A 127,768-nucleotide genomic window follows, 5' to 3' on the forward strand; every position below is an offset into this window, starting at 1 on the left:
AAATATTATTTCTAAATCTCTCCCCTGATCCCTAATATAGGATTCATCCTAAGGATGTTTCTCCCATGCTCTCTCTCTCAAATAGAATAAATAAAATCTTTAAAAAAAAAGTTTTTCTATCCTGGCTTCTGGAAAAGGCACTATTTCCATCCATATGGAATATTGTGGGATATCCTGACTCTTTCCCCTCTGTAGATATTGAGCTCTGTATACATGGATCTTCTTCCTTTCTGGTTCTCTGTCTTGCTAATAATAGCTGTCTTGGTTTTCCTTAGTTCTGACATTAACTCCTCAACTCAGGAATATTGCTGATCTCTGGGGTCCCCACTCCCTGTCCTATGGTCGAGAAACTGTCTCAAAGCAGTAGGCTGGAGCAATTATATGGCTCAACTTACTCACTTCTGTTGTTTTAGTGATCACTGTCTTTTTTTCTTATTTTAAGATTTTTATTCATTTGAGAGAGAGAGAGAGAGCATTAGCAAAGGGGGTGGGGAGAGGTAGAAGGAGAAGCAGACTCCCTGCTGAGTGCAGAGCCAGAAGCACGGCTCCATCTCAGGACCCTGAGATCATACCTAAGCCAAAGTCAGACACTAAACTGACTAAGCCACCCAGGCACCTGTCTTTTTTCTCTCCCCAAGATTTTATTTACTTATTTGAGAGAGAGAACATGCACATGCATAAACAAGTGGGGAGAGGGGCAGAGGGAGAGGGAGAGAGAGAATCTCAAGCAGACTTATGCTGAACATGGACCCCAACAGTCCCACAACCCTGAAATCATGACCTGAGCCAAAATTGAGAGCTGGATGCTTAACTGACTAAGCCACCCAGGAACCACAGTGATTATTATCTTATACTATCTATTGCCCAATGTCTGAAAACCATTGTTTCATACATTTTGCCAGGTTTTCTAATTTATGAGGGAGGACAAATGCAGTCAGTCTCCATTACTTAGTCATAGTTAGAACAGAAATTTTACCTGGAGAGTTTTTAAAAATAGAAAGCCAAACTTATCTCTCTCTCAGAAACTCAGATTTAGTAGGTTTGGTGTGGAATCTTGGAATCTTTGCTTATTAAAAAGATTTTGATATACATACAGTGTTGGAAATTATATCTTGATACCTTAGGCAAAGGCTTGTTCAGACATTCTTCTAATTAGAAGGAAGGCCAGAACTTTTCATTTTTAAAACTTTTCCTGGTTCTGAGTATGATGGGGTAGTTACAGCCAACCAATGATCTAATTTAAAACAATTAAGTGAGCAGATACAATATTAGACATCCATATGGAGACATCAGCAAACAGCTGAGGCAACCAGGACTTAAGATGACACAATATTAAAGAATGGGAAACTAGCCCTGGAGGTGACATGATATTCTCCATCTCCTTTGTCCCTCAGGAAAACTCTGAGCATAAGACCAGTCTGAGTTTTGGAACAGAACCAAGAAAGTGGCCCTAAGAGGCAAAGATACCAGCAGGGATTTTGGCAGCTAACCAAGGCTGGAGAGACAAAACATAAAGACCAGAGGGGACATATTCTCAGTGAGAAGAAGTGAATGAGCCCAATACACTGATAGTTTCCCACAGGTCACTTGCCAAATTCTGAAGATGAATGGGAAAGAAAGCTAAACTACCAAGCAGAAAACCTCTGAAAAGCAGAGTGGAGGTGTTTTTCTTTGTTGTTGTTGTTGTTTTGTTTTGTTTTATTTTTTGTAGTCTCATAGTTCTGATGAAATGAAGATTAGACTTCAGTATACATGGGGATCAAGGGCGCCCTGGTACACACAAGATTCTCAGTTGGAACACATGGAGGGCTGTGCTATAGGAACAGTAGAAAAAAATGTAGATTAAGCCTTGGCAAAACCCATCATCAAGTTAGTTCAGTTTCTGACTGATTAAGGTGTTAGCTCTCATCCTGACTACTTTGTAGAGGACAGAGTAAAACCTCTCTTAATGAAAATAATCTTATCCAGAGCCACTGTAACTTTCCACACTTGATGTGTGGCATTCTATTAAAAATTACTAGGCAGGCCGAGAGGCAGTAAAAACAAAAGGACCAAAAACGAATGGAAAGAATATACAATAGAAATAGACCCACAGAAGATGTAGCTATTATAATGATCTGAAAGAGATTTAAAATTGCTGGGATTGATATATCAAGAAAGTATAGGCAAAGGTGGAGAAAATAAATAAAAAGAGAATTTCTCCAAATGCATTGGATTTTATTTTCTTTAAAAACCATATGAAAATTCGGGGCACCTGGGTGGCTCAGTGGGTTAAAACCTCTGCCTTCAGCTCAGGTCATGATCCCAGGGTCCTGGGATCGAGCCCCACGTCGGGCTCTCTGCTTAGCAGGGAGCCTGCTTCCCTTCCTCTCTCTCTGCCTGCCTCTCTGCCTACTTGTGATTTCTGTCTGTCAAATAAATAAATAAATAATTTTAAAAAACCCCATATGAAAATTCTAAAACTTAAAAACAGAATGACCAATATTAAGAGCTCAACAAACAGACCGAAGAGAAGATTTAGATAGGTAGGTACAAAATATACATACTCATGCACAAACAGGCAAAAAAGATGAAAGGAAATACAGATGGTAAAGAGTGAAAAATTCTGACATATATATAACTGAAGTCCTAAAAGGAAAAGAGAGATAAGGAGTGACAGTGACAAAGAATTTTCTAAAACAGATAAAAAATATCAAGCTACAGATTCAAAGAACTCCTTGAGAGGCATTCATCCCACCCCAGAACCCAAGTGGGATAAGTACAAAAAAACCACATCTAGACATACCACAGGAAAACTGTTGAGAACTAAAGAAAAAAAAATACTAAGAGGAGCTAGGGGAAAAAACATCACTTTTCAAAAGTGACAAAGCAGTGATCGAAATTGGGGGGGCAACTTCATTTTTTAAAAAAAAGATTTTATTTATTTATTTGAGAGATAGAGAGCAAGCAAGAGCAGGGAGAGGGACAAAGGGAGAGGGAGAAGCAGACTCTCTGCTGAGCAGGGAGCCCCATGCAGGGTTTGATCTGAGGACCCTGAGATCATGACCTGAGCCCAAGGCAGATACTTAACCAACTGAGCCACCCAAGCATCCTCAGGGGACATTTTTAAAATGCTGAGGGGAAAAGAAGTTACTAAATTGAACTGCTATACCCAGCAAAAATATTAAGGATAGAAGGATGTTTTTAGGCAAACAGAAATGGAGAGAACATGTCACTACTTGACCCGCTCTTAATAGAGGAATTATTCAAACAGAAGGAAAAAATTCCAGGCAGGAGTACATAAATCCATATTGGAACAAGGTGTACCTTAAAGGGTAAAGATGTAGGTGAATATAATGGGTATTGATTGTATAGAAAAATAATTATAAAAACTTGTGTGGCTTAAAATATATGCACAATTAAAATCCATGAAAAAAATAAACACAAAAAAGAGGAAGGGGTAAGTGGAAGCATAGCGTTTTAAGGTTTTGGTATTCTTGGGGAAGTGGTAAAAGTAATCATTTATTTTAGAGTGTAATAAGTCAAACAGTCATGTTGTAATCTCTGACTTCTAAATGAATGTATAATTAATAAGCTAATAGAGGAAGTTAATGGCATAATGAAAATTTTTAATTCAAAAAAGGCAACAAAGAACAGAATAAGGAATATGAATAAGTGGGCAAAAAGAAATAAATAGTAAGATGGCATGTATATATCCAAATACAGCAGTAATTATACTAAATATAAATGGAATAAAACTTTTCCTGTTGAAACAAGGATAAAAGAGACTTCTTATTTTCGGGTTAGCTGAACTCTGTGTAAAATGTAATTAACAAATATAACTGAAAAGGCAGGGTTTCTTAGAGCAAAATGTGGAAGGGGTAAGTAGCTTTCAGCTGCCAATCCTCCAGAGCTGAATTCTGACTAAAATTTGAAGGAAGAAAAGCTGTCCTTTCAGTGCTAGGGATTGTTTCTTTTTCTTTTCTTTTTTTTTTTTAACATGCAAGATATGAGGGCTTTGATCTTTGTTGCAAACCATTTATTCTGAGAAGACCTCTTGAATGTGCCATTAAATTATGCAAATGTAAAGCAAAGACTCTCTATGGAAGTTGTTTGAAAAGCTAAACTGCTTTGTTGTTGCAAATTGTTTTATATTCGTGCTACTAGGAGCTTAAACTCCAGCTTGTTTTTTCACAGGAATGCCTATGGTTAGTTTTCTTCCAAACTATCAAAAAGCAAACACAACACATCTCTGTATTATTTTTCTTGTGAAGACTACATACTAGTCTCACACGAAGAACTCATTTACTATTAATACAACTTCATCTGTCCTCTCCGGGAAATAAAAACCTTATTTTATTTCTCTTATGAGAATCCCCACTCTCCCACTGCGTTTTTTTTTTTTTTTTTCTTCTGAATGTATTTCCATTACAAGTAGCTCCCATTTTACCTAAGACTGCATCTGTCTGATTCATCTAGTTTGGAAAATATCCTTTCTAACAGATTATTTTATATTCCCAAATTTCTCTCATCTAGGGCTGTGTCTTGGAAGTAAGTGATGAAGAGTGATGCAGTAAATCTCACCACACCACACTTCTGTTATCAGTGTTAAAACTAGAATAGAGTTGGCTGGACCACCATCTGAAGATACAAATTCCTATGTTATTACTGAATGATCTAGATGGTCTGTGGTGTAGAACAATAAGGCTAAGGATTAGAATGGAGAAAAGCTAAAGAGATAAACAAGGCAGGGCTGGTGTTGGGGGTAAAAATTCTGTCTTTTTCTTAGTGGCTGAAGAAATGTTCACTCACTAGGAACTTTTTTTTTTTTTTTTTTTTGAGTCTGTGCTGCTTGTACAAGACTAGATCATTAGAGATGCAGAGGCATTCCCAAAGAGCATATGTCTGGTAATATATTAAAAAATGTATAGAAGAGCAACATATCAAGTGCCAAAGGAACAGGGCAAGTGGTCAATACTACAAAAATTCAGAAAGAAAATACAAATCAAAGTTAAGGCAGTGAGTGAAGGGGTGGTCTTTAAAAGGTAAAACTGAGATAAAATGAGGTGGTGTTGGGGAGAACTGTCTACATAGGGGCAGGACACAAAACAGTTAAAGGTCCAGTAGCAGGAAAACACTTCCACTAAAAATTATTAAGCATTTAATATGTCTTTTCATTTGTCACTTATTACAGGGAAAAAAATATGAAGTATGACTCAATCTCTGCCTCAAGGAGTTTAAACTAGATGAGAGACAAGACAAAGAAACATATATGTCACCAGTAGAAGACAGGCCACAAGAAGGGCCAGTTCGTGGTTCAGCTATCAATTCGGAAAAAAGCAATTCTGCACAGGGCATGGGTAAAAAACAGGCGGCGGAACAAATGAGACTAAGGTTTCAAACTCAGATGTGTGCCACAAAAGAGCTCTGTGACCTTGTACAAGTCACAGGACACAAGTGACTTGGGTCTTTCTATAAAAATGGCTTGCTAAGGTCCAACAAGACTCTCTGTTGTGGGGAGGATGAAGTCATTGCGGTGAAAGGGCTTGATATGCGTGTCTGAGTTTCCACCCTTTCTGCCCTCCTCTTTTTCCTACAGTAGGGTAAGATGTGTGGGATGCTAGTGAGAGCAACAAGGGAATCCTAAAGGAAGGCAACTTCCTCCCGCCCTTTGTCCACTCCTCACTCCCCCAGCTCTCGACTTCGGTTCTGGGAGAGTCACTGTGGAAGTGGGGTGAGGGCACAGAAGTGGGGAGGGAGGATCTACTAACTGTAAACAGACATCATCAGGAGTTCAGATCGTTCAGATCGTCTGGCCACCTTATTTCCTTGCCGTACGGAAAGCCACCCCACCCACACCCTGTCCTCAGTTTCCCTAGCTGTGTAATGGGGATACACTCTCTCCCCTTCCCGCTATCTGCCTGACCTAACAGCGTGAGAAAGACGAGAAGGAACCCCCAGTTGCTGGCCTCCAGACCCATCAGGTCCTCCTCCCACTTTGGCTTTGGCCTTTTGTACCGGCCCCACGTGACCTGCCCGGCCGGCTCTTCCCTCCTGTCCCGCCCCGCCCTCCGGCCTTTCCCGGCTCTCGGCGCAGCTCTTCCCGCTCCTCGCCCGCCACCCTTCGCGCTTCCCCTTCTCCCTCCCCCTCGCCTCCCTCCCAGGCTGTTCCCGCTCCCTCCCCAGGCAGCCGTTCCCTCGCGACGCTTCCCCTCCCCCCGCGGCTGTTCCGCCGCCTCGCCTCCCCTCCCCCCGGCCGGAGCTCACTGTCTCCAAGATGGCGGCCGTGTCAGTTTGGGGCATCTCCGCGGTCCGGCCCGGGGCCCCGGGATCCCGGTTCTCTTCCCCCCCGGTAAGTAGCCGAGGAGCCACCGGCGAGCGTCCCTGGCCGTCGAGCCCGAGGCTGAGCCGCTCCGGGGCCCGCTTCGCCGCTTCGCGGGGTCGGCGGGCCGCTGCAGGCCCCGCCGCGGCCTGCGCCGCCTCCCGCTGCTCTGCGCCAGGCCTCGGGCTGGGGCGCCGAGGCCGCCCCCTCGCGCCCGGCCGGCGCCCGGCTCCCCCCACCCCGCGCCAGCGCGCCGCCCGCCGGCCCGGCTCTCGCGGGCCCTACGCCCCCGCCGCCCGTCCGCCCTCCCGCTCGCCTGGCCCAGCCCCGGGGAGTCGGCGGGTGGGCGGGCGGCGAGCGGCCCAGGCCGCGGAGCCTCGGGCTGGGCTGTGCCGGCGAAGCCCGCTCTCCCTCGGGGGCGCGCCCACCGCCCCGGCCCCACCTGCGCCCGGCTGCTCGCCGCCCCAAGCCGGCCGCGGCTCCCTCTGCCCGCGCTCCCGGGCGCTCGCTCTCCGGCTCCGGCCGGGTTCGCGGAGATCCGAGCGGGGCCGAGGCGGCAAGTGGGGGTGACAGGCTGGCGGGTGTTGTGGTGCGGAGGAGGCAGCACGTGTGGTGTTGTGTCTGTCGGGCTGTCAGCCCCTGTGCTGGGAGGGGAGGCGGCGGGCTGCCTGTCAACCTTCGGCCGGTTTGGCCGGGAGCTGGGGGACCTGTCAGGCTCCTGGGGCAGCCTGCGTGCCACAGACGCCTCCTTTGAACCGGCCTCTGTGGAGCTTAGGATTTGGAGGAGCTGGGAAGGGGAGATCCATTGCTCTTAACTCTTTCACGTGATTTCATTGTTAACTTAGTCCTCGGGTTCTGTTTCCATCTAATGGGAACGGCGGAGCTCCTCGCTGGCAAGCTGCGGGGCTGTGCGGTTTCAAGTTTTTAAAGTTTCTCGCTCTTTAAAAAGAGAGCGCGAAGATGTGTTTGGGGGTGGGGAATGGAGACCGGGGAAGGACTGTCGGAAGCAAGTTGCACTTTCTCTCCAGCCGCTGGTGTACTTTCAGAGAGTTACAGCTCACGTCTGCAGGCGCTTTACTTTCGGGAGACCTGGAGACGCGTGAAGACCCTGGCCGGAGAGACAAGGAGTAGCTGTCATTCGTTTACCTGCGAGCAGAATCAATTAGGACGTTCGCAGCCTCTTAAACTCAGATTGGAGCCTCTCGTTTAGTTTAGCCTTGATGTCTGCATAATGAACGTTCTTGGAGTAATAATACTATGATTTCTGTCCTCTCGAGACTCTCACCAAAATGAAGCATAGCTCTCTCAGGGGGGCTTCTTTTTAGTCAGCTAATTTAAAAATAAATCTTGGCTCAGGTTTGAGTGTTTACTTCAGTCTTTTTTTTCCCTATTAGAGTTAATAGGATTGTAGCTTTCCTGATATCTCTTAGTTTTCCTTTTGATCTTAATGTCAGTCTTAATAATTGCTGCGGGAGCCATTTTTCTGTCATTGTTTATGTTGTAATGTAAATGCCCTTCAGAATAAGAGCAGACGTTCTAAAAAAAACATACATTATATTTATTTTTTGGAAGCAAAGAAGTTAATTTGATTCAGAATTCATTATTTTGGTGATTTTCAAAAAGACCTGTTTCTGCCAAATTCTTTTGTTTGAAAGAATATTGACTTTGATCCTGGAGAGGAAATGTATTTATGTGCTTGTGTTTCACTCATTAATGTACATTTCAGGTCAGCAATCTTGAATCTGTGAACTCTCTTTAAATCTGCCAACAGGCAATATAGTACATTTGGTATGTAGTGTGTGCATTTTTGAACCCAGTGATTCTGGGCATTTCTCACTTCTAGTTTCTCTCTCTGTAGCTTGGTTATGAACGTTTTGACAGTTTCTCCCTTCAGTTTATTGAATATTAGTATTTTAGTTCAGTTTAGGACAAGCTGTCAGCATGTAATTCTTAAAATTTGAATGAATTTGGATTTTAAAATTCTGAAGGACTTTTCTTACTTGACTTTCAATATTATTTTTGTTTCCATTTGGAATGTTTACAGTAATATTGTACATACAGTATGAACTTGATCTGTGTAAATTGCATATTTTGTTTCTTATATAAACTAGTTAAAATTTTCTCAATGGTTTTTTTGCCTAATTGACTGTTTTTATGCAGTTTGAATGTCTGGAATTTTGAAAGATGAAAGATTCACTCTTACTTTCATTGCAGGATTTTTTCTACTAATCCAGATACTTGTTGAAGTGCTGAATAGGTTCTTGGGGAAAGATGTCGAGGAAGAGTTTCAGTTCATAGACTGGTGAGCAGAGATTGTGGAGTACAGTATAGTGAGCACCCTCCTGCTAAGTTGTAGCCTAAGGTCATTCATCATGTATCTCATCTTGTTTCCTCATTGTATCCTAATTATTCATCTTTTTTTTTTTTCCTTTTTTACCCCAATGGTTCACATACATAATTGTTTTTGGAATGTTGATAGAAACTTGTTAAAACAAGTAAACACTTGGTATTTGATTATTTTTAAAGACTAGGATGTCTCAGTTACAGCTTATTTATGAAATGGGACTTGATAGAAAACTGACCTTGTTTGTTTTTCAGGCATAAGATGCACATTTTTCTGCTGGGAAGGAGATGTTCTTGAGTTCTAACAACTTTATGAAGAGACCCATGTGTGGTGCTATTGAGAAGTTTATTGGGAAATTTAAAGACATTTCAAATAACAGGTTGTTTTGGTTTCTAAAGTGAAAGTGGGGAGGCTCTCTGTTTTGTGAAAGGAGAAAGGACTCAGGCCAGAAAACTTGTATGCTATGGTTAACTGGTTCCCAGCCTCCGAGAATGTTGTTTTCCATGGTGTAAAACTTACTCAGCATCAGGATAAGGGATAACGACTCTATGGATATACAGAATCCTTCACCATGGTAAAACTCGCTAACCCCCTGTATACGGAGTGGATTTTGGAGGCCATCAAAAAAGTGAAGAAGCAAAAACAGCGTCCTTCAGAAGAAAGGATATGCAATGCAGTGTCTTCATCCCATGGCTTGGATCGTAAAACTGTTTTAGAACAATTGGAGTTGAGTGTTAAAGATGGAACAATTTTAAAAGTCTCCAATAAAGGACTCAATTCCTATAAAGATCCTGATAATCCTGGGCGAATAGCAGTTCCTAAACCCCGAAACCATGGAAAATTGGATAATAAACAAAATGTAGATTGGAATAAACTGATCAAGCGGGCAGTTGAGGGCTTGGCAGAGTCCAGTGGCTCAACTTTGAAAAGCATTGAACGTTTTTTGAAAGGTCAGAAGGATGTGTCTGCATTATTCGGAGGCAGTGCTGCCTCTGGCTTTCACCAGCAGTTACGATTGGCTATTAAACGAGCCGTTGGCCACGGCAGACTCCTTAAAGATGGACCTCTTTATCGGCTCAACACTAAAGCAACCAGTGTGGATGGGAAAGAGAGTTGTGAGTCTCTTTCCTCTTTACCTCCAGTGTCACTCCTTCCACATGAAAAGGATAAGGTAAGGGTGGCAAATGTATCAGTGTTCATAGAGCTGATGATAATAGCATGCTACAAACTTACATTTCTAAGAAGTTATATAGGAGTTACTTTCAGGTTTTGGGTTTGGGGACTCATGGAATGATCACTTCTGATTTTTTATTGGTGAGTTGTTAGAATTCATAGCTACCAGTTGTCCTTATACTTAGAAATATTTGACGCCTGAGTGTATTGATGTACCTAAAAGAACAGATTTAGATAAGAATTTAACAGTTAGAACATATTTAGATAAGCATGCAACTTTGAGGCTGTTGTAAGTTCTTATAATGTCTTATACCTGGAAGTTGATGAGCAATTCTGAATGTTGGAGGCTTGGTTGAAATAAGCAGGTGACTCTAAGAAACTCTTTTCCTTTTTTTCTTTTTGTTGCACATTATCATTAGGCAGGAGTGAGACTGATTCTCCTGACCCATAGTAGTAGCTAAGGATTTTCCTCAGTTCCTTATTTCTGTTGTATTCTAACTTTCCGTCATGTAATCTTTGCATAGGATGAAGTCTTAAGTGTTATTGTTTATGGTAGGTGTAACTGCATGGGTCAGGAATAAAGTATCCTTTATTCCCAGAGTTCTGTGGAGTTGTGAGTTTTGATACACAGTGACATACCTTACTGTGTTCTGTATGTCATGCTGTTGTTTTGTGCAGTTGAAAGTACACTAAGAAACAGCAAAATTTGGCCCTTAAATAGATATTGGGGAATGAGAATTTTGTTAGTGGTTTTTTTACATTGACGTAGTGTCTTAGCTGTAAATTTATTTCAGGTGTTCTGAATGTAGTTCTGGGGAGAGTGGTAGTACTGATGCACACTAGTACACAGTATAGTCAAATAATCTGTGTCTTGCCTAAGACCAGGGAAGCTACTTGTAGGATGAGGAGATTGTGAAGTTAACATTGAATGTATTTAAAAATATTTGAGATTCAATCTAAATTTATTGCAGTTAATAGCCCACCTATAGATTTTTGTTTAAATAGCTATTGAAAATAAACAGTATTTTTCTTTGATGGAGTTTTTAGAGATCTGTTTTAGGGTGGTTTTCCCTGTGAACTTTGAAATAGAAACATTATCTTACTGTTATTACCCTTGAAATGATTCTGATAGAATGGTTCTTTTCATTTGAGCATTTATTAAAAGTGTGGTATTAAAAATTCAAGCTGGCCAAGTAACCAAAATGCTTTATTCTGTAGTTCAGTCCTATAGAACTCCTACTGTAAGAACTGTTTCTTGATCCCATTTGGCTGAAGTTAAAAGAAGTACAATGATTGATTCCTGAAATTGTTACCAAATGATCTATAGGTTAAACTACATGGAAACAGGAAATAATTTATAGTTTATAATGAATTTAGTGTTCTATCTGTGAGTATTATATATATTACAAAGTCTTGTTAGAACACCTGGGTGCTTGCTTTTATTATAGTTTCCCTTGCTTGAATTAGATATTTCAATTTATAAGAATATTAGTCCTACATAAAATGACAGTTTTGCCTATTTTTAAAAAGTAGCTAATACAGTACACTATAGAATGGATCTGAGTCCTATCACCCTAGGATTTTACTTTTGAAAGGGACCTTGAGAGCCATCTAACCAACAATTCTTGGCAGCTGATAGGAGACCTACATTTAAAAAAAGTTTAATCCAGTAGAGATTTGCTGGTTTACTTTGGTTAGAAATATCTTTTTGGTTACGTAACTGTAATATATAATGTTATTAACCAAAGTATCTAAATGTGGAGTATACATTTAGGAAAATTGAGTTTCATTGAATGGAGACTTCTATATATGTGTGCTGTCTGAATTGAAAACTAATTTTATAATTTCTGTGAAATTAGAGTTGGTGAGATCTCCTATATATTTTTTAAATAGTCTTATTTTCAGTAGTGATTTTCCTCAGTGCTTCCCCCAAGGATAGGAAAAACTCACATTCCAAATGATAATACAGTGAGGAATTATTCCTTCTCTGAACAGATTATATATTTACTCTTTACATTGTTTTTTTTAATCTACTTTCTTTCCTCTTTTTAAAATCGATTGGTTTGCTATTGTGAACCTAGGTATTCTGAAAAAAAAAAAAAAATAGAGTGTGTTCGACAGTGATGGAGAAAGAAGAGTGTAGGCGGGGAGTAGTTTAACTTTTAGGCTTTAATTAATTTAGCAAATAGGTATTGAGCACCTACTGGGGGCCAGACACTCTCCTTAGAACCCACATGGCATTATTTCAAGTTCCTCTTTATTTTCATCTATATCAATTTTAACTTTTATTTCTTTGGGATAGCAAACTTTGGAAGGAATTGTAGAACTGTATGTTAGATTATCAACAACTGAGTGGTTTTTGCTACTTCTGTTGGGATCAGCTATGTAGAAACAACTGTATTTTTAAAAGTTTGTGAACACACTTAAAGTTACTTGTGTTTTCACGTTGATAAATAGGAAAATCCATGGGATACTGTGATGTAAATGTTTTATCCATGTTGTAAGGGAAATTTCTGAGCTAGCTTTAGTGTTGTGGTACTTTATGATGAATTTGGATAACTTGATGTGTTTACTATGTGCCTGGCATTACTTTGAAGCTGTACATATATTAACTTTTTAAATTCGCATACAACTCAATGAAGTAGGTACCATTATCTTAACAGGTGAAGAAACTGAGGCATAAAAGAGATTTAGTAATTTCTCCAGGTCACAGGGATATTAGTGGCAAAGCTAGGATTTGAACTTGGGTAGTCTGGCTCCAGTCTTTATAACAGCTATACCTGCTGCCTCTTGGGAGTTGTTACATATAATTCCTGTCACTGCCGTCAAGTACACAATTGTGAATGTTCTTGTTGTTAACTTCATAGCACATTCTTTAATTACATTATTATGTTTTATGCAATTTTATATTTTTAATATTTTTATATTATATTATTATTGTATATTATAGCTATATTACATTCTCTAATTATATTATCTATCCTTATTTCCCCTTACCTCCACCCCTTCATGGTTTGTGTCTCTTTTTCTCTATCATAGACTGGATTTTAAAACTGGCTTTGAACCAGTGAAAAAGAATGTATCAGAAACCAGAGATTATGAAAACCCTAGTTTTGTATACCTGAAGTCCATAAAAAAATTGTTTTGTCTACATGGTACTTTGTTTTATTTTTTTTTTCTTGAGGATAATGTCTGTGCTTATTTTCATCTTATCTGTTACTGAAGTTTCTTGATTTTCAGCCTGGGGTTTGTTGCATGGCTATATTAGAGTGCTTTTCATTTGGGGGTTCAGAGTGTTGCTTTCCCTTGAATTATGGCATATAGGTGAGGGTGATAGTGTGAAACTGGCTTAAATAACATTTGGCCCCTTGCAAATTTCTTCCCTTTTGAAATACAGATTTTACTCTAGGATAATTTGTTCATTTGTTTGATTTATTCATACTCATTTGGGAAACATTTAAGATGCCTACCATAACAATGAATTTAAGATTTAGGTCTTGTTGAGGATTAAAGCCGAGAGAGGTGAAATTTTTTTGGGATTCTTTTTTAGTTTATAAACTGTAACTTTTAGTTTTTCACAGTCATTGTTGTTCAGAACAATTAAGTGTTGTCAATCCCGGAGAAATAATGAGCTGTTTCTTGTTTGAGGCTGTATTATTTGAGATTGTGATGATCTGTATCTTTCGACACGGTGTCTTGGAAGGAACCTTTTCAGGAATAATTTTCACCTTGATTTCAAACTTCTTTGGGTTCATTTTAACGCAGAAAAATGTTCTTGAATATATATAGCTTATGTTCCATATTACTAATCCAGAAACCTATACTCTTGTGATAATCAGCCACATCATTAAAGTGTTACTCTGTTGAGTAGTGTTGTGGAACAGAATTATAATTTGTCAAAGCATTACAGTTGGAAAGGGTAGAGAAAGTATTGTCAACTAATGTTATTGTTTAGTTTATTACCCAGCTAGGTACCCTGGAGGAGAAAGATCAAGTGATAAATTTATAGCCTTTTAAAATAAGTTCTATCTCAATACAGTAAACTTTTAGTAAAGTCCAAATTATTTTGTTACTGGAATTTGACATTTTAAATTCACAGAATAAGTGGAGCTTTGATGTAGAGATGAGAATTTGAATGGAAATATGTTTTCAGGTTACCGAGTTAAGAATAATAAAGTTTTGATTTTGCTATTTGGAAATGGCCTTTGTAGTAAAATTGATGCTACATCATTTTTTTTGGTGACTCTAAATGTTGTGGGCCTGAAGGAGAAGCTGGCTAGAAATAAAAATTTGTTACTAACAAGTTATTGAGGTGGATTAAATATAATTAGGAATTGACTTTGTCTCAGTAGACTTATTCTTATTTAAAAACTCCAGAATTTTAAAAATAACTCAGGCAGAGATATATTTGTAATGCAATACAGTCAACTATGCAGGCAATTTTTGGTCTTCTGTTTAGCTTATGAACTGTGTGTGTTTTGGTTCATTTTCAGCCCATGACACACGCTGAAAGAAAATTTGAGCTACTGAAGCAAACCTTTGGTTTGTCATTGCTAATCAAAGCTTCTATACCCAGCCAATGCACGCAACCTAGACACTTTTCTTGTACTTTTGACAGTAGCACTTACTTGGACTGACTACTAATAAATTGATGAAATAAAGGGAAGAAATTAATTAAGATGCCAGATACTATAAATTGCTTTGGGAATAGGGATCTAGAGGATGTAACCATCTTGACCTTTCTTTGCCCTTTATCAGTAGGCCAAGGGAACGTAAGCAGTTGCTTATAGAAACCTATTAATAGCTAACATTTGTTAAGGGCTAACAATTTGTGGAGTACTGTTCAGAGTGCTTTAACATGTTTTCTTATTGAAGTCTCAGAAAATTTTACATGGTTAAATTTTATAGGTGTAGTATATTTATGTAATAGCTATTTAATAACATTTAATAATACAGGTTTTCATTATGGTTTCTCATAAAACACCAAATAGAAAATGAATGTATGCAAAATGCATTATCTTATCCATGCTTTTATTTAGTTCATCCTGACACACAGGCCAGTACTTTTTTACATTACACTTATCTTTAATACTGTGAAAGCACATAGATAATAGGACTTTTTCTCTTCCTATGTGGAATATTGGAGAAAGTATATTTTCTACACTGACTTGGATTTTAGCTATATAAGAGAACTGAATCTGGTTGCCAGGTTGGTTAAAATAGAATTGTTTTTTTTAAATTTTTCGTGAACTGGCAAGTGTTAAAATTATAATAGCAAATATTTTTGGTGTTCTGATTTAAACATTTTCAAAGAAACAAATGAATTTTTTCGTGTAGTGATTAAGAGTCTCCTTTGGTAAAGTTGTTTACCAGTTGGCTACTCATGGGTGGAGTCAGTTCACAAAGGATCTGCTGCAGATGAATTAGACCTGTAGTGAGTTCACCCTTCTGCTTTTCCCAGCTGGAGCAGGATTAGGACTCATTGAGCTGCAGCTGGTTCCCAGGAAAATCTAGGCTGTTTTTTCTGGTGTTTTCCTTTGACAGGAAAGTCATAGTTCCCAACAGATGGCTTTCATCAGCACTGTACATAACTCTGTAAATTCAAGTCCAAAGAATTACTTTCAACTTCATTAGGGAACAGGTGAAGAAACAGTTTGTAGAATGGCACTCTTTGGTTAAGGGTTGAAATTAAGCATGGAGATTATAGTAGTGTAGCATTTAGATTTGCAGAATGCTATTGTAGGTCAAAATAGTTTTTAAGGCCAGCAATTAAAAAAAGAAAAAGACCTGCTAAGGAAAAGTAAATTTGGCTGTGGTGTTGAGTAAGGTATATTTTATAATTGGATTATATTATGTTTACAAAGTATAGATAAATTCTTTGAAAAAAGATTTGAATCTTACACATTTTATAGAATTTTGAATAAGTAGCAGTCTTGGTAACAGTGTTTCTAATCATATTTCACAAATAGAGAAATTGAGGTCCCAAGAGACTTGAGTATCACATAGTCAGCTAATCTGGGAGAAAGTGGTCAGACCCTTCTCATTTCTTTGCTTTTCATCATTAAGTGTAGTACTGCTTAAAAGTATTAGAGAGCAATGAATATAAAATAATGTATTGCTTGATGGGAACCTTAGAATAAACCCTGGTCTAGAGAATTTGGGTGGTTTTTATAACCACAAATATGTAAATCAGCTTGTTTCAGTGTTGAAACGTTCTTGAAAGTAGAAACAGTTTTTAAAATTTTTTTTGGAAAAGATTGCTTTCTTATGGCTGTAATTAGAAGAGTTAGAAAGTTGTATTTTTTTTTAGCTAAATACTAGAACATGTTGATACCTTAGTGCTGGAAGGGAAAGTTAATACTCCTTGAATTTGGGGGGAAACAAAAAAAGGTCTGCTTATAATTAAGTCTGATTTTCAGAAAGTCTATATAGCATAGACCTTTGAAGGACTTGGATAATTGCTTAGAACTTAAAAAATTTAGGAATGAGGGGCACCTGGGTGGCTCAGTCGGTTAAGTGTCTGCTTTCAGCTCAGGTCATGATACCATCTGGGATGGAGCCCTGTGATGGGCTCCCTACTCAGCGGGAGTCTGAGTCTCTCCTGCCCCTGCTCCTGTGCTCTTTCTCTCTCACTGACTCTCTCAAATAATAAACAAAATCTTAAAAAAAAAAAAATTAGGACTGAGAGAGAAAGGTACCAGCCTTTCTATTAAGTAATGAACTAATTCTTATCAAAGACATCAGGTATGGGGAGATAAAAATGTAGGGTCTATGATTCATTGTTATGTATATACAGAGTCTTGTTTCTGGGTGATTTATAATATTAAACCTTAAGAAAAGGTAGCAGATAATAGATTATATTTGTCTTTTTTTGGTCATTGTGACAATTCATCTCTGCATTACTTTTACTTTGTGGTAAAATTTAGCAACTACATTAGAATAATGGCAAAAAAAAAGGTTAAGATTGGGAACAGTTATTTATAAAATGATTGGGTGTTTTAAGATTATTGGTAAATGATGTAGAAAGAAAATCTGGAAGCTAAAAAGCTTAAAATCTTTGTGTGAAAGAAGACAGCTGATTCTTTGCCATTTACCTTTTGTGCAGAAGAGGTAGATTCTGGGGGTGGGAGGTGTTATCATGCTTATATTATAGGCCGCTTTTTCCTCCAGGGAGTGGTGAACTGTAGTTGACCTGGAAAGCTGCTGTTAAGTGTTGGTTTTCAGTTCTTTCTGCTTAGTAGAGTACAGGTTTTTCTTTCTTCTTCATTGCCTACAGTGAAGCATTTAACTCCCGAGTTTTCTAGAACGTGTAACAGAACCCTTAGAAACATTATTACATTTTTGTGTGTGTGTTAAGTGTGGTGCTGTGCTTTAAGATGGTTTTTCAACTTTTTCTATTGAGGGCATCTTCAGATACCTGATTTAGGATTTAGATCCTCTTTTTATCTTTTTCTTGCTTTAGTTATTTCATTTCTTCTCATGCCAGTCAATTTTTCTTTAAATTCATAACATAAATCTAAAGTCCTGTTCTTTCTAAGCAGTAGTTATTGACACTATATCCACTTTCGAACAACCCAAGGAGCCTCAAAAAATAAGCACCAAACCACTTAAATTAGAATCTGGCAGATTTAGGGGGCCCAGATTTCAAGTTATTTTGTTTTGTTTGATTTGAAGTCTCCATGTGCATGGAATGTATAGCCAAGGTTGAGAACTAGGCTCTAACAGAACTGGTAGCCAAGGTTGAGAACTAGGCTCTAACAGAACTGGCTGAGGGACTCAGGGGACAGAAGCAGCTACTTTTATCTAATTATTGCAATTCAGACAAATAAATGAAACTACATACTTCACATCCACTCCCTTGAACATACTTTGACTGAAACCAGGACAGTGTACTCATGGAAACCTCTAAGTTTGTTTGTTTGTTTTAATTATTTATGTTTTTGACAGAGAGAAGCAGAGAGGGAACATGATCGGGGGAGTGGGCAAGGGAGAAGCAGGCTTCCCGCTGAGCAGGGAGCCCGCTGTAAGGCTCCATCCCAGGACCCTGGCATCTTGACCTGAGGTGAAGGCAGAGGCTTAATGATTGAGCCACCCAGGTGCCCCTCCTACATTTTGTTTTATCATACTTCCTGAGCATAACTGTCCTAATCTTCCACCTTTCTCCCCTGCCCTTTTATCTCACCAGCGTCTCATATGGCATTATTTTGGAGAAGGTTCCATTTGTGAGTTTGATAGGTGCCCCTCTCCCACCACTCTAATGGTTTTCTTCTAATTGCTTGGCCTTACCGTTTATCACCTCATTCATGCTTTACTCCTAATTGGCAAATCCTAGCCTTGACATGAAGGCAACAATTTTTCTCTTCCTACTCCTAAATGGGACTGTTTATCATTTTGAAGAAGATTGCACAACCATGTGGTGGGATGCCACTTACGAATTTGTGGCTTTTAATCAGTTCTGCTTTGGGATGTATGTCTGTGTCTTTCATCTGTTCTCCCTGCAGCAGTTCAGTTCATGTTGTCTTCAGACACTCCCATATTCTACTTCACAGCATAGAATCTCTGGCCGTATGAGCTCATTCAGCTTATACCGCCCTACACTAACCTACATATGTCTGTACTGACTTTTGCCCCCCTTTGCTACCTTTTCAGAGGATATAAAAGAAAGTGTCTTGTCTAGAGCTCATCTCTCAGTGTTTTCTCCTGTCTCAGGAGCCTTGGCCCATCAGTAATGTTCCCAGTCTTTCCATTCTTTGCTCCTTGACATGGGGAAGTCTCTCCCATCAGGTTAGAATAAAAACAAACAGAAACACTGCTGGAGATGTGTACATACACCCTATCTCCTTTCCTTCATTTTGAAACTTCTTGGGGAAAAAAAAAAGTCTGTATTCATTCCATATCTGTTGAAACCTGCCTTTTGCTCCTAGAGCACCGTTTGAAACAGTTCCTGTGTACAGTTTTCAGTCTTTGTTACTTGACTTTTCAGCAGCATTTATGCTTGTTGACCATTCTCTCCTCTTCTGACCTTTGGGATAATTCTTTGCTAGGTGTCCTCCCTGTTCTCTTTCTGGTAATTCATTTTCAGTTTACTGGCTTTTTTTTTTAATCTTTTGCCTGAATATTATATGTTGGATTCCCTAGGGTTCTGCATTTTTGTTTTGTTTGTTTGTTTTGAGAGGGGGTGTGAGGGAGGGGCAAAGGGAGACTCTTAAAAAATTATTTGAAGGTGAGAGCATGGGGACTTGCAGGGGGAGGGGGAGGGGCAGAGGGGGAGGGAGAGGGAGAATCTCTCAAGTGGACTAGGAGCTGAGTGTGGAGCCCCTTGTGGGGCTTGATCCCACCATCAGCCAGTTCATAAACTGAGCTGAAACTGAGAGTTGGATGCTCAACGGACTGAGCCATCCAGGTGCCCCCTAAGATCCTTTCTTTGCTTGCTGCTTTTTGTTTCAACTGTACTAATGACTAAATTCATAATCCAGATTTCTCTTTTGAGTTCTGGGCTTGTATAACCCACAGTGTAGTGGCTTTTTTTTTTTTTTATTTGTAAAGATTTAATTTATTTATTTGACAGAGAGAGATCACAGTAGACAGAGAGGCAGGAAGAGAGAGAGAGAGGGAAGCAGTCTCCCTGCTGAGCAGAGAGCCCGATGCAGGACTCGATCCCAGGACCCTGAGATCATGACCTGAGCCGAAGGCAGCGGCTTAATCCACTGAGCCACCCAGGCGCCCCGTAGTGGCTTTTTTTTTAATCACTTCAAATTCATAATGACACAGACAGACTTTATCACCTCCTAACTTGCTCTTTTGGTTTCTTACTATGGTATGGGACATTGCCATGGACTCAGATTCCTATAAGAAACTTTGGTGTCATCTTCTACACTTCACTTGTACTTCTTTTGGATTCAGTTCTGGTCCATTCCCAATCTTTTCTACTTCTTAACATCTCTTTTAATTAACTTCTCCATTCCAGCTGCTACTCTTAGTACAGGTCCTTGACATTTCTCTCCTGTTTTACCTTAGTAGTTTACTCACTGGTGTTCCTTCCTCCGGTGTCATCTCCCTCCAGTTCATATTTTTGCCAATAATGATCCTGTTAAGAAGTGATTAAGAACATAGGCTCAAGAACCAGACCATCTGGGTTTACATCCCATGTAGGCACCACTTGCTTTATGACCTTGGGTAATTTGCTTAATCTTTCTTAGCCACATTTCTTTCTATAAAATGGAGATGATATGGTGTGTATCTCATAACGAAGTTCCAAAGTTTTAGTGAGTTAATGTACATCAGTGTTGTCTAATAGTGCTTTGTGTGATGATGGAATGAATGTTCTGTATCTTTGCTCAGTACCCTAGTCAGTGGCCATTTGTGGCTGTTGAGCTCTTGAAATGTGGCTGGTTGATGAAGAACTGAATTTAATTTAATTGTAATTTAATTGAAGTAGTCATATGTGGCTAATAATTACTGGACGATACAGAATACATAAAACCCAGTGCTCTATAAATATTAGCTATTACTGTCTTTCTAAAGTTCAACCTACTCCTCTGCTTAAAATCCTTCAGTACCAAATTCTTTGGCATAATGTATGTAACTTTAACTCCATTTGCACTGTCGTGTTGCTCCAAACTTGTCTACTGCTACTTCTTTATATGCCCGCTGTTTTCTGCTGTGCTAGTGGTTTTCAAAGTGTTGCCCTAGGGACCAGAAATAGCAGTAATGTCACCTGAAAATGTTTGAAATGCAAATTCTTGGGCCATATTCCAGGCCTACTGAATCACAAATTGGGGGTGGGGCCCAGCAACTTGTATGTTAGTAAGCCCCAGCTGATTCTGATGCATGCTGAGGTTTGAGACCCACTGCACATTCCAAACTACTTGTATTTCCTCAGAACCACCTTGTTTCTCTTGCTCCTGTTTTTCTCATATCTGGAATGATTATCCTTTATCTTTTCTTCACCAGTTAGCTCTTATTTAACCTTGCAGGCTTAGTTTAGGCATATCCTCTTTCTGTTTCTTTCTTCATTATCACTCATCCTGCTTCCAGGTTGACTTAGCTCTCTTCATGCCCTTGATATCCCATACATGCCTCCTTCATAGTCCATTTTACATTGTATTGTTGGTTTAGCCTGTCTCCTACTAGTGAATTTAGGATCTTGTTTTTCAGCTTTGTATCCCTGTCCGTCTGGCACAATGTTTGGTATGCTTCACAAGTATTTATGCAACATATTCAGGTGCCAGCACAGTGATTAAGTTCTGAGTAAAGGAGCTACAATCTCTAATTAACATACACAGTGGTAAGTGCTCTGTTGGGGTAAAACCTAGTTTTGTCTAAATGCAGAGGAGGGGGTGGGGAAAGTTAGGGAAGTCTTCTCAGAGGAAGTCACATGTGAGAGGTTTGTGAGGTGGGGAAGCAAATGGGTGGGGTGGGAAAGAGAGTGGTTCCTGCGGAGGGAACAGCACGTACAGGGGCCTAGAAGCAAAACATTGTAGGCCCATAATAAGTGTTTGATGGGGTGTGAATAAAAAGCCAAATCACATGTCTAACTTTTAGATCTTGGATTTGGAGTCACTACCCTCCACAGCAAACATTAGTTAGCATTTTATATGTTTCTGCATTTTGCTAGCAGCTTTTTTTTTAATTAAGATTTTTATTTACTTGGGAGAGAGAGTACCCAAGCAAGCGGAGGGGCAGAGGGAGAGGGAGAAGTAGACTCCTCACTGAGCAAGGAGCCCGGCTGGGGCTCCATGACCTGGGTGTCCATCCCAGGACTCTGGGATCTTGACTTGAGCAGAAGGTAGACGCTTAACCAACTGAGCCACCTTGGCATCCCTATGTATGTAACTTTCAATAAAAACTTACCTTTCTTTGAATGCTTTACAAGTGGGTTGGCTTTGTTATCTATTAACTTTGAAAATAATAATAAAAATAACACAATTTTGTTTCTGCTAACTTCAGTTAAACAGAGAACCCGTAACATCAGCAAAGAAAACTAGAGAAAGAAAAAGGGAAATAAAATATTTTTCTCAAACTTCATTTGGGTCGTATAATTGTGTTTCCGAAGTGTTTCACAGATTATAAAGAATTTTGCTTTCACATATATCTTCTTTTGCTGTAATACTTTTGTAGTAAAGTAGGCAGTCCAGGTGTTATGATTGCCAGGTTTTATGTATATGGAAGTATATGATTGGTTATGGGAATAAATGGAATTACAGTCCTGGTTTCTTTCAAGCCCAGTACTCCTTTTGGTACATCAGGCTGCCCCTTGTTCATGAAAATGACAGGCATTAAAAAAGTGCTGTCCTTTACCATTTATTAGGTACATCTGTTCAACCATTTATCAGGTCATGCATGTTACTAATCTTTGTATCCACATCCTAACCCTTTGTAAGATACTCAGAAAATGTTTGTTGAATTGAAACTGTCAGGTTTAAACTGAAGGGAAAATGATAGAAATCAAGTGGTTTTTTTGTTTGTTTGTTTGTTTGTTTGTTTTTTTAACTTTTAACTCTCTTTAAACTTCGTGGCTAACCCATTTATTCTCTCAAAATTTATAGCCTCTGTAGATTAAAAAGAGAGACAGTGGTTCAGATGTTTTCAGTAAATGTTTGATACCTTAGCTAAAAAGTACCATTTGTTACTTCCTTCAAGGTAATATTTGTTCTTTGTTACCTATAAAATATTTTTAAAACTTGAAGAAATTGTGTTTGCCCAGTAGATAATATATTCATTAGTATGTACTATTCAAAAGGTGCAAAAGAGTTCTTCTAACTCCTCTTCCCCAGCTAAGTAGTTCTCCTCCTAGATGGCAGCCAGTGTGTTTGGTTTCTGCCTTCCAGAGAGATTCTCTGTATATATAAGTAATCACTTTTATATATGCATTTTTTCCTACAGTTGATAACATACCTTCATATACTCTTCTGCACCTTGCCTTGTTTTTCTCCCGACTGTTTTTCTCCACCTCAGTAACCTCCTTTGTGCATTATTTTAGATTTGTAAGTTCCTAAAAGTGGCATAATTGGGTCAAAGAATGTGTATGCCTTTGTAATTTTGGTATTTCTAAATTTCTCTCCATAGAGATTTACCAGCAGTGCATTTTTTGCCCACGCCCTTTGCAACAGTGTTACCAAACTTTTTGATCTTTGGCAGTCTGATAAATGAAAAATCATTATCCATTTTCGACTTTTTTGTTTCTTATCGGAGTTTGTTGTTCTGTCTTACCTAGTGCCCAGAGACAACCTCTGATCTGTATTCTACTAGTTTCTCGTAAGCCTGATTACCTAAAAGCATACAATTCTTAGAGGTAATCAGAAATATGTTGAGTTTCTTTTTAACTGTTACATGTGGCTTGAGAAATATCTAGGTCTTTTTTGCTGGGTCTCCCTTGTAAGCCTGTAATGACCTCTCTCTTCCAGTGGCCTATACTGTTAGATTTCTGACCTATGTAGAATGACCCTTCACCCACACCCCCAAATCTTAAGTTTGTTGCTTTTGTACTGATGGCGGGGAAAACCTATTCATTAGATGATTTAGTATGTTCTTGCTTGTCAGTCTTTTTAAGTGCATGTATTACTTGTATTTGAAAACTTACATAATTTTGAATAAATACTATGTAGGTATTTAGGTCACAATTACCTTTAAGGAAAGTTGTCTGTTTTATAGATGAACTAACAGCTCATGGAGGTCAAGTATTGGAGCTAAAAGGTATTGGAGCTAAAATATATGTGCTGGAATGTAGAGGCTAGTGGTAGTCATAAGAAAAAAAAAAAACACTATGAATTCAGAATTGAGAAAAACAAATTCTGGTAACTTGGTGCATTAGTTTAAAGTTCTTTGTGAATTATTACAAAATTAATTCTGATTAGTTCGGGGCTTATATAAGAATAGTTACAGATCTCAGCCTCATTGCTTATTGTTTGATCTTTAAGTTACTTTATCTTCCATGAGTGTCAGTTTCCTTTTCTGTAAGAGGGATAGTAATAGTACCAAAATTACCAAATTCATCAAGCCTCAACCTTTTTGAAGATTATTTTTAGGCCAAGCAGGTCATAGCTAAAATGGTTTTTTAGCCTTTGCTTTCAAAAATAAACAGCAGGAAGTAGTGCTGACTTCCCCCTCTTTTCTCCAGTGAAACAATAAAACAAATCAATTTACTAACCCACAAAATATTGCCATCGTAATTTGCAAATTATTTGAAGTTTTCATGAACACGTATCAATTTTAACGGGACATAAAAACAGATACCTAGATATTTAAAAAGTGTTTTTCATATGCTTTATAATCCATTTAAATTAGGATGGGCATTCTCTGGTCATATTCCTTTGGAATAGGCAAAATACTTGAGTAGTCTCTGCATTTGGTCCTATTTTTTAGTAAGTGTTCCTCCCCCCATCCAAAAAGAAAACAAAAAAAGAAAGTACCCCCTTTGATAAAGTTGTCAAATAGGTCTTTATTTTGTATCTTGAAGCTCAGAATTAAGGTAAGGATGAAGCCTTGAACTGTTGTTTTAACCCATGCAAAGTGCCCTAGTTCATGTTGGGAATCAGACTAACAACTTTAATATAATTAAGTACCCTCTTGTATAGTACTGTTCTCAAATTGTCATCGGGGAATCTTGTTAAAATAAAGTTTTAGGTCTTTGGTGAGGCCTGAGATTTTGCATTTCTCACAAGCTCCTGAATATTCCACTGCTGAACAGAATACACTTTGAGTAACAAGTTTCTGTAGGATTGCATCTCTTTCACTCTTGACTCTCTTAAATCATATGCTTATTTTCAGACATGCACTCAGCAGATTTCCACAGAATATCTGTTTCCCAGGTGCTATGCTAGGTACTGAGATTATATATAAGAAGGATGCTAGATACATACTCTGCTCTCAGTTAAGTAAGGGAGCCAAAGAGATAGCAATAAATTATATGAAGTGGTGATGCATAAGTCCAGGGAGCTCTGAACATCTAAGTATAAAAACTGTTTTTGTTTTTGTTTTTTTTAAGATAAAGAAACTGATTTGTCTAGTGTATTGACATGTAAATTCCCAGTGTAGTGGAGCTTTGATTGAATTGATTGTCAGCCTAAGGTAGATGTTGGCAAACATTTACTGTAAAGTGTCAGAGGGTAAATATTTTAGGTTCTATGGGCCATATAGTCTCTGATTTCGCTTCTCAACTCTGTGAGGATCAACTATAGGCAATATGTAAACAAACAAGTGCGTGTTCCAGTAGACTTTACTTACCTAACAGGTGGTGAGCTGGATTTGGTCTGTAGGCCATGGTTTGCCCACCCCTGCTCTAGAATAGCAGTGTTTTTATATTCAGTTGTGAGACATGTTGAAAATAATTTAAAGTAGGAAATGACTTAATTGAAAAATTAAGGTGCTTACCTCTAAACTAACTTCAGTGCTTTATTTGCATTCATATATGCTATCTGAGAACATGAGTTGTTTACACAGGCATATCTTGGAGATATTGAGGGTTCAGTTGCAGACCATTACAATTAGCAAATATTACAATAAAATGGGTCAGATGAATTTTTTGGTTTCCCAGTGCATATAAAAGCTATGTTTAGGGACGCCTGGGTGGCTCAGTTGGTTAAGTGGCTGCCTTCGGCTCGGGTCCTGATCCCAGCGTCCTGAGATCGAGTCCCACATCGGACTCCTTGCTTGGCAGGGACCCTGCTGCTCCCTCTGCCTCTAGCCTGCCACTCTGTCTGCCTGTGCTTGCGCTCTGTATCTCTCTCTCTCTCTCTCTAACAAATAAGTAAAAATCTTAAAAAAAAAAAAAGCTATGTTTACACTATATTGTCTGTTAAGTATGTGATTGTATTCTTTAAAAAAAGGACTTATTTTAATTAAAAAATGGTTTATTGGTAAAAAGTCTGTCATCTGAGCTTGAGTCATGATCACTGATCGCAGATCATTATAATAAAAAAAGTAATAATGAAAAAAATTGAAATATTGTGCGATTTACCAAAATGTGACACACACAAATGAAGTGAGCAGATACTGTTGGAAAAATGGCACTAACAGACTTGCTTAATGCAGAGTGGCCACAGATTTTCAATTTGTAAAAAGCACATTATCTGCAAAGCACACAAAGCAAAAGCCCAATAAAAGAAGGTATGCCTGTATACAGGGGGTACCATATTGTACATGTGGTTGTCATTTGTCATGTGTGTCACTGAGAAAAAAGGTAGAGCTTTTGCTTGAGAATTTTATTTATTTATTTTTAAGAACTTTATTTATTTGTCGGAGAGAGAGAGCACAAGCAGGGGGAGCAGCAGGCAGAGGGAGTAGCAGGTTCCCCGCTGAGCAAGGAGCCTGATGTGGGACTCTGTCCCCGGACCCTGGGATCATGACCTGAGCTGAAGGCAGATGCTTAACTGATTGAGCCACCCAGGAGTCCCCTTGCTTGACAATTTTAGTTCATATTCCTAAAGAGCAGCACAAATGCCTATTTTCTCTTTTTACTGTATGGGAAAAGGAGCCGTGACAGGTAGAGGGGATTAGGGGATCTCAACATAACAGTGCAGTGAAGCATTTCTGTAAATTGCTTTTTTCTGGTCAGTATTGAAAAATGCATAATATAGAAGAAGACATCCTTGGACACTCAAATCAGTTATCATCATTTAGGGTAGTGAACAGAATTTGGGATCTGGAGTTTGCTTTCTCTTTCTGGTTTCACTACGTAATTAGTTGTGTGGTCCTAGGCAACGTATTTAATTTCTTTGCCCTTCCATTTCTTCATGGGATCATCATACTGCTCACACTTTAGGATGTGGTAAGAAATCCTGTATCTGATAGCATCTAGTACATAGTAAGTACTAGCCCCTAGTACATACAGCACCGGTACATAGTAAGCTATTGGTAAATGTAGACTGAAGTAATTTTCTGACCTCAGCGGAGATGGAGAGTAACTATAGTCCTGACTGTAAATTAAATAATTTTGATTTCTTTAGGATTGCTACCAGGAGCAGTTTTCTCTAACATTATTATTGCTCTTTAGTAGACTAACTTGGATTTTTTTTTACAGAGCTTAGAATTTAAAAAATTGTTAGTCTCTTTGAGCTGCATTAGTAGAAGGAAAAGGTGACATTCATTACTGACAAGCGATATATATATATATATATAATATATATATATATATATAAAATAGGGGCACCTGGCTGGCTCAGTTGGTAGAGCATGCAGCTCTTGATGTCAGGCTTGTGGGTTCGAACACCACCTTGGGTGTAGAGATTACTTAGAAAGTAAAATTTATATATATATATATAAAAGATAATTGCTTTTTAGCAGCTTTATTCATGCCACCTATGTCTGTCTCCCATTGCCTTACTTAGTTCACTTCTTTTTTTGGCTACTGCAGTTGTCTTTAGACTGGTTTCCCTTCATTCATCCAGTAAATATTTATTGATACCTGACGTGTGGTATAGGTACTATTATGGGGATTTAGTGTGGGGATTTAGCAGTGAACCAAATGGATAAAAATGTCTCTTCTTATGGAGCTTAGATTATCTAGCAGACTCCACTCTTGACATCTGGAACTTACCTCTATACTTTTATCTGATTACTTTCTCTGAAATATCATGTCCTCCCTTTGTTTAGAATGCTCAGGTCTCATGGATTTCTGTTGCCTTCTGGATAAAGTTCAGGCTCCGTGCTGTAATGCATTGTCATCTGTTGCCACACTTCATAACTCTCTGCCTTCCAACATATTGCAGTTCCTTATAGGCACCACACTCTTGCCTTTAAGTTTTTATATGTATGTATTTCTGCTTGGAATGTCATTCTTTTATATATATATATAAAATAGGGGCACCTGGCTGGCTCAGTTGGTAGAGCATGCAGCTCTTGATGTCAGGCTTGTGGGTTCGAACACCACCTTGGGTGTAGAGATTACTTAGAAAGTAAAATTTATATATATATATATAAAAGATAATTGCTTTTTAGCAGCTTTATTCATGCCACCTATGTCTGTCTCCCATTGCCTTACTTAGTTCACTTCTTTTTTTGGCTACTGCAGTTGTCTTTAGACTGGTTTCCCTTCATTCATCCAGTAAATATTTATTGATACCTGACGTGTGGTATAGGTACTATTATGGGGATTTAGTGTGGGGATTTAGCAGTGAACCAAATGGATAAAAATGTCTCTTCTTATGGAGCTTAGATTATCTAGCAGACTCCACTCTTGACATCTGGAACTTACCTCTATACTTTTATCTGATTACTTTCTCTGAAATATCATGTCCTCCCTTTGTTTAGAATGCTCAGGTCTCATGGATTTCTGTTGCCTTCTGGATAAAGTTCAGGCTCCGTGCTGTAATGCATTGTCATCTGTTGCCACACTTCATAACTCTCTGCCTTCCAACATATTGCAGTTCCTTATAGGCACCACACTCTTGCCTTTAAGTTTTTATATGTATGTATTTCTGCTTGGAATGTCATTCTTTTAGATGGTCCTCCAAACAAAAACTAGCTGGTGCTCATCCTTTAAGCCTCCACTACCAGCACTGGCTTGGTGAGATGACTTTCTTTATGAATGTAACAAACATATTCTCATGGGATGATAGGCATGCTGATGCTATGACATTTTTTCTTCTGTACTGTGATAGTCTATTTATCTGCCTCTCCTACTGACATTAAAGGCAAGGGCTGCTTTTTATTTCTTTCTCAGTGTCTGTCAAGGGGCCTGGCTCTTAGTTTGAAATATTCATTGAACAAATGAATGAAATGCCTGAACTTCTACTGTCTCAGCACTATCAAGCTGACTGAAGAATGTTGGGGGTTCATTCAGTAAACCTTTGAATTTGTGGACTGTTTACTCTGTGCCAGATAATGGAGATAAGTAGATAAACTCTTCTCAGATGAGTTAACAGTAAGGCTGACAACTTACTTTCACGACAGACCCTCCTTTTTATTACACATGCATATACACGAGTGTGTGCATACATATTGCTAATAAGTAGTCTCTATCAAGTATCCAAACAGTGCTGTTGTTATCTTTTTATCTTTTATTTTTTAAAATTTATTTACTTGAAAGAGAGTGAGAGAGAGAGAGAGCATGAGAGGGGAGAGGGTCAGAGGGAGAAGCAGACTCCCCGCTGAGTGTTGAGCCCAGTGTAGGACTCGATCCCGGACCTCCAGGATCATGACCTCAGCGGGAGATAGTTGCTTAACCAACTGAGTCACCCAGGTGCCCTGGTTGTTATGTTTTTAATGAAGCAGTGTTCTAAACTGTTGAAGACAGACGTAAAAATGTGGGGATCTGCAAACCATTTTACAATCGTAAGAGCAAGGAATGAGAGCCCTGGCTTGTCAGAAAACCTTCTGTGGTCACCTTCTGGTATATCAGAAGTTGTTAGCATCCAGACTTGCAGAATAGGGCCAGTAACTTAGAAGAAAAGTCTGGAGACCAGAGGCAAATAGTCTTTAAGAATTAAGTATCAGGGCTGCCTGGGTGGCTCAGTGGGTTAAGCCTCTGCCTTCAGCTCAGGTCATGATCTCAGGGTCCTGGGATCGAGTCCTGCATCGGGCTCTCTGCTGGGCAGGGAGCCTGCTTTCTCCTCCTCTCTCTCTTGCTCTCTACTTGTGATCTCTCTCTGTCAAATAAATAAAAACCTAAAAAAAAAAAAAAAGAATTACTGTATCACTGGTACCCTAGGCGGTTCAAAGAATGACACTGTAAAAACATGTAAAAAAACAACAAAAAATGAGCAGTGACAACTTTGAATAGAAAGTGGTTCAGGGGCACCTGGATGGCTCAGTGGGTTAAAGCCTCTGCCTTCAACTCGGGTCATGATCCCAAGGGTCCTGGGATCGAGCCCCTCATCAGGCTCTTTGGTTAGCAGGGAACCTGTTTCCTTCTTTATCTCTGCCTGCCTCTCTGCCTACTTGTGATCTCTGTCAAATAAATAAATAAAATCTAAAAAAAAAAAAAAAAAGTGACTCAGAAAAGATGAACTCTGAATTAAGAGAAGGTATAAGGATAATTAATTAATTTTGCTTACATTTTTATTCTTTGTATGCACAAGATTGATATATGGTAAAAATGTCTAAGAGCACTTTCAATAAGTTTACCTAAAAAATTTAAGTAGTAAAAGCATTTGGGGGAAAAAATGGGGGGAAAATGAATGTATAGGAGTGCCTGGGTGACTCAGTTAGGTTAAGTATCTGTCTGCCTTTGACTCAGGTCGTGATCCTGGGGTTCTCGGATGGATCCCCACGTTGGGCTCCTTGCTTTTAGTGGGAGCCTGCTTCTCCCTCTCCCTCTGCTCCTTCCTCCTGCTCACGTGGTCTCTCTCTAATAAATAAATAAAATCTTAAAAAGAAAAAAAGAAAAAATATAAGCAGTGCTAATATTTTTTTGCGCATCCAAGATCCAAAGTCATTTGGATGGTTTAGTTACATACAAAATACATTTTAAACAACTGTGTTTGCTCATTAAATCATTGTATTTACTGTCTTTAAAAATGTGAAGGCTTGTGTATGGAGGTATTAAATCACTGTATCGTACACCTGAAACTAATACTATACTGTATATTTATATTAACTAACTGGAATTTAAGTAAAAACTTAAAAAAAATAAAATGTTCACACTAGCAGAAAAATTTTTTGAAGGCTTATAAATGTTTTCTTTTCCCCTTAAGAGTAAAGTTTTGTCCTTTCAATGATACTCTTAGAGAAAATTTTTTTGTCTCCCTACCCCCACCTTTTTAGTAGAGCTATCTACTTGTGTATCTCCTTATTTCACCAACACCTCTTTTTTAAAATAGTACATTATCATATTGCAGTTCTCTTTGACTCTTATTTTATGGATGTTGTACTTTAAAATTGTATTTGTAACTGTTACTCTTAATCTGTTGTGTTATGTTTCTGGTTTTTCAATTCAAGGGTATGCATATGTAAAAAAGATTGTTAAAATATACCATATATGTATGTTTGTTAAAAGGAAAAGATTTAATCTTTGACTTATGATCCTTGATATTTTTATTGCTCACTTTTAAACTTTTTTTTTTAAAGATTTTATTTATTTATTTGACAGACAGAGATCACAAATAGGCAGAGAGGCAGGCAGAGAGAAAGGAGGAACCAGGCTCTCCACGGAGCAGAGAGCCCGACGTCGGGCTTAATCCCAGGACCCTGGGATCATGACCTGAGCCAAAGGGGGAGGCTTTAACCCACTGAGCCACCCAGGTGCCCCTATTGCTCACTTTTAATACTAATTTTAAAACAGTAGGTTGGAGAGAGTTGTTTCCTAAATTGCTTCCTTGGTACACCAGTTCTTGAATTTGCATTCAAAGACTAGAGGAATCCCTGGCACAGTAAATTAAGGATACAGTGTGTATTCATAGAAGACCTGTGGAATCCCCAGCTCTGTACCTTTTTAATTTTGCTAACTTAATTTGTATAAAGGAAGACCCTCACCCCCTTCTTCCACCTCTCACATCTTAAGAGCTGTTTCAGAAGCACTGGTATTATGCTTTTTCTGGGGCTCTAATATTCTTTCACAACTTAGCCTTTTGGTTGTCAGTGCAGTTAGAGTCTGTGCTTTTCAGCATTTGCAGTAAAATATCTGTGGGAGTTAACTTCAAGAGGAAAAAGATCCAGTCTATTTCAACTGGAAAAGCCTGTCCTTAGGGTTTATGTATATCCATGAGCAAACTTCTTTGCTATTTTTTTAAAATTAAAGATTTTATTTATTTATTTTAGAGAGAGAAAGAGAGTGAGCAAGTGGGGGAAGGAGCAGAGGAAGAGGGGCAAGCAGACCGAGCTTGGAGCCTGATGCAGGGCTTGATCTCATGACTCTGAGATCATGACCTAAGCTAATTTTTAATTTTAAAATCAAGTCAGATGCTCAACTGACTGAGCCACCGAGGCACCCCTTTGCTATTTTTTAATTCCTGTTTGAACATCAGACTTGTTGACTATCTGGATTATTGGAGTAGGAACAGATACTTCAGTTGTGAATTGGCATTGAAAGTTTTCTAGATCTACTAATTTATAAGCACCTTGAAGATAAAGCTTTTGTCATTATATTGCTCACAGGCAAATATTGGTTTATGAGTGACAGTAATCTGTGTTTCAGTTTAAGGCAAGGAGTGGTTTATGTTTTGTGTTCACTTACAGAGTGCCTCCTATGTATCTGACACTGTTAGTCATCTGTAATTGGCCATTAAATGCTATTGTGATTTTGGAAAGTTGTTTGTGTAGTTGACTCCTGATTAATCTGTCCTCCTTGCTTCCTAGCTCTGCTTTCCCCCAGCACACAGGGGCTGTGGATTACAGTCCTGCTTGGAAGTATAGAGGCTGCCACCTTGAGAGTCAGGATTCTCATAAATACAGCAGAGCCACAAGGCCATGGCCCTGACCTCATTGGACAGAATATTTGTAGGTTTTCATATGTGATACCTCAAAATTTTTGGTATATCTTTATGGGTGACATTGGTGGAGCATCTCTAACTTCAACTTTACACTTTCTAGCCAATTCTGTTATGTATATGTATTAATGTGTTCCCTCATGTGGTAAACCATTTGAAATAGAATCTTGAGGCTTAAGGACAAGGAGTAGTGGAAGAATTATGAACAGTGATTCCTCAGCTAATTAAAGAGACCTAAACCCATAGCCTAATCTAATCCTGAACTAAAAGCGAATCCTGACTAAAAGTGAATCACTGCATTTACCAAAATGTGTTATTGGATCACACACTGTTCCGGCTTCTGCTTCTGTTACCATCTCCTTGTGTTTGAAGTTGCTTATCCTAATTGAATAACATCTGTAGATTTGTCTTTTTTTTAATGTATATAGATAGATTGATAGATTGACTTGCTAATCTTTTATCCTCCCTGTCCCACTTTATCTTTTCTTCTTTCTTTCTTTGCTGCGCTTGTCCTCCCATCTGTCCTTGTCTTACTGCTTTGGTTTCTGTCCCAAACAAAAACTTTATGCTATGGATTTGAGGTGTATTTGTTGATCTAACTTTATGTTTCTTAGAAAACTAGTAGCTTGAGACTTTTTCTGTTTGTAATTTAAGAAAGAACATAGCCCCTAAATCTCAAGCCAAAAATGTGTTTCTTTTTAATGGTATATCGCCTTCAGTTGATTTTTCTCTGGGGTTTTGCCCTGGATACTATAGCCTGGGTATAGGCGATTGTGAATAGTCTGTATTAGCTGATTACCCAGTAATGGTCCAATATTATATATGGAACAGTTTGGTAAGGAAAATCAACTCTAGCAAAGAGACTTTATTAGCATATCTGACATCTCTCTCTCTCTGTCGTCTCTCTTTTTTTCATGTTACATGCAGTCCAGTAGCAAATTCTTATTGCTCTTCCCTTGGTAATTTATGGCCCCCAGCCAAATCTGGTCTCCACCTTTTTTGGTACTGCCTGTGAGCTAAGTATGTTTTTTTACATTTTTTAAATGATAGAAAAAATCAAAAGAAGAGTATTTCATATATGTGAAAATAATGTGTAATTCAAATTTCAATATCCACGTAAAGTTTTATATTGGAGCATGGCCACACTTGCTCATGGCTTCTTTCACGCTTTACAGCAAAGTTGACTAGTTGCAACAGAGGCTTTATGGCCTGTAAAGCCTAAAATACTGACTGCCTGACCCTTTGCAGAAAAAGTTGGCCAAACCCTCCTGTAGAGGAAATGCAGAATCCATCTCCTTCTCATTTCCTCTATTGCTACTATCTGGTTTAAACTTCTTGACTAAACTCTTGCTCTTGTCTTCTAATTATCTCCTTGCTTTTGTCTGTGTTTCCTTACATCTATACAGCAGAGGAGTGGTGTTTATAACAGGTAAGCCAAATTTCGTCACTGCTTTGCTCAAAACCATTTAGCAGTTTGCTGTCTTGTTCAGAGTAAGTGTGAAAAGTAAAAGACTGTTTATAATGGCCTACAAAGCTCTAAAACAGGGATTGGAAAATGTTTTCTGTACAGTTGCTCTGTCGCAACAATGCAACTCTGCTGTTGTGTGAAAGCAGATAAGCAGTATGAAAACAAATTGACATGGCCGTATTCCAGTAGAACTTTATTTACAAAAACAGGTGGTAGGGTGCCTGGGTGGCTCAGTCAGTTAAGCATCGCCTTCGGCTCAGGTCATGGTCTCAGGGTCCTGGGATCAAGTCCCGAATCGGACTCCCTTCTCAGTGGGGAGTCTGCTTCTCCCTCTATCCCTCCCCTGCTTGTGATCTCTCTCTCTCTCTCTCTCTCTCACATTTTGTCCACTCAAATAAATAACATCTTTTACATCTCTTTTTTTGTTGTTGTTGTTAAAGATGTTATTTATTTGAGAGAGAGAGAGAGAGAGCACAAGATGGGGCAGGGTCAGAGGGAGAAGCAGACACCCTGCTGAGCAGGGACTCAATCCTGGTACTCCAGGATCTTGACCTGGGCTGAAGGCAGTTGCTTAACCAACTGAGCCACACAGGCATCCCCCAATAAATAACACCTTTAAAACAAACAAACAAATAAACAAAAAAGAGACAGGTGGGTAGGTTAGACTTGTCCTATAGATTATGGTTTTCCGACTTCCACTCTAGATAGGACCAGATCCTCCTCAAACCCTTTCCTTCCCATGTATATGTACTTTGTGATTTTACTTCCTGCTATTCTGTCTTCTACTGTCTATCAGCTAGATTAATTTGTAGGAACATCCCTCCCTCAGGGCCTTTTGCATTTGCTGTTCCTTCTACTTGGAACACTTTTCCCCCAGATAGTCGTTGCCTATTGAGTTCCTCTTATGTGGCAGGTGCTCTGTGGACAAAACCTAAAATCCCACATTATATGTAGTTTACATTTGTGTGTGTGTGTATATATATAGACAGTAAAAAAGAAAAAAGCAAACATAAATAAAAGATACGGTATTTTATGAGATTTGTGCAGTGGAAGAAATAGTGTGTGCTGAGAGAGGTCTATCTCTTGGATAAAATGATACGTATGCAAAGAGCTGGGGAGGGATGGGTGTCTCTAAAGTAAATATTTGCATGGCTTGTTACCTTATTGACTGGCACATAGTGAGTATGCAGTAAGTATTTATGAAATGAATCAATCTAGAACTGATAATCCCTAGACTTACTCTTTACTAGTGTATTTATAGCATGCTTATCACCACTTCTGTTTATTGTTTTTAACAAGAAATAGGTTATTGGGCAATAAATTTGGAAGCAAAGGAGGAAGTTTAGCATCACTAAGTACTCTTCAAGATGTTTTTGTTTCTACTCAAAGTGGATACTTAACCTATATTTAAGAAGATAGGAAGAAAAGTAATGTTGGGAAGTGATTCAGTAGGAGAGAAGAAAAACATAGGCTGTACTCAAATATACATCTGGTCAATGACATGGATGCCCAACTTCTGTTACCCAAAATGGAGTCTACCCACATGTTCCTCCCCTCATCCGTCACTCCTCTCTGTTTCTCAGTTAAAAATATCTCAAAACAATTGATTTAGGACAGGGGTCAGCAAACTTGATCCAGCCTGTGGGCCAGATCTGCCTGAGACCTATTTTTATATGGACCTTCAGTCAGTTTTATATTTTTAAAGGATTATTAAAAAAAAAAAAACCCAAATAGGTAATATGCGCTAACTTATATGGACCTGATGTGGTCTGCAAAACCTAAAACATTTCCTTTTGATCTTCTACAGAGAGAGTTTGCCAGTCTTTCACTTATAGGTACCATCTTGGCTGTTTCTAGGCGAAAATGATAACTTCTCTGTGGTGGTCTTCATAAATAATATAACTTTGCAATTGGAACATGTAATCCATCTCACTTATTTTATAGTTTTTATTGAGACTAGAAAACTACATCAACTTTTGGGGGTCATACAGCTTTCCAGGTATGGATCCTGAATCTTTAGCCCACTATTCTTTATTTACTTTTTTTTCCACATCAGTGATGAGTGATACTCCCTCTTCTGTAATATCTTAGTAGACAGACTGTCTTCTCTAAGCCTTAATTTTTTTATCTGTAAAACAGAAATTGATAGTATAGGGTTTTTGTAATGATTAAATGAACTAATGCATATAAGGTACTAGTGTATAGTTAAAAATGCTTCACAGATCATAGTTCTTTTTTGTCATGCTGTAGTGAACAGATTTCTGCTACCTGGGAATCACTGCCGCCCCCCCCCCCCCGCACATTTTTTAGGGGGTAGGGTCAGAGAAGGAAAGTGTTTTTGTCATCTAAAATTTTCATTCAGATGTCTTCTGTGTCTTGAAAAGTAGTTAGAGATGTTTCAGTAACATTGTACTTCATTGATTTTTTGGGGGGGCTTAACCAGTTTTTAGAACATCATTAAAATGGGACACTTTGTTCCAAGTTGTAAACAACCGATTTACAAACGGACTTTTCAACAAAATTGAATCGCAGATTGAAGATTACTTTCCTAAAGAGGTTAGGCAGAAGAGATTTTTGGTCATTTTGTTCTGTGCATTTTTAGTGACTGAAATTGTGGGGGAGTGGAAAGGGAAAGACAGAGGGAAGAAAATGGAGCCCCTCTGGGAATTCAGTCTGGTGTTCCAGGGCAGTCTTGTTGACAAAAATGGGCATGTTGACAAAAATGCTGGGTGGTCATTAAGTTGGTCAGAATGTCACTTATGCATGGATTAGTGTTTCATAGTTTACCTGGTCTGTGAGGGGTAAATGTGTTAGGAGATTGGGAATGCCGTCATCATGTCCAGCTATCTCCCTTCCTGCCTGTCTAGATGAAATAGGGTTCATGAATTAATATCAAGGACAATTTGTTACAAAAGGACTAGTACCCTTGGTTAAAATAGGAACAGAGGATCACATACTGTTGTTTAAATGTTTATTGAATAAAAGAATGATTATACATGTGTTTGTGATCATTTAAAAAAACAGTAAATGGGGTACCTGGGTGGCTCAGTCAAGCGTCTGCCTTTGGCTCAGTTCATGATCTCAGGATACTGGGTTGGAGCCCTGTGTCTGGCTTTCTGCTATGTGAGGAGTCTGCTTCTCCCTTTCACTCTCTCTCGAATGTATAAAGTCTGTAAAAAAAATTTAAAAAACAAAACAAAACCAGTTAATGGCAGTTTACTTTCCTTTATAATGCTACATTTAATTATAAGTTTACACATAGTGACACATTCTTCCTTTTATTTTTTAAGTTTATTTAAGTAATCTCACCCAACGTGGGGCTCAAACTCTCAAGCCCAAAATTGAGGGCTGCATTCTTTACTGACTGAAACAGCCAGGCGCCCCATGATGTGTTCTTTCTGATGCACAGTATAATGAGTTTTGACAAGTGCATAGGGTTATGTAACCACCACAGTTAAGATACAGAAAACTTCTGTTATCTCTTCTGAAAACCTTCCTTCATGCAAACCTTTTGTGGTCATATCCAACACCCTCCCCTCCCCACCTCCCGTTGGCAAACTGTTGAGCCAGTGTTGTTCCTATAGTTTTGCATTTTCCAGGCTATCATATAAATGAAATCATATATATAACCTATGGAGTCTGGTCTGTTTCATTTAGCATAATGCATTTGAGATCCATCCTTGTCATGTGTATTAATATTTTGTTCCTTTTTGTGGCTGAGTACTATTCTACTGTATGAACAGAGTTTATCTGTTCCTCTGTTGAGGGATTTTTGGGTTGATTCAGTTTTTGGCAATTATGGATAAGGCTGCCATAAACATTCATATACAGGTTTTTGTGTGGACATAATGTGTTAGTTTTTGTGACTGCTGTAATAAATTGTCAACCTAGATGCCTTAAAATAACACATTTATCCCATCATGCCACTGGAGGCCAGAAGTCCGAAATCAGTTTTCCTGGGTTGGAGTCAAGGTGTTGGCAGCGACATGCTCCCTCGGAGGCTCTTCCAGCTCCTGGTGGCCCCTGACATCCCTTGACTTGTTGCTGCTTATCACTTCAGTCTCTGCCTCCATCTTCCCTTCGGCCTTCTCCACGGTGTCTCTGTGTCAAACCTCCCTTTGTTTCTTTCTCATAAGGGTACTATGATGGCATTTAGGGCCTACCTGATAATATAGGCTAATCTCTAATCTCAAGATCCTTAATTTAATCACATCTGCAAAGGCCCTTGTCCAAATAAATTAACATTTACATGTTCTAAGGATTAGGAACTGATATCTTTGAGGGCCATTATTCAGCCCACTACAGTATGTTTTCATTTCACTTGGGTAAAAACCCAGGAAGGGGATTGCTGTGTTGTATGTGGTAAGGGTATATTTTTAATTTTACAAGAAAGTGCCAGACTGTTTCCATAGTGGCTATACTGTTTTGCATTCTGACCAGCAACATGTGAGAGTTTCACTTGTGCTGCATCCTTACTAGTGCTTGGCATTGTCGTTTTTAGAAGTTATTTTAACAGGTATATAGTGGTATTTAATTATGATTTAATTTGCATTTCTCTAATGATTAGTCCTTTTGAGCACCTTTTCAAATGTGCTTATTTGTATTTTCTTTGGTGAGTTGTCTGTCCATATGTTTTTCATTTTGTTTTTAAAGATTTTTATTTATTTATTTGACAGGATCACAAGTAGGCAGAGAGGCAGGCAGAGAGGGGTGGGGAAGCAGGCTCCCTGCTGAGCAGAGAGCCCGATGTGGGGCTCGATCCCAGGACCCTGAGATCATGACCTGAGCCGAAGGCAGAGGCTTTAACCCACTGAGCCACCCAGGCATCCTATTTTTCATTTTTAAAATTGGGTTTTTTTCTCTGTTGAGTTTGCTTATTTTTAAACACCTCTGTTCTTCCCAAGTTAGTCCAGGGCCTTAGGGAATTAGGAAGATATTGGTTCTTTTGTAATCTTCTTGCTGCTTATATTTTCTTGCTGCAAACTGGTTTCCTTTTTGAATCTCTAAAACTGAATAAATTAGACTTGAATTCCTTTTTGGTTCCTAATAGATTTACTCAATAAAGGAAATAGAATTTAAATCAGCATGTAGTGGGTGTGTTAGTCAGGTCTGGGGTTGCAAGCAACTGAAACCCTTGAGTAAAAAATGATTTATTAATCGTGTATGTTACCAAACTACAAGGAAGGACAGGGATTGAATTGGCTTTAGGGACAGCTGGACGAAGGTTAGATTATTGCTTGGTTTCTCTCTTCTCATTTCTGCTTCTCTCTTTGAATTGGTTACAGTGTGTCTTATTTCAGATAGATTTTCTCCAAATGGTTGGGATCATGGTTGCAGGTTTCTTAGGACTCAGATCCTTCCAACTTCCTGACCCTAGAGGAAAAAAGGGATCTTTTTCTTTTTCTTTTCTTTTCTCTTTTTTCTTTTCTTTCCTATCTTTCAAATTTTTATTTAAATTCCAGTTAGTTAGCATACAGGATAACATTAGTTTCAGGTGTTGTAGAATTTAGTGATTCATCACTTACAACACCTGGTGCTCATCACAAGTGCCTTCCTTAATCCCCATCACTTATATAACCCATCCCCCTACCCACCTGCACTCTGGTAACCATCAGTTTGTTCTTTATAGTTCTTTTCTTTTTTAAAAAATTATTTATTTGGGCGCCTGGGTGGCTCAGTGGGTTAAGCCGCTGCCTTCGGCTCAGGTCATGATCTCAGGGTCCTGGGATCGAGTCCCGCATCGGGCTCTCTGCTCAGCAGGGAGCCTGCTTCCTCCTCTCTCTCTCTCTCTGCCTGCCTCTCTGCCTACTTGTGATCTCTCTCTGTCAAATAAATAAATAAAATCTTTAAAAAAAAAATTATTTATTTATTTGGGGGGGAGAGAGAGAGCACTTGAGAACAAGCATGAGTGGGGGGAAGGGCAGAGGGTGAGGGAGAAGTAGACTCCGCTGAGCAGGGAGCCAGACAAGGGGCTCAATCCCAGGACCCTGAAACCACGACCCAAGCCGAAGTCAGATGCCCAACTAACTGAGCCATCCAGGAGTCCCAAAAGGGATCTTTTCAGATTTTGTTCAGAAAATCCCTGGGGTTTTCAGTTGAAGTCACATGCATATCACTAAGCAGTCACTCTTAGTTGAACATCTTACCTCAGATTCAGTGTGGACAAAACAAACTTTTGATTCCTCTTTTCTCTTTTCCCCCATACCAGTAAATCCACTCCTTATCAAAGCCAGAAAACAAGGAGTCCTTTTTGATTCTTCTTTGATATCCTTAAAGGAATAACTAGCCCTTTTCCATATCTAGACCATCACTTCTGCTTACTGTATTGTAACTACACTGCTCTTTTCTTAATTTCTTTATATACCATGCTCTTTCTCTTCTTGAGACCTTCGCACATGCTGTTCCTTCTGCATGCAGTGATTTCCCCAGCTAGAGGCAAAAGCTCCCCTTGTATTAGGTCTCTACTTCACTGTCATTTCACAGAGGTTCTTTTTCTAAAACAGATAGCTCCATTTCCATCTCTTTACAAGCTTCTTACTCGTGGGATGCCTGGGTGGCTCAGTTGGTTAAGCGACTACCTTCAGCTCAGGTCATGATCCTGGAGTCCCAGGATGGAGTCCTGCATCGGGCTCCCTGCTCAGCAGGGAGTCTGCTTCTCCCTCTGATCCTCCCCCTTCTCAAGCTCTCTCTCTCTCTCTCTCTCTCTCTCTCATTCTCTCTCTCAAATAAATAAAATCTTAAAATAAAGGGCTTTGAAATGACTCAATCTGTTTAAAAAAAAAAAAAAAAAGCTTCTTACTCGCTTCGCAGTACTGCTTAAAACAGTTGAGAGTCATTTTATCCATCTCCTTACTTGAATTTTGTCTTTTTACTACTAGACTATATAAATTGCTTTAATGTAGGGACATTATCTTGTTTACCTTTGTATCGACAGTCTAGTACAGTATGGGGCAATGGTAGGCCTATAAAGGTTTTTGAATGAATGACTCAAAATGCATTTCTACAGTTGGCCCAATTTAGATTTAGTGGCCTTGTGGGGTGGGGGTTAGTGGATAGACAGAAACACAGTAGCCACTGTTAAGGGCTCCAAATGAACCTACGTTAAGTTGCCACACCTGATGCTTTTTTTTTACTCCTTGAATATAATAATGATTAATTCTGGTATTAATTATTTATGCTTGTTATTATTTTTATTTGAATAGAAATAATTTCCAAGAGTTATCGGTAGGTATAGGTCTAAACCTAGTTTAAGAATTTTACTGAAAACAATAGTCAGTAGAGTCTGATCAGTGCTCTTTTCTCTAGCTACTTAATGCAGTGGACTGGCCAACCAGATGTTTTAAAGCAATTTTCACATTGCTCTATTGTGCTTACCTTTCGGGGGCTTCTGTTCAGCTTCTTGTATTGTCCCTTTCTAACACTTTCCTATTGATTGTCTGTTTTTATGTTATTTTCTTAATCAGCTGTGCAAAATTCAAGACAGAAGGGTCTGGACTTAAGAATGTTTGAATACATAGTAGAGTACGAAAAGCTTATGGACGAAGGTGGGAATGATTGCTGAATTAGTGAAGGTTAGGGTGATTATATAATTTGTCATCCAAACCAGGTTGTTTTTGAAAGGGTGTGCCAGGGACAGGTGTAAACCTGGACTGCCCCCACAAATCCCTTTGAGGGGGAGGCGATGATCAGTTGTTGCAGGATAGGGTGCTCTGAGACTGAGGGCTTTTAAATTGGGAAGAGACTTGCCTAAAAGTGTGTAGGAGAAAGCTAGGTACAGCTTTGTGCTTTCATAAATCCTTTTGGGAACTGATGTAAACAGAGCCAAGGGTTCTGTAGATCAGTCCTAATTAGTAAATGTAATTGCCTTATGGATAAGATTAAAATCCTAGAATCAGAACCTAATTCTCTTTTACTTTCCCATAGGAAACTGATATTATTTAGCTGTCATGTTCACTCAAAGAGTATTTGGGTTTTCTGATCTGCAAACTTCTGGCCTACTGTCAGTGGAAGGTTGTTTGAGTGATTTTTGGCTAATGTTGAAAAATTTTCCCAGATAAATTCATACTTTCTTGCCATTTTGCCCCATAGATAGTTATAGTACACATTTGAGAATAGGTTGGAAGGATGCACTTTAAGATTAGTTTTTCAGTCTTGAATAAAGCCCACTTGAATTCTTACATTAGGGAGATTGCAGAGTTTGTACACACCACAGAGTTTTGTTCTTTTAAATTCCAGTCTGGGATTGTTAGTAGGCACATTGTGATTGAGATTAAGATCTGTGACAGTATATAGCAAGACTAATTCCATAAAGATAAATTTATCACTGCAGAATTGGGTTTATTATTTTTTTTCTTAGGCAGATGTGTTCTTTTTTTAAAATGAGACTTCTTTCTGTGCTTTTGGCAAGGATGCTAATTTCAGATGTTTTGAGAAAAACCAGAAAAAACTTTAAAGGTTTACAAAGAATGTAAAATGCATACGAACATGTCAGTCATCTTAGGGACACCTCATGTTACCTTTTCTATGCACACTCTTTTGTTTTGTTGCCTTTTCTGTATTTTTTTTTTTAATCTTCCTTGCTAGGTTATATACACTAGAGTAGTGCTGTATATGGTTGTTCAGTAAGAATCACAGTTACTGTGACGTTTGCTGAGATAATAGCAGTAAATATATTTAAAAATTTTATTCCTGTGTAAAGTAATAACTGCTTTTTAATGTTTTAATTATGGTTTCCATTTTATTTCATTTAATCAAGTCAAACAGATATAGTTACTGTTATCTCTGTTTCATGGAGGAAGAAAGAGCCAGTATAGGTACCTGGTATATGTTCAACAACCAGTTAGGGTAAACCCTGAGAGCATTGTATTAAAGGTGAGGGGTGATACATGATTTGAGGCACTTGATATATAAAGCAGTCAGTCATGCACAGGGTAGTATGCATATAAAGTCATACACTATAGAGTTTATGTTAAAAGTTGTTTTTCAAGGTAAAAAGTTGCTGTGTAAGTATTGCTGTAGTCACTTTTCATTTTGCTTTATTCATCAACTTTAAAACCTTATTACTCAGTTTTAAAATGTCTTCCCTCTATATAGATTTTCTAGAATTGTGTCGATACAGTTGCCATTAGCCACATGTAGCTATTTATATAAATTACAATTTAAGAAAAATTAATGATAGTCACATTTCAAGTATGTGGTAGCTCACATGTGGCTAGTGGTTACCATATTGGACAGCACAGATAACATTTTTATCCCTACAAAAAGTTCTCTTAAAATAGCACTGTTCTTAAGGACCGTCTTAAAGAAAGTACTGCTTGACGATAGGTTTTATTTTTATTTATTAGGCTTTAGGATTTTTGTAGTTAAAAATGTTAGCTTTAGATTACGTACCCTAATGAGAGGAGCTTTGTGATTTACTCTCTGTGGATCAAGCTTGTCGTGTTCAAACTTAGCCCAATCTTTTATTAGTCTTCTGGCTCTGCATCAATCAGTCATACTGGGCTGAGCAGTAATTTGGACTAAGTAATATAAAATTTGCAAATAATGTGTTTTAGGTTGTTAGTGCTTAGTATCTTTTAAGCCTTAATGCTTAATATCATTTTCCTTATCAATAGAATGAGGATAATGAGATAATGACTACATGGAATTTGGATTAATTGATTGGGGTTTATGTTGAATTCTAATGAACCTTCTAGCCCCAGCAGAACTCTGCTCTCTTTGAAGTTATCTCAGCTTCACCTGTCCTCCTTTAGACTCTAAGCCCTTAAAGTCAGGACTCACAGAGCAGTTTACACACTTATTAAGTAGCTTCTCTGGGCCAGTCACTGTGTTACCATTGTTTGCTAATTCATTTTTGACTACCCTTAAATAGATTATAAGCTCCTTAAAAGTAGGAAACCTCACTTTAAAAAAAAAAATAAATACCTGTAGTTGTAGAAATTAAGAAAAAAGATACTTTAGAGATAATCATGTCAGATATTTTCATTTTACCAATGAAGAACCATGACAGGTTAAGTTACTTGCCCATCGTTGGGGAACTAGGACTAGAGAATCTGGATAGCCTTCTATCAAGCCACCTCCTTAATGAGTTCATTGTTAAATTTAATTTTAAGGAAGTGCTAAGCACTACTGTTGCCTGAAGACTATATTTTGTGTGTGTAAACTACATCAGTGTAGAACAAGGTTGTTTGTAACTTCTGATTTCGGGGCACCTGGGTGGCTCAGCCATTAAGTGTCTACCTTTGGCTCAGGTCATGATCCCAGGGTCAAGCCCCGCATTGGGCTCCCTGTTCTGCGGGAAGCCTGCTTCTTCCTCTCCCACTCCCCCTGTTTGTGTTTCTTCTCTCCTTGTTTCTCTGTCAAATGAATAAATAAGATCTTAAAAAAAAAAAACTCTCCTGATTTCAACACACGATATTTCCTGTTTGTTTCTTATGACACATTCTTAGGGGGCAGATTGTATGCTATTTTTGGAGATGCAGCATTTTGATCTTGAAAAAGCATTTTGGTTTTTAGACTAGAGAAGATTGAGGAATAGATTGAGTGGTTTCTCAGGTTAAATAAATGCTCAGGGTCTGTATTTTCATGTATTGCATTTGGTAATAGTAACTTATATAATATGTCATGGGATTGGAATGTCCATTTATAGAAACTGCTAGTCTTGACTATTTCTATGAGCTATGAATTTTAATCTCTATTTTTATATTCCATTTACAGTTTCGGTTTCAGTATTACTATTGTGTATGTACACACAGGAGTGCTAAGAATAGCAAACTGTCCTACTACAGACAAGATTTACGTTTCTTAGGTACCTAAACTGTTTCTTAAAATTCATTTTCGTTCCATATACTCATTGGCAAAGTGTCATCGGGTATTCATAAGGTAATTGTTAATTGACAGGATACTTTTGCTTCTCAGGAGTATTATTGGTTTGTTTCTGTGGTAGCATATGCTTGTAGTTGGGATGGACCAGACCAGCTGAGTCTTTTTTGAAGAATACTGGTTGTTTCCCCACGGGGTTAGAATACCTTCCTGCCTCTGTCCTTCCCCCAAGAACTGAAATCAATTTCAGAAGAGAGTCTCTGCTTGTGAATCAAGACTTTAATTATAGGCTTTCTTGTTTCGAAAGGCAGTTTCCTTTTTCTGCAGTTGTTCTTTGGGTGGAGTGCATGTGCGCATGCGCACGTGTGTGTGTGTGTGCACGCGCGCGTGCGCGCACGCGTGCATGTGCGTGCGAGTGTCTGCTTGTAGCATTTGGATCTGTGCAGCACGTTGGCTTTCTAGACATCCTTTGTATAGTAACAGCATGTGCGGAGGGGCTGGCAGCCCGTAAAACAGTTTTTTCTCCTCTTTCCCCTCCTCTCAACCTCACTCCCTCCCTAGATCTGGTGACATTACATAGATAAATGTGCTGGCTAGGAAAACAGCAGAAGGAATTGAATGTCTGCCAAAAATTTGCAGCATGAAACCAAACCAGCCTCGCTTTCCTGATCTCTTATTGTGTGTGCGCAGGCTACACTTGTCAGGGCTTTCCTTGTTGAGCGTTACGTCACTGTGTTCTCCACCCTCATTATACTGTCTTTTCTTTTGAAAAGCTACTGTCCTCAGGCTTCAAACTTGTTAAACACTTAAGGCTTTATTTATACTGTTATGGTGGTAGTACTGAAGATGAAATATATTTAAGTCTCAAAGAGAAATTTTAATTTGATGTAATATCGACTTAGGGTGTATGTGTATACATGTGCACGTATGTGTTTCTGGGCAGTATTAGGATAGTGTGGAGAAGATAAGGTACTGGTAACTACCTGAAATTATTATTACATTGCTTTTAAAAAATCTTTCTGTTCTTCAGGAAGAGACATTTTCTCAAAGGACTTTGACGGTAGCTTAGAGAGGTATTGATTTTTAACTGTTAATCAGCATTGCAAATAGACATTTCTAGAACAAAAGTGATTTCATTTATTTAATGTATGTTGAATTAAAGAAGATAATATGAGATCTTTAAATTTGGAGTTCTTATTTTCAAGACTGCTGGTAATGTTGAGTATCTAGACAATGTCTGATTTCAGAGAAAAAAATTACTTTCTATTCTTTGATTTGGTGAGACTGCTTAAATCCAGGTCTAAAGAAAAGGTGTTGGCTATTAATTAAAGCTTTATATAGCTCTTAAAAAAATAAGATGGCATCCTACTTCCTTTTTTCTGAATCTTTTAGACTTATAGTTTAGCAGAACATAAATTTGAATAAGCTCATTTGGTTGCCTTTCACTACAGTATTCTCATTGCATTTGTTCCTTATCGTGTGCTACTCTGTATTGCAGTGTATTTTTAATGCATATGTTTTATTTTTACAATTAGGTTGTAAGACCCAGCAGCAGGGAACCAGTTTTTGTTGCATCTTGTTCTCTGGCATCTGACTCAGTGTCCTTATGTATAAGAGATAGTATGGATAATTATATGTGGAGATAATATTGAGGATGAGAGTAGGGTGAGGTGATTTCATTAGCTGACTTAGTCATCTAGGGCTTAAAAACAGAATACCATAGACTGGGTGGCTTAAAAAAATAAGGATTTTTTTTCTTCTCACAGTTCTGGAGGCTGGAAGTCCAAGATCAGGGTGCTAGCATGATTGATTTCTCCTGAGCCATCTCTCCTTGTTTTGCAGCTGGCTTCCTTTTTGCTGTGTTTCATATGACTTTTTCTCTGGGCACATAAATGCATGCCGCTGTCCCCCCTTTCCTTCTCTTGTATTATACCGGAACTCTTAAGATTAGGGCCCCCACCCTTGGGACCTCACTTAACTTAATTATTCCTTAAAAGACCTGTCTCCAGATACAGTCACATTAAGGGTTAGGGCTTCAGCCCAAGAATTCTGGGGTGGGCGGAGGGGGGGATAGAGTTCAGTCCATAACACTGCCCTGAATATAGAGATGCCAAATAATTGAACTATCAGATAACATATCAGTCATGTTATGGTAAGGAGAACAGAAAGTATGAGAGAGTGTAGTCCAGGGAATTGATAAAGCAGAGGTTGAGAGAAGTGACAAACAAATGGGAACACTGAAGTGACACAGGTAGTAACTTCCTTAAGCAGCTACCACCTCTAGAGCTGGAGGGAAAAAAGGAGACTGGGGTTATTAGGACCTAGAGGCTTAGAGAAGGGGTCCCATGGAGCTTGGATTCACATTTTTGAGGAGGTCTCCCTGCTTGATTGCTATTAAAACCTTACAGAGGGGTCCCAAAGGTTGAGATGCAGGCCTCCAAAAGGATTTGTTGCTCTGCTACTCCTGGTACTTCTGAGGGAGCATGATGAGGCTGCTTCTGGGAGAAATCCATCTTCTGTCGGAAGCCAAAGTCTGTGAGCAACTGCTGTTGCTGGGAAAAAGGACCCATGCTAGGGTGGCACTGGCAGGAAGAGTAGAAGGGTCCATTTTTTTGTCACTTCACTTTCTTTCTTTTTCTTTTTTTTTCATATTTACTTTCTTGTATCCTTCTAGTGTTCCCTGTCGGTGGAGCCTAATGGAAAGGTGGCTGACAGAGAAGAAATGACATATGCATTCTGAGCCTAGCACCACAAAGCAGAGTAAGGGCAAGCTTGGAATTGAAACAACAGCTTCATAGCTGGCACAGATATTATTGGTGGGAGTACAGCCTTAGAGAGGCAATATGTGTCAAAAGTCTTAGAAATGTGTAAATCTTTTGATCCAGCAATTCCAGTTCAAGAAATACATCCTAAGGAAATAATCCAAAAAGTGAGCAAAGATGTATGTACAGGGGTGTTTGATTATAGTATTCAGTGTGATAAAAAATTAGAAGTATTGAATATTTATCAATATGGGATTGGCTAAATATCTTACAACAGGTAGTGAAATGTTATATGGCCATTAGAAAGATGATGCTGACTTGGATTTGTTGATGTGGAAATAAATTTAACAAATGTAGTTTGGACCTACTTTGTGTTTTGTTTTGATTTTAAACTGTATGTAGGAAAAGCTGAGAACTGGGGCATCTGGGAGGCTCAGTCACTAAGCATCTGCCTTCAGATTAGGTCACGATCACAGGGTCCTTGGATGGAGTCCTGCTTTGGGCTCCCTGCTTGATGGGAAGCCAGCTTCTCCCTCTTCCACTCCCCCTGCTTATGTTTCCTCTCTCTTGTCTCTCTCAAATAAATAAATAAATATCTTAAAAAAAGAAAGAAAGAAAAGCTGAAAACAGTATACATAAGAAGAGAGCACAGTCCTAGGTGGAAGAGTACGGGCTTTGGAGTCAGACAGCATAGGGTTAGTAAGTAGGTTCCACTACTTTTTATGATCTTGGGTAAATTAGTCTTTCTGGGCATCTGTTTTCTCATCTGGTGATAATAGTACATAACCCATAGGGCAGTTGTTAGGTCTAAAAGTGTTAATATTTGTAAAGCATGTATAACTGCTTCAACTGCTTCTTAATGTTAGTTTTGTTACAGGGGAGGAAGAGAAAGCTTAGGAGAGGAGTTTACTGTCTTTTTTCCCTTTCTTTTCTTTTTTTTTTTTAATTGGGGTCCACACCCAGCATGGAGCCCAATGTGGGGCTGGAACTCATGATCCTGAGATTGAGACCTAAGCTGAGATCAAGAGTTGGAACTCAACCGACTGAACCATCCAGGCATCCCTAATTATCTAATTTTTAAGGAGAGAATATCATGATTTTATAATTAGGATAACTAGTAAAGCTTTTCTCTTATAACTGAAAACGATGAAGCTGGCAAAGATGCATTGAGTATTCTTGGCTTACTTTTTGAAGTCCTAGAACTAACTTCAGGATGCTTTATAGGTAGGATAGCACTTTCCACTGCAGCCTCGATGCAGCTGACAGCTAAGGCTTGTCTTTTGACAAGCTCCTTTATTCTTGTGGGGAAACATCATTTTTTTCTCAGGTCCCTACAAATGCTCAGGGACTTGAATTATTATAGTGCTTCTGACTAGGTTCCTGAGGCCTCCATCTTACTTTTGCCTTGGTTCCTTGGGTAGGTTCCTTCTGCTCTGCTTAGAACCAAACTACTGCTATGACTAATGCTCTTCTTTGAAGAAGGTAGGAGAATCTGGTCAGTTTTGTATACATAAGTTTAAATTCTGCTGCCCCATGTTGTTAGTAAATAGTAATCACTGCTTACCAGTAATGTAAACTCAACACTTTCCATCTATAGTCTGTCTGTCTTTCTTTTTTAAAATGAATTTATCTGTAGGTTGTTTACTTCGGCATCACATATACCGAAATTGAGTAACCGAGTCGAAACTGTTTAGTGTATTGGACTTAGGGTACCTGACTTTGAGTAACTTCAGTCACTTTTACTGGCCATTATAGCTTTTTTTTTTTTTTTAAGATTTTTCTTTATTAATTTAAAGAGGGAGCTCAGGCAGAGGGAGTAGCAGGCAGAGGGAGAGGGAGAAGCAGGCTCCCTGCTGAACAGGGAGCCCCAATGTGGGGCTCAATCCCAGGACCCTGGGATCGTGATCTGAGCTGAAGGTAGACGCTTAACTGACTTAGCCACCCAGGCACCTCATTATGGCTTTTGAAATGATTTTTATCTTTGGTAAAATTAGTGTACAGTTGACCATTGAACACAGGTTTCAGCTGTGCAGATCCACTTATATGTGATTTTTTGACAAATATAGTATGGTTGTATAAACATTTTCTTTTCCTTATGATTTTCCTTTTTTTTTTTTTTTTTAAAGATTTTATTTTTAAGTAATCTCTACATGTAGCATGGGGCTCAAACTCCCAACCCTGAGATCAGGAGTTACCTGCTCCACTGACTGAGCAGCCAGACATCTCTGCTTGTGGTTTTCTTAATAAGATTTTCTTTTCTTTAGCTTATTTTATTGTAAGAATACAGTATATAATATAGATACACAAAATACGTGTTAATTGACTGTTCCTGTTATTGGAGAGACTTCCAGTCAATACTGGGCTATTAGTAATTAAGGTTTTGGGGAATCAAAAGTTATAAACACACAGATTTTTGACTTGGGAAGGGGGTGGTCAGTGCCCCTAACTCCCGTATTCAAGTGTCAAATGTCTAATGTTTTTTGAAGATCCCTTCTAGTTCCAAACACCATGATTCTGATAGTAGCAGAACACTGCATATACTATCAGATATGTATAAGTTACTATTTTTGATAGGTCTTAAAGAAAATAATGCTGTATGCCAATTTGTTCAACCAGTTACTTATTTTAGACCAAAGTTTGGCCAGAATAAATGCCTGTGGTTGTAGTTTCTTAAAAATGCAGTGAATGGGAAAGTCTTGTTGAACATTTTGCTGCTTCTAAACCATCACTTTTATATATCTTATATATATTTATATTTTATGTGTTTTAAGCATATATAGGGTGGGTAGGTTATGGATAGCTGGGAGGGTGTGGGCTATGGTGAGTGCTGTGAAATATGTAAGCCTGATGATCCACATACCTGTACCCCTGGAGCAAATAATACATTATATATTAATAAAAGTAATTAAAATGTTGCAGTGGTTCCTTAACAAAGATAAGCTTTAAAGGAGAGATAAAATTTTGAAAGGGGATATAAGAAATCAGCATTTATTAGATGCTTTTTACACTTGAATCACACTCCCATAACTTTATCCTATTTAATCTTTATGGTAAGTTAAAAAGAAAGGTAGGTATGTTGTACCATTCTGCACCAAAGAGGCTAACTAACTTGGGCAAAGTGAAGCCATAAGTGGCAGAACTTATTCTGTCTCTGAGCTCTGCAGAGTTGATTCCTAGTGGCAGGGATACAAAGTACTTTGAGGCCCAGGGTAAAACCTGGAGAAAAAGCGTAAAATGTGATCTCTCAAGACAAGTGAATAGATTGGGAGTAGAGAAAGATAGTGTGAGAAAAGTAGTTTGATATATATGATGGAAGTAATTGAACACCAAGCTATAGGAGTTGGCATTTAGGATATATGCTGTGTAAGTTTTGAGCCAGGATGGTAGCTAGATTTTAAAAACAGTATTTTATGGTGATTAATCTGAAAGCAATGTGCAAGGAAAAAAAAAATCAAAGACTACAGTGAGTCAGTTCTTGTAGAAGATTGCATATGGTGATGTGACTCTGAATTAGGAAAGAGCCATAGGGGATATAAAACAAACTAAAATAGAAAGTAAAGGACCACAAAGGAAAGGAGAAGCAGTAATAACTTGGCAGTATGTTATTTGGATGAATAAAGACAATGATACATCACTGACAAACGAAGTGGAGCTTTCAAAGAACTGATGAATATGTGAAAGAAAGAACTCTGCAGTTTCTTAGCATAGAACTTAAACTCAGCAAATATGCACATTGTTATTTTTTATGTCACCCCTGATTAGGAAAAAGAAAATTGTTATAGTATCTTGATAGATGACTGCTTTCTCATTTAAATTTACAGTGGACTGTATACATGGTAAAAGTGTAAGCTGAAATTGATCATTACTGATCTAATTATATCACTAATAATCTCATTGTGTCTAATTGTACAAGTCATTGAATGAACTCATCAAAATAAAAATTCAATTTAGTACCTCTACTAAAACTTTGTAATGGCTAATGGTTATGTTGGAACTGATTAGAATTATACAGGGTTACCTTATTATAGACTATTAATAATAAAAAATAGACTCTTTTCCAGGCCACTCATATTGTTTTAATATTATATGTATTTTGCAACTATATACTTTTGAGGAAAAGATGATCTAAAAAATGTTTAATAAGCAACCATGGAGTGTTTGATTGTGTATGGAATGCTGACAAATTTGGAGAGATTAAATCCTACCCAAGGACAGATCCTGTGAAGATTATTGCATCTTGGAGGAGAAGCTTTGAGTAAGAATTGATAAACCTTTTTAGAGCTAAGCATGATTTTGTTGTATTTCAAGTTCAGTAAATGCTTATTTAGTATATACAGTGTACAAGGTGTACTTAAGAGGTCTAGGGTGATTTCTGCTTTCTTAGTACTGTCTTTTGGAAAAGATCAAGAAAAACTAAATTCTAAACTGTCAGAAAGGATTTGGGAGGAGCAGGAAGAGTTCATGCAAGGCCATTATTAGTGAAAGCATGAACTAGATAAAACCGAGAGGAGGGCTTGCCGGAAGAGAACACTGTATTAGGATATTCAGCCTTCTCAACATAGTACAAGTACCTTCTCACAAACCATTCGTTTCCTAAAGTGAGTTAGTTCAATGCGCCTGTTTGTTTGCCTTATTATGTCGGAAAAAAGTACTTGTGCAGTTACCTTCTCAAAAGACTTTTAAATTTTTTGGTGTGTAAGGGGGTAATGTGAATAGTATTTAATTGTTCTCTAATAATTTTGCGTGGATTTTATTTTGTATTTACTGACATTTGTAAGTGCTTTGAAAATATTAGTACTGCTGCTTTTTTATCTTAATCACATTTTTATGTTCTGTTACAATGCGTAACAAATATCTACCAGATTTCTTATGCTTTGGATGGTATTTTGATAACCTCCTAATAATTTGTTTTCCTTGTGCTCAGCCATTGAACACCATTTTGATTTCTTCCACTATATCATGCCTAAGAATAATTTTCTCCTTTCTAACCTCCTCTTTATCCTTTGGGTATTTATTATGTACAATAGAGCCATTACTGTAGCTTTATTATACATAATAGAGTATTTCGGCAGTAGATATTATCAACTAGTAAATGATATCTCAGCTGAAAATTATTAATGTTACAAGTTCTGTGAAATAAATATTCATTGAAAAAAATTAACTTGGCAGTTAAATTTACTTTACTTGATTGTAATGTGGGAGAATTAAGGGGGAGGATAAACAAATACCTTGGAACCACTAGAAGAATTCAAAGGTAGGCGAGGTGGTAGATTGAAAAATAAGGAAGTGAGTTAGGTGGGTAGATTTGAGAGGAGCTTTTGTTGTTTCATGCAGGGTAACATGGCTGGATCAGATACATAGCAGTCAGAAAGAGGTTTTAGTTTATGACTGAGCAGTGCTTTAGATATAGATTTTAATTGTTAGACTTATCTTACAAGAAAAATATTAAGGTATAAGGGTGAGCTGTTTTATATAATGAGATTAAAAGATGAAACCAACTTCAGTGTGGGAGCAGTGAGAATAAAATGGCTAACATTTAAATTCAGTAGCCAGAATTTGTGATTAGTAATTAAAACTTTCTTCATTTGAGGGGGATTGAAGCTGTATTGCTAAGTCTGATTAATTACTGTAGTCAGGGTTAACATAATAAAGGGTTCCACAGGAACAGTTAAAAGATAGTGGTTTTTAAGATGAAGACAGATTAGAAGTAGTTGCTTCTCATTGTGTGAGTTTTGACCTGTTACTTAAATCATATGATCTGTGAGACTGAAACATATCACTTAATTTTTTAGTTCAGTTTTTAAAAATTGTAAAAATAACAGAATTTACCATGCTAAACACTTTTCAGTGTATAATTCAGTGGCATTATATATATCACAGTGCTTCGAAACCATTACCACTATCCATTTCCAGAATTTTATCATCTTCTCAGAGTCTGTACTCATTAAGCAATAACTTACCCATTCTTCCTTTCTTCCAGCTTCTGGTAACCTCTGTTCTACATTCAGCCTGTATGCATTTAACTACTTGTAAAAAATCAAAATCAAGATTTTGATTTTTTTAAAAAAATGAGTTGCAGTAATTATAGATGAATATGTTTTTAATAATGTTTTTATAATTTTTTAAATAATTTTTTAAAGGCTTTATTCATCTATTTGACAGACAGAGATCACAAGTCGGCAGAGAGGCAGGCAGAGAGAGAGAGGGGTTGGGGGGAAGCAGGCTCCCTGCAGAGCAGAGAGTCGGACATGGGGCTTGATCCCAGAACCCTGGGATCTGACCTGAGCCAAAGGCAGAGGCTTTAACCCACTGAGCCACCCAGGCACCCCTGTTTTTATACTTCTTTATAGAATTTTATATGTATATATGCATATGTATTAAGTCTAAGGAAGAATGATGTGACCGTTATTGCTTAGTGCATCTTTGGATGTTATAGGGAGTCTTATGTGAGTTATATACTTTCATATTCTTAATATTAGCTATGTTAATTTGTCTTAGTAATTTCCGGTGGCCATAAAACTTGAGAAAATTTGTAGCTTTTAAGAAATCACACATCTTTATTGGCTGATAGCTTATGAAATGATTTCTTAGAGGTTCCTGAAGTCGTAAATCTAAGTTTACATGTGCAGTTTTTTTCCCTTGAAAATTCTGGTGGTCATAAATTCTAGAACTACTCAGTTCAGTCTGGAGAAAACTAGAAATAATTACATAGAACAACACAGATTCTTTTTTTTTTTTTGAAACAGATTCTTGACTATTCTTTATGTCAGTGTTTAAGAACAGAGACAAGAAGATAAATTTGAGTTCCTCAGAAGATATTAGAAAGTGAAGACAGTAACAAGTGGATAATGGTTTCAAAAAAAATTAAAGACAAGTCTTTGGGGAAAATGAAAATTGGACTTTCAGATTGGAATGCCTTAGATGATACAGAAATTTTTAAGATAGTCTAAATGATTGTGTCTAAAAATTATTTTTTTCATAGTATAAATCTCATAGGAGAGATCATTGGGCAAAATTTTTGCTGTTTTTGGTTTTAAAAGCTATTTCCAAAAGCTCAAGTCAAATGCTACTCCACTGCTGTTTAGTTAGAAGAGTATCTACTATGCATTTGCCCCAATGCTGCCATCTGGTGATTATTATGAAGATCCCAGCATGGTGCTTAAGGCACCCTCAGGCAACAGATGACAAAAGGTGCAGTCTTAGTGCCTGCTACCACAAGTCTCGCCCCCTACTTTGGAGAAATTGAATGGAAGTGGGTTCCTGTGGCAGAAATTTTAAATTTAGTTATTGAGTCCATGAAATTACTTTGTGAGATTGCTTTGTAAACAGAGCATTCATATATTATTAAGATGCACACATCTTTATCAGGCTCCTGCAAACTCATTGCTCTAAAATAGTATTTTTATTATTATTTCTGGTTCTACAGGGTAGTTTAATTAAGGTATTGAGCACTTATTGGATGCATACTGTATGTTAGGCACTATTCTTACTGGGTTAGGACCATATAAATACACAATTACCTCTCTGACCCATCTTCTGTTGCTCTCTCCCTCTTACATTCTACACTAGCTAGAATAACTAACTAATAATAATACTAATAATAATTATAACTAACTAGTTAGGTTAGTACTATTCATGGTACTGGGAATACAGTCCTCAACAAACAGATGGAAATGAACCTTATAGAGTTTATATTTAGTGGGAGACAGAGTACACAATATGTTAATTAGTGAAAAGGGTTCAGGGGAAGAAATAAAGCAAAGAAGGGGGATATAAATTCTTGTTGTTGGCAAGTTGTTTTGAAATGTTCGATGCAGTGGTCAAGGAAAGCCTTGCTAATGCTGAGAAAGGGACTTTTGATTAAAGATTGGAAAGATCTAGGGAAGAGCATTGCAGAGAGATGGTAAGCAAATGCAAAGGCCCTGTGATTGGAACGTGTGACTTGCTCTATCTAGCAAGGAAGCCAGTGTAGAATGTAAGAGGGAGAGAGCTGTAGAAGATGGGTCAGAGAGGTAATTGGGTATTTATATGTGGGGGTGCAGATCACATGGGGCCTTGTAGTTCATTTGGCGTTGAATGTAGGGTGAAAACCACTGGATTGCATGGAGGATTTGGGGCAGCCCAGTGACGTGCTCTGATTTACCTTTTAACAGGTTTACTCTTGCTCCTGTGTTTAATGGTGTGTAAAGTCGTTTGCTACAAACTTTTTTTCTTGTTTTATTAGCTGTAGGAACAGGTTCACTTTATATAGATAGGAAAACAGTAAGCTATAAGACTATGCTTGGACAGGACTGGAACAGTGGTTTTATGGCATGTTGTATATCTCTACACAGGTTTTTAAAAACTGTATTCGTAAGTTACCAGTTGTTATTATATCTCTGTGATAGAGGAAAAATTGAAACCAGCTTGTAGAGTTTCACTTGGAAAATGTTAACGAAAGTCTCCACTGCCCTAGAATCACCCTAGTACATTTCAGGTTCAAATCTTACAGTGAACCCAATGTAGTTTTAGCCCTTTCTGACTTACTGTCCTGCTCATTAATATTTTGGGAATAAAAATGATCTGGAGTTGGAATTTTTTTATGCACCTAACAGAATTTAGGCACATTCTAAAACAAATCACACAATTACTGATTAGGTGTGCTGTTTGATCGGAGAAAAACTCATAGGTTTGTATTGTAAGCTAGATGATTTATTTAAGTCACTTTTTTTGGTTTGTAATCTTAACAGCTAAAATGACTAATCCTCAGAGTATTATTATTATTTCCCAAATTGCACTTTAAAAAATACCCTGAAATTATCAATATATAATTATTGCTAGTAGTAGTATTTTTCTGTGGATTCATTTTTGTTTTGGTAGCTGAAAAATTTATCATTTTTGTGCTTGGTTCTTTGATGCCAAAGAGTAAACATCTTCAGTGTGAAATGTTTAGGTTAAGGATGTTATAGTTGTGGTGCCCTATGTTACTGAAAACATCCTATGTAATTTGTGTCTGTTTGAATTAAAGTCTATATTTGACTTAACATATATTTTTTCAGCCTGATTTTCACTCTGGAACTATCAATACTGAATCACTAAATGATACCTGAAACTAGTATTACACATTGTATGTTAACTGTCTGAAATTTAAATAAAAACGTAAAAAAAATCAATACTATTAAAACTTAGGTAAGGTTAAAAAAAAACAACTTAGGTAAGGTTGTCATTAATTAGCATGTTGTTTTATATAGTGGGTAGGCAAGGTCTAATAGGACTGTGGTCATTTGATAAGTATCATAATAATTGAGTTAGACTGTCTACACAGGTCTAAGTGACAAGGCAGCCAGTTTGTGTAAATTGCTACCCTTCTCCCCTCAGCAGCTTCAATGAACAGATTTAAATGACCTTAGTTGTTTTGTTTTGGAATAGAAAAAAATCTGGCGATATGAAGCATTGATTGTATGTAGAAATATTAACAGCAGTAATGTTACAGAGAATATATGGGAATATATAGGGACAGTTTTGCTAAGGATTTCTTAGGTACGATTTTAAATAACATTTTCTGCCATTGGGAACTTTATTTTAGTTCCAGGTGATAAGGATGCGTATTTGAAAACCGATTACTACATAGTTTTAATTTTTGAAGACTGCATTTCCTATGCTGGAGAATAACAATAATTTGTTTTTCAGACTTTCTCTTTTCTTCATTTTGTATGTTGGCTTCCTTAAGTGTGATCTGATCTATCCCTGAAAGTAGCAGTAGATTAAGCAAGCACTTGCTGTTACTAATGTATGTTATTTATGGTAACTGAGTTTGAATTGTAATACAGTCCTGTTCTGCCCTTTAGTAGCAGCAGCAGCAGCAGCTGCTGCTAGATACTAGGTTTTGTTTTTTTGTTTTTTAAGATCTTATTTACTTGACAGAGCAAAGCAAAGGGAATGTCAGGGAGAGGGAGAAGCCGGCTCCCACCCAGCATGAGGGCTCATCCCAGAACCCCAAGGTCATGACCTGAGCCGAAGGCAGATGCTTAATTGACTGAACCACCACTGAGGCCCTGCTTTTTAGTTTCTTACTATAATGTAGGCTTCTCCATCTCCACCACAACTGCAGGTTACATAGGATTCTTTATCTGAACACAACTTATTCCTTTTTATTTTTTTTTTAAGATTGATTTATTTATTTGAGGGGCAGAGGGAGAGAGAATTTTTTTTTTGAAGATTTTTATTTATTCATTTGACAGAGATCACAAGTAGACAGAGAGGCTGGCAGTGGGGTGGTGGAGAGAGCAGGCTCCCCTCTGAGCAGAGAGCCCGGGGCTCGATCCCAGGACCCTGAGATCATGACCTGAGCTGAAGACAGAGGCTTTAACCTGCTGAGCCACCCAGGTGCGCGCCCACCGCCCCTTTTTTTAAAGATTAGGAGAGAGAATCTTAAGCAGACTCCCCACTGAGTTTGGAGCCCAGTATCAGGCTCTGTCGCATGAGTCTGAGATCATGACCAGACACTTAACTGACTGAACCATCAAGGCACCACCCCAACTTGTTCCTTTTTTAGCCAGACTGCTGAAGTAATATAATGTACTAAATGTGTGTGAAAGTGGTACCGCTAGTTTAGCACTAGTACATCATTACATGGAATTATGTCCGTATCCTACTAGTAGAGCTGCTTTTCCATTTTCATACCCTATTTTAAAAAGAGGGTGAGGTGGGGAGAGACCAAAGAAGAGTGAAAACATTCCTTGGTCTTCACTGCCTCTAAGATGATTTTTCTTCCTTTACTGAACAAATTCTTCAGATTTGAAGTTCTTCCCATCTACTAATACCATGATCTCTGCTTTTTTTAAAGTATGTGCTGGGTTTCTGTCATTTACCAGTGTTTTCTCTAAAACTTCAGAAAAGTTTTTGTTAAGCTTTCCTATTTTGGGGCACAGTCATCATTTTTACTGACTTGAACACATTTATATGATTTTTCTAAAATCATGCTCTCCCAAGTTCTTGGCTGCTTAATTTATTATCTTTAATTTTACTTTTCTCTGTAGTCAGAGTGTAAAGTCTATGAAAGTTGGGGCTTTAGCTGCCTTTTTCACGACTCTTCCCTCAAACGTCTATAGTAGTGCTAACTAAATATTAAAGAATTCATGCACATTTACGATTTGAAGTTTCCTTTGTTAGCTAAGACTTTATACTTTGGAAATCACAAATTCTAAAGTTTCACTGTGAACTCCAGTCTTCAGTTCTTTTACTTCCTACTGGACCTTTATTTTCAGTTTATCAGGATTCCCTTGGTACCTTAACTTCAGATACTTTTTGTAAGACCCCTTCTACTTATGATGTCTAGTCTCAACTTTGTGGCCCACCATTTTAGTTGATCCTTCTGGAACAGTGCAGCACTCTGACCTCTGTAGTAGGCTCCCCAAAACTTAACTAAACAGCCTACTGTTCATCTGAAGCTTTACCAATAACATAAACATAATTAATACATATTTTGTATGTTATAGTATTAATATACTTTATTCTTATAATTAAGTATGCTAGAGAAACAGAAATCTTACTAAGAAAATCATAGGGAAGATAAAATACACTTGCAGTAGTATACTGTAAAAAATCTGTAAGTGGACCTGGGTAGTTTAAACTGATGTTGTTCAAAGGTTGACTGTTTGCATTTGCATTCTAGTGGACTTCACTCTTGGGTTTGTCTCTTCAATGTACAGCTCTCTGATTTTGTCAGTCCAAGGCTTCAGAGATGGTAAGGAAAGTTGTATAACCATTTTGGTTGGAAAAACTACAAATAGAACTCTCCAATATTAGCCATATGGTTAAGGCTGATTGACAGTTTTATTTTCCATCACTAATTGATTCTCTTTCACTTCCACACAGAGACGTCCAGATTTTTTTTGCTCTCTGTAAATACCCAAACCCATACCTATCTACTTCAGTTTAAGCAAGTAATATTGTCTTCTGTTTTAGTGAAGAGATGGAGGCCTTGACAAGTGCATTGACTTTTCTCTCTTCTGTTTTGAATTTATTCTCTGTTATACACATTTTTTCTGATTGTTTCTTACCTGAAAAATGCGTATCCATCTTCCATTTTGATAGGGGGTGTTTTTGTTATCTTTGTTCTTGGACCCAGTCTATCTCACCTGTCAGTTTTCTCAGTCAGCACTTTTTTGTGCTGTATATATCCAATTCCTGCCCCCCTTTTGGCAGGCGATTTTTATTTCCTATTTTCCAGAAATAATAAGGCTGTCAGAAATAAGCACCCTCAACATTTCCCTTTCCCACCATCTCTCCTACCCAAAAAAAAAAGGCATCTACACCATCCTATACTATAAAGTCCCTTTATCTTTGCTTTAAAATGCATCCTTTTTTCTAAAACCAGTGTTACCCAGTAGGACTTTCTATAATGATGGTATTGTTCTATATTTGTGCTGTCCAGTACCATAATCACTAGCCACATGTGAATGTTGAGTACTTGAAAGGTAGCTAGTGCGACGGAGGAATTACATCTGTTTTTTTTTTTTTTTCAAGTTTAAATAGCCATGTGTTTTAGTGGTCACCATATTGAGCAGTGCAGCTTTAAACCTTATTATATAATATGTTCCTGTTATTTCTTTTTTCTTGAATCTCTTTGACCATGTCTGTCTTCTCTTCCACATTTAAATAGGTTTAGTCTTTCTCATCTTAAATACCTAGAACACATCAAAACCCATTGCCATTTTTTCAAGCTATCTTCTGTCTGCTCTCTTTCCTTTCATGGCAGTTTGTTGGTTCCTGTGAGTTTAGTTCTTACCCTGTCATTGAAAAAGGCGCACTGTTAGTGACATTTCCAGTTGTTGCTTAGTTGTACAATCCAGTAGATATTTTATTTTCCCAACATTGATTGTTGGTTGCTCTCTGTGTCTCGTAATTTTTGTGTCATCACTTCCTCTTGGTTCTGTTTTCCCTCAGAACCTTTGGTTCAGGTTAATATCTTGTCTTCACTAGTTGTTTCTTGTCCCTTCCCCTTCACCCCTGATGCTTCTAAATGTTGATATTCTTCTATCTTAGATTTTATCTCACTTCTTCACTCTCCTCCCCTTGTTCTCTGTCTGTTACTACAGCTTCACTCCTGCTTCTCACTAGGTGCTGTCAGCATGTTGCTGTCTTTTAAATCTCTCCAGCCTGTTCTTTCTTCTAAGTTCCAAACTGCAATGTCCAAGTCACTGTTGGTATTTCTTTCAGAATATTCCAGAGGTAACATTGTCCTCCTCTATAGATGTTCATTAGTTTACGTTTGACAACTCTAATTAAAACAAGCATACAGAAAAGTGCACAGATTATAAGTATGTACCTTAAATATTATTAACTTCCTTGAAAACACCATGCAGGTCAATAAAAAGAACATTACCAGCACCTCAGAAGTCCCTTTCCAATTCACTACCTCTTCCTTTCTCTCTAAAGATAACTGCTGTCTCAACTTGCGGTAATGTAGAACTGTTTTTGAACTTTACATAAGTAAGATGATATACTATGTATTCTTCCATATCTGTTCTCTCATTCAGTATTTTTGTGATAGTAATACAAGTTGTTGACTGTAATTTGTTTATATTCATTACAGTTCAGTATTCTACTGTATGGATATAACATAATTTATCTGTGTACCCATTGCTGGTTATTTGGGTAATTTTTGTTTGAGTAAATTTTATGAATAATGCTGTTCTGATCATGTTTGTGTATGTTTTATTGTATATATGTGTGTGTACTTCATTTGATGGATATATAGCAAGGAGTGGAAGTGCTGGGTCATATGATATGCCTGTGTTTAATTTTAGTAGTTTTCAGATTAGTTTTGTCAATTTATATTCTTGTCAGCAGTGTAAGAGTTCTGTTGTTCTACTTTCTTAACAGCATTACTATTGCCAGGCTTTATAGAATTCTAGCCGTTCTTGGAGATCTGCTTCCTTGATGGTTAATGAGGTTGAGCATCGTTTCTTATGTTCATTGGCCATTTATATATTATTCACGTATTTGCTGTTTTGAAGTGCCTTTTGAAGTTTTTTTGCCTACCTTTCTATTGAATTGTCTGTCTTCTCCATACTGATATGTAAGAGTTCAGTGTATATTCTGGATATAAGCCATTTGTTAGTTAAATATGCTGTTAATAGCTTCCATTTAGTGGCTTGCCTGTTCACTGAGAGAGCTTGCTTACTTGCAGTTTCTACTTCTCAATGAAGTCTTTCCTGACTTTACTCCCCTGTTCTTTTTCATAGTCCCCCCCCCCAATTTTATTTAAATTCTAGTTGGGAAATGATGTGGCAGTCTTTACCAGAATCACAATTATTAAGTCAACTTCCAGCTGTTCATCTCTCATTTAATCTCTTGGCTGAGGAATACTGTTGATTTGCTTGTGTTGGATATTATTGATATACCATCCAACTCTCTCAGTAATCCATTTTCCTTCCTAGGCAGTTTCCTCTAACAGCCACTTCAATATTTGTATTCTGACCTTAGGTCTCTTCTTTCTACCTGTTCTCCATGGGAGAACTCATCAACTTTGAAGGTCTTAATGCCATTTTGTAGGTATATGATTTCTAGATTTTCATTTCCAGACTAACCTTTCTCTTGAACTTCAGATCCCTGTATTGTAAAGTTGATGGACATTGCTACATGGATGCTCCATAGGTATTTTAAGCTCACTAAGTCCCAAACTGAGCTCATTCCATTCCTCCCAAGCTGGAATTCTGTATTTTGTTTGAACACCCCATCAGTGGGTCTCCCTGTCGAAATACCTCCAGAAGAACTTAAGTCTGGGAAACCTTCCCCTGACACACTTTTCTCCTGCTTGATTCCCTCCCTCTGTTGTTTCTTGTTGTAACCCTTCCATCATGGTAGTGATGGACATTTTATCTGTGTTCTCCAGTGGACTAAAAAAATCTCGAGGACTTTATATCTCTGTCCCACATAAATGGTTGAGATTTGACTGAGAGTGCCTCCAACTAAACACACCTAACATCAAACTTCGTATTTCTTTGTTTTTCTCCTGCTTTTCTTCTTGCAGATAACTTAACGGTTCACACCATCTTTTCATTAAGTCAGTCATATATAGTTAACTCATTTTCTTCTCTGTCATCTTCCATAGGTAGTTGGTCTCTAAGTCCATAGCTATTTTTTTCTGTTCCTGGTTTGTTTTTTCTTTCATAATCTTTGGTTCAGGTTAATATCGTGTCTTCACCAGACTATTGTAGTCATTGTTTAAATGTTCTACGTGTCTTTAGGTTTCCCCCCATTTTTCTTTGATATTGCTACTGAATTTTTTTTTTCAAATACAGGTGATCATCTTTTGATTCAATAGCCTTCTATTGTTCTCTTCCTGTGGGATAAAGTCCAGCTTCTTTGTAAGACATTCAGAGGCAATCTTCACAATCTGATGTATCTGCGCCCCCATAGTTATCACAGAAACCAGATCCTTTAAGCACTGGCTTTAGCAGACTGCACACCTAAGTTCGTCTTGTTTATTCTATATATACTGCCTTTCTCTTCATCCTGTGTGCTGTAGGGGAACATAGAAACCTAGGTTTCAACCCAGTTTTAACAGTTATTATCAGTTGTGCGTGGACAAACTTCTTAAGATCCCATAGCATAGTACTAGTACTTAATACGTGTTATCTTCTTCTTTCAACCCTTCTCCAAACCACAACTGACATTTCTTTCTCGTTTTTGTACAGAGCATTTCCTGTTTGCCTCTTTAGCACCTAACGTCCATCACTTTATGTGGTGCTTATTTATGCACATTCGTCACTTCTCCTTTGTGACATCACGTTTTAAGGACTGAGACTGTGATTTCTTATGCTTAATTCAGTTGAAATTTTTAACCCTAGATGAAGGATTTGCTTTGTTTAATACATACTGTGTCATTTAGTTTCTAAGTGACCAGTATAGTTGAGATAATGATTTTTTTGGACCAAAGTTGTCACTACAAGGACTGGTTGTAAAGGTCCAGCCAAGCAGGCTCTGTAGAAACTCGCTTACTAAAGAAAAACAAAAAACAAAACAAAAAACTCCCTTACTTAGTTGGAGATTTAGGAGCATGGTAACAGTTGTCTTAAGGTTATGTATAAACTCTCATAGGAATTTAAGACTGTAATTTTAATGTCTTTGTATTAATACTAAAAGAAAGTACTCGTACCTGAGTGAACTGTTTTTATCTTTATAGCCTGTTGCTGAACCAATCCCCATCTGTAGTTTCTGTCTTGGTACAAAAGAACAAAACCGAGAAAAGAAGCCGGAGGAACTCATCTCCTGTGCTGACTGTGGCAACAGTGGTATGTAATCCCCTGGATTCCTTCTGACATGTGTGGTCGGTCAAGAGGGAGGTGTATTTAACTGAGATGGTATCCTTGAGCCTTATAAAACTAATACTTTAATTTGATTCTGGTTTAAGGTAACTGAGATGAGCTTCTAGACAAGGGAGGGATTTAAATGTAATAGTTGAAATGTTTTATTCAGTTAATTTAAATCAGGTCTTAGTCTTTTTGTTTGTTTTTATAAAACTCTTTCCATAGATTATTTTTTCCTGTTGATCTTTATATTTGACTGTCAAACATCTGTTCAAATCACAGCAATCAGTTTGAAATTATTGCCGGTTTCTTTAATAATCACTACTTATTTTTCTTGATTTATGCATCAGGCTTTATGAATAGAGCCAGGATGATAAGAGATTTGTTTTTCTTGATAGAAACTTACATATTCACACTGGGAAATGGAATGTTGACACTGCAATTTAGTGAGCTCTGTGAAATCCTGGGCTCTAAAAACAGTTTTGCAAAGACTCTCCTGGTTTGTTAATTCCAGAGATATTCTTGGTCTGCAATTTCAGAACTTACAAGTTTTTTTAGGAAGGCCATATTAGTAAACCAACATTATACATTATCTTTGATCATTGGCTTAATTTTCATTGTTTTATACTGTAACAGTCATGATTTAGTTGAGAAACCAGAAACCACTCTAGATTATTCAAGAGGAAGGAAATTTAATACCAGGACCAGATGTTCGTGAAATTATTAGAAGGGTTGAAGAGGAAAGCTCTAAGCTGGGCTTTAAGGACTGATTCTGGAGTATCACAGAACTGATCCACCAGGAGAGTCACTTACATCTGCCTCCATTTGGAAGAGGTGGAAGCAGGAGGCTGCTGGAGGACTTTAGCTGAATTTGGATATTGAAAGGCTGAATTTGGCCAACATCACAATTACCTCTGGATAGCCATAAAGGTGAAGAGTGGAGGGGTATTGGCATTTTCATGACTTTATCGTTAGAAAACAGTACCAAGAGAAAAGTTGTCTTTGTTTCACTTCTCCTTTTCAAAAAATCACTCAGTACATATAGCTGGTAGAATTTAATTCATATCTAGAGCCTAGCTGCAAAGGAATCTAGGAAGTATACAGCTTTCAGGTTTTTGGTTTTTATTTACAGAAGGTTTTTGAAGGCAGCAGCAAGATATCTTGAGTGGTAGGTGACCATATCCAGCATAATATCACAAACCAAAATGAACTCTGGGTGGATTTTACAGTTAAATATAAACCATAAAATCATAAAATATTGGACAAAAATATAGTGACATATCCTACATTGCAGTGATTTCTGAACTGTTTTCGTAGAAGAACCCTTAAAAAATGATGTGGGACCCCAAGTATATGAAACAGATAAAAATAGGTCTGCTCCTGGTGAGGTGGGAATAAAATGGGGTGAGGGGAAGGGAGAGTTGGGTGATAGCCCTGCCTTGTAAATCATGTTATATTTGAGGTGGTCTCTGAGTTCTTTGCAATTTGAAAACAGTAGAGGAAACTTTTAAAGAACTATAGAATGAATAACCATTGGTTATCTGTTGCTTTAGAAATAACTCCAAAATGTAGCAGCTAAAAAAGCAACATTAAAATTCATGTTCCTGTTGATCATGAATTTGGGAGTGGCTTACCTGAGTGGTTTTGACTTAGTGATCCTTAGTGAGGTTGCAGTCAAGATTTTAACTGGCCCTCAGTTATCTGAAGGTTTCCATTCCATGATGACTGACTTACCTGGCTGGCAACTTCATGCTGCCTGTTGACAGGGAGCCTTAGTTCTTTGCCAGGCGGACTTCTTCATAGGGCTGCATGTGTGCCCACGGCATGACAGCTGGATTCCCCTAAGCAGGAATCTGAGAGAGAGAGAGAGCAAGGTGGTACCTATAATATCTTTTATTACCTAGCCTTAGACTGTCATTACAGCACACAGATCGGCCCTATTTAGTGTGGGAGGGAACTGTACAAGGTGTCAATTGGTATTTTTTCAGGAGGCAAGAATGTTTGGAGGGCAGCGGGACCTGGCTATTATAGTAGCCACGGAAGAAGACTATGGATATAGTCAAATATATGACAGTTGGTAACTTCCCAGACTGAGAACTAAAATACCCCAAATTTAAAAAAAAATTTAAAAATTGGGGAAAATAATTGCATTAACTATGGTAAAGGGGCAAATGCTATAAGTGTGAAGAGCATGTTTACATTTCCAGCACAAAGTCCAAAGGGCAGAGCCTACGAACAAGTAGTTTATATGAGAGAGTTAATTGTTGAACATACTAAGAAAACATTTTACCCAAGTAATAATAAGCATGCACACCAGTGCAGCATTGGAGTATCATTTTATAGCTTTGATAATAATAAAATTTGAACAGTAAGAGAACCCAGATCTAGAGCTGATGAAATTGTGATAAAACATTTGTACTTTGCTGGTAGCACTAGATATTTTATCAGAGGATTTGGAAACGTGTTTGGCAGTACATATCTGCTTCTCAAGCCACAGAAATGTTTTTTTCATCTTACCAACCCCACTTTCAGGAATTTATTTTAAGGAATTAATCTAAAAGGAAGAAATTCACTGTAGTGTTCTATTACGAGTAATAGTTTAAATAGTTAACAATAGGGAAATGGCCATGTAGGTTATAGGGTATCAACTCAATGGAATTACTCAGTTTAAGGAATATATATACAATGTTTACTTGACTAAACGGATGAAGAAAAGCAAAACAAAACTGTGCATACCTTATAATTAAAGCTGCGCAAGGGATTTTAGCAAGTCCATAAAGGAAAAGTAGAACAGGAAATGGCTAATCTAGGAAGAAGAGATTATGAATGAGATTTTTACGCTTTCTCATTTTCCTTTAATGTCAGTGATGTTTTGATAATAAACTTCATAGCATCTCATAGAAGAGAAACTTACTTAGGAATAGAAAAGAAGGAAGAGAAAATAATTTAACTAGCCCTTTCTCTCACCAAAGAAAAATAAACGTAACCAACTTTTAGAGGAAAGGGACAAATCTTTTCAGAGTGAGGGCAGATTTTCCTTCTTAAAATTCTGATAATTAAATGGATACTAACTTTTGGAAGAGGAAACTTTTTTTTCCTGTTACTGTTAATTCTGATCACAATAGAAATATTGCTTAGGTTTTAGTTTTTAGCCAAAGTAAACTCACTTTTAATGATCAGATTTAGCAAAAATATATTTTGATTATAAATATAATGTTATTTTAAAAATTGAGAGCACAGAAAGGATTGAAGTGAAAGGCAAAATCTCCTTCAAAATGTTTATAACTTCATATCCTAGGATATTACAGTTGCAAACAGTTTTTGTGTTTCCTTTCAGAAATGGCCTAGGCATACTATGTTACGTATTGGTATACATATAAGCATGTGTACTCAAATAATGCTTTAATGCAGGCTTAATAAATGCTAGGAGTTTGTCAGGTTTTCTATAATCACATTGGGGTGGCGGTGGTTTACTGAGTACTGTTTAGCATCAGTAAAACTGAATAGGAGTGCCAGGTCTTGATGAGACATGTCTGACAAGCTTCCAAGAGCATCTTTTTTTTGATACATATTTTGATTTAAGGTAATTGCCTTTCTGTACATCATTTCTTTAATACAGAATGGTCATTGATTATTTCATTTGAGAATTTTCCCCTCTTACTAGGTCATCCATCCTGTTTAAAGTTTTCCCCTGAACTAACGGTTAGAGTGAAGGCCTTACGGTGGCAGTGCATTGAGTGTAAAACGTGCAGCTCCTGTCGAGATCAAGGCAAAAATGCAGTGAGTATCTTTGTCTTACAACGTGAATATTTCACTTAGAAGTCGAATGTACAACTGGTGTTTTCCTCTAGGTATTGTTGGCTATTTTTCGGTCACCTGGTCCCGCAGAATTTGAAACAGGAGTCTCATTAACTTACACATCATTAGTTTAGAATACGTACTCTTTGAGACTTGGATTCTTTCTAGGTGATTTCTAAAGCACCTTAATTGTATGTTTGCAGAAATACTCCTTTTTAAAAAAAAAAAAAAATTATTTGACAGAGAGACAGTGAGAGAGGAACACAAGCAGGGGGAGTAGGAGAGGGAGAAGCAGGCTTCTGAGCAGGGAGCCTGATTCCATGCCAGACTCAATCCCAGGACCCTGGGATTATGACCTGAGTGGAAGCCAAACTCTTAGTGACTAAGCCACCCAGGCGTCCCTAAAGAAATACTCCTGCGATTTGTTTGAGTAGTGTGGAGTCACTCACTTAGCAGTGGTCAGTTAGTATATTAACTACAGATCATCCTTTTCTCTTTTCCATTAGAAAACTAAAGTTAGCTTATATCTGGTTACTGGATAAACTTGAAAGTTATGAAACTGTAGTTCTTTATTAAAGGTTGGTTGAAGCAAAACTTGTGGTAACTCAGACTTGTCCATTTACTCAGTTGATACAAATTAAGGAAACTTTTACTATTACAGTAGTTCATCTCCTTTATGAGATCATTGAAGCTTTCTAGGTTTTATGAAGTTATGATCCTCACATGCTTTTGTTTCATAAGGTTAAGCAAAACTGTCCTATCAATTTTTTAGGATAACATGCTCTTTTGTGATTCCTGTGACCGGGGTTTTCACATGGAGTGTTGTGATCCACCACTCACCCGGATGCCAAAAGGTGAGAAATACTTTCTGAAATCAGACTGGCAATATAAAGGGCATGTTAGTGAAAGCACCTTTTATCTACTTTGATAGATGAAAGAATGATTTTTCATCTTTCTGTTTGGGATTGTTTAAGCAGGAAGAGTGCTGTCACCTTAAAGGTGGGATAGTCTGTTGAGACATCCTAAAGGTGGCACAGTCTGTTGAGACATCCTAACATACTTATGTGTATGGATTTATTATTTTCCTCTATTTCTCTATTTTCAGTTTTTAAGTACCCATGGAGAGCAAAGTAGTTCATTTATTAATATTTGCCAGTCATATAGCTAGAGGACAAAGTACTTGCCTTTTGTAATATTTTGAAATACCTCTTTCTGTAAAGGAAGAAATGAAGTTGTACTAGATTGTGTTGATTATATCAGTGTCAGTTATTACACTGTTCATCACCTTTGAAAGGCCTAGAGTTGTTAGTCTCTGGTTTAGTCAAAACTCAAAAAAAATGTTTTAATAAAATAATTTGTAGACAAATAATATTTGTGACCTAACTCATAAAAGTAGAGCTTAATGTTATCCTGTTTTTTTGACTCCTGCTCCTTGAAAGTTATTTGGTTGGAATACAACTGCCTGTTGGTTGAGCTTCCGTCTTACTATATGCTTAGATTTTCTCTTAAAAAAAAAAAAAAAAAAGTTCAGGTGGTCTCTCCTGCTTTTGCCTTATCACAAATTCCATTTTTAACTCTGATTTTGTGACTTGCTAGGTTTCTTAAGTAAAACGCTTATAGGATATTTGATAATTTTCTTCTTGAAAAAAATTTTCCCGCAGGTGGAAAGGAATTGAACCTTAGGTATAGTCAAGTTATTTCTCTTAGGATCCTACTTGAGTCCCTATTATGTCATTCTGTTGGTTGTTACCTTTTGAAAAGTCTTAGATTTATATGTACTGGAAGAATAAATTCCCCCTTTCCTACCTGGTCAAAAGGCCTTCTGAGAATCCTTCAAGATAAAGATTTTCTTAGGACTTCATTCCTGTGTATAGTGCCTACAAAAAAAGTTTCATTGTAGCTTAAAACAGGAATCATTTTATTTTGAAGTAATTGCAGACTTAACCGAAAAGTAGCAAAAATATTGCAGCCATCACCAGCTTCTTCCAGTGTTAACATCTTATAAAACCATAGTACAATTACTGAAACCAGGAAACTGATATTGATATGATACAGTTAACTAATCTGTAGACCTTATTTGAATTTGTGGTCCAGAATCCAGTCCTGGATTTCACATTGCATTTAATTGTCATATTTCCTTAGTCTCTTCCAGTCTGAATTACTTCTGTAAATTGTCTTTCTTGACCTTGACACTTTTGAAGCAGCTGGTCAGCTATTTTATTTTATTTTTAAATATTTTATTTATTTATTTGACAGAGATCACAAGTAGGCAGAGAGGCAGGCAGAGAGAGAGGAGGAAGCAGGCTCCCTGCTGAGCAGAGAGCCTCATGCGGGGTTCGATCTGAGGACCCTGGGATCATGACCTGAGCTGAAGGCAGAGGCTTTAACCCACTGAGCCACCCAGGCGCCCCTGGTCAGCTATTTTATAGAAAGTCCTTAAATTTGGGTTTGTCTGTTTCTTTATCATGATTAAACTGAGATTCCGAAGTTTGATAAGAACATCACAGAAGTGATATTGTACGCTTCTTAGTGTGTTGTAGTGTGGTGTATAGTATGAATATGTCTTATTACTGGTAATGTTAACTGTGATCATTTGATTACTGTAGAAACCTAACCTTTAAGTTATTCTTTTCCCTCATTGTACTAACTTTAGCATCCATCAGTGATTCTTGTTTGCACTAATTTTACTTTGGTGTTTACATGATGATGGTTTTTTTGCTTCCATCATCCCTTCTGCATTTATTAATTGGAAATCTGCTATAAGGAAGAGATCGCTTTTCCCATTTATTTATTTGTCAATTGTATTATTCATGGCCTCATGGAATTTTATTTTATTCAATGGGTTATAATCCATTGATGTGATTATTTCTTTTCTTGCTCAGAATGACCCAGATTTGACTATTGGGAGCTCTTTCAGGTTGGCTTCTGGGTCCTTATGACATGCCTTCCTCATCTTTTGAGCACTTCTCCATTTTCTGGGACTGTAAGATGCTCCAGGTTATCAAGTATTTTCCTTGGTCCAGTCCTGGGATCAGTTATTACTCCATGGAAGCCTGGCTTCTTTTCTTATAGAATAGTAATTGGAAACTAATATCAGAGTGCCAGGGGTAGAGCAGGGCTTTTTAACTTTTTAACTTCAACCATATGTGGGCTTCAGGATACTTATGAGTCTTTTCCATTTGTTTGTAGAATTTTGTGTATATATGTTTCTATGTTTATTTTTCTAAGGGGCTTCCATCAGATTTTTAAATAGGAGTCCTTGACCTAAGAGAAGTTAAGAACTCCTCAGGTATCTCAGCTCTTTCTGTGTGTTTCTGTGTCTGTTGTGCTTTATGTGGAATATTATTTTTTTTATAGGCATGTGGATATGTCAGATATGTCGACCTAGGAAAAAAGGACGGAAACTTCTGCAGAAGAAGGCTGCACAGATAAAGCGGCGCTATGCTAACCCAATAGGACGTCCGAAAAACAGGTTAAAGAAACAAAACACGGTGTAAGTTGTACTTGTGGCAAGGTGAGGGGAGAAAAGGATAGGGTCTTCTCTCTAGTGTAGGAGTCACTTGTTTGCATTGTGAAAAAAATCTTGGTTGTTACAACTGGCACTTTTATAAAGTAATAATAATGGCTATACTTAACTGAACTGTGCAGTAAAGTGCCAAGTTAGAATGAAGTCCCAAGTGTCTTACAGTGTGTTACTCATTTAATGTTCCCAACAACCAAATGAAGTGGTATTGCTGTTACTCTTACTTTTCGAAGGAAACAATTACTACATAGAAAGATTAACTTGCACAGTTTATAGTAAGTGTTGCACTGGGATTAAAACCCACAAGTAGTTTGGCACCAATGTCTAACTCTTAAATACTGCCTTATACTGCTGCTCTTATGTAAATAAGAAAGAAAAATTATTATGGCATTTCATAGATTCCTCTCCTGATGTGGGCTCAGTAGTTTATATTGTATGTACAAATCACTGGATAACTTTTGCTATTGCGGTCATAGCCAAGTCCCCTTTCTATGTCTTGATCTAAAATAAAATAATGTGTTTTTCATCTGGAAAACTAGGAAACTGGGCTATGTCTGGAGGATATGGGGCAAGATTCAGTAGCTAACTCTTTTTTTTTTTTTTTTTTTGAGTGTCTATGGTAATTCCCTTTTGATGATTTGTAAGATATCTTTAAACCTGTAAATCTGTATTCTTTTTTTTTTTTTTTACCCAACTTTTCTATACTTTAGACTGTCTTGAAGATAATAACTGAAAGGAATGGGCACTAGCAGCTTGAAATATACAGTACCAGTATTGTAGTTCATATTTTACATCTTAAATCAGGCTTTAATTTTCCTATAAGATGATCTTTTGATTCCTGAGTTTCAGAGAGTAACCCATCCTTGTGTTTAGAGGTAAAAGTATAACTCTGAGTTGTTACAGAGATCATAGGACTTTATATCTGGAAGGGTCTTAATTGTTTTCTGGTCCAACTCTCATTTTATAGGTGAAGACACTGGTGTTTAGACAGTGTGATTATTCTAAGGTGTACAGCTAAAAAGTGGCAAGAGTTATGACTTAAACATGCCTTCTGACTCCCAACCTTAGGATTCTTTTTGCTATAAAATACTAGACTTTTCAGAAATCTATTTCTGATAATGATATTACTTCTCATTTCTCTAATACTTATGGTTTATAGAATATTCTTGACAATATAGTTTTTTTTAAATAAAGCTGTAGCTTATTTACTAATTACATGTTTATATTAAATAGGAAACTTAAAAAGTTTTCCTTTTTAATAGTTACCCTTTTCCCTGTTTGATTTCTTTTTCCTTTCTTTCTTTCCTTTTTTTTTTTTAAAGATCAAAAGGTCCTTTCAGCAAAGTTCGGACTGGTCCAGGAAGGGGCCGGAAACGTAAAATCACCCTTTCCAGCCAATCAGCATCGTCATCAGAAGAAGGATATTTAGAGCGAATAGATGGCTTGGACTTCTGCAGAGATAGCAGTGTTCCCTTGAAGTTCAACAAGAAAACCAAAGGGCTCATCGATGGCCTTACCAAATTCTTCACCCCTTCTCCCGATGGGCGGAAACCTCGAGGGGAAGTGGTAGACTACTCTGAGCAATATAGAATCAGGAAAAAGGGCAACAGAAAATCGAGCACTTCAGATTGGCCCACAGGTAAAAGTTCACTTAGAAGCAGAATATATTCCCAAAGTGTATTATTTGGAATAACACTAGTTATCTAGAATAGATTTATATTTGATTATTATCTATGGTATGGATTAAAAAATAAAGGTACTATTTAGATTAAAGTAAGGTGGTGACAATGGCAGGGATTGAGAGGCTGGAGATGAAATTGCAAGAATGGGCAAATAGGAGCTCCTAGTCAGAAGACGGTGTTTTTTCGTCTGTGGGTTGTTTGTTTGTTTGTTTGTTTTTTGGGGTTTTGTTTTGGTAGAATCACAAGGAATCTTCCTATGGAAGTTTTAGGTCTGACCTTAAATCAAGGATATCTTTACATTTCACAAGTTACAAAACAAATCATGTGGTGAGCATCATGATGCTTACTTTATTTCCAGAAGGAAATTGGAAAGTGTGTGGGTAGATAAAATGCTATTGACCTAAGTAAGCATAAAGAATAGACAAATATATATATGAGTATGATAAGATCATTGATTTTTCTACTTCAAATCATGGCAAATATAGTTGTAATATTTCATGAATTATACATTAAAAGAGAGGAAGAGAACTATAACTTCAGACCATTTACTTTATGTATCAGGCTAACCTTCCTAGTTTTCATTTATTTATTTAAAATTCTGTTTATTGAAACTAAAAAACAAAAAAATAATTCACCCATTTCTCTTACCCTCTACCTCCCAGCTTCTGGCAAACCACCAATCTGTTCTCTGTATCTATGAGTTTGGGGGTGTGTGTGTGTGTGTGTGTGTGTGTGTGTGTGTTATTTATGCTGAATAATATCATACACCTACACCACAGTTTGGTGTGTGTGTGTGTGTGTGTGTGTGTGTGTGTGTGTGTATGTTATTTATGCTGAATAATATCATACACCTACACCACAGTTTCTTTAATCCCTTGATGCATTAGGTTATTTCCATATCTTGACTATTGTAGATAATGCTACAGCGAACATGGGGTGTATATATCTTTCCAAATGAATTTTTTGTGTTCTTTGGGTACATACCCAGAAGTGGACTTGCTGGATTATATGGCAGTTCTATTTTTAATTTTTTGAGGAACCTCTGTACTGTTTTCCATACTGGCTGCACCAATATACATTCCCACCAACAATGTACAGAGGTTCCCTTTTCTCCACATTCTCACCAACATTTTTAAGTTCTAGTCTTTTTGATAATAGCCATCCTGACGGATGTGAGGTGATACCTCCTTATGTTTTTGATTTGGATTTCACTGTTGATTAATGATGTACAGCATCTTTCACGTACCTGTGGCCCATTTTTATGCCTTTGTTGGGAAAATTTCTGTTCATATCTTCTGCCCATTTTGAAGTGGATTGTTTCTGTAGGTTTTTTTTTTTTTTAATGGGGTTGGGGAAGAGGTGAGAGAACGTGCATGGGAGTGGGGAAGCAGACGGAGAGAGAGATTCTTAAGCAAGCTCCATGGCCAGCACAGAGCCCATCACAGGGCTGGATCTCACAACCCTGAGGTCTTGACCTGAGCTGAAATCAAGAGTCAGAGACTTAACCAACTGAGCCACCCGGGCATTACATGGGTTGTTTGCTTTTTTGCTATTGAGTTGAATGAGTTCTTTGTATATTTTGGATGTTGACCCCTTATTGGATATATGATTTGTGAATATCTTCTTACATTCAGTAGGTTGCCTTTTTATTTTGCTGTTGGTTTCCTTTGCTCTGCAGAAGCTTTTTAGTTTGTTACAGTCCCCCTTGTTTGGTTTTGCTTTTGTTGCTTTTGGTTTTGGTATCAGATTTTAAAAATGATTATCAAAAATTGTGTTAAGGAGATTACCACCTATGTTTTCTTTTAGGAGTTGTACAGTTTCAGGTTTTAAATTCAGGTCTTTAATCTATTTTGAGTAACTTGATATAAGAGAGTTGTGTAGTTTCATTCTTTCACATGTGGTTGTCCAGTTTTCCCACACTGTTTATTGAAAAGGCAGTCTTTTCCCCTGTTGTATGTTCTTGGCTCTTTTGTTGTAATTAATTGACTATATATGCATGGGTTTATTCACAGGCATTCAGTTCTATTGCACTGATCTTTGTGTCTTTTTTTTTTCTTTTTTTAAGATTTTATTTATATATTTGAGAGAGAAAGAGAGCATGAGAGGAGAAAGGTCAGTGGGAGAAGCAGCCCAATGTTGGGCTTGATCCCAGGACTCCAGGATAATGACCTGGAAGGCAGTCACTTAACCAACTGAGCCACCCAGACGCCCCTCTGTGTCTGTTTTTATGCCAATACCATACTGTTTTAATAACTATAGATTTGTAATATAGTTTGAAATCAGGGAGCGTTAGTGTTTTGTCCTTTTTTTCTCAAGATTGCTTTGGCTATTTGGGTTCTTTGGTTGCATACACATTTTTAGGATTTTTTATTTTCCATTTTTGTGAAAAATGCCATTAGAATTTTGTTGCGGATTGCTTTGAATCTGTAGATGGCTTTAGGTACTGTGGACATTTTAACAGTATTCTTCCAACCCATGAGCATGCAACATCTCTCCATTTATTTGTGTCTTTAATTTCTTTCATTAATGTCATGTATGTGTGTGTGTACACACACACACAGTGTTTTGTCTGCAGTGTACAGGTGTTTCACCTGCTTGGTTAAATTTATTCCTAGGTATTCTACTCATTTTGATGCAATTATAAATGGGATTGTTTTCATAATTTCTTTTTCGGTATCTGGTAGTTCGTTATTAGTGTATAGAAACAATTCAGATTTTTGTGTTTTGATTTTGTATCTTTCAAGCTTACTGAATTCATTTATTCTAAGTTTTTTGGTGGAGTCTTTAGGGTTTTCTCTATGTATTATGTCATCTGCAAATAGGGATGAGAGTTTCACTTCTTCTTTTCCAACTTGGATATCTTTTATTTTTTCCTTGCCTAATTGCTCTAGCTAGAACTTCCAGACTTATGTTGAATAAAAGTAGTGAGAATAGGTAGCCTTGTCTTATTCCTGATCTTAGAGGAAACTAGCTCTCAGCTTTTTACCATTGAGTATGATGTTAGCTGTGGGCTTGTCATATATGACCTTTATTATGTTGTGGTATGTTCTCTCTATACCTGGCTTGTTGAGAGTTTTTAATCATAAATGGATTTGAATTTTGTCACATGCCTTTTCTGCATATCTTGAAATGATCATCTATCTGATTTTTATCTTTCTTTTTGTTATTATGGTATATCAGCTGATTTGTGGATATTGAACCATCCTTGAAGCTCTGGAATAAATCCTGTTTGATCATGGTATATGACCCTTTTACTGTATTGCTGAAATCAGTTTGCTAATACTTTGTTGAGGATTTTTGCATCTGTGTTCGTTGGGGATATCGACCTGTAATTTTCTTTTCTTTATCTTTGACTGGCTTGGGTAATGCTGGCCTCATAAAATGAGCTTGAAAGAGTTCCGCCTTTTTTTTTTCTTAAAGAGTTTGAGAAGGATTGGTACTAAGTGTTTTTTGAATATTTGGTGGAATTCACCAGCAAAGCTTTTGTTTGTTGGGAAGTTTTTGATCATTGATTCAGTCTCCTTAATAGTAATTGGTCTGTTCATATTTTCTGTTTCATCATGATTCAGTCTTGGTAAGTTGTATGTTTGTAGGAATTTATCCATTTCTTCTAGATGTCCAGGTTTTTGGGGTATAATTATTCATAGTAGTGGTCCTCTGTGATTTTTGTATTTCTGTGTTACCAGGTGTAACAACCCTCTTTTTATTCATTTCATACTTACGTTTCAGGCTAGTTCCCTAGTTTTCAAAGTAGAAAAGATCTGTAGAGAAGACTTAATAGTGTAGCAGGTAATTCAAGTCAGAGGAGAGGAATTTTCATTAACTGTTTTGATCATTAAAATTTAAACTAGTCTCATTGCTCTTTAGTGCCTTGAGTTTACAGACTTAACCCTGTGAAGGAAGTAGAAAAGTGTCTGAGGAAAGTAGAAGAATGAGAATGGACTCCTTTGGATCACAAGGGTCAAAGATAGAGTATCTCATATACTGCAAGAGAATTTCTTAATGTTCATTTCCTTTCCCTGAAGGAAATCATAGTTCTGCTTTTCTTATCAGTGATTGTATTCACTGCTTCTTCATTCCTGCTTATATAGGAATAAGCAGATTGATTGGTCCAGCACAGGAGAAGAAATTCTCATCATTGTCAGGTCCCCCTTTTTATGCTGTATTTATTGGCTTTTCACTAGAGTGGCAATCAACTAATTACTGTGTAAGCACTTAAGTACTTTTCATGACTTTGTCAGTCATGTACACTGTAGCTCCAGTCTGAGTACATTTATCTAAGAAAATATGCAAGCCATTTAGGTCGGACTTAGGAGGAAAGAATCAAAAGCAGATCCTAGTGTGAAAGGCATTTTTGAATTAACTATTTCACTGGAGATGGATTATTACTAGAATATCCTGGAAAGTTTTAGAACTAGAAGTTATTAGAGAATATTGGTAAAGTATATGGAGAATCATTATTGACTTTTTGCATTTGTGTGAGTTTTTGCTGTAATTGGCTTTGTAAATTTCTTTATGAATTGTAGAGTTTAAGGGACAGTCTGTACCATCTGACAGAATGCTCTTGAATGCTCTACTAAATCTGTGCCTGCATCCATCTGTGTCATGCACTAGGGGGCATTAAAGTGACGTAGTATCTTCAGATCCATATTTTTTTTAGGAGTGGTTTCAGCAGTGAGTCCTTGTCCTTATTCTTCTTATACTAAGTGAATAACAGACAGCCTATATGTCTATTTAATTTCAAAGGAACTGTCATGAATTGATCTTTTCTGCCGTGCTTATATAAATAGGAAATTAGTCCATCAGCTGTGTCATCTTCAAGTGCGGAAGATAATGATCTACATAGTCCCCTAATACTCCTTTCATGAATTTCCTTCCCCATGTGAGGAAGATACATCATTTACTGAATGATTATTATAATTTCTATACTTACCCAGAGGATTATCATCTGTGATCTTCAGATTGTGGAATTTTGTTTATTTAAAAGGGAACCCAGAATATGAGGGGAGTATGGTAGCTGTTTTGAAGGTTATCTTTTTGCTGAGATTAAGAATGTACTGACTGGCATTATGAAGATCATAAGACCGTTAAGATTTATAAAAGGAACAAATATTCCATGTTTTGGTACCATGTGATGAAAATCATGTCCTGCTGTAACATACACTTCTTCCATACTACCAAAGAAGGAAAAAGCAGTATTTGAATATTGATATATTAAATTCATACTAAAATTTTTATGTTCATATTACTTCATAGTTTCATATTCCTTAGACCTTTTTCCTGTCCTGCTTTTGTGTAATTATTCTTTTAAGTTTTTATTTAAATTACAGCTAACATACACAGTATAATATTGTGTTTGCTTCAGGTGTATGGTATAGTGTTTCAGCACTTCACATCACCTGATGCTCATCAAACTTTTACATATATTATAATATATAATTGTATATATTATATATTTGTATATATTATATGTATGTATATGTTATAGAAATGTGTGTATTATATACTAAAATACAATCTTTCCAGTTGTCAGTTTATTGCTGTCTTCTTATAAAAATAATATCAAGGTCTTCAAACTGAAAGGCTTTTGAAATTTTTTCTAGTCCATTTATTAAACTAAGGGTAATATTGATAACATGTGAGCTCTTTTTTTATGTGCAGACAATCAGGATGGCTGGGATGGCAAACAAGAAAGTGAGGAACGGCTTTTTGGGAGCCAGGAAATCATGACTGAGAAAGATATGGAATTATTTCGTGATATCCAAGAACAAGCACTGCAGGTAAAGTTGTATATTCAGATTGGACAAATAATATGGTCCTGGACAAGAAACAGGATTAATTTATCCTGGGGTAAAGCAGTAACAGCAATTCATTTATCTGTCTGATCTGCAAATAGATGTCGTTTGTCTGTGTACATAGTTCTGCTTGTTAACATACTCCTTTTAAACCCATTATGACTGCTTTGGTTTTGCAGATAAACAGGTTTCCTTTGGCTATCAGCATTTTTTAAAAAAAAATAAAGATTTTATTTCTTTATTTGAGAGAGAGAGAAAGAGCACGCACACATGAACACAAGCCAGGGGAGGGGCAGAGGGAGATGGAGAAGCAGAAGACCCCCTGAGCAGGGAGCACAATGTGGGGCTTGCTCCCAGGACCCCAGGATCATGAACGGAGCTGAGGGCAGATGCTTAACCGACTGAGTCACCCAGGTGCCCGTTGACTACCGTATGAAATGAGTTTGGTTTATTTATTTTCTGTCTTATGTATGAAAAAGAGTTTGGGATTTGACCAACCAAAAAACAAAAACCACACTTTTTTCAAGTGATAAAACACCCATATTCATTACTGCTAGAAATATTTATTAAATGCTTTTGCCTTAATCCTTTGGGACATGTAGCAAGATATGAATGTATAGACGGAGAACCTTCAGATGCTGAAGATGCCAAAGTGAATGATAGGATTCCTTTTCTCAAGCATAGTCTAGGAGAGACTTGTAAGTAAATGATTTCATTCATGTGGAAGGTTTAAGTATAGGATACATGGTGTTTGAGAGAATAAGGAACAAGCATCTACTTGTGCCTGGGCATTGAGGGAAAATACTATATGAGCTGGTCTTAAAGAATTTGTACTAGTTTATCACATGAAAAGGAATGGGGTCCCATATAATCAGAAGGAAAAGAAGCACGAAGACTTGAAAATGGGGGAAAACATGCTTAATTGTGGGAATAAATAAATTTTCACATAGGATAAAGAATATTAGGTAGAAATAGTAAGAGATGAGATTGGAAGAGCACAAGGGCTAGATCGTAAAGGCTCTTCCTAGATCATGTTCGTTTATCCTGTATCTTTTATTTCTTTGCCACCAACTCATTATGTTAGCAAGTTGAGTTCTATCTTGTCTTGAAAGTTAGAGTTTATAAGGCTGATGCTGGGGATTCCTATTGTATAGGTGACACCCCTTGGATTAAGAAACCCATTTGTGAACAGATTGTCTTTGTTGGTCACTATGCAAGTATTTTTGAAAAATAAAAACAGTATAAATAGCAGACATTTGCTGAGCATTCTACCATCTTATGATTTAACAAAGTATTGGCTTTGAGTCACCTAGATCTTGGTTCAATTTGTGGTTTGTCATTTACTGACTTGTACTTTGGGCAGGTTGTTTAACCTTGGAAGGTACATTTCTTTTCTTACCAATGAGAAAAACGGTATTATAGATGTTACAGTAGAAATTTACGTGGAGCTCAGTGGGAATTCAAAGGAGGAGGTAGTTGTTCTTTTTTGAGGAACTTTTTTTTCTAAGTTGCCGACATAATGGTAATGCCCTTTTACTCCTACTCATTTGTGCATATTTCCTAAAAATAAAGATGTTCTTGCACATGATCATAGTATGATCGTCAAATGGGGAATTAACACAGATAAATTGTATTATCCAATCTGAAGATTTTATTCAAATTTTGTCAGTTGTACCAGTAATGTTCTTTTATGGCAGTGTTCTTTTATCCAGTTCTTTTATCCAGTCTAGAATGTTCTTTTATCCAGTCTAGAATCATGTGTTTTAACCGTCATAGTCTGGAACAGTTCTTTGGTATTTATCTTCCATGATTTTGACATTTTTGAAGTACACAGGTCATTTATTTCAGAGACTGTCCATCACTTTGAGCTTGTTTTTTGTTCCACCATGATTAGAATCAGTTGATCCACTTCTGGCAGAAATACTGTAGAGGTGATGTGTCCTCTGTGCGTGATGTCGGGAGGTATATAGTATTTGTGTGTCCTGTTACTCAGTGATGTTAACTCTGAACCCTTTGTTAAGCTGGAATTTTTTCTCTGTAAAATTATTTTCCTTTTGTAAGTATCTTCTGGCAATACATTTGAAACCACGTAATACCCTGTTTCTCATCAAACTTCTACCTGCTGGATTTAACACCCAGTGGTGATTCTTTCCTGAAACTATTACTCTGTTGGTTGCTAAACAGATGATTTTCTAATTCCATAATTTCTTTCATAAAGTTTATTAATTGGTAGTCTGCTGTAAGGAAGAGCCTTTTTTCTTCCCATTTATTTTATTCATTCCCTTTAGATTTGAAGATTTTTATTTAATGAATTATGATTTGTTGGTGTTGTTATTTATTTTGATGCTGACATTGTTCCAGATTTGGGCAGGAGAGATTGTTCAGGCCAGCAGCTGTGTCCTTTTGACATGTCTCCCCATCTTTTTTTTTAACTTTGTCCAATTTATTCAACTCTTTTTAAAAGTTGGATGTAATTGACATAAAACATTGTTAGTTTCAGCTATGCAACCTAATGATTCAATATTTGTGTATATCATCATCCTTCCTTCTGACCACAGTGATAGTGTTCTTGGCTCTTACTGTTCTAGCTGTAGACACAGCTATTTCTCTAAGGCATCTTGGTTTCTTTTAATGGGGAGTGGGAATAAATGGCATTTTTGTCCTTTTACTTGCTCAGGTCCAAAGGAGATATCTTGATTTTCTCTCTCTCTTTCTATTTTGTACTCTGTATTTAGTCCATCAGCAACTTCTAATGGTTCCACCTTCAAAATATATCCAGAATATGACTACTACTACTGATTATTTCTACCTTTACTATCTTAGTCTAAGCCACCATTATCTCTTGATTGGGCTGTTGTAATATCCCTAATCTCCTTGCTTCCACTTTTGTCCCTCACCCGATTCTCTAGTCTGTATTACAGGGGCCAGAGTAAATATTTTCCAACTTAAGTTGGGTCATATCACTTCTCTGCACAGAAAACCTTTAATGTCTTTCAGTCTTGTTTAGAATTTTTAGTACATGCACTGCTGAAGCAAGCACTTGCTTAGAATTCTTAACAACCAAAGTCTTTATCCTTATTATTAAGACTGTAGCATTTCATGGCTGCCTTCTTCTTTGGCTACTCCCCTTGTTCTGGCCCTTTTTCACTTGTCTCCAGCCACAGGACTTCTCTTTCTCAGACACACCGGGCACCCTCCTGTCTTGGAGGCTTTGTACTTACTGCTCCCTCTGTCTGGATTGCTCTTTCTTTAGTCTAGATGTCTGGTTGGCAGGAGTTAGAATGATAGCGTGTGAAGAGAAAGATTGACTAGAAAGAGTTAAAAGGGATGCTGAGCCTTGCTGAGGCCCAGTGGAGACGATATAAATTTGTATCAACAGTAATCTAGTTAACTGTGTGTTTTCCAGCATTTTACTAAACTTGTGGTTGTCCCTGTGTATATCTGGCAGTGAGAATATAAACAGCTAGACTTTTGAATTCTAACTTGTGCTTATTTTCATTGGCAGTGAACTAAAATTCTTATGGTGGTGGTATTTCTCCATGAGATTCTTTCATTAGTATTCATGTGCCTGGCATGGTGTGAGAGCTGTAGGGTGAACAAAAAGACATAGACTTTACTTTCATGATGCTTTCAGTTTTATGAGCGAGACAATAAAACAATAAGCAGTCATAAATAAACAGTCATATAAATAAATCTTCAATTACAAACTGATAGGTAGTAGGAAGAAAATAAGAATTCATCAAGAGATTATAACAGGGGCTTCCTGATCTGGATTGCTGGAGGTTGGGATTCCTCTCTTAAGGAAGTAATAATTTACACAGAGACCTAAAAGATGAGTAGAAGTTCAGCAGGTCAAAGTGCTAGAGAGAAGAATGTTTCAGACATAAGGGGACTGCCTGTGTAAATGTTTTGAGACATACAAGAACTTGGTAAATTTGAGGAACTGTAAGGAGACCAGTATAACTTTAATACAATGAATAAAAGAGTCACACAGGATGAAGCTAGAGAGGTAGGCTGAGGACATAAGTGAGGATTTGGCTTTTTATTGTAGTAGGAAACCAATGAATGATTTTTAGCAAAGAAATATAGCAAAGTCCGATTTGCATTAAATTTTTCTTTCCTGGCCACTATATGAAGAATGGATTAGAATTAGGCAAGAGTGGAATACAGAAACCCTACTTAGAGGTTTTTTAAATGATTCAAATAAAAGAAGCCACTTAGACTAGAGGCGGCAGTGGAAATGGGAGAGAAGTGGACAGATTCAGAATATATTCTAGAGATGGAATCAGCAGAACTTGGTGATAGATTTGATATGTTTGAAGGAGCAAGAGACACCAGGGTTGACTCCCAGGTTCTCTGACTTCAGTCGGTTGAGGCTGATTGGGAAAGTTACCATTGGTTAGATTATATGATGTTTTGAAAATATTTTTAAAGATAATGCATGAAGAAACTTTTGAGAGACTAGATATGGCTTAGTAGAAGCTCGCTCAAAGTTTGTTTCAGAAATATTGCAGGGAGATTACAGGGTCTTAGGTGATCTTACAGCTGTACTAGTAAAAGATAAGTGATACAGGAATTAAGTTTGGAATTCATCTAACCAACAACCTATCATTTATTGCATGCCATTTTGGTTCTAGGAACTGTGATAGGTGTAGAGGCTATGAGTAAGATACAGTTTTTATTCTCATAGAGCTTACAGTCTAGTAAGAAATGTGCCAAGAAAAGCAAATCAGTGTTTGCTTATAGTGATTTTATTGAGTAATTAAGTTTTGTATGGTGTGTTATCTAATTGAGTTAAGAATTATTTTTTTTAACTTTTGTTTTTTCATATTCTTTCTTTTTTTTCTTTTAAGATTTTTATTTATTTATTTGACAGAGATCACAAGTAGGCAGAGAGGCAGGCAGAGAGAGAGAGGGGGAAGCAGGCTTCCTGCCTAGCAGAGAGCCCGATGCGGGACCTGAGCCAAAGGCAGAGGCTTTAACCAGCTGAGTCACCCAGGCACCCCTGAGTCAAGAATTATTGAAATGTTTATTAAGGGTCATCTATTAATTGGTTTTGATTTTTTTTTAAATTTCAGGAGTAAGAATACCATTTATCTGGTACTATATTTCTTTATTAGCTGTACAATGAATACGTTCACTAAAAGCACCACCTCTGAAAAGAAAAATAGAAGTATGAGAAATTAGTAGTATAGGCTTTTGTTTTGGAGCAGTAATCTTGCGGGCCTGGAGGAAATGGTTTTTCTTAAAAGTTCCATCACCAGAAAGAAGCATTTGTATTCAGCTCATTCCATTGGAACATAATAGCCTTTTTGAAATATATACAATGATTTTTACATAAAATATCAGCAAATAGCATGTTGTATTTCCATACTAATTTTAATGCTTTTTAATTCAAGAATTTGATTGCTTTTTCTTTTTCTTGGTATGGTTGTAGAAAATGAACAGCATTTTTAAAATCTGTGTGGGCTGTTAATCTTTTTCTTTACATAAAGAATTGAACAGTTATTAAAATGGGGTAAACTAGATTCAGTAACTTCCCTAATCCTATGAGGTAAGGATTGTTAATGCCATTTTATATATGAGGGAATCAAGACTTTTAGTTGCATGACTTTCTTGAAGTTACATAACTAGTAATGGCAGAAGCGGGATTTGAACTCAGGCCTGTACAGCTTCACATCTTATGCCCTTTTAATCACAGTAACATCCTGCATTACACGGTTAAAAAAAAAAATTTATAGAGGCATCAAAATCATAAGGCATGTACTAAAGCCAAGTAGGGAAAAGTACATAGAAGATAAACCACAAACAGTGACATAAGAATACGAATTAATGTAAGTCACTGATGTATTAAATGATACAGATTGTTCCCATATGGTCAGAGAATACTAAGATTAGTAAGAGTTGGTATGATATGAGATGATTACAGAAGAAACTGGCTTAAAGGATGATTCAGATTTAGGTAAATGGAGAGAATGAGGGCTTACCGGGAAGAATAAATAACATTAAATTGAGCCTTGAGGGATAAATGACAACTATAAATATGAGAGACATCGTGAGTTTTGGTCCATCAGATCAACAAATACTTGAGGGCCTAATATATGCAAGTCATATTGTGGAGATGATGTAGAAAACACAGTAGTTGCCCATAAAGGTGTCATAGTACAGATAGTCCTTGCTTTGCATAGTACTGTGTTAATGGAAACATGTGCCTAGTAGAATCATGTCCATTCTTTATACATTTCTCTGGTGAGTGGGATTTGATCTCAGTTTAGATATTCACAAGTTTGAGTTAATGGCACCATATAAAGCAAGAACTGTTTGTGTTTAGTTTTGGTAGATAAAACAGAGTGAATTTTTGTTGGGCAATGGTAAGAAATATATTGAATAACTAGTATAGGCCTGAATTTTGGAGGACTTTAAAAGCTGGTAGTTGAAGGGGGGACACCTTGGTGGCTCAGTTAGTTAAGCATCTGCCTCTTAATTGCAGCTCAGGTCTTGATCAGGGTTGTGAGATTGAGTCCAGGTCAGGCTCTGAGCTGGGTGTGGAGACTATTTAAGATGCTGTCTCCCTATCCATAACACCCCCCACCACCTTAAAAAAGGGCGGGGAGCAGGAGGGGACATTAGTCTTGGCATTCCAGGATTTAAAGGTATTCCTGTGACTGCTTTTTTGTTGTTGGGATGATTTCTCTTTGGTACTGGTGAAATTAGAGATGGGGAGTGGGAGATTGTTTTAGTGTCTTGGGCATCTACCCATTAATTACAAGTCACATGTTAAAGGCTAGTTACATGTATTTTGAGTTCATTGGTTTGACAGTTTAGCACAGTTTTACTGAGTATTTATTAAGGTTGTGGTTAAGAACCTAGGTACTAGAAATAGCCTCTGCTGCGTGATCTTACTTCATAGATTCGTTGAAGGGACTGAGTGATATTTCATTCAAGGAGCTGATATTTGCAAAGTGCTCAGTGTGTCATTCATATAATGAGCACTAGATAAATGTGAGTTTCTGCTGGCTATCTTGGTGCCAGGTGCTAGAAATACTTAGGTAAATAGAAAATCTGTCCCTGTTCTCCAGTTGAAGAGACATAGGTAAACAAAGCCATGTGGTTAGTAATAGATACCCTTTTACTGTGTGCCAGGTACTACATATAGCATTATATATCAGGGTTGTTTTTTTTTTTTTTTGGTTTTTTTTTTAGTACAACCCTGTTACTTGTTGCTGTTTTACAGATGAAGAAATGAAGCTTTAGAAAGATTGTCTTACCTAGAGTCATATAGTTGTTAATACCAGAATCAGTATTTGAACCCCATGCAGTCTGACTCCAGATCCTTAACTCTTAATTTCTAGTTCATGCTATCATGCTACCATAGAAATATACATGAGATGAAGTGAGAATGAACAGGAAGGCATCTGTCCAGGGATGTTAGTGGAGTCTTTATAGAAGAGGTGATATTTGAACAGGCTGTTGAGGGAATGAGTAAGAACTTATGATTGGGCAAGAAGAGGAAGGCATTTCAAAAAGAACAGTTCGGGTTTGAGAAAGCTTATTGAGCCCTTGGAGCTGCATGCAATAGTTTGGCTGGAGTTCAAGTAAGAGATGAGATTGAAATTATAAGTATGGACCAGGTCACATAGGTCCCATGGTTGATATTAAGAAGTTTGTGCTTGATTTTTTTGGTTACAGGAGTTCTTTCCAATAGTTAAATAGCTCTTGAGGAGCTATTGAAGACTTTAAAAAGAGTGATGTAATTGTATTTGTGCTTAGAAGCTCAGCTTTGGTGATACGGTGAGCAGTGAATTGAGTAAGACCTGAACATGGACATCTCCCAGTCCAATGATCACAGTAATCAGAATGAAAAGTGCCTAGGACCCAAGTGAAGGTGGAGAAGATACAGTAGGCAGGAAAAAAAGATCAGAAGTTTGATTTTGAACAAGTTAAATTTAAGATTCTTACAAGGTATTCAGAAGGAGATGTCGAGTAGACAGTGGGGTAGATGTGTCTGGAGTTCGAAGTGTAAGTCTGGGCTGAAAATTTATGTAGAGCTTGTTAGTAAGTTGCTGGTACTAAAGGGAAGGAGACCAGATGAGGTCATCAAAGGAAAGGACAGAGCTCTGAGAACTCCTGAGGTACTCCAGGTTTTAGGGATTGGAGAAAGGAGAAGGAATGGCCAGTGGAAGAGGGAAATCTTGGAGATATTGGTTCTTTACAAATGAAGTGGGAAAAAAAAATTTCAAGAAGGAAGGAATTGAAAATTTTGCACATAAACGTGAAGTGAATTAAGGACTGAAAATTGACCATCAGATTTAGTAACATGGAGGTCAGCTTGAGAAGCATTTTCCATGAGGGAAGGGGAAGATGAAAATATAATTGGAGCTCATTCAAAGAGGAATGGAAGAAAAGAAATTGGTTATAGGAGTAATATGGGACTACTCTTTTGAGGTAGTTTGCAATGAAGGGGAACAGAGAAAGAGAATAGTTGGATGAAGATGTGAGGGCAAAAGAACGTACCCAGTTTTTGAAATATGGAAGAAATAAATAACAGTTGTTTATATGCTGATAGCAATGATCAGTGGAGAGAAACCTGCTGATGAAAAGGGGGAAGGGGAAATTGTCCAGTATGCAGGTAGAGCACTGGCTTTAGATGGGAGCACAGACAGTTGAGTTCTAGTATTAAGGAATGACAGGCTCTGTGGGCACAGAGGGTAGACATGCAGATGTGGCTTTGGAAAGTTGTGGAAGTTCTCTTTTGACTGCTTCTTAGTTTTCTAGTGTAGTAGAAAGCAAAAGCTTGATTGGAAGTGAAGATAAGCTTAGAGGTGTTGGAGGCTTGAGGAGATAGAAAGTATGAAGTAATTTTTAAGGAAAATGGGAGAGTGAATGGAGTTAGAGAAGCATCAAAGGGCCCATTTGAGGTTGGTAATAAAGAATTACAAATTGAGAACAGTCAGCGTGATTCTGTGTTTTTCCTCTAACCGTATTCAGATGTTGGATTATGTGGAGAAGTGAATTTAACCAGAGTTGGGATTTTGTTGTTGCATCAGGGGAAAGGAAGGGAAGATAAAGATACATGCAAAGATGAGGCACAGTAAAAGACCTTGGAATCTAAGACGGTTTAGGAGAAAAGAGGGCATACAGAGAGAGAAAAACTGGTAGGGTCACTGGATTAGAGGTCCTGTAGTGAGAAAGGGTAATAAGGCTGAAGATAAAATTGTGGACTTTATCAGTATGTAATGGTAAAGCAAGGGAGATACCTGAGTGTAGATGAACAAAAAAGGCATGGGGGAAGAAAGAGACAGGAAGTAGTCTGTAATCATATCTGCAGTTCTGAGATCCAGACTCCTAAAAACGTAATGAAATATTACCGTGATAAAATAAAAATAACATAAAATTTACCATCTTAACTGTTTTAAGAATACAGTCCAATCACATGAAGTACGTGTACACATTGTTGTGCAGCCATCACCACCATCCGTCTCCAGAATTTTTTTGTCTTCCCATACTGAAACTCTGTACCCATTACACCATAATTTCCCTTTTCTCCTTCTTCTAGCCCCTGGCAATCACTATTCTAGTTTTTGTCTTTGAATTTAACTCCTATAGGTAGGCCTCAGTGGAATCATAAAATACTTACCCTTATATATGTGGCTTACTTTAATTAGCAGAATTTCTTTAAGGTTCTTCCAGGTTCATTCAGAATTCCCTTACCAGAATTTATATGTATATCTTGGTATATATACCATGAATGTTTATCCATTCATCTGATGGACACCTAAGTTGCTTTTACGTTTTGACTATTTTGAATAATGCTGCTGTGAAGATGGATGGGCAAATACCTGTTTTGAGTCCCTGCTTTCAATTCTTTTATATATTGTTGGTTCACATGGAAATTCTGTTTAATTTTTTGAGAAACTGCCAAACTGTTTTCCACCATGCCTGCAGCATTTTACATTTTCACCAGGACTGCGCAAGGATTCCAATTTTTGCACATCCTCTCCAGATGCTTGTTATTCTCTGTTTTTTTGATAGTATCCATTCTACTAGGTGTGGTGTGGTATATTTCATTGTGGTTTGCATTTGCATTTCCCTAATGATTAGTCATTTTCTTTTCATGTGCTTATTGGCCATCTGTATATCCTCTTTGGAGAATGAAAAAAGTATATATAGTATATAACTCATTCTACAGTAAGATCTCACTTACCTAAACAGAATTTTTGGTGAACCATGGCATGAACTGACAGGAAACTATACATACTCTTTATTTATCCCATTTAATATGAATGTTCATGTGCTCTGCTAAAGAAATATTAGTGTATCTGATTATGGAGTGTTGCCCCAAATCCTGCTGGGGCTGTTGATTTCAAATACATATGTAATACTTCGCTAACATCAAAAAAAAAAATCAAGATTCTAAAGCACATTCTTTTCGAAGGGTTTTGGATAAGAGCCTGTGAACTTGTAGCTTCACTTCTTAGGAAAACTAAATTCCAACTCAAAAAAACTTAAAACTTTTGGAATTCAGAACATTAATCGAGGGAAGTACGTACTTCGTATTTGACCACTCCCATTTTGTTCTTTTCTGTCTTTATTCTTCACTATTGATGTCCCTTTCCTGAAATTTTTTAAAAAAAGATTTTATGTATTTATTTGACAGAGATTACAAGTAGGCAGAGAGGCAGGTGGGGGGTGGGGGGAAGCAGGCTCCCTGCTGAGCAGAGAGCCTGATGTGGGGCTCGATCCCAGGACCCTGAGACCACGACCTGAGCCAAAGGCAGAGACCTAACCCACTGAGCCACCCAGGCGCCCCCTTTCCTGAAATTTTTTGGCTCTTGATTTCTCTGAGCCTTTTTTCCCATCTGTGAAGTGGGCATATTGTTTTCTACTTTGAGGAACGGACTGACTGTATAAAGCGTAGAGTGTGGGACAGTATTGGCACCACAAATGCTGATTGTTTTTATTCTTCTAAGTTCATGCTCCCTCCATTTTGGAGCACGTAAACTCATTCTTACATCTCTCTTTCATCATGCAGCGTCTAATCCCTAATGAACGAAATTATTTTTTATTACAGTGTTTCTATAGGAAAATGTTCAAATACCAGAAAGGCCTCTCTTTTCCGTACACTTCACATGCTCATACTAATAATAAGGGTACACTCCTCCCCTCTACTCCCACTTCAAAATGCCATTCCTCCATGGGGAATGGAAAGGGAAAGTTGAGGGGGAGCTATCTGATGGAAGGCAAGAGAAAGAGAGAGGAACTATATATCAGTTGTAGATCAGTTGTAATTTTCATGTTTGTACCAGATCTGGACTTGGACGGTACTGCAGGAGTTCCTTCTGTATATTGGAAATTAGAATTAGAGTCATTTGGTGGAGGTGGAGATTTTGCAGAAGAGTAATAATCTTTTCTTATAAAATGCTAGTAATTAAAGTTTTATTATCTAGCATAGGCATATTTAAACTTACCTTTTGGTTTATACCAATTACTAGGGCATTTAGTGCCCCCCACCCTTAACTTTCTTAGATTGAAAGGTCCGTTCTGACTTGGGATGTATGTCATCTTTTCAAAAATGTTGGCATATTCAGGGGCGCCTGGGTGGCTCAGTGGGCTTAAGCCTCTGCCTTCCGCTCAGGTCATGATCCCAGGGTCCTGGGATTGAGCCCCACATCGGGTTCTCTGCTCAGCAGGGAGCCTGCCTCCCCATCTCTCTCTGCCTGCCTCTCTGCCTGCTTGTGATCTCTGTCTGTCAAATAAATAAATAAAATCTTAAAAAAAAAAAAAAGAATCCATAACATGGTCATATTTAAAAAAAAAAATGTTGGCATATTTAAATGAAAAGGAGGCACAAGGTGGCAGAATTCTAGTTTAAAAAAATTTGTGTGTGTGTGTTTTAAGATTTTATTTATTTGAGAGAGAGAGAATAGATGGGGGGGAGGGGGCAGAGGGAGGGAGAGAGAGAGAAATAGACTCCCTGCTGAGCAGGGAGCCCATTATGGGGCTTGATCCCAGGATCATGCCCTAAGCTGAAGGCAGATGCTTAACCCACTGAGCCACCCAGGTGCCCCTGTGTTCTTAATTATGTTAGATAGCTGCTGCTTTAGAAAGCTGCATTTTTTTAAAGATTTTATTTATTTATTTGACACAGAGAGAGATCGCAAGTAGGCAGAGGTAGACAGAGAGGGGGAAGCAGGCTTCCTGCTGAGCAGAGAGCCCGATGTGTGGGGCTCAATCCCTAGACCCTGAGACCATGACCAAGCTGAAGGCAGAGGCTCAACCCTTTAAGCCACCCAGGTACCTCTAGAAAGCTGCATGTTTTGTTGTTGTTGTTGTTGTTGTTGTTGTTGTTTAAAGATTTTATTTAGTTGACAGACAAGAGATCACAAGTAAGCAGAGAGACAGGCAGAGAGAGGAGGAAGCAGGCTCCCCACTGAGCAGAGAGCCCGATGCAGGACTCGCTCCCAGGACTCTGGGATCATGACCTGAGCTGAAGGCAGAGGCTTTAACCCACTGAGCCACCCAGGCACCCCGAAAGCTGCATGTTTAATGAGAGTATTTTGGCAAAATTTAAAAATAAAATCTAGCAAAGCTAACCTTGTCATTCAGATTTTTTTTTTTTAATTTTATTTATTTGAGACAGACGGAGAGAGAGAGAGCACAAGCGAGGGGGTAAGCGGGGTGGCAGAGGCAGAAGCAGACTACCCACCAAGCAAGAAGCCTGCCACGGGACTTGATCCCAGGACCTAGAGATCACCATCTGAGCCGAAGGCAGATGCTTAACTGACTGAGCCACCCTGTTGCCCCGTCCTTGTGATTTTACAGTTTGATTCTGGCAAGGACTGAGTTAATGAGTGGTTTGGATGCAGCTGTTGCTTCCTCACTGCAGAGAGCCTTGTTAACTTGTAAACCTTAGTAAACGGAAATACACAGGCTCTTGAGGCTCTCATAAGGGAGTTGGAGATGGTGGTGGAGGACAGAGGTGGATGCGCGCATGTGCCAGCCATTTCACAGTGCAAAAAGGTGAGGATAGGTAAACGCAGTGGGGAAGCCTACTGTGAATCTAGTTTTACAGACTGTCTTAGTTGCGGTGATGTGCAAACAGTTATACTGGAATTGGATATCCACTTTTACATCAGGCATCCACCTGGAAGAGCGGCGAGCAGCTGATGGGAAAGCTCTCAAACAACAGGCAGTGCCTCAGCAGGTGCATCTTTTCAGCCTCTGTGCTTTTTATTTAATCCTTGGCTCAGGAAGTTGTTTTCTGTTACTTGGTTATTCTGATACTTTCTATACTATTGATCTTGTTATTTTGAGCTTTGAAGGTAGGTTAAAAGATGCTGCTTTATGAACTAGAGTACTTGAATCTGGAATGTAGTTTAAAAAACCGTGTTTTTATAGCCTTTTTACGAAGTTTTAATTTGGTTTCAAGAAATGAAAAAATCTTATTTTAACCTTGTCTTGTGTGTGTTTGTTTTTAATGATTTTTGCATTTGCAAGAGCCCCAGTACTCCTTGGTGTCATAACACAATTGATCCAACTGAAAATGATTGTTTTTTGTTTCTAGATGGCTAAGGAAGAGGTTGAGGTTTTTCCTGGCTGTCTTCCAGTATGAAACCTCAGATAAGTCCCTTGGCCTTTTTATAAAAGAGAATAATTAGAAAGGCTGGGGAGAGTTCTCCTATTAGTTGTAGTGAAGAGGCTTCTTCCTATGAATTTACATAAAACAGTGAATAAAAATATCTTTTCTGTTAAGTCATTGTGTGGGGGAGTCTGGGGCTGTGTGTATCTGTGGGCTCCAACAAGAGACTTTAAATAAATTTCTCTAGTTTTTAAAGCATAAAGTTGAAGGATAATATTTGTTATTCTTTTGATGAAAGGTTATTAATACTGTATTTGATTAGACTAAATTCTTTTTCTTTTTTTTTTTTTTTTAAAGATTTTTTTATTTATTTGACAGAGGGAAATCACAAGTAGACAGAGAGGCAGGCAGAGAGAGAGAGGGAAGCAGGCTCCCTGCTGAGCAGAAAGCCCGATGCGGGACTCGATCCCAGGACCCTGAGATCATGACCTGAGCTGAAGGCAGCGGCTTAACCCACTGAGCCACCCAGGCGCCCCACTAAATTCTTTTTCTTAAGTCAGTGTTTTTTTGTTTTTTTTTTTTTTTTAAGATTTTATTTATTTATTTATTTATTTTAGAGAGAGTGGGGGAGGAGGCAGAGGGCAAGGGAGTAGGACAAGCAGACTCTGAGCTGAATATGGAGCCCTATGTGGAGCTCAGTCCCACAATCTGAGATCATGACCTGAGCCAAAACCAAGAGTGGATACTTAACCAGCTGAGCCATTCAGGCACCCCAGTGCTAAGTCTTAATGTTTATAGAATATCCATTATATTACAATATATTACAGTATATCCATTAATATACAGTATGTTATATGCATAATATACTGACCCATATACATATGTATGTGTATGAATATTTTCCTCTATTGGTTATAGAGCAAATCAAATTGCTCTTGAATATAAGGTTTTAAAACCTGATCTTTGTAGTCATCAGCAGTGGCTTATATTTAAAATGCGGGCATGGAAGTCATAAAGGCTTTACAAATTCTTCTTTCAGATAATGTAGTTCAGGTTATTGCAGAGATGGGGGCATAGAGATTGTTTTCATTATAAACAGAAGGTAGATAAAAGGGGTAACAGTATGTGTATAACAGCATTTTGTTGTTGATTAAATCTATAAAGAGCTACTAATGAAGGGAATTTTAGGGGCAGTGTAAAATGAATTGAAGACACTTTCGATACTTGTTTTGTTATGTTCTTTTAATATTACATACTTTCCCAAACCAGAAAGTCACTCTTTTCTCTATGTGCTCACATGTTCAGTGGGTTGTTTCTGTTGTCTGGTGAGGCAGTGTGTCTATGACCTTGGCAAGTGTTCAGAGCTCCTTCTCCTTCCTTGTTAAAAATTACTCTTTGTCTTACATCCCCAAATGCCAGCAGCTTCTCTTTAACAACTAAGTCATTAAGGGAGTGAGTTTAATTGTGGAAAATATTCACAGTCTTATTAAATATGGAAAATGCAGTGACACCAGTTGCATTTGGTTCTAAAAGATTTATTAGTATTTTTTGTTCTCCGCTTGAATACCCTGTTTACAAAAAAATAATACAGCTTACTTCAAAACTTGTTAGTTCATTCCTGGCTTTTTTTTTTTCTTTTCTTCTTCTTTTTTTTTTTTTTTGTTCTTGTGAATCCCGAGAAGACAACATTTAATTTCAGCTTTTTAAGATATCTTAGTAGATTTCATTTAGCTGACTTTTGTGATGTATTTTTCGACTGTACAGAAAGTTGGAGTGACTGGTCCCCCTGATCCACAAGTCCGCTGTCCCTCTGTCATTGAGTTTGGGAAGTATGAGATTCACACCTGGTACTCCTCCCCATATCCTCAAGAATACTCAAGGTATGTTTTCAGAGACCCTTTACCTTCTGTTTCTAGATTCATAGAACTCAACAATTCATAGAACTCAACAGCTAGATCTTGAGGACATTTTAGTCCGCTCATCTCATACATTTGAGGAAACTGATGACTCTTAAATGTCCATAGTAACAGCATATTTTGGCAACCACTCAATCCCAGTGGGCTTTCAATTTTCTTTTCTGTAACCTGTCCAAAAGCTGTTATTTAAAATTGGCCTGACACATGGTCAGAGCGACAAGGGGAACATTTTTTCTTTAAGAGAAATTGCCTTCATACTTCACACTACTTACATGTAAATAAAGTTTCAATGAGTAGCCTTTTATCTAAGTTTTTATAATTTAATGAACTTAGTGAATGGTTGGTTTTCCCAGGAATAATTGGACAAATGGTATGCGATAATACTACATGTAAGTAGCTTGGGTTTCCAGACATAAAAAGTAATCAGTCACCAACTTTTTGGGGTGAGGCAGCATTTTTAACAAAGCCAAATTGGTTTCATGACTCAGTACTGACATTTATAAGCTGTATAACCTTAAGAAGTTACCCAGCTAGCCTGTACCTCAGTTCCCTCATCTGCAAAATGGGGGTAAAAATAATACTCACCTCAGAGGTTTCATTGTGATCATTAAAACATGTAAATCACTTAGAAGAGGATAAGTGCTCAGTAATGTCAGATATTTTTTTCCTTTAACATTGAAATTAAAAGAGTTGAAAAATAAGTTTTGGTCAAAAAATTAAACTTTGTAGTATAGCAGTCACATTAATGTTCTGTTTAATTTGTAAACTACTTAATGCCTCAGGTTTCCCATTTAGCAGAGTATGGTAAGGAATAATAAGTGCTCCATGAGTTAAACTCATGTTCAGAATACTCTCATTATGTGGCTTTTTACCTATCTAGTAATATTCCTAGTCCAAAATGTTAGCACAGGTAATTATAATATTGATTTATTTAGTGTTTTACAGTATAGAGAGTGCTATAACGTGGTTTATTTCCAGAAGCTGGGAATAAGCTAGTATGTTTGTTTAAAAAAAAAAAAAAAACCTAAACTAAAAACTCAGTATTGTTACTTTTTCTTTCCACATACTTTGATAACTGGTTTCCAAATGTAAGCAGAAGTAGAAAAAAAAGGAGTGAGAATGTTGTTATGGTCACAGACCTCAGCAACCAAAAAAAAGAAGAGAAAGCCAAATTTCAGGAAGCTAACACACAAGCTCATGAAACAGCAATTGAGAGCCAATTATTGTAGGGTTAGTTAGCCCTGAACACTGTGTTAGGTCTGTAAGGCAGCACTCTGTTTACATCATGGAATAACAAAAATTAACATGAGTTTGTTAAAAGAAGATTACATGATATGTGATTATATATTTATATATGTTAAAAGAGGGCAGGAAATTCCTCTACTACTTAACAGAACTCAGGTACTTAAGGCAATTTCTCAAGAGTTCTGGATATTCAGAGAATTATAGGACCAAGAAAACCTGTGGCCTTACGCTGTTAATGACTGTTTATTATCCTGCACTAAATGACTTCTAAGTTATTTTCTTAATACTAAAATTTTTGAACACTTTTTGAAATATTCATAATCATGCAAGAACAGAACAATTGCAGCAAGTAAAAAGAAAAGATCCCCAAAGGAAAATCTTTTGGGAAGTGGGATTGTGCATTATTTCCCATGATATCTAGATATTTGTGTGTGCATCGTATATTAACTAATCTTGCATCTCTGACTTAAAAAACAAAACAAAATGAAACAACAATGAAGCCATTAATTCTGCTTCATTTGGAACAGTACGATTTGGAATAGTATAAACCAGAGTTTTAACCCTAAATTTCTCCAACAGAGCCATGTGATGCTCATATATGGCAGACACGTTCATAGAGAACCTTCTAAAACATGACATAAATAGGCTGAAGGCAAGAGTAACCTTGATCATGGGATATCCTACTCCTGAACTGTTTAGAACTTCATAATAACCTTTTTGCAAGGAGATCATACTGAAATCCTAAAGGATGAGTTCCATGTAATTGAGGAGCTTGGGAAGTTTCCTCTCCCTCTTGATCCTGTTCCTGACTTGACGCCTAGATTACGTACAGCCCCAGTTACTTAGACCAGGATCCTTAAGGCCTTTGGGTGACCATTAAATGATGAAATAAAATGAATGAAAGGAGAATAAACTATTCATAGTATTAATCATAAATTATTAGTAGCTTTAGTTACTATCATTGAGCTTGGTACTGGACTAAAAATCTCTGGAATAATTCTGTTAAAGGTAGATATTACAGCCTTCATTTTCCAGATCAGGACTCAGCAAACATATTCAAGACCATACAGTTCCTAAGTGGCAGGACCAGGATTTTATCTCACTTTTCTCTTACCACATAGCCATACCTTTAACCACCAAGCTTACACTACTCCATATGGCATCTGTATCCACATTGATCTCACATGGCTTTTACCATAATCTTTGATTTAAGTAAAACTTCATAGAATTTTGTTGTTGTATTAAAATTTTACTACAAGTAGACCTATTATAAAGACTACACAAATTGCTACTGTCTTGGGCAATGTTCAGAAGCCAAGATCATACCATGGGAGTTCCTGGGAAGAATATTTGCATCAACCCAGAAGTAAGAGAGGCAATGCTTCTAAAGTGCATATAGTCCTGACTTCACATGTAAGGGTATCAGCAGAGTGGCTGACTCTAGAATCAGTTTCAGGTTATGGAAGCGACACCCCATGATGTAGTGAGGCTTGTGTGCTCTATCAGGAAGACAATGACAAAAAGCAACACCCAGCAGTATTCTTTTTTTTTTTTTTTAAAAGATTTTATTTATTTATTTGACAGACAGAAATCACAAGTAGGCAGAGAGAGAGAGGAGGAAGCAGGCTTCCCGCTTAGCAGAGAGCCCGATGTGGGGCTCGATCCCAGGACCCTGGGATCATGACCCGAGCCGAAGGCAGAGGCTTTAACCCACTGAGCCACCCAGGCGCCCCCAGCAGTATTCTTTAGGGCTAAGAATATTCATACTCTTTATAACTGTACTTCATTGCGTGTGATCTGATGTTCTTTCTGTATGATGTATTTTTTCAATGAAAGAACTTCGGCCATAAGTACTGTTATTAAAACATTTTGTTTTTCTAGGAGCTTTATCAGATAATTCCCTTTAGACTAACAGTGTCATCCCAGTGGGCTTGGTTATAATAAAGTAAGAGGCTTTATATTAAAATGTTTTCAGCAAGAACTGAATTGGAATCAAGTAGTTTATGATGCTTGCTTTTACTTTATTATTTTTGAGATACTACGATTTGCTGAAGTTTTGTTTAGTCAAGAAAATATCATATACCTTGCTATCCCAAGGAAATAGCATGAACTTAAAGTTTACCAGATAAGATTTGGCAGTAATTTTTTTTATAGATTTCATTCCTTCTTATGTTTTCTTGAACAACTTGCTTACTGTGAGAGCTTTATAAATTAGATCTTTTTTCATAGACCTTACGAAATAAGTCATACTTTATTTTCATGTCTTTGTACCAAGACGTAAAAGTTAAATTGGATGCTTTTAACATTGGCATTTATCTTTAGCACAATCCAGAAAGTTTAGTGTCTGTCACTCCTCCCTCCCTTCCTTTTATCCCAGGATTTTGTTTATGTTTCTCAGATTCACATTGTAAGAAATACTGAGTTGTAATATTTAGCTCTCAAGTCTAAACTGTATTCCCAGATTCTTTTTTATCTTTATGTTGCAACAAGTTAAAACTCCTCATTGAGAATATAGCACAGGTAAATAAAGATAAGGTAATTAGAAGAAGGAGGCTACCATTAATTACCTAGGGAGAACCTCCTCCTATCCTTTTCAGAAGAAGAAATTACTCAAAATCCACATATTCACTAAAATAGTCTGGCAGTTGTGGGTCAGCTCTGAGACTCGGTTAGTTTATCTAGTGCCCACGTTAGATAATGAAGTTTATAATTGGGGCCATTTCGTTCTGAGATTTTTCAGTTCTGGTAGTAAAGAAGCAAAAAGCTGTCTAGTCCATAGATAGACTCCTGTTCTCTGTGCAGTGGAATTTGAGGCAGCATGCAAAGGAAATAAGCAAAGTCACCTAGGAAACCTTTCTCTTCAGTGGTCTTGGCTCCTGTTTCTTGACTTCAATTTGCAGTGTCAGTTGTTAATTATTTTACTCAGTACTTTATTTTGGAATGACTTTTGTACTAATGACATAACTTCAGGTTGTATTGGTTTGTCTGATATGAGAGATCTTGGAAACCAGTATTAGATACTGTAGAGGCTTAGAAATATTATACCTCAGCAGTTCCCTGGAAGCTCTTAGTGTGCTCTGAGGGACAGCTTTAAAAGTAAGCTATGAGGTTGTATAGGAAGAATGAATACACAGTGTAAATCCCCAGAGGAGAAGGAAAAAAATCACATTAATGCCTTTTTCCACCTTTATTTGAGTGTGAAACACTTAATATGTAAGGACTAGTGCTCCATGAGTACACCTTGGTAAAGTCCTCAGTTGAATGTTGAATGTTTTCAGATAAAATATAATTATGTTTCAAAAGTGGCTTCTAAAGTAGTACTTGAAAAAATAGTGTGGTCTTCACACTTCAGTTAGACGTTTTTGTGGGGTTTTTTGTGTGTTTTTCTTTAATTCTAGTGTGATCTTTTAAAAGCCTAACTATCCAGACTGATAGCAACTAAATTAATGAGGTTTATTAACTTATTTGAGAGAAAATGCAGTAATGTGTTTGGGTTATAGGTTTTGTCATCATATCTAGTATTTTTGTATCTGCAGTTTTTAATGATAGTATCAGATCTTGGATTATCAAGGCATGACCAGTTCTGGACACAGTTCGGATGCAGAGAAGTCTCTGTGCTGAGGATAAGTGAGGTGTATGTTTGTAATAGAAGAGCCACATGGTCTTCTGGATTAGACTAAAATAGTTATAAAAAGCCACTAGCCTTCAATTTAGGTTATATTATTTCCATTACTTTATGAACTGATCCAATCACTTTATTGTCTTAGCTCCTCATAAAAGGGAGCTAAAGAAGTCCTGTTAAATAACTGCTAAAATAGCATGACTATTGCATAATATAAATTCATAACGAAAAATTTGAAAGAACAATTTTAACTTGTATTTCATTTGTTGAATGATAGACTTTTAAGTTGCAGGATTTAATGGGGTATTTAACCAGAGGGAAAGCCAGAATTTCAGGGGTAGAAGGAAGGAGGTAGTATAGTATATCCTAACTTGAAAAGATGTATTATTACAGTTTTATACTTAAAAAGATGTATAAAGTCTGCTTTCATAATACCCACTTTATATCCATTTTACTCAGCACTCTATACCTAGTGCACCTAGCACAAGGTCTGACACAGTAGTATAGTTGACCCTTGAACTATGCTGTGGTTAGGGGCATCTTCTCCCCATGCGGTTAGAAATCCATGTATAGCTTCTGACTCCCCCAAAACTTAATAGTCTGCTATTGACCAGAAGCCTTACCAATAGCATAAACAGCCAAGTGACACATATTTTGTGTTACATGTACTTATACTATATTCTTTCAATAAAGTAAGCTTAGTGAGAAGAAAATGTTAAGAAACTCATAAAGAAGAGAAAATACAATTATACTTCTGTACTGTATTTACCAAGAAAAATCCACATATGAGTGGATCACACAGTCCAGATCCATGTTGTTCCAAAAAAAAAAAGAAGGAGGAATGATCAAATAAAGGAAGACAGAATATATACCTTGACAAAATCTTCTTCACTTATTGGGGTGTTCTGAAGGCAGGCTTTATTTTCTACTTAGTAGAGATTATCAAGGAGGGAGAAATAGAGATTTTTATTGTCTGCCAAGTGGGTAACTTAAAAAAGTATTAGTATTAGGGAAGTAAAGTATTAGGTAACGTATTAGGGAAGTATTAGTCTAATAGGAAGATCTCCGAATTGGGTATCTTTACTTCTCACCCTTGCCTTCCTAACAATTAGTTGGGTGCCATTAACCAAATTAGTTTTATTTTTATAGTTTGTTTTCTCTCTTTCATTTGATTAATGGGGATAACAATACATTCTCCACCTTTTTACTTGAGTAGTAATGAGAGTCAAAAAGGATAGTTGTCAAAGTTTACAAACTTATAAAAAGCCCTTTTTTTTTTTGTTTAATTATTATTTACAGGCTGCCTAAATTGTATCTTTGTGAATTCTGTCTAAAATATATGAAAAGTAGAACTATTCTCCAGCAGCACATGAAGAAATGTGGTTGGTTCCATCCTCCGGCCAATGAGATTTACAGAAAAAATAATATTTCTGTCTTTGAGGTAAAGTAGATGTTTTATAGTTGTCTTCCTGTCATTTCAAATATAGTGCCACCTATTCTGTGTCTAATTGTACTTGGGTTTTTTTGAAATGTTATTTTACTGTTGTACTCATGATGGAGTCCAGTAATTCAGCTATTATGATGAGAAGCAGAATTGGGCCAATCCAGATGGTACCAAGGTCATACAAGCTTGATCTCAGAATAAATTATTCTGTATTTCAGGATTCCATTTGGTATAAAATGCCAACTGATTGTTTATGTTTGGATGTGATAAAATTGTGTCTTAGAATCTATGAAATAGTATTTAAATGAAAAAAATTTCTCTTCTACTTAAAGGAATATTTTGTATATTCAATAGCCATAGTAAACCTTATTTTGTAAAGAGACAAAAAAAATTTTTTTTTTTTTTCGCTTCATCATGAGGATATGACTTGGGCTGTGTCTGTGATTCTGTGTTGTTAGTCATGGGTTTCTAGCTTCTTGATCCTCAGTTCTGTGGTGTCATTGCCAGGTGTTAATTCAGTACCTGCCATGTATTCAGTTCTCTTAATGACTGTGATGATAGGATTTCAGATTGTTGGGATCTGCTCAGTCTCTAACTTTCTTGATTTTCTCTACACCTTCATTTTAGGTGAGCAATAGTGAAGCTCTTCACCTTGCGGGGAGGAGGGTGGGGGTGGTGTACAGTACTGTTTCAGAATACCCAAGAGCAAACTGCTTACCTTAAGCACATATTGGTGTGTATTTTAAAAGAAGTAATACTAAGTTACTGAAATTCTTGAGTAGGTTTCTGTCCTGAAATGTCAGTGTCTTAGGGTTTAATGTGGGCATTCATTAGCCTTCGCATAAAAGAACAAGCTCTGACCATTCCCAGCAACATAGGTGTGTGTCAGGAGAAATACACTGTAGTGCTCCTGATCTTGCCAACCCAATTCCAAGAAATACCTCATTTGCCAGGTTCCTACCTAGGGAACCTGCTTGGCGCTTCTGACAATAGTTAATATTCCTGAAAACAGCTTTGTTTAGGGGTAAAAATCTGATCATGATGTTCAGACTGCAGTGCTTCTGGCTGCTGGCATAGATAGGACTATAGTTAACCTTGTTTTACTTAACAAATTTATTTTATTTTTTTATTTTTTAAAAGATTTTATTTATTTATTTGACAGAGATCACAAGTAGGCAGAGAGGGAGGCAGAGAAAGAGGGGGAAGCAGGCTCCCTGCTGAGCAGAGAGCCCAATGCAGGGCTTGATCCCAGGCCCGGGGATCATGACCTGAGCCGAAGGCAGAGGCTTTAACCCACTGAGCCACCCAGGTGCCCCAACAAATGTATTTTAGAAAAGGTTGCTTTTAGATCTTTTGTTGAATTACTTTAAAAAATGAGTCAGATCAGCTTGCCATCTGAGGGATTACAGCAGCCAATCTTGTTATAAAAGCAAAAAGTGCTATTTTTTAAAAGATTTTATTTATTAATTTGACACAGAGAGAGATCACAAGTAGGCAGAGAGGCAGGCCGAGGGGGTGGGGAAGCAGGCTCTCTACTGAGCAGCGAGCCAGATGGCCGGGCTCAATCCCAGGACCCTGATAATGACCGAAGACAGAGGCTCAACCCACTGAACCACCCAGCTGCCCCCCAAAAGTGCTATTTTTTTAAAAGGGTCATCATTTCCCCATCTAGCTAATCGTACTTTGTTCAAGTATAGTATTTTTATATGTTTAGTTGCCTTAAAACAGCAGGTACCCTAATTCTGCTGTTGAAAGGATAGTTTCCAGGTTCTGGGCACCGATTCTCTTAGACTGGACTATGGATACTCACAGATATTTGTAAGTGATGTGTATTATTATTCTAGAACTAAAGAGCCACTTTCCTGATGATTTTGTTCTATTATTTTCCTCTAGGTTGATGGGAATGTGAGTACCATTTATTGTCAGAACCTGTGTCTCTTGGCAAAGTTGTTTCTTGACCACAAAACACTCTATTATGATGTGGAGCCATTTCTTTTTTATGTACTAACACAGAATGATGTCAAGGGCTGCCACCTTGTTGGCTACTTTTCTAAAGTAAGTATATCAGCTTAAAATTTGTTTGAATTCACATGGAAATCTGAAACAATCTTTGTCGGTTCTCACTGGAGACACTACACAATGCAGCACCTTCTAGGTACCACCTAACTTTTTGGAAAGGAAAATAGAAGGAACATTCAGAAACTTATCAAGTGCTTGAAGGTGCTTAGTAACATTCAACATACTGTACTCTCCTAGGAACATGGGCTGCCATTTATACTCAAGAGAAAAAGGTTTTAAATGACTTCTATTCCCATGGTAATAACTTACCGTGAACTTGTGAAATAAACACAGTCATTACCTCTGTGAGCTCCTTCTCAGTTTAAATCTTTTCTTCCTAGTTTAAATTTGAAGAATAGAAATAAGAATAAGATGCCATTTTTATTCAAGGATATTTTCTCTCCTTCCTATAATCTTCCATTCTCTTGGGGAGAACAAAAGGTGTTTTTTTGTAGTCAAACAACATAAAGATGTACTTCTATTTAAGCTAGCCTATGAAAAAAACTTACGTGTATGAAATGGTTACGTGGAAATACCAGCTTTAAGTATACTAGTTAAGTATACTTTTTTTTATATATTACCTGAGTTTTAAAAGTGTCTGCACCCGACATTTTGAGATTGTTTTTTGTGAAGTTAGGTACAAATGATGGGAAGATGGGACTACCCTATGTAGCACCAGAGCAGGAAATAAGAGAATCTTTGAAGTGGTAGATGAATTTTCCCATTTTTAGAGTGCCACACTGACTCATCATTTTAGCTTTGCAGATTGATTGGGACTCAGATTCCTCTGCTCATTTTAGGCAATGGCATACTGTTTCTGAGTTACAGATGGTGTTAGTTGGCATAATTTTATTTTATTCTTACTCTCCTGGGAAGGTTGCTTTGTGGGTAATGGCAATGACTTAACATTGTCCTGTCTCCTCCCAGTGGGGTATTTTTTTTTCCTTGATGTGCATGCTATTCTCAAAGGACCAGGACTTTGGTTTTGATTGTTAGTCTTTGTTTCTTAATAATTAACATTATTATTCAGTCTTACTCGCATGTTGTTCTGAAATCTTCTTTACCAGGAAAAGCACTGCCAACAGAAGTACAACGTTTCCTGTATAATGATTCTTCCCCAATACCAGCGTAAGGGCTATGGCAGGTTTCTCATCGATTTCAGTAAGGATTATAATAATATAATTTTTCATTATCTCTTCTTGTGGACCTTCTGTATATATATATTTTTAGAGATTTGTAGATACTTATTGGTTCCTAGTATCTTTCGTCATACTGCAGTATGGGAATTTGGAAACCTAAAGTCATGAATTTTTTTCTTTTGATTGGACATGAAGTATTTTAAAATAGCTTACATCAAATACCGGCTTTGTGTGATCTATGCAAATACTTTGAATTTTCAACTCTTAATTTACAGGTGGAACTTACTTTTATGAATTCTAACTCACAGCAATACTCAGTACATTGTATAACTACTTAAGCTAGTACAGTGAAGAAGTACAGCACTTGCCTTATTTTTGTTACCTAATAATCTGAGAAAATTTTTAGTAACTTTTTAGTTATGGGCTCTACCTAGTGGTTGAAACACGCAGTACACCTTAATAAATCTTAAAAATAAATGGCATAGGAAATAATTTAATCAGACGTGAAAGCTAAACAGCTCTAAAAAGTCATTGTAGAATTTGAATTTTGTTTTACGTGTTGATATTGTTGCTTAGAAAGTTAGTATATGTTTACAATAGATTTTATATTAATTATAACATAGTGATTTTTGAGGGAATATTTTGATACAGGCAGTTCTTCTAAATACTAGATGATTGTATCACTAGTGTTAAGAAGTTAATTCTCAGATGGACCAGTTCAGCTTATTCTAGTTGGCCTTAGACTTATAGTCCTGACCACATTTTATTGGAAATATGTGCCATTGATTAATTTTGTATGTTTTCTTGGCCTTCTTAGATTAGTAGTAGAGAGTGCAACTCAGATTCTTTCCTTTAATATCAATATATTGTTTTGAAAAAGGACTCATGTTTGGATGTGTTATGCCATTTTTGCCATTAAGTAGCAAAGTTAGGGGAAAATATTTTATTATGCTAATTAGTTATACTTTTGTGATACACAACCAGCAATCTACAATTACAGTATTTGTTTTTATTTGCTTTTCCTAATGTAATCTTTATTTTCCCACATAACTATTTAGTATTTAGTAGCTTTTAGTAGTTTTCTTTGATGACAAAAAACTGCATTTCTTCTGCCATCTCCATTGTTGCTGCTCTTAGAATTTATACCTTTCTTTTTCTGTCCTTGAGAGTCCTGCTCTAGACAAGAGGACAGCTACCACCATACACTCTCAGGGACACCCTCACGCTGACATCCTTGCTCACTAAGAGTTAGGGTGAAAGGTCAGTGTGAGGAGTGCTTTGGCTGAAGTGAGAAATTGCCATCTGATTCACTCACAGAAGAACCACAGTCTTAACAGATAGGATTACCTAAAAAACGAAGGCATTCTTTTGTATTGTTCAACAATTCAGGTATAGCTGTTGCCATCTGGTGGTCCTAATAAAACATGCAAGGGAGGTTTTCCCCACATAAAATAAAAAGCATTATTACCTTAATCGTAATGCATCATATTAATATGAAATTCTCTAATTTTTTAACGATTTGAATATTTTAACAATGTGATTTATAGTGCATATGGACAAAGTAATACTTAACTAATGTTCAGTATATACAAATTACGTAATCTTGTGCAAATGTGTGTTGAAATGATTTTTCAGTTTTGTTCTATACTACTTAGATTGGTTGTAGAAGAGGGAACTGTTATTTTGGTGAATTAGCCTATTTTAGGCTCTCTGACATATTTGTGATTCGGGGGTTTCTTCAGGTTATTTGTTATCAAAGCGAGAAGGCCAAGCAGGGTCTCCAGAGAAACCATTATCCGATCTAGGTCGTCTTTCCTACATGGCTTATTGGAAAAGTGTAATATTGGAGTGCCTTTATCACCAAAATGACAAACAAATCAGCATTAAGAAGTTAAGCAAGTTGACTGGAATTTGCCCTCAAGACATTACTTCCACACTCCACCACCTACGAATGCTGGACTTCCGTAGTGACCAGTGAGTATCACATCCCTTCGTATACTTTCAAAAGATAATTAGGTGGAGATGTTTGGATTAGGCAGCCAGATTATCAGTGAAAGGGCATAAACAAATATGAGTGGTACATTAGGTGATCCTGAGACACCATTTTTGTTTCTATATTTGATACCATTGATCACATTTTTTTTTTTTAAAGATTTTATTTATTTATTTGACAGAGAGAAATCACAAGTAGTCGGAGAGGCAGGCAGAGAGAGAGAGGGAAGCAGGCTCCCTGCTGAGCAGAGAGCCCGATGCGGGACTCGATCCCAGGACCCTGAGATCATGACCTGAGCCGAAGGCAGCGGCTTAACCCACTGAGCCACCCAGGCGCCCTGATCACATTTTTTTAAAAACTTTTTTCTCATCTTCCTTCTAACTTTTAGACCTAAGCTGTAGAGGCTTTTCTTTTCTAATGCTGGGAGCTCCTTCACAATATAAGAAATAACGGCTTTAGAAATAACGTCTAGTAAAATATACCCATGATTGATTTCTATATAAAGTGGTACAAAATACAGGTTAAAGGAATGTCAGCTGACCCTTATCTAGAGGGGGTCAGGAAAAGATCACAGAGAAAGGAAGGAGGCACTGGGCTGGAAAGATGGAGGTTAGGAGACAGGATACAGGAGGGTAGCAGCAATTGCAGAGGTGGGAAGTGTGAGATAGTCAATGTTAACATCACTTAGTACATTGTTTTCATTGAGCATGAAGTAGCTGGCCAACTTCATATTTCCTAGCCATCTCATATGGTGGCATATTTCTGTATTTCATGCTCCCAGGTGGGTTGTTTTTGAAGCATTTGTCATCATCTCCAAGGTTTTCTGGGGGTTATAGCTCCATATTCATGGTTAGATACTCCTTGTATGTTGTTGATTGCTATAAACTTTGCTCTGGTTCCAGATTTGTGATAATTCGCCGGGAAAAACTTATCCAGGATCACATGGCAAAGCTTCAGCTGAATTTGCGACCTGTAGATGTAGATCCAGAATGTTTGCGCTGGACTCCTGTCATTGTCTCCAATTCTGTTGTCTCTGAGGAGGAAGAAGAGGAAGCTGAGGAAGGAGAAAACGAAGAGCCGCAGTGCCAGGAAAGAGAATTAGAGACGAGTGTAAGGGCATGAGTAGTCTCTATTTTTGATGACAGAAGGCTCTATTTTTGGCTTTCATGAGTATTTGTGATAATGTGTTATAATAACTTAGACCAACACAGTCAATTCACATTAGAATTTCAGTTGATTTCAGTGATAGAGATTTCAGGAAGACCGGGTTTTGTTTACTTATTTGTATATTTTTAAGTCTTGGATCATTTGGAGACCTTCAAATTTGTTACAGTGTGTTATTTAGAACTAAGAATTCCATACCAGAGTGCTGATAAATGGCTAAACTGCTTTGTGGCAGTAATTGAGGAATCTGGATCTGATTTAATTCTGACTATTGTTAAAAATAAAATGAAGATCCCTTTTCCTTAAAATAAAACATTAAGGAAGTAATGTAAACGTGTATGTTTTCTAGTAGAGCACTAAATAATTCAGTGGGTACACAAATGTCTTTCAAACATTAAAGAGTTAATGAGGGACTGTAAAACATTGTATAGTGTTCAGTATTTTTCTTTATGTGATGCATATCTTTCTCTGTTCTTTTTTTAAGCTGTGCTTTCATCCTTTAAAAATTTATGTCCTCCTTTGATAAACACAGTTTCATGCCCGTTTAATGTAATTTAATTTTTAAAATGAAATTAAATATTCAGAATAAAAATAATTCTTTATAATAATTATAGACATTTTCTTTCATTTTTTTCAAACACTCCCTTTCTCTTGCCCATGCTCCAGAACCCATCTCCTCTCTGTTTATAAATTTTATTGCTGAGAAATTTGGTAAATTATATCACTTAGCCTTTGTAAGAACAATGCTGTTCACTTTGTCTTTTGAAGGTGGGTTGCATAGTGGCTAAGAGCACTAGCTCTTGGATCAGACTGCCTGGGTTTAGATCCCAGCTTCCACATTTGCCATTGCATGTCCGAGGGCAAGTTACTTGTATTTTTTGTGCCTCACTTACCTTATTTATAAAATAAGGATATAATAATAACACTTCATTGTATTGTTGTAAGGATTAAATGAATCTTATAAAGCATTTAAAACAGTGCCTAACACATGAGAAATATTCATGATAGCTATCAAATAATACTTTCTTTTTTAAAGTTCTGTTTCCTTTCTCTGTATTTAAGAGGTCAGATAGGAGGTATAATCAGATAAGACTGCAAAATTAATCAGCATGGTTTTATTTTCTGAAATCAGGTGGGAAAGTCTGCATCTCGGGAGAACAAAGAACAAGATTCTTATTCTTCAGTAGAAAGTGAAAAGAAACCAGAAGTCACGGCACCAGCCAGTTCCGCACGTCTGAACAAACAAGTCCTTCCCCGTGATAGTCTTCCTGCAAATAATCAGCCATCCCGGAGAGGCCGCTGGGGGAGGAAGAACAGAAAAACCCAGGAACGTTTTAGTGATAAAGATTCTAAACTGCTCTTGGAAGAGACAACTCCTCAGGAACAATATGGAGAATGTGAGGAAAAATCAGAAACCTCCCAAGAACAATATACTGAAAGTGAGGAGCAGTTGGCAGCCTCTCAGGAGCAGCCAAGCCAGGATGGGAAGCCAGACATTCCCAAACGAAGACTAAGTGAGGGGGTTGAGCTGTGGCGAGGACAGCTGAAGAAGAGCCCCGAGGCACTGAAGTGTCGATTACCAGAAGGCAATGATAGACTGCCCCGTCGCTATAGTGATGGTGACAGGGCTCTCCTCAGAGGCTTCAGTGAAAGTAGTGAGGAGGAAGAAGAGCCAGAAAGTCCTCGGTCCAGCTCTCCACCAATTCTTACAAAGCCCACATTGAAGAGAAAAGTAAGGCTTTTCTTTTGACTTGTTTCTTTTGACTCGTCTGTTCTTTCCCAGTTGCAGCTTATTATGCACATCTGTCTATAATGGAGTTCTGAAAAAGTGAATATAGAAATTGTTCGTGTGTTAATTTTTTAGACTTTATGTCTCGGTATATTGTAGCTTATGATCTTCCCAGTGAACATTTGAAACATGGATATGGCTCCTGTGGTTCATGGGAATGAACGTAGACGTCATAAACTTACTTAAGGGCTGACAAACTGTTTTTCAGCTTGCTGTTTTGATGTGGTAATCATGACTTTCAGGGATTTGTCAACTATTTAAAAGTACGTATAAATTAGAAGTGCCTATGTTAGAAAAGGAGAAAAGTATCTGACAGCGTGATGGACAGCGGTGCCCTAGGTCAGGGCACTCAGAGAGGCTGTTCATCGTAGGTGGGGTGGGACTTTTTCCCCTGTGTTCTCTTGTCCCCTCTCCAGCTCTCCCTTTTTTCTTTCAGTCGTTCAGCTCAACTTGGTTTTAAAAATATTTTCTCAACTTTATCTTGTCATCTTGTAGACTTTGAATGATAGCCAGTTTATAAATGTGTTGTGGTGGTGTGAGTTCTGGCACGCTGTCTGCCGGAACTGTCCCAGGCTGTGGAGAGAACTTTAAGCATTGCCACAAGCCAGCCAGAGCCCAGCCCCCGGGATGAGCCACCTCAGAGTAGCGGGGTGACAGCTTTCATCCAAAGCAGTGAAACTGTTCCTTTCCTTAGCAGAACCTTACGAGGGGGGAAAAAAAGCATGGCTATATATAAAAAAAATAAGTTTTTAATTTTAGAACAGTTAGATTTATGCAGTTATTGCAGAGAAAGTACAGAGAGTTCCTGTATTCCTTACAGGCAGTTTCCCCTGTTGTTAACCTCTTATGTTGGTATAGTATTTTGCCACAAATAATGAACTAGTATTTTTTTAACTTGAGTACATGCTTCATTTAGATCTCCTCAGTTTTCCTCTATGTCCTTCTTCTGTTCCAAGACCTCACTAGCACACACATTACACATACTATTCATGCCTCTGGCCCCTCTTGGTCATGATAGTTTCTCAGACTCCTTGTTTTTGATGACCTTTACAGTTTGATGAGTACTGCCTAGGTATTTTAGAATGTCCCTCATAATATTAGAATAGGGTAATGTGTTTTTGGGAAGAAGATCACAGAGGTATGGTGTCATTCTTACCACATCATATAAAGGATGTCTGAATATATATATGTGTGTATACACCAAACATGATAGTATTATTGTCAGTATGACTTTTCACTATTGATATCAGCCTTGATCAACAGGTTTGAGGTTGTGTTTGTCAGGTTTCTCCATTGTAAATCAGTCACTCCTTTTTTTCCCTTTCCTATACTGTGCTCTTTGGAAGGTAGTTAGTCATTGCCATTCCCACCCATCTCTTTACTTATTCAAGCATTTATTTATACCAGCATAAACTCAGATATTTACTTTATACTTTGAGTTATACCCAGCAGTACCACTTGATTTAATTTGTTGCTCAGATTGTTCCAGCATTGGCCATTAGGAGTCTTTAAGTTTTGCTCCCATGTCCCTTTAACTTAATGTGTATTATCATCATTATAAGGGTTTTTTGTTTTGTTTTGAGCACTTCCTTAACTTTCTAGTACTGCAGGATATTCTTGGTTCATCTTGTATATTTCACGTCCCAGTCCTAGAGTCAGCCATTTTTCCAAAAAGCATAGTCAGACATGCTTAACCTGGTTTGAAAATTGTACTCTCAACTAAAAGGACTAGTAAATTTGAATTTGAATTGGAGAAAAACTCAAAACAGGCTAACTCTGGCGTTCATTACGTGATCAGGAAGAACATATCTTTGCTGTTTCAGGCTTGTATTGCCTATTTATAAGATAAAAGTTATGCTATTTCCTTGTGTAAACATGAGAATATTGTAACAGGCAGAGAGATCATGCACAAAATAATTTGAAGTTCTTAAGATTCTCTTGACTGGGAGTCAGAGACTATATTTTACAACCATTTCTATACTGACTGGATATGTGACCTTAAGCCCTGTAACCTTTCTCGCCTCTATAGAATGAGGGGTTGGATTAGATAATTTCTGGTGCATCGTCTTTATCATTTTATTGTATCTATTATGAGCTATGAGACAAAGTGTGTGTTTTTTTTTTGTTTTGTTTTTGTTTTTGTTTTGTTTTTTGTCTTGAGGTAAAGAGATGTTAAAGGACTAGCTTCTGTGTTATTTCGGTATTGAAATAGGCATTTAAATGTAACTGAACTATTAATATGGGAATGATAATATCTGCTCTTTGGGCATGCCTTTTATAAAGTTGTATTCAATTATCCAACATCTTTCTGTGATAACTGTGTCGTATCTTACTGTAGCATTTTGAAATAATACTCAAAATGTCTCTTGCAAACAGTATACCCATTTTATATATGCTTATTTTGTTAGATTAAAAAACTATTCATATGTTAATAGAAATGATAGCATTCTTTACTGTAAATAAAATACATTAATGTTCTTCCTCTTTTAAATAGAAACCAATCCTTCACCGAAGGAGGAGAGTCCGAAAGCGCAAACACCACAACAGCAGTGTGGTCACAGAAACTATTTCTGAGACCACGGAGGTTTTAGATGAACCTTTTGAAGACTCTGACTCTGAGAGGCCAATGCCGAGATTAGAACCTACATTTGAGATTGATGAAGAGGAAGAGGAAGAGGATGAAAGTGAACTCTTCTCCAGGGGATACTTCCGTCGTCTCTCCTCACAAGATGTGCTCAGGTGTCGGTCCTCTTCAAAAAGGAAATCTAAAGATGAAGACGATGATGAAGAGTCAGATGATGCTGATGGTATGTTTTACAGAACTGTTGCTTAGGGTAGTTTTATTGTTTTTAAAGAAACAGACTGTAAGTGATAGCTACACACCCTTCCACTAAAAGGCTGAAAAAACGATTCTCCCCACTAAGCAAGTGAAGGATGGCCGACTTGGTAACCTTTCAGAATTTGTGCCAAGTATATTCATCCCCATTTTTTCTTTGAGCCCTCTGTCCTTTTAAAGTTTTTTTTCTAGTTTCCCCTTCAACATAGGACCAATTTTTGCCTCTGCAGAAAGTATCTTGCTCTTAGGAAATTATTCTTTTTGGCCTAATCCTTTCTCACCCATTATCTGAATCTTTAGTAGATGGATGTATTGGACTTAGCATCAGGAAAACATTGAAATAATAACCCTTTACTAGAAAGTATACTCCATGTACTTAGATGTTTGTCTAATTGTTATATGCTGACTGCTTAAAATAGGCATTTAATAAATACTGCTAAGTGGATACATGCTAGGAAGATTTTTTTTTTTTTAAAGATTGTATTTATTTATTTGACAAACAGAGATCACAAATAGGCAGAGAGGCAGGCAGAGGTAGGGGGAAGCAGGCTCCCTGCTGAGCAGAGAGGCCCGATGTGGGGTCCCATCCCAGGACCCTGGGATCATGACCTGAGCCGAAGGCAGAGGCTTTAACTCAGTGAGCCACCCAGGCGCCCCTAGGAAGATGGTTCTTAAATAAGATCAGTTTTGTATAAACTGGACTTGATTCACATCTGATCAGGAATCCTTCTGAATCATATCTCTAATGTGCCTTTCTCTGCAAGTAGTAAATTTCTGATAAAAATGGTAACAGTGCCTCAGCATAGGTTAAATTTTATGGCATAGTGTAGAATCTGGTGATTTACTTTTAAATAACCTTGTCATATAGAAATAAAGAAACTGGTGGCCAGTATATGTGCTGGGTCACAGACTAGTCATTTAGATCCTACCCTAAAGTTTCTGCCAGTGCCTCATGCGGCCTGCATCTGCAGTGTTTGCCTTAACTGGGGTGGGGGGTGGGGGTCAGACAGTGAATTTTGCTGGGTGAATTTTAAGTAATCTGGTCATCCACTCTTGGTGGAATTATAGTGTTTATTTGTTAATTAATTGAGCTTTTTATTCTTTAAATTTGCTCAATTTCATATCCAGTTGAAAATTGCATTTCCTCCACTCTTCTATTTTTATTTAAGAAATACTTGTAATATAGTGATAAGATGACTGAGTGCTTTGCTCTGAGTGATTTTCTGCAGTTTTATTGTGTTACACCTTGAGGTATATAATGGGAAACCAAAGATTTATGGTGTAAATTTGGCCCTTCAGTAAAATTCTCTCTTGGATCATTGTAGACTGAAATAATATCCCCTGTTTAAATTCTTGTTGACTTGGTACACACCCTTCCACCAAAAGGCTGATGGAGCCATTCCCTTTCTTTATTTTCACGTTATTGCCAACCGTGCCTTTTTAGCTTCCTCCTCGAAATCCTGTTTCTTGCCTTGGTGTTCTTCCCTTTAAAAATTAATGGGAAATGTGAATGTACTTAATGCCATACCACACCGGACACCTAAACTTGGTTGAAGTGGTACATTTTCTGCTATGCGTAGTTTACTACAATCTTTAGAAATAAAAAAAAGTAATGGGGAGAAAATAATGCTAATGTCAAATTTATTTCTAATAAATCATTGTCATTGGTGCTTTCACTTTTTCTTCAGGTCAGTATTTGTCTAGTACTAAATGCCTTGCGGCTGTTCCCATACCAACACAATATCGACTGAGCAGTTATTCATGTAGAATTGTTCAGTCATGGTCTGGGGTAATTAACTCATGATATTACCTGAAGTAATAAGGAAACCATAGAGAGGATATAAATTGCAAACAGGAAAAAATAAAAAAGAAAGGAGCTGATTTTTGACTTACACTGTAGTTGTAATCACTGCCAAGCATTTGCCTCTTTACACAGCTTGTCTCCGTTTTCTAGAGGAGAACACTGACATGTAGACTAACTTCCTAACGCTGTGCAGTTGGGGATGATAAACCTGAACTGGTTTTAAGTAGTGGGAGGCAGAGAGTGTTGACCTGGGATCTTTCCTTGTTCCGCCAGCTCACTGCTTGACTTCAGTAGAGGTCATTATTCGGTTTCCCCTCTAGATTCTTAACTTGAAAATGAAGGTGATCAAGTTTGTGATGATTAATAAAACAGTTTCTGTTGCACATGTGGTCTCAGAAAAAGGCACTGGTACAAATACAAAATCTTGTAACTTTTTTTTAATGTGAATTTTGTTTTATTTTTAATCCCTCCTGTATAGATACGCCTATCCTAAAGCCAGTATCACTCTTGAGAAAACGTGATGTGAAGGATTCTCAGCTTGAGCCAGATACATCCACACCTATGAAAAAGAAAAAGGGATGGCCCAAAGGCAAAAGCCGCAAACCAATCCACTGGAAGAAGAGACCCGGTCGCAAACCAGGATTTAAGTTGAATCGGGAAATCATACCCGTTTCTACTCAAGAATGCATTGTTGAGCCCATTGTTCCCATTCCTAAACCGGGACGTAAACCCAAACTTCAAGAGAATGAAGAAACTGTCGAACCAAAAGAAGACTTGCCTTTAACTGAAGAAAGGAAGGAAGAGGAGGAGATGCACGTGGAAGCAGAAGAGGTTGAAGAGGGAGAAGAAGAAGATACAACCAGCAGCGAAGTTAGAGCAGCTTCTCCAGTGGATAGCAACAGTCCCGAGACCGAAACGAAAGAACCCGAGATTGAAGAGGAGGAAGAGAAGCCCCGCGTTTTAGAAGAGCAGAGGCAATCCGCAGAGGAGCAGCAAGAACTGGAAGAACAGGAGCAAGAGGAAGAGGACGAAGTGGCTGTAGAGACAAACCAGAATGAAGACCATGATGCGGACGATGAAGATGATGGCCATCTGGAAGCCACCAAGAAAAAAGAGCTAGAGGAGCAGCCCGCTAGAGAAGATGTCAAGGAGGAGCCTGGTGGTCAGGAGTCTTTTTTAGATACTAATATGCAGAGAAGTAGGGAGACTATCAAGGATAAAGATGAAACAGACCCAGATTCTGAAGAGGAACAGACTTCCCATGAAACATCCATGGTATCAGAGCATATGCCAGGGTCTGAGGATGATCATGAAGAAGATTCAAACTCTAAGGAAGAGTTAATTGAGCTGAAAGAGGAAGAAGAGATTCCTCATAGTGAACTGGACCTGGAAACCGTGCAAGCAGTGCAGTCTTTGACTCAAGAGGAGAGTAACGAGCACGAGGGAGCCTACCAGGACTGTGAAGAAACTCTGGCAGCCTGTCAGACCCTGCAGAGTTACACTCAGGCTGACGAAGACCCTCAGATGTCCATGGTTGAAGACTGCCATGCTTCGGAACACAATAGTCCAATCTCTTCTGTTCAGTCCCACCCCAGCCAGTCAGTCCGCTCGGTCAGTAGTCCCAACGTGCCTGCGCTCGAAAGTGGTTACACCCAGATCAGCCCAGAACAAGGATCCCTGTCCGCACCCTCTATGCAGAACATGGAGACCAGCCCCATGATGGATGTGCCTTCCGTATCAGACCACTCTCAGCAGGTGGTGGACAGTGGCTTCAGTGACCTGGGCAGCATCGAGAGCACCACGGAAAACTATGAGAACCCCAGCAGTTACGATTCCACCATGGGTGGCAGCATCTGTGGGAATAACTCTTCGCAGAGCAGCTGCTCCTACGGCGGCTTGGCATCCTCCGGCAGCCTCACCCAGAACAGCTGTGTTGTCACTCAGCAAATGGCCAGCATGGGCAACAGCTGCAGCATGATGCAGCAGAACAGCGTGCAGCCCGCCGCGGCCAACTGCAACATCAAGTCACCTCAGAGCTGTGTGGTGGAGAGGCCTCCCAGCAACCAGCAGCAGCCGCCGCCCCCGCCGCCCCAGCAGCAGCAGCAGCAGCAGCCGCCGCCCCCACCGCCGCAGCAGCCACCGCAGCCGCCGCAGCCCGCACCCCCGCCGCAGCCAGCCCCGCAGCCGCCGCCGCCCCAGCAGCCGCAGCAGCCCCCACCGCCCGCCCCGCCGCCGCCGCAGCCCCCGCAGCCACAGCCCCCGCCACCGCCGCAGCAGCAGCCCCCCCTGTCCCAGTGCAGCATGAACAACAGCTTCACTCCCGCGCCCATGATCATGGAGATTCCGGAATCGGGAAGCACGGGGAACATAAGCATTTATGAGCGGATTCCGGGGGACTTCGGGGCTGGCAGCTACTCTCAACCGTCAGCCACCTTCAGTTTAGCAAAGTTGCAGCAGCTGACTAACACCATTATGGACCCTCATGCCATGCCTTATAGCCATTCTCCTGCTGTGACTTCCTATGCAACCAGTGTTTCCTTGTCTAACACAGGGCTGGCGCAGCTGGCTCCGTCTCATCCATTAGCTGGGACCCCTCAAGCACAAGCCACCATGACGCCGCCCCCGAACTTGGCCTCCACCACCATGAACCTCACATCACCTCTGCTACAGTGCAACATGTCGGCCACCAACATTGGCATTCCTCACACACAGAGGTTGCAAGGGCAAATGCCGGTCAAGGGGCACATTTCCATCCGCTCCAAATCGGCGCCGCTGCCCTCTGCGGCTGCGCATCAGCAGCAGCTGTACGGCCGCAGCCCACCTGCGGTTGCCATGCAGGCCGGCCCGCGTGCGTTGGCTGTTCAGCGTGGCATGAACATGGGGGTTAATTTGATGCCGACCCCCACCTATAATGTCAATTCCATGAATATGAACACCTTGAATGCCATGAACAGCTATCGAATGACACAGCCCATGATGAACAGCAGTTACCATAGTAACCCTGCCTACATGAACCAGACAGCACAGTATCCTATGCAGATGCAGATGGGGATGATGGGGAGCCAGGCCTATACCCAGCAGCCTATGCAGCCAAACCCTCATGGAAACATGATGTACACTGGCCCCTCCCATCACAGCTACATGAATGCTGCTGGTGTGCCCAAGCAGTCACTCAATGGACCTTACATGAGAAGATGAGCAAGATGAACTTGCAATTAAAAACTTAAATATATATAAATAAAGGAACCTTTTATACTGACAAACCAGAGAAAAATGGACCTTTTTCCAGTTAAAATATTGCTGTAGATTTAGAGGAATTTTTCTTTGGTTTATTTTATTTTTTAGAAAACCTGGTCTTATCTTTTTTTGGGTTCATTTTGTTCTGGGTTTTGGTTTTCTTCACAATCTTGAACATTTTACAATAGAACTCATCTAAAAATGGATTTGGGGATAGGGGAAACATGCACAAAAATCTTTTCATAATTAAAAAGAGCCTTACTTTCTTTACACACCACATGGACAGAATTTGTGTAAAAGTGAATTATCTTTATTTTAAGATGTATGTTTCCCCTCACTGTTTGCAGCTCCCAATGTTGTCACTTTTAAATGTTATATATACATCTCGGGGGGTTAACCAGACCCTTTCCTCCTAACCCAACCTTTCATTTCCTACTTCATTCCAGCAGGAGGCACTTAATGGGAGACTCGGACGGGGACATGGAGAACAACCCAAGCTCCTTAAACTTATTATTATTGTTAATATTATTATTATTATTATTATTAATAAAGCGAGGCAGGAAAGTGCTTCTCCTTTTAAAATCCCCTCCACTCCCTACACACACAAACACACACACACACACCCACCTCTTAAAACCTTTCCCCAAGAATGTTTCTTTATAGATGGACTTCATTGAAATGTTTGTTTTTCATAAATCAAGTGTAATATAATTTTTTCTTTTTTTCTGTTGTTTTTGTTTGTTTGGGTTTTTTGTTTGTTTGTTTGTTTACTATTCCCACTCAGCACTCAGAGACACAAAAATACTGTAAGTCTCAATTAACAGCAGAATCTCAGAGGAAAGCTGTTTGCAATCCTAATCCAGCTTTGGAGGAATAGAGATGGTCAATTAACAATCAAAAAGAGGAATTTTGCCTCTTGTTTTTTACCACCCGGTGAATCAGCCATAATGCACGTACTCCGCGCAGCCTCTTGTTTTCAGTATGTACTTTGAGATGCTAAGGGTCTTGATTCTTGAGCCTTCGACTCGGACTAAACTCAAACAGCAGTCCCCAGTGATTAGCCTCTTACATTCTTACATAAAGTGTTGATGGATGACTGTACATTTCAGTGATTTGAAAAATACCTGACAAACATTTGACACTGTTTATTTTATGTTGGAAGAGATGACGTAAGGGAGATCATGGTGTGAGTTTTATAGCTACTTTAATGATACATACCTCCAGTTTTCATTTGTCTTGAGATCCTGAGTTCATTCCCTGTGAATCAGAGTGCACCAGCCCCTCTCCTGTGAGTGGTTAAAAGAGAAGAGGGATAAACCAACCACCAGCATACTAGGGCAAATCTGGACAGCAGGGTTTAGCAGGTTCCTATGTTGCTCCCAACTCCCATTATCTTTTCTCTCGTGCAGCCAGTTCGCCCATTCTCTTCCTGTTACTTGCTCCAGGGATAGGTAAAAAATATATATATATCTATATATATGTTCCATCATTAGAAGATGGAAACTATTATACCACTTGGTATGTGCAGTCAAATATCCAAAAGGGGGAAGTACTGCTTAAAGAAATACCTGTAAGCATTAAATTCTCTCCTTTATTTGTACATTTTATATAGATAAATTTTTGAAGTACTAATTAGGCATTAAATTTTTTCAAATGCACAGGTTTGTTGTTTTTTTTAATACACTTTAATTGACTTTCTCAATTAAATGTGTTAGGTAGAAAACGGCAGAATTCCACATCTTACCGCTATTAATTCTGAGCATGTGCAAGGCTGTGTAGGACCCAGTTTCTCTGTATATACTCTTCCAGTTCCCAATCATCTATGTAGAAAGTGCACTGTGCTGCCCTCTCCCTACATCTTCAGCTATGTCATTGCTTCCTGGTTGGGGTGGGGATGGGGTGGGTCGGGAGGGAGGTATCTTGGGTGGAGGGTGGGCCAAGGCAGAAGGAGAAGCTGTTGAAATGAGGGCCGTGAATTCAGTTTCTGTTGGTTTGCGGTTGTGTTTGGTTTCATTTGTTTCTTTAAAAAAAAAAAAAAAAAATTCAATCGGGCAGCTCCCTTTTCCACAAGCCTTTTTGTGACTGTAGAACTATTGTAGAGAAAATGTTCTTTTCTATATTATAAAAGAAATTATCCAACACAGTAATATTGGTACCTGTCATTTTTTCACTTCTGTTTAAAAAAAAATGTATTTTTAGCAAGATAACTTGGGTAATCTTCTAAAAAAGAAATTTAAAAACTCACTGTTAGTGACTTTGATGCCTTTTAAAATAAGAGCTTTTTCATTTCATTCCATCTTTAAAATTTTTTATCTTTGTTGTAGAATATTAAAAACTATTTTAAGAAAGATAAAAATTCTCTTTAAAGAGATCTCTAGAGTGTGTGAATAGAGCTCCAGATGCCTCTAAAAGCCGCATGTACAAATGAAGCTAAGTCTATTCCTGTCTGTTTATATTTGCTTTTCCTGTTTTGTAACCTCTTTGTACTTTGTTCACGGTGACTTGTAAGCTACGGGGAGGGTGCCTAGATGCCTTTGTATTTCTCCGTGTCATGCGCTCCTGGGCCAGTTGGTCTCCCTTCCTCTCCTTGTATGTAATATCACTTTTTTTTCCCCTTTCTAGCAAGTACTTTCAAAAGAACTCTGTACATTTTAACATAAAAAAAAAAAATAAATTATGTTGAGCCATTTTGGATGTCCGCCTTGCATGTGGAATTCTTCTCCCAAATAGCTCGGGCTCGCCGGTTCTGGATAAATATTAGCCGTTTTCACATTTCTCGTTATACAGCAAGTGTCAGTTCATGGCCTTTACTTTGAAATGCCAGTTCTCACTCATATGTATGTTTAAATGCTGACAATGTAGATAGTTTTTCCTCTTCCAGTGCAAATGGTATCATGACCTCACTTTGGATTTTTGAGGGAAATCCATTTGAAAGCCTAAAGGGACTGTAATTCACTCAACCAAAGAACGGAAATGCAGTTGCACTAAAAAGTAGCTCCTAGGATTGGAACAAAGCTGTTTTCTCCTCTCAGCTTACCTGATCATGTCATCGAGGGAGGTTTGTGCCAGAAATCGAGGTCCTGAATGTTAATGATCTTTTTCGATGTTTTCCGAGTTGTGGCACTTGGCCTCTCTTCATTTAGAAATTTGGATACAAGGTAGACTCCAGAAAATTAATCTTCTAATCTAATTTAGAACTGACAGCTGGGGGTGGGGAGGTAAGGCCGGTACAAGGTTTAGTGGCCACACTTTCTTGATTTAGGATTTTACCAAGTGTCTGTGAATAGTACCGATAGCAGACATTTGTTCGCCTTCTCACACCATTCAGGTTTTAGGCCATGTAGTCAGGTCGTCTCCAGAAAAAAAATGATTCGTTTCCCTTGATGTCCTCTGCTTACTTAAGTAGCCATGATTTGGACCCAACGGCTGTCACTTGTACTATTGCAGTCATTAATGGACTGTCCCCAAAACAAGCTTCTTGTCTTGGCTACTGCACACTACATGCTTTAAGTGAATTCAACATAAAGCAATTCTGATTTTTTTTTTAAGATTTTATTTATATCAGAGAGAGAGGGCATAAGCCAGGGGAGAGGCAGAGGCAGGGGGAGAGGCAGAGGCAGAGGGGAAGTCTCCCTGCTCAGCTGGGGCTCAATCTCAGGACTCTAAGATCATGACCTGAGCTGAAGGCAGACACTTAACCAACTGAGCCAGCCAGGCACCCCCAATTCTGATTCTTCTACGAAGGACATGTGACCCAAAGAATGTATGATACACTTTTTAAAGTGTTAACACCTCCACTGTGTTTAAATTACACTTAAAATATAATTTGAATAATGAAATTCTGTTTATAGGCAATTCATGAATGATCTCAGTAGAGGAGCTGGCTCATTTCTTTATTGTCTTCCTTCTGACCTTTTCCCTCTATATCAGAAGGTAGATGTGGGAAGAAAATGATAACACACTTACTCATGTATGTTGCTGAGAGCCTTGGCCTCAGCCCTGGTGTTAGAATCTTGTCCCACACTCAGTAACCAGGGTTCCACGACATCTATCCCTGTTATGGCTCTCTGGGAATCGCAGGTGGTGCCCAGCTTCCTCTGTAGCATGGTGACAATGTGTATTCCCTGAGCGCCATAGTCTGTCAGGTAGATGATCATTGCTCTTCCGGGTTCTTCCTGTTCCAGCTGGGGTAGGGGACAATGGTTTTTGTCTTTCCTCTTGTCTTACTGTGCGATATAAAGGTCAACGAGGATGAAAATGGAAAGGCAAACCGCTTGGGCAGAACAGAGGAAGCAAGGTTATTATGACAGGTGGTGGGGAAGCAAACTCCGTGTTCTTGATGTGTTTTCAAGAAAACAAAATTCAAGCGACGTGTTTCTGTCAATGAACTCAGAAGACCACAGAGTAACATTTCTTATGTTGGCAAATGTCTGGTCATCCTATTGAAAGCTGACAATCCCCACAACAAAATTCAACTCATTTGTTAATACATTTCTGCTAAAGGGCAAGATGGGTTTGTTATATAAGTTGGTGTGGTTACCTAATGCAGCACAGACCCATGGATTTTCTTTCCAAAGTGACAGCTACAAATTGGACTTAATGAGATTCCTTGCTATATTAATGAGGAGCCTGAATATTGGTGTGCCAATTACATAAGGCCTCAAAAAGGTGGCAGGTGTAATTTCCACCCGAAATAAGGAAAACCCTTGGGGTATGATGGGCTTTGATTTTTCAAGATCTTTCAAAACTCTAGGCAGAGATAGTCTCTGCGAATTGTTTTCTGGTGATTTCTGTGAATAAACTTCAAGTGTGAGACTATATTCTTGTCATCAAAAAAAATGTTCTTGCATTTAACTTTACTACACAGACGTCTCTGATAGCCACATTTAAGCGACATTCAAAAAAAAAAAAAACATTCTCTGAGATGACATGTTTATTTTTAACCAACCATTTTTAGTTTATACATGTACAAAGATGAGCAAACAGAGACAAGGGGCTGAACTGACATCTACTAGTCACTGGTACTTAACGCCTGGCCCTGCAGGGCTTGGACAGCGGCATTTCTGTGACCACGTATCAAGAAACTGACATCTGGTTGATGTTGGGAGACACACACCATTCAGATCATTTCTCAAGTTATTTAAGTTGGCCTTAGCTTTTTGAGCCCCAGAATTTTTGGAAACTTCATATAAAACCTTAAATTGGTATCCTAAGTTTAAAGTTTCTTATGAACAAAGTAAAGAAAAGCATTCATACGTAAAATCTCTTTGCTGGGACTAAGGCTCTGTCCCACGTACAAGTTCTAATTGTTTAATTGATGTGTTGTTTTTCATAGAGTTGATTGGTGTAATTTTGTTTTTAAAAGAAAGTTAGAAAAGCAGCTGTAGTAAGTTATGTCAAAATGATTGAATTTGATCATAGTTTTCCAGGGAAAATGAGAACAATTATATATTGAGTAAGAGGCAGCGATAGAGGATTTACTAAGCACAAGGACCTCTAGCAATATAGAATAATTACACCGTTTTTGAAAAATTTTGTCTAGCTCCTATTTAAGGAAATTAACTAAAATTGACTAGAACTCCTAAGTTGACAGCCTCAAAGGACTCTTTATTGAAAGTTGTAAATCTGAAAATTGAGTAATGTGGAATATTGCAAGAACAACTTGATAAGGTCAATGAAATAATTCTATTAAAATTACAAAGGACGGGACGCCTGGGTGGCTCAGTAGGTTAAGTGGCTGCCTTCGGCTTGGGTCATGATCCCAGCGTCCTGGGATCGAGTCCCACATCGGGCTCCTTGCTCGGCAGGGAGCCTGCTTCTCCCTCTGCCTCTGCCTGCCATTCTGTCTGCCTGGGCTCGCTCTCTCCCCCTCTCTCTCTCTCTGACAAATAAATAAATAAAATCTTTAAAAAAAAATTACAAAGGACAAGTGTTGGAGAGGATGTGGAGAAAGGGGAACCCTCTTACACTGTTGGTGGGAATGCAAGTTGGTGCAGCCACTTTGGAAAACAGTGTGGGGATTCCTTAAGAAATTAAAAATAGAGCTACCCTATGACCCTGCAATTGCACTACTAGGTATTTACCCCAAAGATAGAGATGTAGTGAAAAGAAGGGCCATATATACCCCAATGTTCATAGCAGCAATGGCCACAGTCACCAAACTGTGGAAAGAGCTGAGATGCCCTTCAGCGGATAAAGAGGATGTGGTCCATATATACAATGGAGTATTATGCCTCCATCAGAAAGGATGAATACCCAACTTTTGTATCAACATGGAAAGGACAGGAGGAGATTATGCTGAGTGAAATAAGTCAAGCAGAAAAACGTCCATTATTATATGGTTTCACTTACTTGTGGAGCATAAAGAATAACATGGAGGACATTAGAAGAAGGAAAGGAAAAGTGAATTGGGGAAAATCAGAGTGGGGAACGAAGCATGAGAGTCTGTGGACTCAGAAAAACTGAGGGTTTTAGAAGGGAGGGGGTGGGGGGATGGGTGAGCCTGGTGGTGGGTATTAAGGAGGACGCGGATTGCATGGAGCACAGGGTGTGGTGTATAAACAAAGAATCTTGGAACACTGAAAAAATAAAATTTAATTTAAAAAAATTACAAAGGAAAATAAAGCAGAAGAGACCCAAACCAGCTATTACAGCTTATCTTTGTTGAGTTACTTCATTAGGGCTCCCGGCTATGTGGTGACTTTCACAGTCTGTTCCGTCCTCCTTGGTGCATCAGCTCAGTCTTCAGCTGGCTCCTCCCCACGCAGCCTCTGCCGGTCCAGGCATCCCATGAAAATGTGAATGTGCCCAGAGAAGAGCAACTTGGTTCTCAACGTCTTTCTATTCCTGTTCTTCATGTGAAAATAGAGTATATTCAGAGTTCATAAAACTCGTACAGTTTCATGCATCCATTTAAAGTAAATACGTTGGTACAACCAAATCAGTTCCAAAAATAGTACAGCAGCCCAGGAATCTGAGGGCCCCTTTCTGATTGCAATCCTCTCTCCCGACCAAAGATAATCACCAGACTTAAGCGATAGGTACTTCCTTAATTTTTAAAAAATATTTTACTACTTGGATATGCACTCTTAAACACCACAGTTTCATTTTGACTGGTTTTGAACTTCATAGAAATGGAATCATGTGCAGCAGAGGGAATATAGTCAATAATATTGTAATAATATTACACTCACCATGTGATGTGACCACACTCACCATGGTGAGCACTGTAGAATGTATAGAATTATCCAGTCACTATGCCGTGCTCCTGAAACTAAAATAACGCTGTATGTCAACTGTATTTCAATAATGAAATTTTTTTTAAAAAAATGCATTTTCACTAAGTTTACAGTACCTAAAATTTTAATTAAGACCTCATAGCTGTCTCCTGGAGTTTAAAAGTCTATTTCAGGATTAAAATTAGATCATGAATTTTAAAAAAGCCTGTAACACAAATGGAATAATTTTCTAGAAGTTGAGATGGTCTAAAAATATTTGACAATTTTACAAACCTAAAAATACATGTACTAAATCTTAAAAAAAAAAAAAAAATTCTGCACTTTGCATCTGGTTTCCCTCAACATGATTGTGAGGCTTGTTCTTGTTGTTGCATGTCACTATGATTTCATTTATTTTCATGGCTATGTTATATTCTATCATGGGACTGTACTGAGTGTATTTATACCTTCTAAAGTTGACATAGATTTAGGTTGTTTCATGGATGAAAGAACTCAGTGTGAGATAGGAATTCATCAAAATCCTAGAGGAGAACAGAGGCAATAACCTCCTTGACATCGGCCACAGCAACTTCTTTCAAGACACATCTCTAAAGGCAGGGGAAACAAAAGTGAAAATGAACCTCTGGTATTTCATCAAGATAAAAAGCTTCTGCACAGCAAAGGAAACAGTCAACAAAACAAAGAGGCAACCTACTGAATGGAAGAAGATATTTGCAAATGACACTACAGTCAAAGGGCCGATATCCAAGATCTATAAAGAACTTCTCAACTGAACACCCAAAAAACAGATAATCATGTCAAAAAATGGGCAGAAGACATGAACAGACACTTCTCCAATGAAGACATACAAATGGCTAACAGACACATGAAAAAATATTCATCATCATTAACCATCAGGGAAATTCAAATCAAAATCACACTGAGATACCATCTTACACCAGTAAGAATGGAAAAAATTAAGAAAGCAAGAAACAAATGTTGGAGAAGTTGTGGAGAAAGGGCAACCCTCTTACCCTGTTGGTGGAATGCAAGCAGCCACTTTGAACAGTGTGGAGATTCCTTAAGAAATTAAAAATAGAGCTACCTTATGACCCTGCAATTGCACTACTGGGCGTTTACCCAGAAGACAGAGATGTAGTAAAAAGAAGGGTCATCTCTACCCCAATGTTCATAGCAGCAATGGCCACAGTCACCAAACTATGGAAAGAGCTGAGATGCCCTTCAACAGATGAATGGATAAAGATGATGTGGTCCATACACACAATGGAATATTACTCAGCCATCATTAATGATGAGTACCCAACTTTTGTATCAACATGGACAGGACTGGAGTAGATTACGCTGAGTGAAATAAGTCAAGCAGAGAGAGTCAATTATCATATGGTTTCACTTACTTGTGGAACATAAGGAATAGCATGGAGGACATTAGGAGAAGGAAGGTAAAAATGAAGCGGGGGGAATTGGAGGGGGAGATGAACCATGAGAGTCTATGGACTCAGAGATACAAACAGGGTTTTAGAAGGGAATGGGGTGGGGGGTTGGGTGAGCCCGGTGATGGGTGGTGAGGAGGGTACGTATTGCGTGGAGCACTGGGTGTTATACACAAACAATGAATCATGGGAGCACTACATCAAAAACTAACGGTGTACTGTATGGTGACTAACATAACATAATAACGAAAAAAAGATTTAAGTTGTTTCTAGTCAGGGTTATTAGACAACGTGGCTATATTTAATCCTGTGTAGGTTTCCTGCACACCTTTGTAGATGTTTCTTTTAGTATACTCCTAGAAAGGGAATTGCTAGATGACAGTATGTAACTTTAACTGTACTAGATACTGCCAAACAGTTTTCAAAAATAACCATACTATTTTTTCCTCTCCCACCAGCAGTGTATGGGAGCTCCTGTTATAAACATTCTCTTCAGTATTCAGTATTTTCTTTAAGATTTTATCTATTTATTTATTTATTTGTCAGAGAGAGAGAGAGAGAAAGCTCAAGCAGGCAGAGTGGCAGGCAGAAGCAGAAAGAAAAGCAGGCTCCCCACTGAGCAAGAAGCCCAAGGTGGGACTCCATCCCAGGACCCCGGGATCATGACCGGAGCCGAAGGCAGCAGCTTAATAGACTGAGCCACCCAGACATCTCAGTACTCGTTATTTTCAATTGTTTTAATTTTTGTCAATCCAGGGCATGTGTAGTGGAATCTCTTGGTGGTTATATTGTGCATTTTACTGAATTATTAATTACGTTGAGCACCTTTTCATGTGTCTATTGGCTATCTGAAATTTTGCGAAGTGTCTGTTCAAGCTATCCCCTGTATTACTACTGAGTTGTCTTTTTCTTACTGACTAGTAGGAGTACTTTATGCATTTTGGATGTGTCTTCTGTCAATTGCATGTAATACTCATATCTTTTCCCATTCTGTCACTTGACCTTTCATTTTCTTAATGGTGTCTTTTGGTGAACAGAGTTCTTAATGTGATCCAGTTCAATATGATCTCCCTTTATAGGGAGGGAGTTTTCTGCCTAAATAAAAAAATCTTTTCCTACCCTGAGATTATCATCCTATTCTCTGTAATTTTTACAGCTTCACTGTTTTTCTTACATAGTTAATTCTTTACTATACCTGGAATGATTTTCATTTATAGCATGAGTCCAGGGAACAGTTTCATTTTCTTCCCAAGTAAATACACAATTCCAGCTCCATTAATCCCTCTGTCCCTGCTTGACATCATGCATCTGGATTCATAGATCTGTCTTGGGACTATTCTGGTCTGTATATCTCTGCTGGACTATTTATGCACTGGCCGGTATCTCTATCCTGCCTTAATTACTGTGGCTTTATGAGAAGTCTTGCTATTAAGTGAAGCAAGGCCTACTAAGTTGCTCTTCTTCAGCAGAGATTAACCCTTGCAGGCCTTCTGTATGTCCATATATTGTTAGAATCAGCTTACCAGATTCCTAAACAGATCCTACTGACATTTTTTTAAAAAGATTTTATTCATTTATTTAAGAGAGAGAGAGTGAGGGAGCACAGACTGGGGAGGATGAGAGGGAGAAGCAGACAGGGAGTCTGATGTGGGACTCGATTGCAGGGCTCCAGAATCATGCCCAGAGCCGAAGGCAAATGCTTAACCAAATGAGCCACCCAGGTGCGATCCCACTGACATTTGATTGTGATTGCATTGATCCTCAAAATCAATTCGGCAAAAATTGATATCTTAACAGTATTGGTGGTCCCATTCATTGAACATGATATATTTATGTAAGAGTTCTTTAATTTCTATCAAAATTTTTGTACTGATTTCCACACAGAACTTCTGCACTTTGTTACTTTATTCTTGGGTATTTAATATTTTTGAAACTATTAAAAATATTAACTTTTTTAAAAGATTTATTCATTTTCGAGAGAAAGAAAAAAGAGAGAGAGTAAGGGAGGGGCAGAGGGAGAGACTCTTCAAGCAGATTCCCTGCTGAACATGGAGTCCCACTCGGGCTCCATCCCACAACCCATGAGATCATGACCCGAGCCAAAACCAAGACAGGATGGTCAACCAACTGAGTCATCCAGGAGCCCCTAAAAAATTAACTTTTAAAAATTTACTTTCTGTTTATTTTTGGTGTACAGAAATACCAGTGATATTTGTATTTTGACCGTGTATCCTATAACCTTATTAACTCACTTAATAGTTCTAATAATTTACCGACAGATTCTTTTTTTTTTTCTTTTTCCTTTTAAGATTTTATTTATTTATTTGACAGAGAGAGACACAGTTAGAGAGAGAACACAAGCAGGGGGAGTGGGAGAGGAAGATGCAGACATCCCACTGAGCAGGGAGCCTGATGCAGGGCTCAGTCCCAGGACCCTGTGATCAGGACCTGAGCTGAAGGCAGCGGCTTATGACTGAGTCACTCAAGCAGCCCACCTACAGATTCTTGGTTTATTTATCTATATTGTCACATCATCTTGAAAAATGTGAGTTTTATTTCTTTTCCAATTTTTATATCTTTCTTCCTTTTTCAGCACTGGGTTAGATCTTCAGCACAATGTTGAAGAGAAGTGGTAAAAACAGGCATACTCTTAATAGACAAAGGAAGAGTCATTGAATTCCTAATTTTTAAATAGTTTTATCATGAGTGGACGCTGAATTTTGTGAAATGCTTTTTCTACATCTATTGAGAATTCTTACAGTTTTTTTTCTCCTATAATCTGTCAATATGCCCAAATGTTGACTGCTTTTCTAATGTTAAACTAACATTTGGGAAGATATATGGGTAAATCTAAGCAATTATACACACACACACACACACACACACACACACACAGACATAAAATTAGAATACAGGATGACAATTCAAAGGTTTTATTAATTTATTTG

At 37.9% G+C, this 127,768-nt stretch overlaps 1 protein-coding gene across 3 annotated transcripts; it reads left to right on the forward strand.

Moving 5' to 3' along the window:
• The first annotated feature begins 6,238 nt into the window (after nucleotides 1-6,238).
• Nucleotides 6,239-118,846, forward strand: KAT6A (lysine acetyltransferase 6A). Of its 3 annotated transcripts, XM_032329404.1 has the most exons (18): nucleotides 6,250-6,331; nucleotides 8,516-8,603; nucleotides 8,900-9,816; nucleotides 63,405-63,513; nucleotides 67,193-67,308; nucleotides 68,099-68,180; nucleotides 70,684-70,819; nucleotides 72,172-72,488; nucleotides 78,193-78,311; nucleotides 93,670-93,785; nucleotides 99,988-100,129; nucleotides 102,026-102,187; nucleotides 103,258-103,351; nucleotides 105,072-105,303; nucleotides 106,225-106,432; nucleotides 107,619-108,218; nucleotides 110,770-111,082; nucleotides 113,394-118,846. In XM_032329404.1, exons 3-18 carry the CDS (start codon nucleotides 9,217-9,219, stop codon nucleotides 116,111-116,113), a joined length of 6,066 nt encoding a protein of 2,021 aa, XP_032185295.1. In that variant the 5' UTR covers nucleotides 6,250-6,331; nucleotides 8,516-8,603; nucleotides 8,900-9,216; the 3' UTR covers nucleotides 116,114-118,846. The 3 variants fall into 3 exon arrangements, with proteins under 3 accessions (XP_032185294.1, XP_032185296.1, XP_032185295.1); XM_032329403.1 differs by lacking the exon at nucleotides 8,516-8,603 and having other exon boundaries at nucleotides 6,239-6,331; XM_032329405.1 differs by lacking the exon at nucleotides 8,516-8,603 and having other exon boundaries at nucleotides 6,239-6,331; nucleotides 70,684-70,798.
• Nucleotides 118,847-127,768: the final 8,922 nt, after the last annotated feature.

Source organism: Mustela erminea, chromosome 21 (genome assembly GCF_009829155.1).
Source record: "Mustela erminea isolate mMusErm1 chromosome 21, mMusErm1.Pri, whole genome shotgun sequence".
In the NCBI taxonomy this organism is placed as follows: Eukaryota; Metazoa; Chordata; class Mammalia; order Carnivora; family Mustelidae; genus Mustela; species Mustela erminea.

Coding starts and splice junctions, on each gene's coding strand:
- KAT6A (XM_032329403.1), top strand. CDS start 9,217: ATGGTAAAACTCGCTAACCCCCTGTATACGGAGTGGATTTTGGAGGCC. Junction 9,817..63,404: donor TTCCACATGAAAAGGATAAG/GTAAGGGTGGCA, acceptor TTATCTTTATAG/CCTGTTGCTGAACCAATCCC. Junction 68,181..70,683: donor ACTCACCCGGATGCCAAAAG/GTGAGAAATACT, acceptor TTTTTTTTATAG/GCATGTGGATATGTCAGATA.